Source organism: Gambusia affinis, linkage group LG01, assembly GCF_019740435.1.
Source record: "Gambusia affinis linkage group LG01, SWU_Gaff_1.0, whole genome shotgun sequence".
NCBI lineage: Eukaryota > Metazoa > Chordata > Actinopteri > Cyprinodontiformes > Poeciliidae > Gambusia > Gambusia affinis.
This window is the reverse complement of record NC_057868.1, coordinates 17923361-18067539: the sequence shown is the minus strand read 5'-3', so window position 1 is coordinate 18067539 and position 144179 is coordinate 17923361. Positions and strand designations below refer to the sequence as shown.

The 144179-nt window shown below is 38.3% G+C and overlaps 5 protein-coding genes across 10 annotated transcripts; 3 read left to right on the top strand and 2 right to left on the bottom strand.

Moving 5' to 3' along the window:
- Nucleotides 1–44331: 44331 nt before the first annotated feature.
- LOC122830304 lies at nt 44332–47678 on the bottom strand. The gene is made up of 6 exons (XM_044115551.1): nt 47427–47678; nt 46491–46584; nt 46070–46391; nt 45832–45997; nt 45626–45750; nt 44332–45249 (listed from the first exon to the last, which is right to left on the bottom strand). The coding sequence occupies exons 3-6, from the start codon at nt 46217–46219 to the stop codon at nt 45085–45087; spliced, it is 606 nt and encodes a 201-aa protein (XP_043971486.1). The 5' UTR covers nt 46220–46391; nt 46491–46584; nt 47427–47678; the 3' UTR covers nt 44332–45084.
- Nucleotides 47679–77837: 30159 nt separating this feature from the next.
- LOC122829469 (deleted in malignant brain tumors 1 protein-like) lies at nt 77838–88302 on the top strand. Of its 2 annotated transcripts, XM_044114042.1 has the most exons (12): nt 77838–77979; nt 78105–78140; nt 78232–78543; nt 79505–79813; nt 80070–80381; nt 80540–80848; nt 81096–81374; nt 83896–84183; nt 84322–84603; nt 86486–86809; nt 87677–87811; nt 87908–88302. In XM_044114042.1, exons 1-12 carry the CDS (start codon nt 77931–77933, stop codon nt 87970–87972), a joined length of 2700 nt encoding a protein of 899 aa, XP_043969977.1. In that variant the 5' UTR covers nt 77838–77930; the 3' UTR covers nt 87973–88302. The 2 variants fall into 2 exon arrangements, with proteins under 2 accessions (XP_043969977.1, XP_043969984.1); XM_044114049.1 differs by lacking the exon at nt 87677–87811 and having other exon boundaries at nt 88013–88302.
- A 2540-nt stretch (nt 88303–90842) lies between these two features.
- Nucleotides 90843–119411, top strand: LOC122829479 (deleted in malignant brain tumors 1 protein-like). 4 transcript variants are annotated; one of them, XM_044114060.1, is made up of 9 exons: nt 90843–90961; nt 91081–91116; nt 91208–91519; nt 91610–91921; nt 114133–114444; nt 115646–115933; nt 117218–117541; nt 118762–118896; nt 118988–119411. In XM_044114060.1, exons 1-9 carry the CDS (start codon nt 90913–90915, stop codon nt 119281–119283), a joined length of 2064 nt encoding a protein of 687 aa, XP_043969995.1. In that variant the 5' UTR covers nt 90843–90912; the 3' UTR covers nt 119284–119411. The 4 variants fall into 4 exon arrangements, with proteins under 4 accessions (XP_043969995.1, XP_043970020.1, XP_043970002.1 ...); XM_044114085.1 differs by lacking the exons at nt 114133–114444; nt 115646–115933; nt 117218–117541; nt 118762–118896; nt 118988–119411 and adding exons at nt 92765–93040; nt 93179–93502; nt 95860–95994; nt 96086–97810; XM_044114067.1 differs by lacking the exons at nt 90843–90961; nt 91081–91116; nt 91208–91519; nt 91610–91921 and adding exons at nt 113255–113371; nt 113495–113530; nt 113620–113931.
- si:dkey-8e10.3 (serine/threonine-protein kinase SBK1) lies at nt 105860–112547 on the top strand. The gene is made up of 4 exons (XM_044114094.1): nt 105860–106036; nt 106979–107144; nt 108252–108454; nt 109605–112547. Exons 2-4 carry the CDS (start codon nt 106982–106984, stop codon nt 110196–110198), a joined length of 960 nt encoding a protein of 319 aa, XP_043970029.1. The 5' UTR covers nt 105860–106036; nt 106979–106981; the 3' UTR covers nt 110199–112547.
- A 3646-nt stretch (nt 119412–123057) lies between the features above and the next one.
- On the bottom strand, nt 123058–137795 carry LOC122833603 (scavenger receptor cysteine-rich type 1 protein M130). 2 transcript variants are annotated; one of them, XM_044121322.1, is made up of 19 exons: nt 137729–137795; nt 134119–134442; nt 133925–134032; nt 132847–133062; nt 132575–132763; nt 132264–132421; nt 131511–131658; nt 131093–131407; nt 129391–129693; nt 128963–129277; nt 128540–128854; nt 128117–128455; nt 127355–127621; nt 126760–126938; nt 126515–126617; nt 126215–126370; nt 125225–125311; nt 124901–125074; nt 123058–124819 (listed from the first exon to the last, which is right to left on the bottom strand). In XM_044121322.1, exons 1-19 carry the CDS (start codon nt 137787–137789, stop codon nt 124632–124634), a joined length of 3945 nt encoding a protein of 1314 aa, XP_043977257.1. In that variant the 5' UTR covers nt 137790–137795; the 3' UTR covers nt 123058–124631. The 2 variants fall into 2 exon arrangements, with proteins under 2 accessions (XP_043977257.1, XP_043977265.1); XM_044121330.1 differs by having other exon boundaries at nt 125225–125308.
- Nucleotides 137796–144179: the final 6384 nt, after the last annotated feature.

Sequence of the window (144179 nt, the reverse complement as noted above, 5' to 3'; positions counted from 1 at the left end):
GACTTAGTTTTAGAAAATATGTTGGTCGTTGGACACCAAAATTACCTCTGGAGGGTTGGTTGAACAGGATCTGCATGTTTCCACATCACCAGCCTGACACAATTCATCTTTGGAAATCTGAAATGTAAAGAACACTCATGCGAGTTTGTTCCCAATGTAGAAAACAGTCCTCCTTATTCAGGGACCTTACATTTTGAGTATTACACAGGACCTGCGTGTATAGGCATTTCTACATGTCACTTTCATTCTTTCAAAACTATGTCCTCCTTATTCTGGCAACTTACATGATGAGTATTACACAGGACCTCTGTGTATGGGCGTTTCTACATGTAACTTTCATTCTTTTGTACTTGTAATTTCAAACCTCTGTCCTCCCTTTTAATGCAGCTTTACATATCAAGTACTAGACAATACCTGTGTGTTTGAACAGTACTTAATATCATTTCAATGACTTAGTTTTAGATAATATGTTGGTCGTTGGACACCAAAATTACCTCTGGAGGGTTGGTTGAACAGGATCCGCATGTTTCCACATCACCAGCCTGACACAATTCATCTTTGGAAATCTGAAATGAAGAGATGTATACTGAATGAGTCCATAGAAAATAAAATCCACCTATTTAATGAACCTGTCCAGCTGATTGTTAAACAGACATTTTATGTATTGACACTGCAAAATATGTCTCCTGCTATAAAATGTTCATTAATATAAGGTCAAAATATATTAATTTACATATGACAGTTTCTAGCATTTTGGATAGCACTGAAAAAGTTGAAATAGTGGTCTGGTTAAGTCTTTCTCCAAAATCTGGTTTTTAGGCACTCTGCTAATCACTTCTTGTTTTCAACTATAATGAAACTCTGTACTACAACTTGACATTTCCTTCAAAAATATTTTCAATGCTAGTAGAATGACTTGTGATAGTATTTTCACACTTACTAGTACCCTTCTTCTCCATAGCCAGTCAGAATCACTACAATTATAAGTCATTTCTTCCCCTGGACCAATATCTTTGAGTGCAAACAAACAGAGATGACGTCTTCCATCCACCCTTGTAACTTTCATTTTGTTGTTTGTGTTCATCTCTTCATCATTTACCAGCCTCCCCAATGATCCATGTTCTCTGGCAGCATCAACACTAAAATATTAAGTATGCTATAAGAATAATTATACCATGCAAGGGAAATGATTTTGCATATTTGGTGTTTGCATGTCAGAAGAATATTCCTCCTCCAACTAAAACTACTTTTACTGATGAAGCTGAAAATGTTTACATCACTTTGATTAAATATAAAATAAAAAACAACATTAAAACAGTCACATACCAAAGCTGTTGTCCATTGAACTTGAAATCAAACATAAAAGCCTGGAGTGCATCATGGTAAATTTTCAATCGGTTTTCTTGTTCCTTCCTACTTATGACTTCCCTCTGCACTCAATAAGGAAATCTCCTTTTGAAAGCACTGGCAGCTGAACACACCCGACCTGCAGGTAAACATAATGAGTAAGGTTGAATAAACTTTAAACAATGCATATCTTTCAAATAGTAGCAAATGAGATTATTAAAATTTTTCAAAATCAGTTAATTGATCTAATTTGAGGTCTTTCTGTGTTACTTGAACATTTGTTTTTTCAGCTGAGTGGTGCTTCTAAATGTCACTCATTCTTTTATACTTGGAATTTCAAAACACAGTCCTCCTTTATACATATATATATATATATATATATATATATATATATATATATATATATATATATATATATATATATATATATATATATATATATATATATATATGATCTATGCTAATGTGCAGTATAAAATAGTTTAAAAGTCAAAAAGCAAGACAAAAGTAAACAAAAACAATCCTTTAATAAACTCTGGAATCCTGTACGTAAAAAGTCACAACTCACCTTTAAATGAATTGATGTATTTTACATCAAATCCCTCTTTATCTTCACCCAAGGAGAATAATAGCTGGCATCATGTTTGGGATTTCTTTTTGCTCTCTGAGACCTTGTTGCTGACATCTCCTGCAAAGATCAGAGTAATTTGTTGTTGAGTAACAACATGATGCTGTACATCAGGAGTGTCAAACTCCAGGCATCGAGGGCAGTGTACTGCAACTTTTAGATGTTCCTCTGGTCCAAAACACCTGAATTATATGACTGAATTAGCTTCTAAGGGCAGTCAAGTTGATGACCTGCTGATGACCACCTCATTTGATCCAGCCATGTGGCATCACAGACACATCTAAAAGTTATTGTATACAAGCCCTCAAGACCTTGAGTTTGACACCTCTGCTGTACACAATATGATTTGATTTTATTGTATGCGAAAAACCTGTACTGAAGTACACAGTATTACATAATTGACTTTCTATTGACAGGTTCTCAAAACCTTCAAATATTAAAACATTATCTTAATAGTAATGATTATTACAAAGGATAATTTGTGCCTGTGAAAGAATATCACTCACTGATGCACAGAAAATGTCCAAATACAGTTTTGTCTAATTCTGGAGTGAGCCACCTTCCCTTTAAACTCTGGTACACTGACTAAGATGGTTGGTGATAACTAGCTAAACTGAAGCAAATCAGATGCTTTGGTGCATCCAAACATCAAGTAACCTACAACATTCTTCAGAATTACAAATCAATATGTACTTAAATGTCTTAAGAGATTCTGTATGAGTCTTACCTCTTCTTCCACGCAAAAGAAGTTCAATTAATACTAATGGCTTGCACCTGGCCTTGATGGACTGTACCATGTTGATAGAGTAGGAGGGTACAACAAAGGAGAAATCCATTTTGTTTCTGAAGCACACAAGGTCAGATTTTTTTTCAGAAACAAGAAAACAAATTTATTTGAGTTATATTTTGTAACTTTCATTCAATATTTCAAAGTTAAATAGTTTATCATACATCTTTCTTTAATTAGGAAACAACAGTAAGATGGTATCTCTCACCAGCAATGTTTAATCTTTTATCAGGAAGGTCACTTCTTTTAATCATTTCTGTTCAATCAATTATTTAAGTTTACTTCTATAGCACATTTCAACACACACACACACACACACATATATATATATATATATATATATATATATATATATATATATATATATATATATACACTAGATCACTTTATGATATAAAGTGTTCAAAACACTTTAAATCTTAATAACAAAACTGTTGTCTAATGGCAGACAACACCAGCAGAAAAAGGTTGTCTTATGTACCTGCCTACAGACAAATTAGACTACCTAGACAATCTGCATGTATGCAGAGTAGTGACATTGAGATAATGACAAAATATCAATCTAAAGTTTTGTGCTAACAGTAACATAAGTAATCATAATATTTTTGGCACTTTAAATATTTTTAAATAAATGCTTTTTATATTTATATTTGTAATTCTGTATTACTCCATGAGTGGTTATCCCTTCTTTCAAATTCAAAAATACTTTATTGATCCTAAAAAGGAAATTAAATTTAAAAATAGCTTGGGTCCTCTACCACAGGCCTTGGAGTGTGAGTGGTCTTCACAGTATATTAACAGTTCCCAAAGGTGTGCTTCTCTGTATCAAGAGGTCTGATGATGTATTGTTTGAGCCACTCTTCCAGTTTAGGGGTCATTACCCCAAGGGTTTCAGTGACCACAGGCACTACTGTTGCCCACACCTTCCACACTTTTTAACCTTTTGCATGGCATGCATTATTAATTCATCTTTAATATTGGGGCTGATTGGGCCCTAATGATTCCAAAAACAAAGAGTTATCTTTTTACATGATATGTGGACATAATTCTTCTCAGAAAAATATTTATTCCTTTTAAATCACCATGTTTAGCACCATGGTAAATCTCTACAGTTGCCAACTTTTGTAAACTTACACCACAACAATAAACACTGAACATCTTGGGTCTAGCCTGTAATATGTAATAATCTTCCACTACCACTAAGTCATAAAATAATGACCTAACATATGGACACCCAATCCCATGTAGAGCTAAATTTATTATTGTGGGCTAGACAGCCCAAAATAAGTCATCCACTTATGTGGATTGGCCTCTATTGCTACGGTACTAGGCACCTGCTTGTGTGCCACCATAAATACCACCTCTGTGCTGTGTTTCAGTCTAAGCCTTTTTGTCCATTGGTAGTATTGTTTGCTCGCTATTGTAAACACCCTGTTGTTATGATTATGCATCATAACAAAATAGCAAAGTATAAAAATATTTACAAAAATCAGTCCAAATACACAGTATCAAAACAAGAAGGAACTTTTGTCCAAACAAAAGCTATATTTCCCAGAAAGGCAGGAAAGAAAGTTTAAACAGTTAAATTCTCAATGAAAGAACAGGGCTACTCCAATGTGCTACAACCTTGAGAGGCACAATTTTCCATTCATCATCAGCAGCATTTGAATTCTTATATCAGTGGACTGAGTTTCCTCCCTTTTCCATCTTATCATTCCAGCATGGTATTTGATAACTGTCAATGCATAGCTGTTGATTGCTGGACCTTGTTTCTCTCATTGGACTTGCCTTACTTATTGTAGGTACAGTAGTTTGCAAAAGTATCCATAGCCCTTGAACTTTTCCATATTTTCTGACATTACAACCGCAAACATATTTTTACAGAATTTTATGGGAAAGACAAACACAAAGTGGCATATAGTTGTGGAGTAGAAACAAAACTATACATGATTCAAAACATTTTCTGCAAATAAAAGCTGAAAAGTGCAGTGTACAAAATCTTCAGCCCCTTTCCCTAAGTACCAATTGCCTTCAGAAGTTGCCTGATGACTGCTAATGACTAAATAGTCCACCTGTGTGTAATCTAATCTCAGTATAAGTTCAACTCCTCTAAGACTGCCTCAAAGGTTAGTTAAGAGAATATTGGGAAGCAAACAGCATCACAAAGTCCAAGGGACACACCAGACAACTCAGGGACAAAGTTGTGGAGAAGCTTAAAGCAGGCTTAGGTTATAAACAGGTTCCACGAATCATCTGGAAATGGAAAGAGAATGGCACAGCTGTGAACCTACCAAGACAAGGCCATCCACCTAAACATAAAAAAGTCCCATTTGCAATTTGCCAGAAGCCATGTTGGGATACAGCAAAAACAATAAGATGAGACCAAAATTGAACTTTTTGGCAAAAACGCAAAGCATTACTTGTGGTGGAGAATGGACACTGCACATCACTCTGAACACACCTTCCCCACTGACAAACATTTCTTTTCTTCATTCTTGATTGTAAGATGGATTGAGCCAAATACAGGTCAATCTTGGAAGAAAACCTGCCGGAGTCTGCAAACGACTTGAGGCTGGGGCGGAGGTTCACTTTCCAGCAAGACAATGACCCTAAACATTAAGCCAGATCTACAATGGAATGGTTTAAAAAACATTCATGTTAGAGTGGCAAGGTCAAAGTCTAGACATAAATTCAACAGAGAATCTTTGGCAAGATCTGAAAACTGCTGTCAAGTCAAGTTTATTTGTATAGCACATTTCAGCTGGAAGGCAGTTGAAAGTGCTTTACATCAAAGAAACACAGAACTAAGAAGTCATACAAGTAACATACACTGTGTTCCAAATTATTATGTAACTGATATCTTCTCAGATTGTATTAAATGGTCAATGGAAATGATGGTCAGTATGATTGTCAAGTCAAGAACTACTACAGTATAAATAAAATTTTACTGAACAAAGCTCCCAAGGAGAACAGTATTTTTTCAAAAGAAACTCAAAATGCACTGTTCCAAATTAATATGCACAGCAGATTTTCTAAACATTTTATGGATTATAAAGAACTGCAAACAGTTCTCTGAACTAATCAATATTTGAATGTGCAGCATCACAAGTACTAAAATCAAAACCTAATTCAATCAAAAACCTCTTAATAGACTGAGTTACGTGTTCACATAGGACCCCTTCTTTGATATCACCATCACAATTCTTGCATTCATTGAACTTGTGAGCTTGTGGATAGTTTCTGCTTGAATTTCATTGCAGGATGTCAGAATACCTTCCCAGAGTTGCTGTTTTGATATCAACTGCATCCCACCCTTAGATCTTCTGTTTGAGGAAACTCCAAAGGTTCTCAGTAGGGTTGAGGTCAGAGATCAGAGGAGGATGGTGACCTCACCATGAGTTTTTCCCCTTTCATGCCTATACACAGTGGCCTTGCAGCATAAGATGATGCATTGTCATGCATGGAGATGATTTTGGTATGGAAGGTATGGCTCTTCTTTCTGAACCATGAAAGAAAGTGATCAGTCAGAAAGTCCATATACTTTGCTGAGGTCATTTTCAAGCCTTCAGGGACTCTGAAGGGGCTGACCAGCTCTCTCCACATGATTTCAGCCTCCACTACCTCCTTGTTGATGTCACAGCTGTTTTGGAATTTGGTGGCCATCCATCATCAATCCACTACGAACATCTGGACTATCCAGGGTTGCACATCAGTCATCAGTGAACTAATCTGTTTGAAAATCAATCTTCATGTACAGTTGGGCCCACTGCGACCAGTTCTGCTTGTGAGCTCTGGTTAGGAGCTGCCAAATAGTAGGTTCATGCACTGCAAGCCTCTGGAGGACCCTTCACCTTGTGGTTCCAGCTTCAAGTAACTGCTTGCTGCTATGCAAGGGCATTTTAACAGCTGCTCTCTTAATTTGATGAATTTGTCTAATAGAAACCTTCCTCATTCTGCCTTTATCTATACAAACCCATCTTTGTTCTAAATCAGCCACAAATCTCTTCACAGTACAATAATGCTTCAGTTTCAGTTAAAATATTTGATGTTTTCATATCTTGTCATATAGCACTACACTATCTGATGATTTTGGTCAGCAAAGAGATCCTTTCTCTTTCCCATATTGCTTGAAAGCTGTGGCCTGCTTAATAATGTGGAACATCCTTCTTAAGTAGATTTCCTTTAATTAAGCTCACCAGACAAACTAATCCGAAATTAATTATAGTGATTAAAAGAGCCCTGACACACAATACCATCTATAAATTTAATAGCACAACAAAAAATGTAATCTTTATAACAGTTAAATCCAATTTGCATAATAATTTAGAACATGGTGTGCATTCACCTTAAGAAAGAAAAACAAAGAAATTAAATTCAAAGTAAAATCAAAATTAAAATCATATACATCAAATATAATGATACATGTACCTTTGATTAAGATTCAGAAACAATTGTAAATAGTTGTGTTTTTGCCTTGATTTAAAGGAATTCATTGTTTCAGCTGTTTTCAAGCTTTATTCAAGATTTGTGGTGCATTGAAGCTAAATTCTGCTTCAAAATGCTTGGTTCTGGTTCTATGGATGCAGAGCAAGCCAGAATCAACAAAATGTTAGCAGTGGAGTGTATAAATAGTTTGGTGAAAAAATGGCTCTCTTATTTATATTTCTTTTAATCCATGCACTTATGTCACACATTTATTAGTCATAATATTTTAAATAAACAATATTTGATCAAAATATATATTCATTTCTGTATCTTATAGCACAGAGTAAACATATTGCCAACTCATCCCCAGTGTAAATTGCAAGACGTGAATTAGAAGGACACTGTAATAATTAGCAGGACCTTCCGGTAAACAACCAATCAGATTAAGACCTTGTGTGAATATTCATGAGGTCCTGCTATTACACAAACCTGCCATAGGGGGCACTGTGGTGATACACAGATTATACACAAAATCAGGTTTATGTGTATTAAGCGGACATCTCGTTTTTTTTGCATTTTTGGGGTTAATAGACCAATAGAAACCTTTCTACGTTTTTAGATTTTTCTCTGTTTTAGCAGGACACCGCTCCTGTCCTGCTAATTCAAAATGTCCTTCTAGTGTGGTGTGTATTCTGACGAAATGTCCTGCTAAATCACATATACCAACGCACACACACACACACACACACACCTGGCAGGATGGTTCTCCTTCAGTTCCTTCTGACCACTGCAATGCAGTACTGGAGAGTTTTCACTTTGAAAAGCTGCTAACACCTTTATGTTGTCTTGAAATGTAGTTGACGAGCTGCTTTGCTTTGCAGTAGAAAACACCAATGAACCAACCTTCACTCGGTAAAGTCTTAAAGAGATTCTAGTTGAAAATACAGATTTAACCAAGAATGCAAAGATGCTGAGCCTTTTTTTCCCACCGATTCAAATTGCTGCAAAAGTGAAATTAGAAGTTAAAGTATTGTAGATATGAAATACTCTGGTTTCATTTAAAGTGTAACTTAACCCCCAAATGAACTTCTTGAGTTGATTTGATTTTTGGAGGTCAGATAGAACCCTATATAGATTATTTAGTGTTCTGTCTTTATCTTTTTGTATGAATTTTGACATTTTCTTGAAAATCTGTTTAATTCTGCAAACCTTTATCTAAAGCCATGTAGGTCGAACAGTACCTAAGCAAATGAATTCTCCTTGGTACAAACTTGGAACAACTTCATCACAGTTCAGGTGTGTAGGCGTCTCACCACGAGATACGACAATACAGAGGGTCCAGAAAACAGTCAATGAATGTTTATAACACAGAGAAACAGATATTTTCAATTGCTAGTTGTAATTAATCAAAACATGAAGCCTTCCAACCATCACCCCCCCCACCACCACCAAAAAACTATAAAACCATGACTGATTTTTAGTATAAATGGTAACACAATTTAACTGATTAAATTTAGAATTTCCATTTAGAGTCAAGAAGACCGTTAGCCGAGGCAACAATGACCAAACATTCGTCAGCCTCTATCATGCTCTGTATCTCCTAACCCACAAGCATTCTTAATTTGCCTCTAGGTAAAGATCTTGGCATTCTTCCCATTCTTGTCCTCTTTCTACCTCTATAGCTGACATATCATCATTCCCCATCATCTTCAGCTCTACAATAAGTCAAATGATTTCCCTCCTTTCATTGTCCGCGTCTTCATCTTGCCACACTTACTGATCTGATCAATTTTTTCGTTTTCATTTCCCACATCTCTTCGTTCCTCTCTCTGTTATTGCTCCACATCTCCTTTCTCTCTACATTGAATTGTTCTTCACTATTCTTCCTTTCTCCTTCCACCTCTAGTTTCCCATCCATTTTTCCTTAACTCTCTCTCCAGACCTCTTTCACTGCCTCTTTTCTTCTTTCTCAAACCTTCACTCGATTCTAGACACCTTCCTTCTGCGACTCCAACTACCTCGCCTCATAACTCGCCCCGCTCTTTTAACGTCGCCACATGGGAAAGATGCTGCATCCAGATCACCATGGTGACCAGTTAAACAGTGCTGCTGCCAGAGCCCTTCCTGTTAATTGAAATCATTACAATGTACAATGTAAACAGCTGCTCTGTCAGTTCATCTCATCGCCTTCTCCTGGTTTCTCCTCTGCCTCCAATTATTTGTATTTACATTTAGGTTTATTTTTTCAGCGCTTTCTCATAAAAAATAAAAATAAATCAAAAGAAAGAAAAACTATTAGCATGTTAGCGACAAAACAGATTGAAAAAAATAATCTATTTTATTGATTAATCAAATTATTTTGTTTAAGAAGATTTAATTACTGGAAAATTTGGACTTCATTTTTCACCATTGCACACCTTGGATTTCCGTAACTACTAAGGGTCAGGGTCTACCATTTTGATGTGATTGAAATAGACGTTTCTATAATTATTTTCTTGTAATTTGTAATTACTTATTAAGAAAAGAAAGAAGAATTATTCTTGGATTATTGGATTTGGCATAAAAAATTGAGAGATTCAAATCATAACAGTGGCTTGTTCCCCTGCTGAAAACTAGAAGACACTGCAGTGTTTTATTTTATAAAAAATTGAGCACTGGAGTATTCATTCCATTCAGTGGCAGAAATTGTTTTAGGACCCAGTGTTGTTGCATATGTAGGGTAGCAAGAAAGACCAAGTGTCTTTCAGATTCCTTTGCAGTGTTTCATACGTAGGTTCTAAAGACGACTTTAACATGGTTCTGGTGATCAGATTATTAATCCTTTTAGATTGACCTCAATAATCAAACTCTGGAAACCCAACTCTGATCCATTTTCACAACAAGAGAGGAAGCATTTAATGTTAAAGCCCCACAGGAAACCACATGAATATCTTCAATACTCTGGCAAAGTGGCATCAATTGTTAAAAAATAAGAAACATGTTGAGTTAATACATGAATGTTCCAAGAAAAAAGCTCAAAAAGCTTCTTTTGCTGCTCTGCCCTCAGGATTAATGTCCTGTTTGAAAACTGCCGTCTGTATTAGATTGCCGTCCTCAACAGGCCGGATGATTTATATGTTTCTCCAGGGGTTTTGATCTTTGTGTGTGTGTGTGTGTGTGGACGCATCACTGTGTGGTGTAACCCAGAAAACACATGCAAACTAAGTGTGAAGGCAAATTTTTGTTTTGTTGAATTGCTTCCTCCATAAAATGATGCATTTTCCTTCCTCTTCCGCCAACTTTTAACACATGCACATCTGCCCTGTTTGAGTATATTTTATTAGAGTTCAATATCAAATGTGTTCCATCTTCCTGTTAGTTTTATTTCCTGTTCATCCATCCAGCAAAGACAGAGGAAGATGTGGATTTTTACTGATCCCAGTCAGGTGGTGTGAGCATTTCATGTACAAATGTGTGCAGAACTTTGTCAAACAAACACAGTTTCACAGTTGCAGGTGTTTCCATTAAATAGGAAATGCAAATAAAATCACACGGGTCTGAGTTTGTTCAGGTAATGAGTTATCACAATTGTTAATCAATTGCCGTGCACATTGTTAATCTTGTGTGTGAAATAAATCAAAGTCTATGAAGCCAAAAAAAAAAAAAAACCCACCTCGGCCAAGTGGCAAACTTTTTTGCTGAAAAATTAGCTTTTTCAAAATTGGCGTGCTTCCATTGAGCAAGTTTATTTTTGAAAAGTGAAATTGCACAATTATCTATTCAATAGAAACACAGCTGAAGTCATATAAGATTCTGAATTTTTTGTGTTTTGATAAAGTATTTGCTCCCTGATTATGATTTTCTTTTCTGTCCCATTCACATGTTACAAGTCAAACAAATTTCATTAATCAGCTTCATCAGTGTCTTTCTGCATGGAGTTTGCATGTTCTCCCTGTGCATGGTGGGTTCTCTCCGGGTTCTCCGGCTTCCTCCCACAGTCCAAAAACATGACTGTCAGGTTAATTGGTCTCTCTAAATTCTCCTTAGGTGTGAGTGTGTGTGTGAATGGTTGTGTGTCCTGTATGTCTCTGTGTTGCCCTGCGACAGACTGGCGACCTGTCCAGGGTGACCCCGCCTCTCACCCAGAATGTTAGCTGGAGATAGGAACCAGCATCTCCTGACCCCACTGGGGACAAGAGTGTAAGAAAATGGATTGACGGATGGACTTCTGCTCTAGACTTCTCAAAGTCACAAATGTTTGCTCACTTGTGACTTGGAGCACTTGGATTGGACAGTGATCCACCTCTGCATGGTTACAAGTAGTGAAGGGGGCTTAAATCAGAGGTTTTTGTTTCTGTTCTTGTGTTTTATTTCTTGTATTTCTTACATTACTCTCAGACATTTTGTCCTTTTTTTTGCTGCACTCTCTGTCTGCCTGTTTCCATTTCTGCTCATCAGCTTCATTCAACCCACCTGTATCCAGTCTGATCGTCTGCCAGTCTCACCTGTTTGCCATGGCACTTAAGCTGTTCAGTTTCTCTCCTTATCTACTGAATTCAGCAGAATTCCTTGTTCCCTTGTTACCATAAATGCACCATGTTATTTCCATCATTAAATACCTTTGAAATGCATTATCTGAAGGGTTGTCTGCAGCGTCTCCATGTTCCATCAAAGTGTTATGCATCTGTACTTGTCCATGTGTATGATGTCCAAATAAGGACATTTCTTGTTTTTTTTTTCTTTTCTGAGCAATATTACCAGTCATATTCACTCCAATCAGCCTAAAAGTACAAAAATTAAATTATTAGTACAAGGAAAATTGCAAATACAAAAGGTGGAGGAAATATAAGTGGGAGGGCTGATGTAACAGGGTGGGTTTTGTGTGTTTCAAAGTGAAAAGAGATGGATGGTGGAGGTTTTGGGGGGTTGAGTCCAGTGGCTCTTCCTCAGAACTGCTCTTATCTACCATACACAGGCAGACTTCACAGCCTTTTCCAAATTCTCACCGTACAAGCGTATGTACATACAACTCTGCTTATCTTTTTGGCCACTCAGCTAGAAGGCGCAGTATCACATCCCCAACACAATGGTGAAGGAACACCGGATCGGCCGCCTGCAGCGGTTGCTGGTCGGATGATTTGAATTTAACAAGATGTTACGGTCAGGGAATTTAACATCATGACTTTGTCATGAAATGTGTAGAACCCATCTTGGTTGACTTATTCAATTGTTAACAGTGACATTCAGCTGATTTATTTATAGTTTTAAAAACTTGCACAGGGTTTAGAAAAAACAACAACAAAAACAATGTCCACACGGCAACACACAGAAAAACATTGAGATGCATGGCCATCTGCTGAATGTTAACTTGTTTGTTACTAGGTCATATGGTAGGTTCTATCACTGTGTCAACTACAGCATCTCAAAACAGGCCCATGATACAGAACGAGCAGGTTTAAAGTTCACATTCCGAACAAAATTATGTCTTGTTTTTACACGGTTACCTTGGATCGCATTGAAATATGTCAAGAGCTGCATTGTCAACGAGTCATATCAAAACAGAGATCGGCTAGGATCAACTGGATCTTAGATGATCTCAGCAAACTGCTCTGATCATGAAAGTTCAGCTGTTTGGGCTGAATCACATTTATCTTTAGAAACAAATAATAGTTACACCTTAATAAATGACATATGTCATGACATTATGGTTACTTTCCTTGCATACTATCTATCTATCTATCTATCTATCTATCTATCTATCTATCTATCTATCTATCTATCTATCTATCTATCTATCTATCTATCTATCTATCTATCTATCTATCTATCTATCTATCTATCTATCTATCTATCTATCTATCTATCTATCTATCTATCTATCTATCTATCTATCTATCTATCTATCTATCTATCTATTCTTTCATTCTACTTATCTAAAATAAGCCTGTGAGTGCATCAAATTCAGAAGGGAACCCCAGACATTTGTTTCCTCAGCAACATCCTCCTGTTCATTCAGAGGCATACATAGTCCTTCCAGCGGGTCTTGGGTTTTCCCAGGGTAACAGGCTTAACTCTGTGCTAAAAGTGCAGACACACGTTATTTAGGTAAGCAAGGATTGGGTAGTTCTGAAGTCCCCCAGACATCCAAAACTCCCGCAGCACCAAAAGCACATAAACTGGAGACTCATCATTTCATGACCCCTCAGCAAGTCTACAAGTGAAAGATCTAGTCCACTTTTCCATGGAACAGATCTTTCTGGTCCATGGAACCACAAAGATCCATTTCCTCCTACACTGGTCCTTCTGTTTCCAAGGTTTATCCATTGGAGTCTCCTCTTTGACTCCCCAGAGAAAGTTTTCCCAGAGAAAGTTTTCCCAGAGAAGCTGAGAAGTTGGACCATTGGAATCTTTGGTCCCCTTTCCTAAAAATGGGGTCAATCCAACAGTATTGCACCTGTCCTCCATGCGACATTGAAGAGGAGTGTCAACCATGACAGGTCCACAATATCCAGGGCTTTTAGGATCCTCTGTCAAACCTCATCAATACTTGGCACTCTTCCTCCTGGGAAGAGTGACCTCTGTCACTGTGATGAATTCATATTCTCCCAAGTCTTCAGGCTCTGCCTCAATTGTTGATGAACTTCTGGTTGACTTACTAGTTAGTTCCATATTAAGAAAAAACTGATTGGAAAGAGACAAATGCAATGGTTTCAGTGAAGTACCGGATTGGTAAAAGCATTTGTTAAATGTCTCATCATTGTGGGAGCCAAAAAAAATAAAAAATATGTCTTTGGTTTGTGTGTACAGTATATGTGTTTATCAGGGTCAAAAAGACTACAGTTGAAGTTTTGCTAATGTAGCAGTCCTAAGCTACCTTCAATGTGTCCAGACAAACATTTGGCTGTTCAGTATCATTCTCACTGTCTGCACATTCAAACAAAAACCCTGAAAAAACAAATGATACCAACAGCTAGCCTGTGCCTAACCTCTCTGCTATTTGTACGTGGACATGATCACCCGTTAACGCACACCTGCCAAATGTGTCACTGCGGTAAAAACAGCCCATAGGCAGATGCTAGCAGAAATGAGCAGCTAGCCAAGGCACTGAAAAAGTGGAAGAAAACACAGCAAACATGCATTTTCAGACTTAAAGAGCTAACAGCTGGAATTTTGTGTTACTAAAGGAATGGATTAAACAAGATTAGCTTGTTAGCGACGATCACTGTGTGTATGTGTGTGTAGTTTGAGAGCACTTTGGTTCCTGCTGGAGATGAACATGACACTGCACGACTCCTTGACCAACACACATGCACACGCACAAACACACAGTTACCTGATCTCCCTCTGCTTCACTATATATAAACCTGCCCTATCAGCTCGTTAAAGGAGTTAAAAATAGCTCTGCTCCATGCTGTCACCCTGCATGTGTCTCTAGTTCCTTCGGCCTTTCTCACACAGAAACACTTCCAACACTATTTTTTCCAGCGCAACCTATTTGAGAAACGGACTTAACAACGTGTCACTTTGTGCCTATAACAGGCTTTTGGGGTGTTTTTATAGTTCAGGAGACTGTTAAATTGGAGACCAAAAATGCAACATTTGTCCCATTTTCAGCTGCTGCAGTTTACTTTTACCACTGTGCCAAGTGAACCAAAACCTTTGAGCAACCTGTTTACCCCTTTGACTTTGGTGACGCTCCACCAAAAACGGCTGAGTGCAACTTCCTTCTTCTCAAATGCAAATAAAAATGGAATGGCATCAGATTTAACCGGTTGTTTTTTATTTCTCTTTTGTCTTTGGTAAAAGACCACAAACCATTTCTGCAACTAGCATTAGACTCACACACTAGTTTTGGTTGCATGTACCCAGAATGCCTTGGGCTACAGTCCACTTCCTGGTTTTGGAGCGGTCTCCGAACTGGAGTTGCCTCCGGTCCAACTGTGGTGCAGTTCGAACACCAGAGTTCACTTCAACTGAGCCGAGATCTGGGGTCCTAGGCAGATGAGAGTTTGTGTTTTTGGTCCGCGTCAAAGTTGATAGCACATTCACACCTCCCCAAACCAATCAAACAAGCTGGAGTTTAATTAATGTTGACTGAACAGAACTGGTATAAACACACCTTTAGTCTCTTTCACATAAAGACGGCAACAAGGATTCCATAGGTCTGCCACAGTAGGAGCACCGTGAGTTAATCAAAGTTTAACATGAAATCTGAGAGACCAACAGACACAGTGGTCAGATAAATAAGTCTCCAATCTACTTCCAATGTTTTTCATGCTGTTTTTAGACATGGCATATAGTTTTTGACGCACCATAGGCCAAACTAATGTTGAAATAAATCAGCTAAATATACTCTGCTGAGTTCATATGCCATGTGGGATCATGCTGCAGACTCTCCTCTGATCGACACATACAGCAGGTAGTTAATTCCAGCTGACTCTTAGCTTAGCATCAGGGCCGTCTTTGCAAGCCAGATATCAGTTGGATGTGCAAGCATTCATAATTGGAAAAATTAACTTTCGAAAGTTAATAAGCAGTATAAATACAGTCACTGATTGACCCTGCAAAGAAAGTTAATCATCTTTTTTGTCATGGACTAAATTTTGCACTTGAAAACATTGGGACTGAATAACACAATGAAGCTTTTTTTATTCAATTAGTTTTCCAGCTAAAGACTTGAAAATGTAAAAACTACATCCTTGAAATGGTTCCCTGATGCACTGGAATGAACTGAGGTTTTCACTGAGACTCTGTTATTACCTTTTAAAGATCTTTTACTTATTGCCTCAAAGGAAACCTGAAGCTGTTTTGCATAATCTTGAATGAGATGGAAGAATTAGGGGATATTTTAATTTCTTTAATTTCAACTATAAGCCAATCAGATATTTTCAATGTATGTATTTATCCACATTTCTGAAGTAATTGTCTTTTTCTGATTTTCTAACAAATCAAACATCATGTTAGCTCCAAATGTAAAACCTTCGTAAATAACAGAAATAAAAGCTTGATAACATCAACATCATTGGTCACTTAAAAACTACCAAGGATGACATCAACAATAACTAATTTGACACTTTATTTTGAAAGAATTATCAAACCACATGAAGTCTGGAAAGAGAGATTATTCACAAGTAGAGATAATGTAAGACAGCTGATGCTCTATGATCCAGTGAATTCTCGAACTATGCCAGCTGAAACCGGAATCTTCAGGGGAAGGTTTACCAACCTTCCCCTGTTTCAGGTCAGCTACAGTTACCTAAATGCCACAGTAATGACAGAGAACATGTCATATTTATTAATTTTTTAATGCTTTCAAAATTAGAAGTTCACATATATTTTCCTGACTATTTGGTAGCCTTGCCTTTGAACCGTATGACCTGGATCAAACCGTTTTGGGTTTCCTCCCACAACCTTCTCACAATAGCTGGAATTCTGGCCCATTCCTCCGAACAGAACCAGGTCACATTCTCTAAGGGAGGAAATCAGAGCTTTGTGGCCACCCAACACTAGGAACCACTCTGGCTGTGAGCTTAAGGTCCATTTGAAAGCTCCACTGACGCCCAAGCTCTAACTTCCTGGCTGTTGTCTTTGGATGTGGTTTTGACATTTCCACATAACGTATTTTCCCCATAAGATGCTTAAAACAGCCTTAAAACATGATGCTGCCACCCCATACTTCAGCGAACATGATGGTCAAAGGCTTAAAGACAAGGCATGTCATTCTTTTGTTGCATGTAGATTTCTGATTTCAACTGTATATTATTGGGAGCTCCATCTGAGACTCTTCCTGTCTTAGTTTTCATGTTAAATGTCAATGTTTTGGACAGGGCAATTGGAAAAAATGATTAAACAGCAACGACTTGTTTGGACAGGTTTCCTGGGGAAACATCTTAATAAATGTAACAGCAACACCATTTCAGTTTGCAAACTTGAACCTCAATAAATCACAAAACTTTTCAAATTCTGCTTTGGACAGATGAGGCCAAAGCAGAAATGCTTTTTTCTAAAGTCCACAGTGCCATGTTTATGGAGAGCTACAAATAACTGGAGCGGTCTCCGGTCAACTTAGCATTCACATAGTTCTTTTTTTTTTTTTTCTCCACAATACAGTTTGATTGCAGATTCAAACCTGTCCAAACCAACGCAACCTGAGTATCCATGACTACCCAAGGTATTCTAGAGTTAAATGTGAGGCCAGCTGCCCAACAAATTTGGGTCACATATCAGAACAACAATCCCAAACTCAGCCGTATGTTTACCACAAAAAGGTAGAAAAAAATAATCTATATATCGGAATGGCCCAGTCAAAGTCTAAAGACCAGTCTCAGACTAAGTCTATCTAAAAATCTCACTAAGCCGATTCCTTACTCTACACTGTGAGAGATGTCCCGATAAATTATAGCAAAGGCTTGAAACAGAGTATATCCATCCATCCATTTTCCATTCACCCTTTGTTCCTAATGGGGTCAGAAGGGTTGCTGGTGTCTATCCCCAGCTAACGTTCCCGGCGAGAGGTGGGGTCACCCTGGACAGGTCGCCAGTCTGTCGCAGACAGGGTATAATAATAGTTATTTCATTAATATCTCTCCCGCAAGTAGAAATAAAAATACTTTGGAAAGTACAAGAATAATTAGTTCCAAGACACTTCTGAAAACAGGACGACCTCGGTAACCCCGCTGTAGTTGTGGTTTGCATAGAGGAAGTGTTGCAGAAGGCCGCTCCAGTGTTTGCTGTAAAAGTCATCCTGTTGGCCAAGTTAGAATAACACACTGTGGAAGCGGAGCGGCCGTGTTTTGCTATGAAAAGCGGCTCTGAGGTTAACAGTGGCTCACGCTGGCATTGTCTCTGTGTGTCCACAGGAAAACGGTCAGTGGCTGTCACGTCCTGATGGGGAACCTCGACCCGGCTCAACTCACCAGCAACTTGTTGCCTCAGCAGGAAGGAAGGAAGAGACTAAAAAAAAAAAAAAGGCTTCCTTACGTGCGTCTGTTTGTGCAAACATCTGTTTGCCGTAGTGGGAGGGTTCTCACCTGCACGCATGGATGAGAAAGCACACAGAAATGAATCCGCATTTGTTCCTACATGTTTACATATTTTCTCCTTCCTGGCAGGAAGAGCTCCGTAGGAGAGTTCAAGAATGAAAATGTGGGTCGGAAAAACAACGGGCTTCCTCATTCTTCCTGCCAGTGTGTGAGCATATCCATTACATAAGCAGGTGAGAAGGAACAACACTGCTGAACAAACAGCTGCCAAACCATCTTCCTTGTTCCGAGCAGGATGCGTCTAATGTGCAATTAGAGCATGCAGGGAATGGAAAACAACACGTCATGTCAGCAGACCAGCTGCTCCTATTTCAATTTATTCATGCCAACAGGTAGCTCCTGTTTACACAAAATCTGGAGATTCAGCTAATTATTGTGCTGAATTAATCTGTGATCTTTTTCTTTTGCATCTCAAACCCACTTGGTAAATTTCCACCACCGGCGTTTTATTAGCACAGCGTTGACCTCACACTGTGTCAACAGTGTCGGGTTTTCCAGCAGGAGTTTCCGGATATGATTCGGATAAAGAGGGCATGCTGTATTATGCATGAAAGTTACACAAACGGGTGGAGGCAGCATTAATTTCAAGTCAACAACACGGTTGCATGACGAACTATGTAAAGGTTTTTACGTGACGAGTGGGAAGTGGCAGGAGTCACATTTCCAGGATGTTTTCCATTACTTACCATATTTTTTTAATGAATAAATAAATAACCTGCAAGCTGTCACACTCTTTCCAGCCGTGTCATGTCTGTTGTCGAAAAACATCAGGCAGATTGCTGTGCCTCAACTTCTATAGTTCATGTAAAGCAATATTCCATAATTTCAAATATGCATCCCAATGACTCTTGTTTGTCATATTAAAATTAGCTTTTAAAAATGGCTTCTTCTTTTCATTAAGCCCACATTAAAAAGTTATTTATTGGTTCAATGTGCTATTCTAATTTTGAATGTAATGTTGGCATCAACTTCCTAACTAACAGAAATAAAAGCTTTCAAACATCCCTGAGTAATTAATCTATATAATGTGTTTCACTTGTTGATAAAGTTCATGGAATAAAGGCTTTTTCAGAAAATTCAGACTTATTGTTGGGATGGAGAGTACTGAACTCAGAATGCTCTCTGTGCTCTCAGGAACGATTGTTTGCTGGTGGAGTCTGTTGGAGTTTGATGTGATTTTACCCAATCGTTACAGTTTGGCCGATACGTACATAACCATCGTGAAGGAAGCTACGCTAATCTTGCATGTCCGGCAATCTTAGTGTAGCTTGCAGCGCTACACTCTCTTCACTTCCAGGAAGAGAGCGTAATGCCAAAAGACGTTTCTTGCCGTAGCGCTCGATTTGCATGTTTGTTTTGGTTGTAGTTACCCAGAATGCCCGGCATTATAGTTCACTTTGAACTTTTGGAGCGGTCTCCAGACCCCTTGGTGTTCACATTTGCATTAAAACCTTCAACCGAACCTAGAATCAGGTTTTTAGGCAGACCAGTTTGTTTTTTTGGTCCACATCAGATTTTTCCTGAATATTCACACCACCTGAAACGAGCCGGACTTTCTACGCAACCAAACGAGATTTTGATTAAAGCGGAGTAAACAGAGCTGGTGTGAATGCATCCTACAGTAACGTTTGTGTACGATATTATTATTCTAGAACCATTAGAAATATTAAATGACATATTTTTCACAGAATCAAGCCATAAGTGCGTTAAAGAAACAAACCACCTGTTGTTTCAAACACCAAAATTATGTTTCTCTGTTCTTGCTGTCGGAGAATCGCTTCCTCTGTTATCAAGAGCAAAATGGATGAAATTTGGATTTTATAATGGGAATTTCATGCAAAACATTAACATCAACACTCCTCCTACATTTCTCCCTCTCTCTTTCTTATGAAATGTCCTTTAAACGTAAAACAAACTCAGATTGTTGAACAACTCTCCTGTGTGCTGTTGAGCCTCGGGGCAGGAAGCAGGCTGATACCGAGCTCTGGAGCAGAGGATGTGTGGGCAGAGAGAACCAGAACGGGACACATGCAAGCAAACACTCAGTCCTAATAAAGAAATCCTTCATCTGTGTAAATAGGATAAAGATGACTTTAAACAAAGTGCAAATATGGCAATAGACTTCAATGGTTTCATGTCTTTCCCTGCAGAGGAAGTTTGGTATTTGCCTCTGCAGTTTCTGTGCTGAAAAAGGAAGTGAGGAACTGTGGGGCAGCCTGATGCAGGAGGCAGAAAGATGCAGATCTGTGTAAACAAGATGTTGTCAGGAGGGGAGGATAGGGTTACAACAAAGACACATCTCCGCTCGACGTTAATGCAGCTTAAATGGCAGACAAGAAAAAGCTTTTTGAAAGCATATCTACAAGGATAGGATACACTACATGAATAATTTGGCGACTCCAGGGATTCATGCTGGAGTTTGGGGGGAGTGGAGGGGAAGAAGCGATCAAGGCAGCTCCTTCTCAGAGTGTTGGACGTGGAAGAGAGCAGGAACAGCTGAGATCCCATACTGAGCGGAGAGAAAACAGCTCAAAGTCTCTTGAAGAAATGAACAAATCAGAGAGTAAAGCACCAATGTTTCGGTGTACGGTAGGCACACATGGACAGGAGTTCAGCTTTTTTTAATAAAAAAAATAAAATGAAAGAGACATGAACAGCAGGAGGTATCTTCCGAGGAAAATATTGTATTCCATATGATCTCCTACCCTACAGCCTCACCATCTCTCTCTACAGAGGATTATACTGTTACATCTCCTGCACTGTGGAGGTTTCTTGACTTATTCAGAGAAAAAATTGGAAGTTATCCTGTAGCATTGAATGATGGCATTTCAAACTTTTTTGAGACTGGAAACCTCTAAGCATGGATACCTTACTTTGCTGTTGAGGAAAGTTTATCAAAGCCATTATTTTTGGTTAGAGTGAGATGATTATACAACATATAACGATTCCTAAATAACTGGAATCAGGTGGTTAGGGTTCTCTAAGCACAAATGCTTAATGGTACTCTCTCCGAACCCCATGTAAAATCAAGTTGTGCTTTTTTTTTTTTGTCTACAACAGTAAAATAGTTTCTTCCTGTTTCTCTCCCTAACAACTGCTCTGAGTGCAGAGCATGTCAAAAACATCCTGATTTTCCACTTCTAAATTTAAATTGTTTCCAACAAAGACCAATGCTAAGCAACTCACAGACAATGTTTTCCATCCTCTGTCAATCAAACAGATGAGCAGGAGGGGGAGTTGGGTCAATGATGGTGGTAATGATCCTGCTATGAATAAACCAGCTAGAGGAAGTAGAGCTCCCATTAGGTTTTCCTCCTCAGGCTAATAATAACCAGAGAGCTGCTGCCTCCTCCACGATCAATACACATCCGCAGCAGGACGCAGCTGAAGACTCGCTGTGGTGTTTGATCTGAGAGCACAGCTCAGCAGGTTCAGGAGAAAAGGGGATTTGGTGTGTTACGGCCATCTGTAATGTCTTTCTGATGTTTCAAAGCTAATATCAGGGACATGGTTATTTTTATGTGCAAGTCAAGGGGTCTCATCCAGATCTCAGTCACGCTTGCAGCATGCTAAAGACCACAATTACAGATTCATCAAAATCTTCACCGTTCTCGTTTTTTTCCAAACATTTTAGCAAAACTTTAAGCAAAACTTTGTCTTTACTTACTCACAGGACCAACCACCACACACACACACACGCACCCCTGCATACGCGCGCACACATGCCTGCACACCCACACACACACACACACACACGCACACACTTTGCCTCAAGAGAGAAAGACTAACCCAACTGGATTCGAACCAGAACCTTTTTGCTGCAAGGCAGCAGTGATTTGAAAATAGCACTTGTCAACGTTTTGTGTAATATTTCTGCTCTGTCATCACACAATAAATTCTTCATTCAAGGGTCAACAAATACACCAGTTTCAGTCACTTGAAGTTTACACATAAATAGCATTCATGTCAGTCGTGATGTGACAGGAATGAATCATTTATGATTTATGGAACTGCCTCTCAGGATGAGCTCATTGAGAGCTTGGTGGTTTTAGATGCACTAGATTTCCAGGAAGCTATTGTGATATGATTTTCCCCCCAGGAAAAAACCAAAAATCACATGAGCATCTCATGTCAGTTTTAAAAATTTAATTCTGCTTTAATTTAATTCCACTTTTATATTGCAGAAGCTTCTCAAGATAATGACAATTCTGTATACTCTACTTCTAGTTTGAGAATAAAATAAAGAGTGGTTTCTAACACAGCTGAAACCAAGAACACACCCTCTGGCCACAGCTGTTTCAAGAAATCATAGCTTGTCAAGCCAACTGATATTTTGATCATTACTACATTTTGCTGTCAAATATAATACTCTTCCTCAATCCGTTTTTTTTAATTTTTTTTTATTATTCCAACAAATCTAAGCTGGCTGCTGTGTGATCTCATCTTAGATCCAACAAATGGAACCGTGGTTGACTGGCTGACTCAATAATCTCCAACATCAAGAAGTGTCATCTTTGTGTATTTGTCTGGTTTATTAAATAGAAGCCAGCAGACACAAGGTTGCGTGGTCTTCCACAAAACCTTGTAGACCATGGAGACAGACCACATACACCAATATTCATCCATTCATTCATTCATCTAATTGGACTAATCCGCTGATTCCAGTTGCTAACCTTATATTTTCTAAGAATAGTGCTGTGTAAAGTCCAGCACCTTCTCACTCAGTGGCTTCTGTCTCGACAGGCACCACCACCCCTCACAGCCTCACTAAGCCTGTAAGATGAGGGATGGATGGGTGAGTTGATGCGTTAATTAATAAAAAATAAAATAAAGGGAGATTAATGCATGTTTCTGATTAATTGCTGAATAAACCAAACAAATTCTGAGTAACGACAACCAAGAAAATGCATGAGTCTCAATCGAGAGGGACTCTTCTTACACCACTCCATTTTTGTTTGCATTTTGTGTAGAAGGACGTTGGATTCGTGTCTTCTTCAGAGGTTGTTGTGTCGTTTCAGTGCTTCATGGTGCAGCGCCTCCACAGGCGAGGAGGTAAACAGGTTTTTCAAAGGGCTTGGTTCGATTGACGTAGTGCAGTGTGGAAGTGAACAGCAGCTACTGAACATGTAAGAAATGTTGCAATTTTTGTCCTCAATTGAACTGAGTCCAGAGGTTCAATTGGACTGTGGACTCGGACTCAAGTCCACAGTTGAACTGTCCTGACAACACTCTAAGTCTACATTTTGTTAAGTCCAGATATGGGCAGCGCAACATGCAATGAAAAAATGAGGGCAAAACCATTTCATAGTGTTCAATTGGCAAGACATCCAAGGTATCAAATGTAGATTACCTTGCAGTTTGCAAACATCACAGGCTAATAAATGGAACAAGACTAAATGTTTAGTAACGAATGTTGAATGACATGTTCTAAATCAGTATCTTAGGGTTTTTAACCAGGTACAGGTACATTCTAAGTGAGTTAATATGACAAGCTATAGTAAGCACAATAAACGCTTTTCTTCCACTCTGAATCTAAGTGAACAAGTGGTGACACAAAGAAATGTAATTTATTGTGGAATTGGCAGCTTTTTGAAGTCTCTGTGCATCACTGTCACAAGCCCATCAATTGTGTCAAAGGAAAAACGTTCAAGCACATCTACAAAGCCCTCCAACAGTCAACTACATAAATCATCGAACACACCAAAACGCACACACCCACCCACACGCACACACTCCCGCACGCACACGCCCACCCACACACACGCACCACATACAAGAAGCAGGGCTGCTCCTGACCTGTAAATGAGGGATCAGCCTGTCATTCAAAGCTTGTCGTCCGTTCCCTTTTCAGGCTTCGGGTAATAAAAGCAATGCCTTTGCTGTTAGAGTGGAACGTAAAGTGAGTGGAGAAAGCAGCTATAAAATTGATTTTTAATAGGTTTCAGTTCATTAGGTCTGTGTGTGTGAGTGTGTGTTTGTCCTGGCTAGGATTGACAGGGGGCCACTTCAATGCAGCACTCATCACACCTGAAATTCTGTTGCTTGTGCCAAATAGAGACCTACTGTCTTTTCTGCCGAGAAAAAATACTCAGAAACCCTCTCAAGGGGATAAAAATAACTAACTGCCTCTGATCACACCAATAGTGAGGAATCATAGTTTGCATTCATACCAGCCCTATTTAGTCCACTTAAATCAAACTCTAGCTCTTTTGCCAAGAGAGTCTGGTTCATTTGGGGATGTGTGAATGTGTAATGGAACTCTGATGAGGACCAAAGAAAAGCAAACTCTGGTCTAGCTAGGTCTCGCTTTGGTTGAGGTAAACTCTAAGCCAGTGTGTATACCAAGCATGCCAGAGACCACTCCAAAACCAAGAAGTAGACTGTAGCACAGGACATTCTGGGTAAATGCAACTAAAACAAACACGTGAGCCAAACATTGGCAGGATATATGTCTCTTGGTTTTTTGCCAAAGTCAAAAGAGAAATCAAACAACTGCTAAAATCTGACACCACTCCAGTTATGTTTGCATTTCGTAAAGAAGGAAGTTGCGCTCAGTGTTTCCTTCAGTGGCTCTTGGTGCAGCAAGCCTGCAGGCAAGGGAGGGACGAGGTTTTCAAAGGGTTTGGTTTATTTGACACAGCCAGTGTAAAGTGAACCAAATTGTAACAGTGCTGCAATTTTGGTCCCAATCAATCAGAGTGTATGGGCGTGTCACATGAACAGAAACCACTAGGGACTTGAAACTATATAAGAGTTATTATGATAGAAGTTTGCATAAATATGTTAAAAATTCAATAATTTAAGGTTCTTTCGTAGTAAATGAAACATACAAGATTAAATATATTTGTTTTTCTGAAGCTGAGTGACGTTAATTAAAAACATCAATCCGTCCATCCACTGTCTTCCATTTACAGCAGCTGAGATTGGGCTACAGGGGTAGCAAGTCAAGGAGGAATACTCAGAGTTCCCTCTCCCCAGCAACACTCTTCAGCTCATCCTGGAGCATCTCAAGGCATTCTCAGCTCAGTAGGGGCATTCAATCCCTTCAGTGAGTTCAGCGTATGTACCAGGTTACCTCCTAGGGACGTGCCAGAGAACGAAAACATCAAAGAGAGTGCCTGAAGGCATCTTAATCAGATGCCTTCACCAAAGCTGCTGACTCTTCGGATGTGGAGGAGCTCTGCTTTGAGTTCCTCCAAGATGATGGAGTCTTCAACCTGTCCTCTGAGGGCGATGAACACGGCAGCAGCATGGTGCTTCTTGTCAATTATTTCACATCAAATGGCACCTTGAATACAAATAGATGTAATATCCTGAGATCCTGCAGAGAGACAGAACATGTTACTGGAGTTCAGTTCTGGATAGTTTCAGCCCCAAGGCTTCTGACTAGAACATGCTTGAAAAACATCAGCTTGTGCCACATCTAGGAATGCCTGCCATTCGGGGTTGTTTGATGGAAATGTATAGTGGCATGTACTCAAGTTCTGATTTTGTTGTTTTAATATCAATATGTCACAACCATAGATAGGGATCATGATGCAGCCTGACCAGAAGATTGGCTCAGCTCTTTCTTCTCCACAACAGACCAGAGCAATGCATTACTGTGAACAATTCCCAAATTTATCAAATCTGATTCATCCTGTAAACAAGAAAAGACACCCAAATACATGAATTACTCTACAGATCAGACACTTCAGTAAAAATGTGTTTACAACCATCTGTTCATTGTCTTTACTCATCTAATTCTTGTAGGATAAAGGGACTTATCTCTGGCAGTCAATGGGCGAGAGGCGACGTACAGCCTGGACAAGCTGTCAGTCCTTCACAGCCCATTAATACACAGACTGTCACGTTCCTAAAATAATGGTATGTTAGTTTTTGCCTAAGGTGGTGATTTGTTTGTTGTTGTTTCCAAAAACACTTGGCAAAAAATGACTTTGGCATATCATCACCTTCCTAAAATAATGGCCTAACAACTATGCAGGTCAATTTAGGGTGGCCGGTTGACACATTAGGCATGTTTTTGAATTGTTTTAGGAAGCCCCAAAGAACCTGAAAATGCACAAGGAGAACATGCAGTCATCATGCAGAAAGAATTAAAGTCAGGAAGCACAGAAAAGGGGAAAGAACTTGATAATGTTGTATGAGGTAACAATCATTCCTATCTACAACACCAAAGCTGAGTTTCAGGTCAGGTCACCTGTTTCCTTTTACATCCAGGGTAGACACCCATATAGTACATTGGTGTGCCACCTCAACTGTGACTAATTATGAGCCAGTAAATGGCATAGTTGTTTACTATAGGTGTGCCAAGGGTGTTTGAAATAGACCCAACTGGCTTTTCCTGTCCCATCACTGTTTTGTCATGATATTTATTTAATTACATAAGTCTGTGATTGGTGAACTGTTGGATGGAGAAAGGACAATGCTGTTGCAGTCTGGGATTGGACTGACGTGTTTTGTTGTGCTGTCTCAGCTTCTCTTCTCTCCCTCCCTTCCTGTGCTGATCATTTCCACTGAAAAAGGACTTGTTTCTGTCGCACCCATTCCCTCAACTCTACTGTTTATCAAGTCACTGCGTAAAAAGGCCGGTGTCCAGACATAACCAGATTGTGAATCTATGTTTGTAATAAGGGAAAACTAGCTGTTTGTCCCGTTTTCTTCTGTCTTAATATCACTGACCTTTTGTCGCCATCATTTTCTGGTCTCCTACTTACCTGGCATATCCACACACTAACTGTACACCACCAGTAAGGTAAGAATCGTCAATGATGATTAACTTAGCAGAACTTCTTAAACACCTGACAAAGCCATGCTGAGGTTAATGATCTACCTTCTCTGCCACTGCAAATAAAATTCCCTCAGAGATCCTAGGTCTCTGGTAGAGCTTTTGGTTTGGAAGTTTGATTATATTGTGACACAATGTGAATAAGTGAGGCTGTACGTCAGCATGTCAACCATCTTCTATTTCACACATGTACAATGTTGCGAGATAATTATTCTTTGGAAATCTATTAAAATCATGATTTTCTTTTAACTCCATTCTGCCATTACTAGTACCAGCAGGATTAATGGATGAGCTTTCAGGAACCACATTTTCTTTCCTCTCCTCGTTTTTATCCTTCCAGTCTTGTCATCTTGTCATTCCTTATTCAGAGGCTTCCCTCTCTGAATCCATTTCTCTGCTCTGTGGTTACCGTACATCCTGCGTCCCCAGTGACTGCCTATTAGCCTGAGAAGCATCCTTCACTCCCCCTCCCTGCTGAGTCTGCATTGTGTATGTGTTCCTCTCTCAAGCATTGTGGCTGTATTGACCTTCACTTAAGTCTTTATACATTCTGTCAGTCTTGCCGCTGTTCAGCTCTCCCATTTTGTCTTCAGAACCTCTTCAGTCACCTAACACAACTTGCACAATGGATGTGAAAAGTGTGGACTCCCCTTTGAAAATGTCAGGCTTTCGCTGGTTAAAAAAGGAAAATAAAAGAAGAATTATTTCAAAAATATTTTCCCTTTTTGACATGAGACACATTCATATCATTTGAGTTAATCTCAGCACTCAGTCCTTATCAGTTCACATCCACTGTCAAGTGTAGAATATTTGCATCATTTTTGCTAAACCCACAGGATGCAGAGGATCGTAAGAATCATAATGTAAAATGGTACCAGTCAGGAGAAGGGTAAGAATGAAATTCTACAGCATTTTATGCAAATATCACACAGAAGGAAAACATATAGTACAATAGAAACCACAACTGGCAGAAGAATTATGTAATATTTTTGGTAATATAATATTGTCTGTAATTAATCTGTATTTTCCAATCATCTTTCCTTTTCATTTTTACTATTTCCCCATCACCTCTGTATTGAAATAAACATCCTGTAACCAAAGTTCTGAAAGTTATTTCTAACTTTGAGTTTGAGGCAATTTAGATACACATGGCAACTAAGGAATTGAAATGAGCAATACTAATATTGAGAAGCAATAAAAATATTAGTGTAATTGCAGAAAAACAAAAATAGTGTGCATGCATTTTGATTATGTAACTTTCTGTCAAAATATTACTTTTGACTTATAAGGAAATAATAATAAATGAATATTGATGAGTATATAATTAGTTTCATAACTACATACCCAAACACATTTTTTTAAAATGGTAAAACTGGGATAAAAGCTTCCAGGATAGTACAGTTAAGGTATTTTTCAGTATTTATCTATAGTGGAAAACTCTGCAACAACAATTTTGGATGTTTGAAAATATATATTGAAATTCAATTCATAAAGTCGATTTAATATTGCAGAAAAGGTCTAGGAACTCATTGGGCTGCAGTAATGGCATGTTGCTGTCTTGTATCAGCATTAGCAACACCAGTAAAATATCAACATAGAGACATTCAACAGTCTGTTTCAGTCCTTAAGTTTCTGGTAGGTCTAATTAGCATCATACCAAAATCAATACTAATTGCAGATTAAATTTTCAAATGTATGACCTCTTAATAATTCAACATCTGATTGGCATCAGAAGTAATATTATTTGCATAATTAGAGATATCTCAGGTATTCAAGGGTTCGATAAAAGTGAGACATTTTTCAAAAATGTCCTCAAACACTCAGAGAAAGCAGTCTGTAAAGAGTGATACATTTCTACCCATTAGGAGGAATGAGGGAGACCTTTGTGCAGTCTGCGTAAATGTGTCAGCCAAGAACAATATGTACCACATTACATAATAATAGTCATTTTTAGCCCTGCCTTTTAGGTTCAAATATTCCCGGCATCCAGTTATGATTCCTCATTAACTATTTATTGAAAAGGACAGAAGGCTCTCTTGTGCGACCTCTGCAGCCTCCGGGGATCTGAGGGAGAGCTGGGAACTTCCTGTGAGTACAGATAGATTTACAGCTTTTCTTCCTCTCTTGCGCTGGTGTTTAACTGGTGCTTTGGAGGAAAGGATGTGAGGTCACCCACAGAAACACACAGCTGCCAGGGCCCCATATGGTCCTGGAGCTTCTGCTTGGTCTGTACAGCACAAGGTGCGCGGCATCGACTTGCACGGCACTCCTTAATGCAATGCAGTCAATATGTTCAGAGCTGAAAGCTGTCAAGGTTACAGAAGAGGAGCATGTGTTCGGTCCATGTGCAACATGAGAATCTCATCGTGATTCATCTCATGACAGATTTTCACTGGTGGGTTTCATGTGATTGGATACGGAATAAATAATGACCTTAATGTTCCCAATAGTTTACGACCACGAGTATATTCAGCTGTTTTCACAATGAGATGTTCATAATTGAAAGATTTCATATTATGCAGGGTGTGTCATTGAATTTATTTGGCATTTCAAGCCTGTAAGGGGGATGACAGAAGAAGGAAGGGCTGCAAAAAGGAGAAATGGATGATTGTGCTTTAAATGTGACCAGAACTATTTATTTAGCCTCCCTCCTCCTGCACCAACTAACACAATTAGTTGTTACTAATCTGTTAGAGCTCTTCACCAACAGGTTACTTTTTTTGTTTTACCAATGTTTACCTTTCTTATTTAGATTTTATTGAACAAAAATCTCCAGAAACTCTTCAAAACGTAGAACAATATTAGACTATAATACTGACATTTCTAAATCAATAATTGATGCTGCAGATATTAAAAATGGAACGAAGCATCCGTTTTATGGGAGGTCAAAAGGGACACAGTTCAATAAATAAAGACATCGTTAATAAATGTATCATGAATTAAATGAATTCCCTTTTTAAATGTTGAAATAATTCGCAAATAAACAATTTATTAAATATGTCATAAAATCATTAAACTGAAAGCTTAAACTAACCAACACAGATAACTTATTAAATGTATTTCATTATTTAACGGCTCCGGTCACCATGAAATAATTTTATCTTTCAAACTTACCAATCAGATTTGAGGGGTGGGGTTAAGACACTAATTGTTGAACTTTTCTAGATTAGTCTCATCATGGTGGCTTACTGGAGAAATTTTACAATTAGCCGAAAACACGTAAGCAGGAGATTGTCATTCAGACTACATAGTGGTTAAAGTGGAAGAATCGAAAATCCTCCATTTAATTAAACATTTATTTATTTCGTGATACATTTTATTAATTATTCAAAGATGGATTCATCATTGATTTTGTGTCTTTTAACTCTCCATACCCTTTAAAAAATGCTTTTAATCCCTGAATAAATCAATCAAAGCTTACATAAATTATATTAAAGTTACCTCATACCATTAAAGCAAACATAGCATTTGTTTTCCTATCCTAATACTTGCCTCTTCACCAAAAATACCAATTTTTGTGGTAAGCTCTGGAAAGATACTAATAAAAGTGTTAGTATGTTGCAGAGGAGGAAAGGCGGTTCTCTCCTGCAGCCATGTGCGCTAAACGAATCCATTCCAGTTTTACAAAACCACAGCTCAGTGGAACTGCTTGAGGCTTAATACTTACAACTGCTGCAATCAAGCTACAAATGATGAGGAGAGAGGATTTGTGTGTGCGTACGTGTGTGTGTGTGTGATTGCTTTCCGAGTCCTACTGACCGCGGCTGATTACGCACTGAAGAGGCTGCGCTGACGTCAGAGAGCGAGTTGCTGATGCAGATGCAGGTTTTTCCCCCCCTACAGCGTCCTCTCTTGAATCATGTCCCTTTCTGTTTTTCTCTTTGTAGTGACTGAGATCAGAGCGAGTGAATCATGGGTAAAGACTATAAGGGTGGAATGATGGTAGGAAATGCGTGAAGGAGAGCCTGAGATGAAGTTGCGAAGGTGCTGTTGGCTTTGTGAGGAGACGATGACGCAGGCGACCCCCCCACCCCCCACCCCACTCCTCATCCCTCTGCTGCATGCTCACAGTATAGTGAATGTGCTTCTCCTTCAGATCCAAGGTTCTGCGTTTGTCAGAGAACTGTCGCAGAGAGAAACGAGAGATTAAAAAGCAGGAATGAAGAAGCTACCAGAATAACTGTTTGTACACAACACGTCATATATAAATATTTTGTTGTAATGTGTCAAAGGCCAAAAGGAAGATAAATCAGATTTCCTGCATTATCTCCACCTGGCCAATGAGACTTACTCCCTCACTTACTGAGGATTCATACCAGCTCCTAATGGCCCTATTAATAAATCATTACAGGCTGACAGTGATGTACAGCGATAATCAAGATGGGGGTCACTGAGGTTGCTTCCTATGGATTTAGCGCCTGTTAACCCGTCCCATCCAGACCCCACCCAGCTTAGGATTGCTCCCCATGACATCATATCCCTTACCCAGGTTTCCGGGGTATTCAGAGCGAGGCGATGAATTAAAGTGCGGACGAAGATGAACCCCCGGGGGGGCAGCGAGACCTTGTGACCCACTTCCTATCACCACGGGCCTGCAACACAGTGAGAGTGATGTAACTGACACTATGAGGATATAGTGTTAGACTGCTTGAACTGGCAGGGTGCAGAATTGGAGACAGAATGAGGACGCAGAGACATCCAGTGTTTTCATCAAACAAATACAGAGCAGGAAGTGTAAAATACGTACAATAAATATTTTATTTATTGCTTAAAATCGTAAAACTGATTTAAATATCAAAGATATCATGAAATAAATTTTTTCCAAATAATGATTTTACTGGGAAAAAAAACAACCAACCTGGCTGTATGTGAAAACGTAATGTCTACTTTTTTAAGTCATGACTGATAAAATTTGCATAGTGTTCAGTTTTTAAAGCCACACCCAGATCTGACTATGACCTGAGCCGTAGAATCAAGAAAACAGAACTCCTCTCACAGTATGAAGCAGGGTAAAAAATCTATAAAAATATTGTCATTATTAAATTGAAAGATATTCAAGAACAGATGAGCAACAAAGTCACCAGCCATGTTTCGATTTTTTTTTAAGTATTGCATTAGAAAAGGTTGTTGGACGTGGCAAAATTAGAAATAACTTCCTCAATTACGCAACAAAAAATGTGCTAGCTTGAGATGATTTTGGCTAATAAGGTCTAGAACATTTCCAACCACAGGTGTGCTTGTGCCTTACCAGAAGCACGAAACATTGAGGAAAATTACCCATTTCTCTGAGATATGTGGTCCATGCTAGTCAGCAACTTCTACTTCCTGTTTATGTCAGCCATGTCTAGCGTTAATGAATGATGAAATTACACTTTGTGTAGTCTGGTTGATTTAGTCCAAACAAGTACATGGAACAGACTTAAGTTTTTTCTATCTTTGTTGTGACACTTTAAGACGTTTACTCAAAATGTGTACTGCAATTGGAGACGAAAATACCTATTGACATCTATCACTCTGTTAAGTTTTACAAAACATAGTTAAGGCTTTGTAAGTCTTACTGGGATTAAAATTACTCCACAAATGGAGGATACAGGAAACAGTGATAAACTTTCCTTGGAGTGGCCAGCTGACCAAAATTACTCCAAGAGTTCATCAGTAGCTCATTCAGAAGGTCAGAAAAGAACCCCTACAACATCCGGCTGGCCTGGGGTCAAGGTTCATGATTCAACACTCAAAACAAAGAACTGGGCACCTCTGACAGTAAATACTTCTGTAAAGTAATTGTAAAAAATAAAGAATGAGAACAGAATATTTGCCCAGTTACCAAAAGCTCCTGATGGCGTTTTTTGTCGAGTGGCCAAATGTGTTTTGATGGCAGCAATCTGAGGTCCAACTGATCCAGGTTATGTAAATGCATCAGAAAGATTTCTTTGAAATACCACATCAAAATCAGAAATAAAACACCACAGAATTCACGTTGTCTTATCTGGGAACACCAATGTTTTCTGGTGTTAAAAGCAGGTTTTATCTCTGTGTTTCTGTTCTACCCTTCTAGCATGTTCACAGTTGACATCACCAAAAACAACTCTACACTACTTTGCATTGAAAACAAGTGTTTCCACCATTAATCATTTGATCTTCCATGAAACACACTTCATGTTTTCAAAGCCTGCATGAAACCTGTGATTCAATGACATCAGACATGCATGTAATCTTTGATCATAACACCACTGCTCCTACACACCGCCTTTAATACCGCTGATCTTAATGCAATGTGAACGCTAATGAAAGGGCCATCCTTTAAACAGGCCCCCAGCAGGTCACAAGAATGACCCCTGACCCTTGACCTCCTGGTTCTGAACTGCCTGTGGGTCATTCCCAGGTCCCCTCACAGCGTACTAAAGTAATTTTCTTAATTTGCCTCAGTAGGAAATTATAAGGATTTAATTGTTGGCTGACCCCTCCCACCTCCTTGATAACCGCCTCACACACACTGGGGTTAACGACTGACACACCAACACACTTTGACAAGCTGCGGGTCTCAGGAGACCCAGTGAGGACTAGCACAACCCGGCAGGTCTAAAACTCACTGATTACCTCTAGATTTCCCACAGGATGCCTGGATTAAAAATGTCTTTAATGATTCTGTCTTCCATAAAATGTTAATTCATGTTTATGAAAATGAAAAGTTTTGCAGTTCAGCTTTGCTGAATTTGGCACCAATTTTAAAATGTATGTTCAGCTTAATTTGATGATCTGTATAAAAATTTAAAGGGGCAGTATTGTGTATTTGCCAGGCATTTTATAGCACAATCAAATGTCACTTTGAGTGGTAATAAAAATGCTGTATATATAAAGTTTGACTTCATAAATTAATGTTTTAAAAATTGGTTCTCTGTCTTTTTAAGAAACTCCTGCTCTTTCTGAAACTCCATTTTCAGGAAGTCATCACAACGTCGCTCCTCCATTAACTCTGTACCAATGTTTTTATCAGCAGTAAAGGCGGAGCTAGGTCCACCCAGGTGTTTGGCACAGCTGAATGTGCAAAATATGGAGAGATTAAAGGATTTCTTAAATATGGGTGAAAGAATCAAAGCAACACTCCAGGTAGGTTTTTGATGAGGGGAATAATGTTCCAAAATGATATAAAGCTCAAAAAAGTCTATTTGACATAATACTGCCACCTTTAAAGTGTCAACAAAAACACAATATTCCCCAGGAAGAAATACAATTGAAAAATTGCATTAAAAACTAAGTAAACCCAATAGATAACTCACAGAACCACTTTGATAAGGAATAAAGTGACGTAATGGGTCTGTGGGACTTTTTGTGGCAGAACTTTGGCCCACTCTTTTTCACAGAACATTGTTCCGCTCATAGCATGACCCATTTCCAGCCAACCTTCAGCTGTCAAGACAGGTGGCTTCACATTTGTCTCTAGAATTCTTTGGTATGCAGATGAGTTCAAGTTCAATTCGGTGACCTTAACGTCCCAAAGTTATAGGGTTGCAACACGAGCTCAACCATCAACCTTCCTCCACTTTACTTGACAGCTGGTGCTGGTATTTGATTTTCTCTAAAAAATGATGCTGTGCCAAAATGTCAAACCTCTCTCCATACTGTGCAAACGCTTCATAAATTTGGGCTTAATCACCATTAATCTTGATGTTGACTGTACTCACTCAGCCATATACAGTGGAAAAAGGAAAAAAAAAAAATCCCCAAATTGTACTTTGATATGATAATTTTGCTTATCGGTGATGATTGGTGAATGTCTTTAATTTTTCCTAGACTAAAAATCAACTTATGATTCTTTTTATATTAATGTACATCTGCTATTTCTTCTCTACGGTCACTGCTTATGTGTTAAGGTCTTGATATTGTGTTAACTCACATCTATAAGGTCTCCAAGAGCAAAACATTATTTTCTTTTTAGCTTTTTTGTTTGTTTTGGTTTATTAATAATTTTGGTACTTGGTAAATGCCAGGTTATTTTTATGCTCTGTCATAAAGTCACAAAACGGAAAACAATCCCAGCTCTGGTTTGTTTGTAAAGGAAATGAGATGTATCAGTTTCTTGCTGTGCTCATAAGTTCAACCTTGCTGACCTTTGACCTGTAAAACCGTAAATTACAAAGGGGGAGAGAGGGATTTAGAGTAAAGTTAGAGCTGACCTCAGTTTGTCTCAATTTTTGATGTATTTTTCACTGTTCTTCAACACAGTGGGGAATGTTTGGATGCTGCCAATCAGAGCTTTGACAGTAATTATATATAGAATATTTAAAGTGACAGGGTCCGTTTTATTCAATCTGGTTATGTCCTTGACTTTTAAGTCTTGTTTCCTATTATTGGATTGTTGTCTTGTGTTTCTGTGATCATGGCCTAGTCAAAACCCAACAAGAATAAATCTGTTTCTTCTCTTCTTTAGGAAGCTGGCAGTTTATTCCATGACTTCCCAAAAATGTGAAGGTTTTGACTTCCTGGCAGCAGACATTATTTTGGTGACCTACCTGTCCAACGCATTCTTTGCCTTCACTTTAAACCAGACTTACAAAAAGCAGTTTTTACATAGTTGATGTATATTGACAACTCTGAAGAAAACAGATCAAATGGACTCACATCTTTTGCTGCCACAGGCAAGAGGAAGGTCAATCAGTCAGTACTCAGCTACTAGAGAACAACATCAAAATCCAACCATCTGTGCAGAGCTGTCAAGTCTTGTCGCAAATTCTCAGTTTGATTTGGGTCCAAGCTTTGACTAGGCCACATATCTTGATCTAAACTGTTCCATTCTAGCTCTGGTTCTATAGTTAGATTTGTTTTCCTACTTAAAGTCGACACCTCTCTCCAGCTTCAAGTTAGTAGTCTCTAATAAATTTCATATATATATATATAAATGCATAAATGTGACTTTAAGGTAACATCTTACACACACACACGCCTACGCCCTTAACTGCAGGCAATCTCCATCCTCAGCATGGCTTTCCCCCCTGTCGTTCTCCCCTCTCTTTGAGCTGTGATATGATTGGCTGTGGCATGGGTGAGGCTCACTGCAGAGAAAGCAGAGTGAGGGATGAGGGGTGGGGGGGCTTCCCCCGCTTAGCACGAATCACACTCACTAAGCCAGCCAGCCACCCACATATAGACACTCACGGACAGACGCAGGGAATCCCTCCGTTTTTCATCTCAGCACTTGTCGCCTTCTCAGTCACAAGCTGCTGGTAAATCATTCACATGAAAAGCCAGATTTGGATGAGCCACAGTCCCCAGGTTGCGGTGAGGTGATCTGACTCATCTCTGTTCTCACAGATTTTTTTTTTGCATTTTTGGGGTGGAGAATTTGACCCAGTTTAACCTTCTCAGAGACAGAGTTTGGGATCTGCTAACTGGCAAAGGCAAAACATTCCCACCGCTGGGTTATTTTAGGGACGTCTTAGGTTTAACGCCAATGCTGAGTTATGCCTTGAGAGGGTAAGAAGATCTGCTCTGGCTTACAGCTGTTGAGTGCAAACCTTAAAGGTCAGATTTCACTACGCACGTATGTCTAAATCTGCCTTCAATGGTTGCAAATCTGGCGAGAGAGCGCCCCTAGTTGGCAGAAAGCGTCTTGGCGGGAGACATCTTCAGCTCTTAAGAGTTATTCAGTGTGTGTGCTTAGAGGGAATCCACAGACAAAAGGGCAGAATGACCTTTAACATGATTTCGAGCAAAAGGATGAAGGTGTCAGAAGCTCTGATCAAATACCATGAATCAGGGTCATTGATCATACTGCTATCACAATGATTTTATGGGAATCATTAAGGACAGCGTAAAAATAAAAAAGTCAGCAAGTCTTTGGCAGAGTGGAACCCCCAAGCTGGGGATGTGAAGGCATACAGAGTCATCTTCAATGAAGAATGAATGTTAAAACCTAATAAATGAACTAAAACTGCACGCAGAATCTACAGGGAATCAACAGGTTAATTCTGCCCCGTCCCTCTCTGTGCTCTCTGCCCCCTACCAGCCTCGTTTCTCAGCGAGTGGACCAAGCTGGACGTTTTCAGGACAGTGCTTGCTCCTCAAAGATGTTTCCATTACAGTGCATTTGGCCTACAGGAGAGTGTTTTATTATCTCAATCCAAACAACTCAGTTTCCAAGGTTTTCATATTCAGGAAGAGTTAAAAAAAAAAAAAAGTTTTTTTGTTTCAAACTTAATTTTGAAATGTTATCTATAAACTGATTGTGTTTTGGTGGAAGGATTATTTGTCGTTGCAATAAGTATGCTACATACTAGCTTGTGTTTTTATTTATTCATTTATTTTTTTCTGTCAAACATCCAGTCTTTCTTAAAGAAAAAGTTGCAGCTGAGCACACCAGTCTGACCGCAGTACAGGATCACAAAACGTGTTGATTCAAACCAACTAACTAGAGACTAGGTCAAAATAGGTGATAATCATGTTTGGTAATGCATTGACATTGACGGCTATAATATATGCCGTATTTTTCGGTCTACAAGGCGCACTGGATTATAAGACGCAGTATCAGTGAACGGATCTATTTTCATATATAAGACGCATCGGACTATAAGGCGCAGAAAGTGAAACAAAATACAATAGTCAGATAGGTCAGACTTTATTCAAATCATTAACAATAACTGTCAATATTACACAAAAAAGAACGCTTACTTGTATCAAGCAAGCCCGGTTCCCTCTCGTCATCATCCGATTCGTCTCATTGCTGTAGCTTGGCTGTTCATTGATGATTCCGGCCTTCATGAACGCTCAGAACACAGTTGAGAAGTGGTTTGTGTAACCTGCAATTAGTAGTGCATAACTGTTACATTCGCCACCCCAAAACAAGTCTGTCTAGACAGCTTAGAAAGCCGACTCCACAAGGTTTCTGACCAGCAGCGATAATGCTTCGACAATCAAGGGGAGTGGCTTCGTCGCTTACCAAAGTCGTAATAAAACATACGGTACACTGTTCATACATAAGGTGCACCAGAATATAAGGTGCATTGCCAATTTTTTTGCAAATATAGGGATTTTATGTGTGCCTTATAGTCCAAAAAAGGTACATATATATTAGAGCTTACTAACCCTATGGACATTTTCTGGCAGAGAGAATTTTCCATTTTACCACTTTGAAAAGGTGCTTCAAAGACACATTTTGCAGTATTTAACCCACTGACCCCAGAGCATTTGCATTAATACTTCCTATGCTTAACTGACATTTCCTAATACTACTTCTGTTAAGTCATTATTTCTATCATTTCTTGCCAAAAAGGAAAAAAAAAAGTATTTGTTCTGCAACTTGAAATCAAGATACAGTGCAAGCTTGCTAATAATAACTAAGCTGTAGCATGTATGGGGACGTCCTTATATGGTGAAGCAGCCACACAGACATGAGGCTGTGGCGATTCTCCCATGGCCAACAGTTACGGATGACATCAGTGACATGGTGCCCCGCTCAAAAGGCCAGGCTCTCGTTCACTCTGTGTGAACGTTGTACCTCTCCTTCATTGGCCCCTGACGCGCAGGCGGTTGTACGCTGGGACACATCTCTTCCAAAGGTCTCATTATCGCCGGCTTCCCAGAAACAGTCACAAGATCGCCAGCGTGGATCTGAGTGTCTGGGAGCGCCGTGGCTCTGTGTGGGACAGCTAAGCGCTCACAGCGTGGCCTTGCTGTAAAATGTTACAGCGAGGAATGCGAGGAATGATGGTGACTTACTCGTGGATCCTGTCAGTTCTGATAAGATCATGTGAGACGTTCTGGCTCCAAGTGGCTCTTTTTTCGGTCCGATGATTGCAGTGATATGTGTGTGTGTGCGTGTGTGTGTGTGTGTGTGTGGTCATGGTGACTTCCCGTCAGCTGACAGAGGACTGGCCTTCAATGAGATTATGTACAACAGTCACCTGCTTCTCAGATTCTATTTTAAGAGCCACACTTACAGTACAGAAATCTGACGGGGCTGTTAAGGGCTTTCACTTGTCCTAAAAGTGAAAACAATTTTTTATAAGAGAGTGGAAAATCTATTTTCTAAAGTTCAAACTCCATTTGGTGGAATGGTTTGTTGGAATAACTTTGTACACACAAGCCACTTCATTAGGTACACTTTTTCAGTTGCTTGGAAACCCTAAATCACATGAAAGCAACAAAATGCATGTAAACCTGCAGTATGTAACTTTTATTTTAAAAATCCATATGGTTTTTTGCATGTTTGCAGAAGCTGTCATTATGTTGCCTCAGTGTAATGTGAGACAAATAATCTGTGAGAACAATCTGTCACCTCCACCTCCTCCTTCAGCTACTATCACTGTCTGAAGAAATGCACCGCTCCAGACCAAAAACAACCAATCAGAGCCAGGAGGATTGGCTTAGCATGATGGTAAGGGTGTGAACATTTGGGCTTGTTTTGTAGTCTCAGGGCTCAGGTACCATAAAACGATTCAGTCAACTACAAGTCCCTGTGTTTCAAAGCAATGTAGAGTCAAAGAGACATCAGTCCATTACTAAAGCATCCATACAGGATGTCTGACGTTTCTTTGAAAGGATTATAGTGATTTGTTAATCCAGCTAAAGCCAACTAAATGCATTAAACGCTCCCACAAAACTTTCTTATGAGGAAAGAGTTTAAAAGTTAAGCCAACATGTATGCATTTTACTTTTGTCCAAAAATGAATGTAGTTCATTTCTTCTCTCACTGCATAATTTTCAGAGAGAGAGACTAACAGAGATGTCAGTCCTATAAATAAAAAGTAAGTTTATTAGTAGAGTTGGATGCAGAAAAGAGGGAGAGGAAGAAAGAAGGAAGATTTTCAGGAGCTGGTTGAGTTGGAAAAACATAAAACAAAAATCAGAAAATTGTCTCAGCAGAATTTATTGCATTCAATTTTTCTAGAAAATATCTGACACTTCTAGATAGTTTGTTGTAGCTTGTCTTTAGTCGGGAAAAATCTGCAGTGGGGTCCACGTTGAGTGTCCACAGGTCAGAAATTATTTCATGTAAATAAATTCTGAACAATTTAAACTTGTCTTGATGTGATTTTTGCATCATTTTTAACTTTTTATATATTTCCCCTATGACCAGAAACTTTTACTATTTGAAATATTCCTCTATCATGCTTTTTACATCCCGTAATGGTAATTTATGACATCAATTTTTATGAACGCAGACTGAGAGTCTGTGTTGCATATCATAAGGTTTAAATACACTGCGTCAAGATAGAAATTTATTGCTTTTTTTTCAATCCTAAAATAATAGAATTTTAAATAATCAAATGTTTGTGAAGCTTTAGTATACATTTAGGATGAGCTCTGCATTAGAGTAGTACAATCATTTGTGGTGGACTCATTACATCTAACATGTATGGTGAGAATGCCTGAGTGCAATACATAGAAAACAAGTGGTCACCACATGTTTGAAATCTGTCATTTTAAAATTTCATCCCAGGTTTTGTTGAATCCAGAGATGAGCTGATAACATTTACAAACATTAATTTTGGTTATGAAACAGAGGCTACATCTCTCAGATAGGCTTTGTTGTTTACCAAGGTCAAATCCGCATCTTTTCACGGGTACAAGAGGTCACATGAACGGGGTTGAAACCGGTGGCCTCACGTTGATGTACAATCTCCTAAAAATGCACGGAACAAACGCCCCTGTCATGAAATGCCTCTCGACGCCCAGAATCACCAGACGGCTCACACACCCCCTCCATCGTATGTTCGTCAGAGCACATGCAGGGCAGCAGGAGGCGAAACGTGACGACGGATTTGTCACGTATAATATCTTGGCCAAGAACTTTCCTCTTAACCACAGATTGTGTTCTAAAGAACTAAAAGTGAATTAGAAAAAAATAAGTCAGAAGATGATTACAGACTCTACAAGCTCTGTTTAAATACTGTATCTGTTTGTTTAAGTATGTAACCCTATTTGACTGTCATATGAGTTTGGACTTAAATAGAATAATTAATGGCCTTTCCGGTCAGTTAACACATTTAGATAAGAATGAGATAAGCCTCATATGAGCTGGGTCCGTATTGCAGGTGATGATGGCAGAATGTAGCCAGGTGTGTGTTAGAGTTACTGTTCCCTTGTGTTTTCCTTCTCAGAAAGTCCCACAGGTGGCTTCGTTCACTTATTACTCAATAAAGGAGTGCAAACAGATGCACTGGCCTGCAGGAAGACATAAACCTGCACAGCTTTAGCAAACAATGGCTTCACTCAGGTTAATAAAAAAAATAATAATAAAAGACGGTTTTCCATATGCACATAATTGTGAAGATTATTATTTCCCCCCTGCAGTCCTGTCAGGTTGTTTGGAAAACGTTATGCAGAGTCACATTTCTTAAGTTTGGAGGCAAAGGAAGAAGGTCAAATGTCTTCAGTAGCTGCTGCTCTGCCACAACAAGGCCAGTGTACGAACCTGGTTAATGTGACCTGCCGATCTTCCAACTGCAGGGCAGAATGAGCACAAGCCTCAACACACAGTGGGATCAGCAGCACAGCCGCGTGAACCTTCAAGAAACAACCCGACCTTTCAGTCAAAATGGCGAAGCGCTGTGTCTGACGAGAGGCCCGTAGCATTTTGTTGATTAGCAGCCCTTCCGATTATTCAGAATCCAAAGAGCATATTGTTTTACATACCAGACTGCTGCAAAACGAGCAGTTCTTGTAAAAGAGTAGGGTCAGCCCGAGGCCCGGGTCACATGCAAAGAGGGACGGATTCAAAGGTTATCTTTGTTTATTGACTGATACCCGCAGCTTGACTCATGTGGTCCTGCACACACGTGAGCATACGTTAGCAGGATCCTTATGGACGAATCAAGAACTCCTGTTTGCATTCAGACCGAGTCATATGAGCAAATCCAAACCCTAACTGACACACCAAAGCTGGGGGTAGATTTTTTTTTCTTTGCCAACCCAAGATATGATAAGACTAGGAGCATTTTCTTAAAGAAATTCTTAGTTTTCTTTCCATAAAGGAATTTGGGTTACACGGTGCTGCTGTTGCTTTTGCACTGCTACATAAAGTTCCAGTCTGAAGTGTTTCAACATGGCGTTTGAGATGAACTTGTAGCTCTCCTAATGTAAATTATTATTGCACCATTTTGCATTGAGACAAAAACTGCCAACCTGTCCTACTTTGGTTATCAGGATTTTGGGGCTGATTTGGAAGAGTTCAAGTCTTTAGCATTATTGGAGAATTTTTCTGGACAAAAAGACAAAATTCTGCTGTATAAATGAACCATCAGCTATGGCCCTACATGTAGTGGTAAAATGAATATTTAGTGACTTCATCATAGAACACATTTCTCCATCCTGAAGTTTGAACAAAAGTAAGGATTGGTCATGTTTGATTCTTCATATGTGTAGACTGAGTGTCTGCATAGCATAGCATGGAGTTAGCCTCTGAATATATTCAAAAGGTGTGGTCAGTTATTCTGGAAAGCAATGTTACGTTGCCATTTATTCAGTTTGACAGCTGATTTATAAATAAAGCACAATTTAAAATGTCTTGACCACTTTCAAACCAAAATGACTGAAATAAAAAACAAAACTATATGAAAAACACAAAACCAATGATTAAGTGATTTCAGTTGAAATTCCATACACTGAGTTATTCAGATGAATACAATTTGATTCAATTGTCAGAATTTTAAATTGGGTTTTTTTTGTGTGTGTGTGTCCAAAGCTACTTAATTGTTCTCACTTCTTCAGTTCACTGATGTCACAAACAAGATTTTTGTTTGTTTAATTTTTATATACTTACTTATTTATTTTTTAAGTTTAAAATAGACTTCGTGAGGTAACAATCTGGATTTCTGGTTTTTCTTACTGACAGTGATGCAAACCAACAACACCAACAAAAAAGCACTCTGTAGTAAAGAATTATTTGCTATTATTATTTGTCTAAGACAAGTAAACGTTAGCTCCTGCTTTTGTCTGGATTTGAGCCCTCACACACACGAGGAGACACAAAGACCCCCACCGTCTCAAATATCCCCCTGGGTGCTCTCCCCACATTGTCGCAGCCATCGAGAAGGCGGGCCCGGCGCAGACATTCATGGGTTCAACGAGTGCATGTGAAGGAGGGGCTCAAGCGGGGGGTTGATTTGAGTGGTTTAGTGGCCTTGGGGGCAGGGATGTTGGGGGTTGGTCAGGCTGGAAGGTATCTGGTGGTGTATTCCTCCACTTTACACTCAGGGGTGTGTGTGTTTTCTATGTGTGTGCAGGGGCGCCGCCAGGAATCTTGAGCCCCCTGACAAAACATTTAATTGGGCCCCCCTGGCGCAGCTGCTGTTGCAATTTTTTGTGTCTATTTGACCCACGAAAAGCGTCACAATTTTATAGGCTTGGACCCGCCTTCCTGTCTTTGGTCCAATACTGATACTGGCACAATATTTACTGCTCGTGAATTTTACATACAACAGTTCACATACAATATGCAAGTAGGTCGCTTACATGTTTTCTATTACTGAAATGTCTCAAGCAAGAGTCATAGGCAACATGCAAAATATACATGAAGCAATCCAGACTTCTCAAAAATGCTGTGTAGTTGCATTTTATTCAAGCTGCAGTAAATAACTTTAATAAAAAATATGTTTTCTCCACATTTGTTAAATCTGTCATCATGTCGTGACAGTTTGTTATGAGACAGATAATCTGTGAAAACAATCAATCTCCTCCACCTGCTCCCTAATTACTATTGCTGGGTTAAAGTAATGCAACGTTCCGGCCAAAACAACCAATCAGAACCAGTAGGACGGCCTTAGCGCTGTCAATCAACCTCATTCACTCACTGCTAAATGTTCTAAAGGGGGAGAAACAACTTGTGATTACAGGAAAACCGTTTATCTGCCATCATTGGTAACTATGCTAACTAGACTGAGCATCCACAATAAGTGGGATAAGTTCAATATATGAATATCTTGGTAATTTGTTTTTCTTAATTCATTAAATGTTAGTGAAATGGAGGCAGAGTATTCTGTAGCTACACAGTAAAAATGGCGGTGGTGAATTAACACCAACAGTGTTAATTTTAACACCCACAAAGTGTCTATATGTGTCCAAGTCAGCTGGTGTTAAAGTAACACTTTTCAAAGTGTTAAAAGTTTGACACCCATTTTTTTGTTAAATTAACACCAGATATTGTTAATATTCAACAATATGGAGTGTCACATTAACATTACAACGGTGTTGGTGTTAAAATATATTGTCAAAAGTAACACTAGTGTAGTGTTAACCTCAAATATAATATCGTGTTAAAAAGGTAAATAATTGACCCCACAAGGTGTCAATATCAACCAAATCCAGTGGTAAAAAAATATTCAAAACAATACACAGAAACTGAAAGTTCAACTTTTATTAAACCCATTTCAGTATTACAGACCTTCAATGCACAGCTCATACAAAACAGTGTTAAGGTGTGTGAATAGATTTTCCATGTTCTCAAAACATTCTTTGACTTTAAGGTTTGCTCATTCACTTCAGATGAAAGATATGCAAGAACAGCATTCTGTGCTTGAATATGAACATCATTAACAACCTCTTCCATTGAACAAGTTAAAGACTGCACAATATTTTCAGAAAGTCCAGATGTTTGATCTTGGGCAATAACAGAGCTACACATGTCCATTAACTGCCTCTTTTTAGGAAGACTTTGTTGACTAACAGAAGTACTACTCAATGTGTCATCAGCACAAACATCATCAGTCTCAGCACTATCTGCTCCAACATTGTCAACATAAACAGAATCTATAGCAATAGCACCTCCATGTGCTTTCATCAAGTGCTTTTTGTACCCAGAATACGTGTAAAAAACAGATGAACAGCCTTGTTCTCCACATTTCAAACGCAATTTGTGCCCTGGATACAAAGCATGACTAAATTTCAAACGCTGAAAAAGAGTTGAAGAATTTCTGTGCTGAACCTTACAAATGTAACATGTTGGCATATTTAAGAGTTAATTCTCACTCTGATTTCCTCGACTCTGGGGCTCTCCTTTGCTGTTGCCGCATCAATCCCATAAACTGTTGTTTGGATGAATGTGTAGAAGTTGAGGAGGGTTGCATCGTAGGACACAGCAAACACAAAGTGTGCCTTAAAAGTTCATCGAAGGCAGCCACTGCAGTCTGCGCGCACAAGGAATGGGCTTCTGATCTAGGATGTAGAACTTCAGAATACTGCTCTTCTTCTCTCCAACGCAGAGGAGGAAGGGCTGTGCAGATCCAACTTTGCCAAGGAATGTCGCCATGCTTGTTCCAACCTAAGATTAAAAGACAGCACTTTAGAAATAATGATTTTAGTCCCTCACTAGCAACAAATTAAGAACATTTTCCACCTTCCTTTAGCTGTGAACATGCCACAAAAGGGGATATGACTTGCAAGGAAACTCCTGTGAGCTTAAGTGAAAAGATAATTTCTAATGGGCTCATACAATTCTTTGTGCCATTATTTTCCCATAACCAATTTTTTGTTCCATTTTGTCATAAAATTAACCCTGATCTCTCCCAACCCCTCCAAAAATAACTATAAATTTACAATACAAATAACGCGAAATAATGACTTTACATTTTACAGTCTTGTAAAAATTAGATCAATTTACAGTAAGTGAAGCACAATAATTCATGTCAAAAACATACCTTCATGAACTTCACAACACGATCAGCTGCCTCAGCTGCACTAACTTTTACATGTTTCTTCCCTTTGGCGGTTGGAGGCAAGAGATGAACCAGCAGGAGAATGGCTGCCAAGTCACTGTCCCATTCTGATAAAATCATAACAAGCCATGCTTAGAATGCATATACATAGAAAAGACTGTTGAACATATTTATCTATCAATACATACCATAATCACTTGATTCCTCCTGAGCAGACAGAAGGTCATCCAGGTGAACGCTCTGTCCAAGGCTTTTGCTGACAGTGATGACCTTTGGTTTGTAGAACGTTGGCCATCTTGCAACAAACTTCCCCAAGATGTCTTCTCCAAAGAGCATGATGAAGTCCTGCTCAATCTAACAGAAGAAAAAATACCATCAAAAAACTCAATTCAAAAGTTCAGTTAATCAAATCTGGGAGTTTCTCACCAAGCCTGGTGTATCCAAGAATCTTGGGAAGTGATCCAAGATGAGTGATGACTGATCCAGATCATGTAGCATATTCTGTCTATGCTTGAATGTTGCCTTCATTTTCCCCTTAACAACGTCCTGGTCTGTTGCATGCTTCATTATGGACATTGCTTATTTTGCTTATCTACAAGGCAGATGTTGAGATCTGCCTCGTAGTTCTTTGGCCGCCTTGATGAGCAGTCAGGGAGTTCCTCTTAAAGTCACTTGCAGTGTTACGCTGAACGTTTTTCAATCGATAGGCCAGGTAGCCCTGTCCACTTTGAGGATCGTAGAAATGTTCCTATCCCAGAACAGAAACCACAAAATGTCAATTACATTGTATTCAAAAGGACAGTTACATGGTTAATCCACATTGTGAAAAAGATCTTCAGGTACTCACATAGCCAGTTGGTGAGCAATTATTTTTCAAACTGGGAAAGAGGGTGACAATTCCCAGGGCACAGGTGATGCGGACATTGACAGGAGGGACTCTCCTAAAACACAATTCAAAAAGAATACACTTGTTTCACATAGGGGCTAAACAAACTCACACCAATTAAGGAGAGGTTATGAACAGAAAACCCATTCTCAGCAATTACTAATTATTTGAATGATCATTATGTTAATAATTATGTTTTTTCAGATATATCACTTCCACTATCACTTTGAACACATCAGCTCTGTCAACTATATAAACTTCATCCAAGCTAGAGTGTTGAGCTAGCTAGCTAGTCAGAATCTGCTACCATATCGGCTAGCCGTAACGTGGCATTTTATACTTTTGCTTTGCTACTGGTACAGTCTACGGAGCCCTATAGTGGACATGGGGATTTATTATTTTCGCTCTCTTTTGCGTCCCCTCTCAAAAGTGTATTGCAAAGTTGACGAACCAGACAACACCCACAATGAGTCCATAAATTATATAAAGAGTTGAAAACATTCGACATTTATGTTGGATTAAAAACTTTTTTTATTTTACGGAAAATTAACTGCTTCCTTAACGTAAGGAACAACTTCGCCAAGAAATTAAAAAAACATCCCCATATCCTCTCAGAGGCTAGCCGTTTGCAAAGTTAGCTTTTTAGATACACACATCGCCAATATTTCAAATAATACAGATATACAAGTATTATCCATGGTTTAAAACGACAACTAGAACTTACCAAATATAACAGAATTCAAATTTACCTTTCGCAAAGATTAGGCAAAACGGCGGGACCTTGAATTTGGTGGATTTTCCATGCAAAATTAGTTAAATATCGTGCACTCTTTGAAGTCTCAAACTAAAAAGCACATTTACAACGAAACAATGGTCATATATGAATATTTAGCTTACCTTTAGGAAAGAATTGTGTCTTTCGTGGCGAAATGAAGCCGTACCGATCGACTGACTGCTGGCGTGACGACAGAAAGTAGAACGAACTCTGCAGCCGTTACGCGAAGGCGGGGCTTAAGCAACACCAACCAATTAACACTGGAATTTAACAACGCGAATTTTACGGAATTTACACTGGCAGTGTTATTTTAAAGCTGTGTGGTGTCAAAACAACACTCACACTCTTTTTTTAACACTACACCTGAGATTTCAACACTGGCATTTTTACTGTGTAAGGTGCTGATTGGTTGATAATCTCATACAGGCTACTCACCTCTCTTGGAGAAAAACTGGGTTATAAATTGACACTCTTGTCTTTTTCTCTCTCTTATCTCTCAATTTTTTTGAAAACCTGATTTTCAAATTTTATTTAGTAGCAAAATAACCGCCACAGTCATTCTTGTCTTCTACTGTCTGCTGCTGAACACTGTCAAGCAGGAACGAACCATTTCATGCAGATCCAGGGGGTTCACTGCAAATATAGATGTGTGGGTTAATTAAATTTTTACTGTTAAAAACAATTTTAGAAAACACATTATGATTAATCTTGTAATTGACAGGGCCCCATTTTATTTAATTTCTATGAAGAAAAAAAAATTGCGGAGGGCCCCCTGTTGGTCAGGGGCCCTTGGAATTGTCCTAATTCCCTCCCATATGGTGCCCCTGTGTATGTGTGTGTGTGGGGTATGTGTGTGTGTGTGGTAAGCAGCAGCACGGTGTGAAAGCACGCTGACTTAGAGCTAACAAGAGATAGGATGCTCCACAAAGCGTGTTTCTTTAAACAAGTCAGACAGTGCAGGTGCTGTGTGAGCTGCTCGTGTGTGCCAATCACACAACAGAGAGGAGCTTTACCAGTGTCAGCGCAGAGGAAGACTCTTCTTCCTCTTCATTACCTCTCCCCAGCCACACCTTCTCCTCTCCTCCCCACTAATTGCCCATCTTCGATTCAAAAAGCAAAATGCGGCGACGCAAACACATAAACACACCCGTGTGCTGAAACCCCCACATGAGAAATCACGCGCCGTGTGTCTGTTTCTCCCTGTGCTCCTCATCTCATTACCAGATGAGGTTTATATACGATATACTGAAGCACTACCGTCATCATTAGCACTCCGGTTGGGTGAGAGAAATATGCATGTGCATTTTGTCTCATAGATTGCCATTTTACATATGCACACATTAACTCTCACCAATTAGAGCGAGGGAGACACTGTGACAATAAATGAACTTTGTACACATTTAGCCTCATGCTGTTTTACCCGTTCAGATGGTGCAGTTTAATTTATCGAGCATCGAGAGGTAGCTTTCTGACATGAGAACAAGTACAAATGTCTTCTTTCAGTACATGTAAATGATAAAGCAGAATAATAAACAAATAATAACACTAAATCTTATCAATATTGTTATATCTCTGAGGAGAAGTATATTCATCTTCTCAGTAAGTTGCAGAGGCATGTTTAATATAGGCACCAAATCAAAATGATTTTATAAGAATAAATTGTACAGTGTAATATGTACTTTCATCCATTATTACTGCATAGATCTCAGCAGGAGCATTTATATTAACTTTATATAAAACATTTCAGGATGAATACCATCTCACTAAATGATACATTTTATAATTATATCCATATGAACATGTCAGGCCAGCAGAACTGCCATCTTTCAACAAACTGTTTAGTTGAAGGATGCAGTGTTTTTATACTTCAAGATTTCAAAAGTAAAAATCAGCAGAAAGAACCATAAAGACAGGAAGTCTGACATTTTTACGGACTCAAAATCCAATTTGGTTGCCATCTATTTAATAAGTGTCCTTAAATAATACTTAGAACTGTCAGCCCTTGCTAAGAGATGTGTCACTATTAGCCTGCAATGCTAAGCACAAGCACATGAGCAAGTAAGGCTCATATAGCATGGATAAGTTGGAAGTGACTCTATTCCCAGTTTCCTAAGGTCATTCACTTTATTTTAGCCTCTGCTTCTCAATATTTTGTCCATTACTCTTCTGCTTTCTTTCTGACCCAACCCTTTCACACATTTTTCCTTCCAGTTTCTGATGATCTCTCTCGTTCTTTCAGACCAACCAGCAGACTGTATCCGCTGTTATTTTTCACACTTCTCCTCATCTTGATTTTCCTTCTTTCCATTTCTTAATTCCATAGTTTTTCTAAACTTAACTATCTCCACTCCTCTGGTTCCTCTGCTTCTGCTCTTCTGGGGTCATCCTGTCCTATTTAGTGCTGTTGACCCCTGAAGTGATGCCTCTGGAGCCAGTCCCTCTGTCAACATCCTCCCCTATGGGGTTGATTTATGCCACTGACCACAATGGCAGATACCAGGCGTCTGGGTGAACAACTTCGCTCGTGTATTGTTAAAAGTTAATGTGGTCACTTGAGTGATCAATGCCTCTTTTCATGTCCGGAGCTTTGCTGCTGCTGACCGTGGGTAGCAGGGTCATGAAATCAGTTCTCTCTGAGTCACTTATGATGGAGGACATTTAGGTTCCCTGAAAAACCAGCTCTGTGTTTATATATATAAGCGCATCTGTTTAGTTTCATTTATTGCAAATTAAGAAAGCAAAAAATATATTTAAATTTCTAGACTAAATAGATTAATTTTTCTTCATCCTGATTAGTAATCTGTGAAGTTAAAATATAATGTCACACATTTTCAAAATCAACTTCTTCTCTCATTTCTTACTGCAAGCTTTCTTCCACCTTGCCAGCTTCTCTAATTCACCTTCCTGCTCACTCACCCCCCACACACATGCCCCCCCACACACACATGCACCCCCCCCACACACACACACACACACCAACAGCATGCTGGTTGCTCTCAGAAGCTGCATACTAACGTGGAAAAGTGGCGGGAATTCTGCAATCCAGGAAAGTGAGGACTATAGGAGGGACATGAAAGGGAGAGAGATGGCTAGATTTAGACACTGAGTGGCAAAGACACTTAAAGAGACTCACAGAGGAGAGAGAAAAAAAAATGGTGAGTACAGACAAAAGAAAGGAAAGTTCAAGGAGAGGTTAGGAGTACAGCAGCCACCTGTTCTTTTATAGTGGGAACTTTTAACCCTGATGGGCTTATTTCTAGAATAAAGAAAGGAGGTTTTGATTTCTCTCTCTAAATTCTCCTAATGTGAAGGAAAAATCTATATTAATGCAATGCAGTTATCACAATGTATATTCTGAAAAATTGAGAGCTTTATATTTTTGTTAGTGGTAAATTATTAGCCTCTGTTGGCCACTATCATCTCAGACCTTATTATGGTTTATTAGTCACAGTCTTATATATCTTCAGTCGTATTGATTATTGTAACGGCGTCTTCACAGGTCTGTCCAACAAATCAATCAAACAGCTGCAGCTGATCCAGAATGCTGCTGCTCGTGTTCTCACTAAAACCAAGAAGATAGAACACATAACACCAGTTTTAAAGTTCCTCCACTGTAACTGTAGCTCAAAGAATAAACTTTAAAATACTGATGTTAGTTTATAAATTACTGAATGGTTTAGCACCACAATACATTAAAGATTTGCTGTTGTTGTATCAACCTTCCAGAACTCTCAGGTCTTCAGGTTCTGGTTCTGCTCTTCATCCCCAGAACCAGAACCAAACGACGTGAAGCAGCATTCAGCATCTATGCACCAAAAATCTGGAACAAACTTCCAGAAAACTATAAAACAGCTGAAATACTGACTTCCTTTAAATCTCAACTAAAAACCCACTTATTTAGAATTGTATTTGAAACGTAATCAATTGCAAATTTATTGACGGAATCTGACTTGATGTTGTGTTTTTATTGTTGATTCTATGTTGCATTTTGATTTAATGTAAAGCACTTTGAAATGTCTTGCTGCTTAAATGTGCTATACAAATAAAATTTGATTGATTGATTGATTGGAAAACCTTTCAAAATTTTCACCAAGATATTGCTAAATTTCTGTGCTTCATTTCGTGTCGTTTTATGAGCTGAGCTCCTTTTTACACTCATGAGTTATCAACTGTATTTAGCTGATTTCCTTAAGATCTCAACAAAACCTAACTTAAAATATGCACCTATTTACTGATATGGACCAATGGATGTGAAAACATTTACTCATCAGTCAGCATTAAAGCACAGGTTTCTGAGTGTAAACTTGCAAAAATGTCAAAATCCCTCATGGCCACCTTTGTAATGTGACTCATGGAGGTTTCCTAATTATAAAAACTCCCAAGCACACAGACTAGCACTTGGTATTTTTATAGTGTTATGTAACTGTGAATACTGTGCAGAGAGTGGAAATGTGTGAGCTTGTGCGCAAGTTGGAAGGAGTTGGACACCATGGAGCCAAATCTGAAAGCCTTTTTCAAAATTTGGTTTCATATTTCAATCTATCATCAAGGATCGAGTGCTTAATGCGCCCATACTTCAGACTGATACTTAGAGTAATGTGGAGATCAGCAAAACAAGACTTGAAGGATGAGACCAAGAGGATCAAAACATATTTCAAAAAGTTTTCAAAACACATTCTTCAAACTACATTGAAAAAAACTGAACCCTTGAAGCTCCAGTATGTAACTTTTATAAAAAAAAAAATATATATATATAGTTTTAGTACATTTGTTGAAATTCTCGCTATGCATTAAGATATGAAACAGTCTGTGAAAAAATAAAGCTTATCTGCCTTCTCCTTGTGCTAACTATAAAACAACCAATCAGAGCTTGGAGGCGGGTCTTAATGCTGTCAATCACCTTAAATGTTTCTCTGCTCTCCCTATTTGACATAGACGATGACAGCGGATAAACAATTTTTCTGTAATGGTAAGTTGTATCTCCGCAATTACAACATTGAGCAGTGAATGCATGATGTTGATTGATAGCGCTAAGACCCGCCTCCAAGCTCTGATTGGTTGTTTCTTTCTTCAGCTGGCAATAGTAGCTTAGTGAGGAGGTGGAGGAAATCGATCTCTTCACAGATGATCTTTCTCATAACATACTGTCATGACAGGATGACAGTTTTAACAAAAAGTTAAAACAAAAAGTTAAAATTGAACTTTAGTTCAATCAATCAATCAAATTTTATTAGTATAGCACATTTCAGCATCAAGGCATTTCAAAGTGCTTTACATCAAATCAAACACAGAAACACAATGCAACATAGAATCAACAATCAAAACACAACAATAAGTCAAGTTCCATCAATAAATTTGTAATTGATTACGTTTCAAATACAATTCTAAGTAGGTTGGTTTTTAGCCGAGTTTGCATCCACAAAAGGTTTACCGGTTACACTCCTATTATGTTATATGGAACAAAATATCTATTGCTATTTTTATTCCCACTCACGCTCACAATCACACTGTTTAAAACGATGTAAACAGCCTTTCAACGGACTTCTGGCTGTTGTGAGTATTACTCTAAAGCCAGCAGACATGAGTAGCAGAAAGAGTTTTAGCGTGTGATCCAGTGATTGATAGGGCCCTAATAGAGCACTGTGGAGGGGAAAGGCCAGGAAGGAAATGCTTTCCATCCCAAAACCACTTATTAGCAGAAAGTGCTGGACAAAACTGCTCTTGAGCTTTATAGTGGCTCTGTTATGTGTGGACACGTGGAAGCACTTTGGTGAGGCGCCTGTTTTGGTCCTCACGTACACAATACACATCCTCAGTCCTACAAAAAAAATGTGGCTGTTTAAATGAGAGTGCATGCATAAATGTGTAAGTCAGGATATGAGTCTGGCAAGTGCTACTCTACTAATGGGATCGTACTCGATAAGAGACACTTACACCCCTCAGCCGGACAGTAATCCAAACACAGATCTATCCTCCTGGTGTTTCTATTCCAAGATGGCTTGCTTTCTTGGAAAGCTAAATGGAGCATTAGCAGATGAGCTGCGAATTTTAGTGGAGTTTTTTTTTTCCCACAGTGGGAAAGAGATATTTATTTTCAAAGTAACTTGATAGGAGAGAGAGATGAGCAGAGAAGCTGACTGGATGATTTTGCTGTATAAATGATCTTCGTCTGAAAGACCAACAAGATTACAGTGTTCATCTAAAATGTGTTCTCATCTAAAATCAACTACTGACAGACAGACACTTTGATTGGACTGTTTGAAAAAGAGTCGGCTGCCCAACTGCAGTGTGAAATTTCCAATAGCCTTTCAGTCTGGAAGTTATTTAATTCTCTAGTTACAGTTCTCATTGCTAAATGTGGGTAATAAATAATCCCTGAAGAAAATGTGAATTTAACAGCAATGATAAGCCTTTTATTGCTGGTATATGGAGGCAAAGAAAAATAACGCTCCATTACCTTAACATGATCCTGATACTGCACAATTAGATCAGATTTGACCAGATATCTTACATTTCTAAATTGATGGTTCCCCATATATTTTGCAAATTATTAACTGACCACTTCTGACAGAGCATTGCTGTCTTATTACTACATGGTTGGATAATCCTTAAACATAAAAAGATTACAAAATCTCTTTAATCTCTCACATTAAGGTGTTTTTACACCACATAGTCCAGTAGCTTTGGTTTGATTAGGGACCAAAATTACAACATTTGTTCCATTTTCAGCAGCTGTGTGGTTATTTTTTTACCACTGCTTTGCATCAAACATACTAAACCATTTGAAAAACCTGTTCCCGCCCTCACCTGTGGGGGCGCTGCCCCAAGAACTACTGAAGGAGACGACACTCCTAAAACCTTTAAAGAAGACACTGAGTGCAACTTCCTTCTTCACCAAATGTAAACAAAGATGATGTAGCCTGAGATTTTAGTGGCACTAGGTTTTCTCTTTTGTTTTTGCTAAAAGACCATGAGCCATTTCTCCCACTGGCACTAGACTTGCAGGTTCGTTTTGATAGTATTTACCCAGAATGCCCTGTGCAGAGGTCTGCTTCCTGCTTTTGGAGGGGTCTCTGGCCTGCTTAGCGTTCACATATCCACTCAAACTGCACCAGAGTTGACTTTAACCAAACAGAAAGTGAGGTTTTTAGACGGACCACAGTTCGCTTTTTAGGTCAGACTTTGATTGCACATTGACACTTTTCTAAGGGAATCGGACTTTCTAGGGAAAGAAACTACAGTTTGATTAAAGCTGACTAAACAAGGCTGGTGTGAGGCACCCTTAGACTTAGTGTTTATATATATATATTTTTTTTTAAATTTTATTTTATTTTATTTTTCCACATCCTGTCTCGACATTTCTGGCATACCATGTTGAGAAGATGGCTTCCTCCATGTGCTAGGGCAGATGTGTCTAAAGTTGGTATCGTAATTGAGTGATTGACTTTATTAAATCAAGACAGTATCAAAGTAGGGAGATCACACTGATGCAATAATAACCTGTGTTTGTGTGACCTTTATCCTGTTGGATAATATGTGTGTGTGCACATGTGTGTGTGTGATTACTAATATGTGATAATATGTGATAATTCCTTGCTGTTCTTTGCAGTTATTCAGCAACAAACGTAAAGCATGAAGCACATGTAACAATCATTTTTAGACCAGATTCATACACAGGGTGACAGATGCTGCAGTATCATCCGTTGGGTAAAAACTTGTGGACCAGCAGTAGCTGCGTTTCCAACACACATGCACTCAAAACCTTTTCAATATTCCACTATTATGGGAAAAAAAATTCTATTTCACTACTGAGGTGTTTCTATTAAAAAAAAGAACCCACTTAAAATTTCACCTGAATAAATTTGTTCACATGATAAATCTTTAAAAATCATGATCCTCCATCTCTTCGTCTTTTTCACCTGTAGGAACATCTGTTTGTTGACCACGTGACTAATGTGAAGGAAAATCAGAGTTTCCATTTTTTTTTATCAAAAAATGTGGGTTTTATCAAAATTGCCATGTTTCCATTGACCAAATTTATTCTCATAATTCCAATTTGCATACTTTTTTTTAGCAATATGTATGAAGCCAAACAGTGTGTTTTCTAAGTGTCCCCTGACCTCCACAACCCCCTGTTAAACTTGTCGTCCTGCATGCCTGGCCTAAGCTATGACCAAACAGCCTTGGTTTGAGTCTTGACAAGCATTCAAGCACTGGAGCCTTTGAAGTCTTGAAAAGAAAGCAGCATTAGGCAGAAAGGGGCTGGAAAAAGGGAACCATCCACCTCACTTTCCCTCCTTTTTCCAGCCTCTTTGTCATCGGGCTGTCTTAGGACGGGACATAAAGGCTCCTGAGGAGAAAGGGCCCAGAACAGCAGCGACCGCCACACACAGACCTTTTCACCAGAGTCGGTTGCAGGAGCCTCAGACCCTGCCCCCTGCGCTCTGATGTGTGTGTGTGGTGTGTGTGCACCCCCCCACCCCCATCCTCTCCTTCTTGTGCACCCATTGCTTTGTCCTCCCACATTAAATAAAAAAAAAAAAGAGTATTACCACCAAACGAAGCAGAAACTGATTGATCTGGAACCCAATACAAATGCCATCATATCTGAAGGAAAGCAATTACCATTAGGCTTAATTACCCTCAAATTACTATTAATTTAGCATGTGTAACATGGCCAATTTAAGGTTGAACACAAAACCCATTAGCCAAATTGATGTTTAATGGTTAATATTGTGCAAGTAAAATAAGAATTAAAATAGGATTTTAACCCTGAGAAAGTTCAACATTTGTGAAAAAAAATTATATTTTGGAATCTCAAAAAAAATTTATTTGCAAAAATATTTAATTTGAGCTAAGAAAAAGAAAACATGGTTTTTGACTTTGCGATTGAAGAAAAGAAAAAAGTTATTACAGTATAACTTTTAATTTATTCCAGGTATTAAATGCGACTCTAACCTAAATCTATAGGTTATAGATAGTTACCAGAACTAAAGTTACCAGTAGTAACAAAAACTATCACTTATTAAACAATTCCATAGAATCAAAATCATTTAGACCAAAACATTGTTTTACAAAACTTATGCACCATGTATTTATCCAAGAAAAAACTTTTTAAATAAACTTTTTATGCAGAGAAGAAGAGCTTTGACCTGAATGAATTCCTGCACAGCATTCAGGTTGCAATGTGGAAGATGTAAAACTCTTGTTAAACTTCCGAGTTCACTTCCTTGGCTGTGACCCCGGCTGATCGGCTCCCCCCTACAATGACCCAGCATGGGAATGTGATAGGAGGGGCTGGGGGCTGACAGCAGCATTCCACGCCTCGGACTCCAGCAGATCTGAGAAACAAAAGTGCTGCAAAGACAAGAGGAGGTTAGAGCTAGAAAGGAACGAGATGGAGGGGGTTGGGGGAAACTTTGGAATTGTGTTCACCTAATCTAAATGGGTTAAGGCAAGAGAATTACTTCAAAATATGCATGAAGATAAGGTGGAGAGGATGAGGTATGTGTGTGTGTGTGTGTGTGTGTGTGTGTGGGTGGGGTGGGGGGGGAGTGAGGGTTTGGGGGTTAGGCGGGAGCAGTCTGATGGGCTTGTAAGCTCTCTCCTTTTCCCATGGTGTGTGCAAACACTGGACCACATCAGGCCCCGTTCTCCCACAGCACTGCTCTCAAACATCCGTCACAACCCATTACTGCTGACGCACGGCTCCCAAAGAGAGCTGGAAGGGCATGATGAAATTGGGGTCAAAGTGAATTTGAAGGCATGTGATGAGGGCCATTAAGTTATTGGATGTCTTGTGGGGAGCAGACTTTTGTCTCTCCATCTGAGTGGCATCTCAAATCCAAGCCTATAGAGAAGGGAAGCCATCGAAAGCTTCCCAAGACATTGCTTTAATCTTGTCCACCCATATTCACTGGAAAATGTTTATAATGTAAGAAATGGTGTGAAATAATGCTGCTCTTTGATAGATGAGAGTTCTTACGCAAAACCGTGTTGAGCAGATTCAGGTGTTCAAAGTGTTCAGACACTTAAAGTCGCGTAAACTTAAGTTCCCACAGATTGGAAGCTGGCTGAACTTCATAAAGCAGGACAAGGATGCAAAAGACATTCAATAAATTGAAAATGTCAATCAGCAGCGTTCCAACCAACAGAAATCTCAACCACATCAGCCAAGAAAATAGATTAGAATGCATGGAAATACCATGAAGAACTTTGTCAGACATAAAGGAATGTAAGAAAAGCAGTGCAGTGGAGTAAAAGTCAACATTTTCTTTGAGGTCCCACTAGAGCAGTGTTTCCCAATTCCAGTCCTCGGGGTCCCCCTGCCCTGCATGTTTTAGGTGTTTCCTTCTGCCACACACCTGGATTGAATCTTTGGGTGATTAACAGGCTTCTGCAGTACTTGGTGGCTGCAGAAGACGTCATGCAATCGTTTGAATCAGCTGTTCTCGTGTAGAGGCACATCTAAAACATTAAGAGCAGGGGGGCCTGAGGACTGGAATTGAGAAGCACTGCACTAGAGGGACACTTTTATACTAAATATAAGGCATGTTAGAGAGAAAGGATGCTAGCTTTCAACTAGCTTATAAAATCTAGCATTCTTAGTGAGACATTTAACTAGGTGACGGTAAGATATAAGCAGGAGACAAATCAATCTTATTTTCCTATTGCTGTGTTGGAAATACTCCTGCAATAAAAATATCAAGTAAAGACAGGAAAGTGTTCACTTACTTATTGAACCAGCCTTAAATTGTTCACATCAGAACCCTCTCTTCACCAAAACCAATCACACCAAGCAATCCATGTAGAAAACTATTGATCTTTAAAGGCTTTTCCACACTGAGGTGAAACTTTGGCTGTTGGTATATTTATATGAAATGTGTAATGAATTTAAAGAAGTAACTAACCCACATAACCCATTGGATTTATTTCTTGCCTTACCAATCAGAAAATCCAAAACCCCATAAATGTCAAATTATTTATGATTATGCTAACGTCTGTATTAGTAAAAGTTATAGACAACATGAATGCCGCAACAGCTATTGAATTAAATTAGTTTGACAAGGCTTAAGTGAAATAACTAACCAGCATTCTTTAGTTTCTTAAACAATTTGATCCAAATCTGCTTTCTGGTTTACAAGCATATTAGCAACTGAGACAGTAATATTAAGCAATGCTAATTTACAGTTATTTACAAATGTACAGTAAAGGTAAAGGCAGTCCTTCTGAACATTCAGTCCTTTTAAGATTTTATCAGAAAATATGAAATGAAGATTTTTGCATAAAGAGATGTCTTTTTATGTTTTATGTGATGACCAAGGTTCCTCTTTAGATGGTACTCTGTGGTTAGCCGTCTCACTTGCTTCCCCTCTTTTTAAAAGGCATTTGTGACTATGCCTGACCAATAGTGAAACATTTTAACACAAACATTCGTTTGCCAACACCGTGACAGAGGAAATTCTCAAATACGGAAAAGATTTAGCTCAGTCACCTGTGTGGAGTTCTAGCACTGAGCCAGAGCATTTTCTCAAATTACTTAATGATTTAATTTTAATTTTTTTTTTTTACTTTATGTGAGAACTCTTGGTGTTTCATTCTCAGGTCATGGTTACAGTCATGGCCAGCTCTTGGAACGGGACATTTAGGCAGCTATTGCTGCTGCAACAACTCCAAAGAAAAAAAATCAACTAATAGCAATAATGTCCAGTCCTGACTGGTGACCTTTGCCAGGTGCTGGAAAGGAAGATTGAACCTCCTGACATTGGCGCCAACGTCATTTGAGCCAGAGTAAGTTGGTGAAGAAATGTCTACATTCATTTATTTCAGCTCATATTTGATAAGTCATATATGTCATAAAATGACAGCATGTGACTGGAAAACACATGGTACTGCTCCTTTAAATGCAGCTCTGCTTTTTAACTCCTCTACCATTTGCCGCTCAGAACATATGGACATCTGCAAGCTTTTCTTGCAGATGGAAATGTTGTCATGGTGCCGTAACTATGACACGCCCAGAGACCCACAAACACATAAATCTTCACTCATTTCACACGATTCACCAGGATGAGAAGCGCAGATAAGGTTAGACTGACTGAATGGTAGAGACGGATGAAGAGCCAGGATGCACACACACACCTGATGTCTGTCTTTAGACGGCACTTTGTATAGTTGTGTGTGTGTGTGTGTGCGTGTGTGCGTGTGTGTGTGTGTGTGCGTTTTGCATGCTGCAGTTGTGATTTCACAGCCGTATGTGGACACGCCCTTGTAGTAAATGATAACTGCAGCTGAGTGGGTACTGAAGCGATCGCTGTGACAGAAATTGTGTGTATATTTAGGCTGGCTTTGATGCAGTGGGACTCCACAATGCAGGGTCTGGCTGGCAGCCAAACTCCTCTGTTACCAAGGAAACAAGCTGCAGCCGCGCATCCAAAGGGGGAGCAGCCCAAAATTTAACCATTCTTGGCCTTTCTCTTGTCACATAGGGCAAGGTCTCTGTGACACAACTGCAGACACAAGGCATAAAGGAGCCATAAAAACACAGCCAAACAGGTATTCTACAATATATGACAGGAACTTATATTGTATAATATAAGCTCCTGTCTGGGTTTGACAAGCCATTTGCCAAGAAGTAAACTGCTTGTCAAACCCGTGATTCTTGATTTGATCATAAAAGCTATCATCAAATGCAGTTATACTCAAAGTATTACATAAGACAAAAACTCAGCTATTCCTTCCGTATACCAGTTGCAGTTTAAAGTTGTATGCAGGTTTTGCACTGTATTGTAAAACCTGGTGACTTTTTACATTATAATAGAAGTTATGCAACAGAACCATTTTTTTCTTCAACAGAGTCTTTTCCTCATTATTACAGGAAACGTGGCTCTGTGGTTATCTGTAGGATCCAAAGTGAAACATGTTTCATTACTTTTACCCTTCAAATTGTGTGTTATAGAAGCAATTCTCTACAGAACCCACTTTCTGCTTTGTTGCTTCAGGAAACGTAACTCTGAGAATTTACCCCGCGAAGCTCACCACATGTCAAACGGAAGCCGTGGCGAGACGGCTTCAAACGCACTTTTTCAAAAAAAAGACCGAACACATTCACAGGTCCTCAAATGAGGAAGGAGAGTCACGTGACCAAAATGAACCCTTTGACTGCGCCGCAATCGCGAGAAACAAAAGCACACAAAAATGAGTTGTTATTGTTTTCAACTATATTTTGTTAAAAAAAAAAGAAGAAAAAAAAAAAAGAAACTTCCTCAGAAATTTGTTTTATAGGTCAGTAACCGATTTTTGTTGCCTAAGTTTAACACAAAGACAGATTTCTCTCACAGAGGCTCCTGCACGCATTATTTTCAAACTGAACATGATTTATGTGAAGCTGGCCATACTTTAACCGCTCTGGAAACCGCCAAATCCTACTGTGTAGTGTCCTGTTGAGCTATACGACAGCGCCCTCTGCTGGTGGGATTAACGCTGGGCTGAAGCCGTTCACCTTTGACACTCATTTCCAGAGCTTTGGCTTTATATAGAAACAAAACGGGTTGTCACAATAAATAATGTGCCTCGGTCACACTCTTTCTCTGCCACACACTCTCTCTATCTTCTCTTTTTCTCCTTCCTCTCAGCAACCTATGTTCATTCAAAAGATCCCATAGATGTAAATCCAGCTTGTGCTCCTGGACTGTGTTGAATCTACTGAGTTTTGTTGCTCTTCTCACCAGGGAATAGCTCCTCCCCTAAATACTTCCGTTCCACCTTCCCTCTACTTTCTGTAGATAACAATGTCATCTGTCAACCTGTCAGATATCTGGAAGAACAAGAGCTGACGTTTGCCCACCCTGACCTTCAACCTGTGTGTGGTTCCTGGAGCGCACCTCACTACCGTCTCACTAGCTGCGTCTCCATTACAAATGTGCGCAAAACTTTATCGACATTCCGCTAATGTTGAAAAAACACAGTCTCCCAACTGCAGTGTTTCTATTGAAAAAGAAACACAATTAAAATCACACGTGAATCATTCATAAGTCCTTGTCGTTCAGCATGATCCTGTCTTCTTCTTCTTCTTTGTGGTTTGTGGCAGCGACAACATCTGCTTGTTGATCATGTTTGATTTCGCAAATGCTTCCTTTGCAGTTTTGCAAAAATAAACCAACTTTGATGCGGACAAAAATGCCTAATTTTAGAGCCAAAACTTTTCATCAAACTTTTTTTTTTTTCAAATTGGCATGTTTTTGTTAAGCTAATTTATTTTCTAAATGTCAAATTGCGCAATCATCTGGTCAATGAAAACGCAGCTACAGTCACCGTACCACAGTTCCTCCTTTGGCACCCAATCATCAACTTCATCCAGATCAGGACTTCTGTCCATCATCCTATCATCTATATCCACTTGTTCTCTTTGTCCTTTCAGGGTTACAGGATCTGGTACATCTCTTCAGCAGTGAGAGGCAGAGTACAACATAGGAGGTCAATTGTGCTATTAGGGAAATTCACTCTTGCACATTGTAGACTATATTTGTGACCTGAACATACAGTATTTCAGGCAGAGGTCGTGTTAACGGAGTATTTTCCGTATTTGAAGGGTTATTTTTCTGCAATTTTGCCTAACCCAGACATTTTCCCTAACCCCATAAACAACACTACTTTCCTAATTCAAACATTAACTAAACCTTAATTAGCATCTTACCTCTAAACATTACCCCTGACCCAAAGCAATGAGTTCATCATATTAAGACCAGTCTTTGGTCCTAATAGGATGGAACTAATGCAGTGTTTCTCAATTCCGGCCCTCAGGCCCCCTGCCCTGCATGTTTTAGGTGTTCCCCTTCTGCCACACACCTGGTTTGAATCTGTGGATGATTAACAGGCTTCTGCAGTACTTGATGACTGCAGAAGAGGTCATTCAATCATTTGGATCAGCTGTTCTGAAACAGAGACACATCTAAAATATGCAGAGCAGGGGGGCCTGAGGACTGGAATTGAGAAGCGATGATGGAAGAAGAACCAAATAATAATATTAAAGAGACACCTTATTGGGTGTAGAGTAAAAGGTGCTCTGCCATTGCTTTGCATGGCAGGCCCCAATAAAATAACATTAAAAATAGTCCTGGTAAAAGCACACACCAGATCACACAGGGTAAAAAACAATTGACAGATGAACCAGCGCAGATTTCTCAGGAGGGAATTGTGAGGCTGTGCGTTCAGACCGCAGCAGGTGAAGTGACCGTAATTTAAGTGGAGCTGCTTAATTTAATTTATTGTAAGTTATTGGGGCCACAGTCAGTGGTTTTTGTCACGGAGAAAAACTTAGATGCATTTATCTGCTTCATGTGTGATGGGATCTGGATTCACGGTTCAACTAGGTGAATATTAACCAAACCGTATAAAAATGCGGTTTAGCAGATGTTAAAGTGATTATAAATTGACAGGAAAAAATAGTACATGACCGATTTTTTTGGTGACTGGCTCTGGGGAAGATTTTTTCCATTGACTAAAAACGTCCAAAGACAGTGGCCATTCTGCGCTTTAGTCAATGAACTTGGCTGACTGATATATTGATAATTCACTGATCTTCTTTCAGATACTTTCAGTGGAGTTGTGAAACCAGTCAACGCATGTGGTTTTAGGCTTCTGCTTCCGACCAGATAAAGATTATGGACAAATATCTTTCCACTGGCCTGGCGAAGATATTTACGAGCTGTATTGACTCACCATCCCCAACTCCCTCACCAAAGCAAGTTCACTTGTTTGCACTTGCCGAGTGAAAGGGCCGACCTGAGTGGGAGCTTTGTGGCCAAACTGACGTTCATGGAGGCTCTCTGTTCTATATGACTGCCCTGAAGCTGTTTTTCAAACCAGAGTAACAAAAAAATGTGCCTCTAAATGTGAAAAAGCTGGTTTTTGAAATGATGCAGCTGTTATTCCAGCTAAAGATATTTTCTCTAAAGTGTTGACTCACAAGGGCTGAATACAAATGCATGGCACAGTTTTCAGATATTTATTTTAAAACATACATATATATTCTTTCCAACTCACATTTTAGTAGATAAAGTGTGAAAGCCCTTCAGTTCACATTACTTTTCAGAATCAAGCTGCTGATCCTGCTGTATTCTCTAACTGTACCATGCATGCAAATTGTACAACACAGGGTTGCAACACATTGGGTTGAATTGTAGACCTACAAACACTGTCTCGAGTTTATATATAGCCAGTTTTCACTTCGAGTAACTGTGCATAAAACAAGCTACTTTGACATATCTTTTACATGAAAAGTGAAGTAGACATCTTCAAAAACAAAGCAGCGAGACCAATAATGACTGCTGATACGAGACAAAAAAGCGGAAGACATGTGAGAACGGGCGAAGCCTTTCCAGTAACCCCAAATGGTTCCTCTTTCTTTCTGTTTGTTCTTCCTGTTTTGTTTTTTGGGGAGGGGAGCAAGGGGGGGGGGGGGTTGTATTCCACTCTACAGGCCAGTTCAACATTTCCTGTACATGCAAACCAACAGGAACAAGCAGCACTGCAACATCAACATCTGTGACAGAAGTGACTGACGCTGACCTCTGCGCGCTCCACTGACACATCCAGCCTCGGTGGAGCTGCAGCTGTGACATGTGCTGGGTGTGACAGCGCTGCCTGCGCTCTGTTTCTGCACAGCTGTCACTCAGACGTTCACCTTCATCTGCGCCTTTTGAAAAAGCTGACACCCGTGCGCTCTATCGCCTCTCCAACAACGTACCAACATCAGGAGATCTTTCTATCAACCTCCGGGAAGAGATTTCTCGGACATTTTATAGAGCTGACCTATAGATTGTATTATCTGTTAAGAGTAAAGGGGAGAAACAGAGCTGGAGCGAGTCCTGGATCCCCACGTCTGGTTTTTCTGAGCTTTGTTGCTTCTGCAAATATTTGTTAGGATGCTGCTGACTTCATCCACAGCAGCAGCAGCATCACTGAGCTGGCTGGAGGAAACAGTTGTCAAACTGAAACAACACACAGATTGCATGATAACAATAAACCAATCCATTTGAAACCAGAAAGTTACACACACAGAATAAGAAAATGAACACATTTTTCTTCCTCACTGTCTGGAGTTAAAGCAGACCAAACTTTTCTAGATTTAGCTTCAAATTGATAAAATTACTTCTATTTGCTAAATGCCAGAAAACCTGGCGAGGATATTTTTTTTTTTACAAATGATTTTTTAACTTTGTGCCAGTCAGTTTGACATAACAGAACTGCATAACAGCAGTTTAGAGTGATTTGCAAATTATTTTCTGACTGTGCTTTTCTTTTCAAAATGCAGATATTAGTTGACATCTTTAGACTGTATTACTTGATGTTCCTGACCACAATAGAGAGCAACAAACTGCAATGGAGACACTCCCAACTGGGATAAGAACCGATCCATACATTAACCAGCTAGACTGAAGTTTCACAATAGAGAAGCAGCTGAATGTCAAACCCAAACTAGCATCTGGTGTGTCTGAGATAACGTTCTAAGATTTTTTACCATTTCTCAAAACGTAGTATTTTGGGACTTGAGGTCAATTTGCTGGAAGATCTGTGACTATTTTAAATGTCTTCCACTTACAATTGTTCAGAAACCTATTGACTATGGGAAATAATAGCAGTTTTTTTTTTAAGGTATTTGCTGTTGTCTTGTATTGTATCCTTTGTATTGTGATAAAGCTCAAATGAATTTCTTTAGGGTATTTCATTTTCATCTTTTATTTATGAAATAATGTGAAATCTGTTTATCTTGGGATTAGATTTAAATAATTTTAAAGAGCCTGATTTTGTTCTAAATCAGAACAAAACCACTGAATTCAATTCAGTAAAACCACTGAATTGAATTACAATGTATGAAGAAAGGCTAGGTATCATAAAAAAATAATGCTTCGAGCGCCCTCTGGTGGCCACTTAAGGGTATGTTCTTAAACAGCGAAAAGCTGCAAAATCCACAACATTAAATATTCTGTGTATTATTCTGTTTTTATGTATTGAGACTGTTTAATGTAGCTCTTTGTAAAGTTTTCTAATAGGTTCAGTTTAACATTCCATGTATTTAAATAGCATTGGGCAGCCTGTGTCTGCTTTTATGAATGGTAGGATGTAATATAAGAAGAAATGAACTGATCAGATTAAACAGAGATAACATGATTTATTAGTTCCACACTGATAAAGACAAGCAGAACAGGCATGTTCTGTTTTTTCTTTAATTCATTACCGCAGACAAGACACCAATCTGTAAATGTGTCTCATGGCCTTTGATCACTGGTGAGCAAAATATCAAGATAATTGAAATCTGCTCAACCTAACCCAAACTGACAGTGTTTTTGGAAAATTTGTTTGTAATTTTTTCCTCCACCATTTGTTCCATGAATCAATAAATATCCGTAAATTCAAAAATAGGAAAAAGGAAAATAAGAAAATACCGTTACCGTGGGCAACTTAGTGATATAAATGACCCTTCTGGTGTCCAGAAGAAGCTTCTTTGAACTTTGTCCAGTTATGTTTAAAAAAACCATGGAGGAAAATTTCATTTTCTGTTCTGGTTTCAAACTTTTGGAATACACAACCATTACAACTAATAAATATTACACCATTGAACTGTTTCAGAAAATCACTCTGTCAGTGGTTACCAGATGATCAGAACTGTCACTCATGTTTTGAATAATTTATAAATGAACTGTTTTTACATGTTTTATTTTTCAAATGGATGCGACTTGTTTTTGTTTTCTAAATATTTACTGTGAATTTGTCATATATCACAGGTCATGTATGTTGTTATGCATGTTAATTGTAATTCTGTTTAATCCCTTACATCAAACTACTAGGGGACATTTTTGACTAAATCTGGCATATGTACAGTCATGTTGATTAATATGCATTTTACCCTTGGTAAAATAAATAAAGTCAAACTGGACACCAGTGACTGGTAGTTTTACAGTTCTGTACCCATTTTAATCCTCCTACCACCAGAGCTGAAGTTTACATTTAGAAACATTAGATGGCCCTCTTTCATTTTCTTATTTTCACCACCTTACCCACGCTTGGACTAAAACGGCAGTTGGACCAAAATAACACCTTGACTGACTTTTTTGGATCCGACGTGAATTAACAACATATTTGACCAGTTGTAGCCAAGCGCTTGTTGGACCACAGATGACTCACAGATGCTCCATGACTGACAGCTAAAATCCTGTTTCTACCGACAGGCTTTTAGTTAATGTGATGCTTATCTTTGATGGGCTTTTCTTGTGTGTTTTATGAAGCAATTTGAGATTTTTATCTGTAAAAGGCTCTACACAAGATTTCACTTATTTGCCAAAACATCTAACACAGCACACACTAGATTCAAGAAAATGCATCAGACCAGTTTTCTCTGTTTTATTTATGACCACAGAAAAATCTTGGATCTAAAAAATTCAACACTGTGCCGTGTTCACTGTACAGATACATTCTGACCAGAGAACATCAGATTAACACTGAGGTGTTTCTTTATTTGAACACCTGGTGACAAGCTGTGGTAGACTGAAAACATCGTTTGCGACATTGAAGCACCAATGACAGCAACTGAAGTTATGCATAATTCTACATAATTCTACTGTATGTTTATTTCTTATTTACTGACCTGGTCTGGTTTATGTGTGTCTTATCTGGCTAATTGTAGAGCAGATCTGTAAATCTTGCCACAATTTGCAGCTTTACACTCCTCTGGGTTTTCACATTGACGTTTCTTAACCTCCAGCAAATGTTCTTTTTATCAAAAGCTAGTAGCTTGAGTCAGCTGGGTGAAACTTAAATGGAAGTTTGAGCAATGATCCCAAAGAGAAATCTTATTTTGGATCAAGCTTTGTGAATGATCTCCACACAGACCAAGACCCTACATAGAGGGGTGGCGAGGTGTCATATGAAATTTACTTCTTCAAGGTTTATTTCACTTTGTAATATAATTACCTCATCAAAAACATAACCGTAATGTTACTTTGATGCTTTCATTCGTGTTTGATGAATTCTTAAGTCTCTCGTGGCAACCATTCAGGGACTTCTAAATGCAAAGTGCTGCTTCCACAGAGCTCTTGCATGGGGCTGTAGTTCCCAGACAAACCTTCCCTTCACAGATCCTCAAAACTAGCCGGCAACAATTAGCAAATACAAAACTGTGCATCTGCTATGCTTATTATACAAACTACTTCTCAGTCCAATGCTACTAAGAACTCTTGTTAGCGGCATAAATTGTCATGATGATGTGCTGAAACATGGACAGTTGGGATGAGTTGGAGTTTGTAAGAGACAGAGGCCCAATTTCAAGGCATCAAATTGTTTGATATATACAACATTTTTCTGAAGGTATCATAGAGACTACATTCTGTCAGGATCCGTGTTTTGTTTTTTCTCTTTTGTTGTTGTTTTGGAAGCCTGCAGCTTCCCACTTCCTCCACCAGATGCCGCCTAGGAGCAGAGCCCCTGGAGAAGCGTGTGGTTGAACCCGGGGACACACCTGTGGCGCATTTGCTGACTGAGGCTGGGGATATTTCAGAAGCGGCGAGCTGACACTTCCTTGCCTGAGTGTTTGTTTACCTTGGTCTACCTGGATTCCTCCTGAGTTTTTCTCGAGAGAGAGGTTTTGAGGATCGTTCGTTCCGGACCACGATCAGCCGCCAGCTCGCTCCCCACTCAGTTTGTCTTACCTGTCCGCCCTCCAACGGTTCACTACCACCTAGTGATGGTGAGATGAAGCCTCATGAGGCATTGAACCACTTGAGCCAACTGGTTCGAGAAAGGGTTCATTTCTTGAGGCTTCATGTGCACACGAAACCACCTACTGGCCAGGTGTATAATCACAACCAGCTGTATCTTAACACGTGTGATGAATTGAATTTTTGTCTATTATAGCTCTTGGGAATGACTTCACAAAAGGTGAAGAAAAAAAGAGACAAAGAGAGAGAGAAAGAGATATATAGAGATAGAGATAGAGAGAAATATATATACAAAAAAATCCTATCCTGTCCCACAGCTATCTTAAAAATCCTAATATAAAAATTAAGAACTTTAAAACTAACTAACCAATCCTATTTATAATAGTGAGATTATTAGTAAAAAGCTCAAATTAAATAAATAACCCAATTATAAGTCCTGAAATAATAAAGTCTAAAAACATTAAATATTAATCCCAGAAAAATAAATAAAGGGGGAAGGGGGAAAAAATTAATTTAGATCAATACCTTGCTTATTCCAGGGCAAATCTGCTTATGATGTGTGTGATGATGGTATTGGAGTTCAAGGTAACTCAAGTTAAATCAAGTGGTGAAAACTCACGTATCCTTAATATTAGAATTAAAATTAAAATTAAAAATAGGATAGCTGTGGGACAGGATAGGATTTTCTCTTTTTTCCTTTCTCTGTGTCTCCCTCTCTCTCTCTGTATATATATATATTTTTTTCTCTCTATCTCTATCTCTCTCTCCCTCTCTCTTTGTCTCTGTTTTTTCTCTCTTTCTCTCTCTTTTTCTGTCTTTATGTATCTATCTCTTTCTCTCTGTAAATATCTATTTTTTATTTTTCTGTTTCTCTCTATCTCTAGATCTATATATCTTTCTCTCTCTCTTTGCCTGTGTCTTTTTTCTCTCCCTCTTTCTGTATCTGCGTCTCTCTGTCTCTGTTTCTGTCTCTCTCTCTCTATCTCTCTCTCAGAGGACGAGGAGTTATGGACGACGTGCGGCGGCCCGTGCTTTCCTATGACTTCCAAGTAAAACTGCCCTATTGGGTGGGGAAGTTGTAGTGTTTATATATATATATATATATATATATATATATATATATTCTCCCTACCTGTCTCAAACTAAATAACCACAATCCAAACTATCAAAACTCTATCCACTCTCTCAACTGACCGCAACTCGCCTACAACAACCCACATTTTGAACGAAGCCTGTGGGGTTTCTAAACCCCGCGCCAAAATCTGAGCCACTTCCCGAAGCAGTCACGTGGTACAGCCGGGCAGCGAGGCTTCGGACGTCATCGTTTTCGGCTCCTCCCCTAAATGAAGCAAGCCTCGATACGCGCTTTACGGAAACGCCCCCTCCATTACTCGACACACGCCTCGAAGCCTCGGCACATCACGTAACATCACTACTACCACCCCACGCCGCCCTGGATCTGTCGCTGCTTCCAAGCGAACATCTATCTGCTCCTAGTAAGCCTTTTCCCTCCTCTACATAGATATATTTATATGTTCATCACCTCCCTGGATTCGTTAAGTCTAACCGCTTCCTCTCGTTAACAGAGGCTGAACTGGTTATCCCTTCCTGACTCCTGCTCCGTGTTTTTTCTCCCAACCCTGTCCCCTCTGTTCAATAAACTTTTTATTTGTTTGCATACGCGTCTCCTGATTGTGTTCGTGCATGTGGGTTCGTAAACTGGAACCAAACATGACAGAACACTCAGGCCAACAGTCTACCCCTGCAGACGCAATTAGGAGAGCCTTGGCGGAACAACAATCTCTCATTCAGTCTCATGATGCAGCCCTGCGAGAGCTTGGTAACCGGCAAGCTGAAACTAACCGCCGGCTAGCCGAAATATCTCATTTCCTCCAGGGATCTGCCCAACCGGACCAGAACGCACCGTCAGCGGCAGCTCAAGTTCCGGATCCTTCTAGCCACGCCACGTTTTCGGAGGTACGACCGCCAGCGCCCGAGAAATTCTGTGGTGACGTGAGAAAGTGTAAAGGCTTCATTTTGCAATGTGGAATCATTTTCAACCACTCACCTCAGAGTTTTCGCCATGATGATGCCAAAATAGCTTATATGTTATCCCTGCTAACTGGACGTGCTCTGGAGTGGGCTGAGGCTAAGTTTCCTTCCCCCACCAATTTTGGCTGCACATTTTCAGAGTTTTTAAAGGAACTTAAGCAGGTTTTTTGTCGTGACACCGACAAGACTGCAGTTTCCCGAGAGCTGTGGACTCTCAAGCAGGGTCAGAGAACAGTTTCTGAGTTCGCCATTGACTTTAGAATTAAAGCTGCAGCATCTGGTTGGGACGCAGCTGCACTAAAGAGTGCTTATTTCCACGCTCTGAACGAGCAGGTAAAAGATGAACTAGCCACGCTAGACGAACCAGAGACTTTAGAAGATTTCATTAGTCTCACCATAAAAATAGATAACCGCATCAGATCACGCGCCAGAGAACGAAACCGTAGTAACGCTCCTTTTAGATCTCAGTTTCAGAACCTTCCTGCTACTTCTCCGGAATCTCCAGCATCGACACCTCTTCCTGAGCCAGAACCCATGCAGCTGGGGCGAACTCGCTTAACTCCGGAGGAGAGACGTAGGAGGTTACAGTCACGTCTTTGTCTGTATTGCGGTGAGTCCGGCCACTTCATTACCAACTGTCAAGTTCGTTTAAACCCCCAGGCCCGACAGTAACGACGGGGAGACTGTTGGAGCCAACACCCACAACCCAATCTCGTCTCATTCTTCCGGCAACTCTCATAAATAATCACTTGTCTCTTCCCCTGTCAGTACTTATCGACTCTGGCTGCGAACAAAATCTAATTGATTCAACTCTAGCCAAACAGATGTCCATCGAGGTAGAACCACTACCGGTTCCCCTCCGAGTTGCTGCCCTTAACGGTAAAGCATTACCTCACATCACACACAAAACCAAGCCAGTCTGTCTCGTTGTTTCAGGTAATCATTCTGAATCGATATCCTTTTTTGTGTTCAGTGCTGCCAGTTCTCCCATTGTACTAGGATTTAACTGGTTATTAGCCCATAACCCTCACATTAACTGGGTTAAAGCTCACATAGAATCCTGGTCATCTAACTGTCATGCCACCTGCCTCCGTTCAGCTATTCCCTCGAGCTCCCCGACTAAGAATCCTTCTGAGAGTGAATCCCCCGACCTTTCCTCTGTACCCGTTGAGTACCATGATCTGGCGCTCGTATTTAATAAAGATAAAGCCCTGTCACTTCCACCTCATCGTCCCTATGACTGTGCCATCGACCTTCTGCCTGGCGCCCCATTACCCAACAGTCGCTTGTATAATATCTCCCGCCCTGAACGCCAAACCCTGGAGAAATACATCAATGACTCCCTAGCAGCAGGTATCATCCGAACATCCACCTCACCCCTAGGGGCAGGATTTTTTTTTGTTGGGAAGAAAGATGGCTCGCTACGACCGTGTATTGACTACAGAGGACTGAATCAAATAACCATTAAGAACAAGTACCCACTACCACTCCTCTCTTCCGCCTTCGAACCCGTTCAGGGAGCAACTATTTTCACCAAACTGGATCTGAGAAATGCCTACCACCTCCTTCGAATCCGAGAAGGGGATGAATGGAAGACTGCTTTCAAAACACCTATGGGTCACTATGAGTATTTAGTCATGCCCTTCGGCCTGTCAAACGCTCCCGCCTTCTTCCAAGCATTAGTGAATGACGTATTAAGAGACTTCATAAATGATTTTGTATTTGTCTATCTGGATGATATTCTGATTTATTCCAGCTCCCTGAAGGAACACAAACGGCATGTCCGACAAGTTCTCCAGCGCCTCCTTGAGAACCGGCTTTATGTCAAAGCCGAAAAGTGTGAGTTTCATCAACCCTCGGTCACCTTCCTCGGCTATGTGCTTGAGGGTGGACAGGTAAGACCATCGGAGGATAAAATAAAAGCAGTGTTGGAGTGGCCCAAACCTGAAACCCGGAAGCAACTGCAAAGGTTTCTGGGGTTCGCCAATTTCTACCGCCGTTTTATACGTAATTACAGCCAGACGGCTTCTCCATTGAGCTCTTACATCCTCCAAGACAACGTTTACCTTTACACCGAAGCAGAGGATGCTTTTGCACGTTAAAATCATTGTTTGCTAATGCACCCATCCTCATCCAGCCAGACCCAACCAAGCAGTTTATTCTGGAGGTCGACGCATCAGACTCTGGAGTAGGGGCCGTCCTTTCCCAAGTTTCTTCGCAAGATCATAAAACTCACCCTTGTGCCTTTTTCTCCCGCAGACTTTCCCCAGCCGAACGTAATTATGATGTGGGAGTTCGGGAGTTGTTGGCGATAAAGCTCGCCTTGGAAGAGTGGCGTCACTGGCTGGAGGGAGCTGAACATCCTGTAGTTGTCTGGACTGATCATAAAAACCGTTCATACTTGCAATCCGCCAAACAGAACAACCCCCGACAGTCCCGCTGGTCAGTATTCTTCTCCCGGTTTAATCTGTCTATTTCCTACCGCCCAGGATCCAAGAACGTCAAGCCGGATGCCCTTTCCAGACTCTACACGCCTGATGACTCAGACGAGGGCCCAGCACCATTGTTACCCCCTAGTTGCACTGTAGGGGTTGTGACATGGGAAGTAGAGGATATAATCCGTGAGGCTCAACGCCTGGAGCCTCCACCCGAGTCCTGTCCCCAAGGGAGAATCTATGTTCCCACCTCCGTCCGATCCCGCTTCCTAAAGTGGATACACTCATCCAAATTCTCCGGGCACCCAGGTATAAGTCGCACTATCGGTCTAATTAATCGAAGGTTTTGGTGGGACTCTGTTCACAAGGATGCTAAGGAGTTTGTTCTCGCCTGCCCCGTCTGCTCGAGAAATAAGTCATCCCACCAGCCTCCCACAGGTTTGTTACAGCCCCTTCCTATCCCCAAAAGACCCTGGTCACACATCGCAATAGACTTCGTTACTGGACTACCCCCGTCTAAAGGTATGACCACTATTTTTACTGTCATTGACCGCTTTTCGAAATCCTGCCATCTCATTCCTCTCCGCAAGCTTCCCACCTCTGCTCAGACCGCCCAGTTATTGATTAAGCATGTCTTCAAGCTGCATGGCATGCCTCAGGAGATCCTGTCAGATCGGGGCCCCCAATTCACATCACAGGTTTGGAAACAGTTCTAATCTGCATTAGGTGCCAAGACTGCTCTCTCTTCCGGTTATCATCCCCAGACCAACGGGCAAACCGAGAGAATGAACCAGGAGATGGAGGCTACCCTACGCTGCATCTCCTCCTCCAACCCCGAAGACTGGGCTCAGCATCTCCCTTGGGTCAAGTACGCCCACAATAGCCACATCTCTTCTGCTACTGGGTTGTCTCCGTTCGAGGTCTCACTGGGGTATCAACCACCTTTATTATCCGTTGACGAAGGCGCGATTTCAGTCACCTCAGTTCAGCATCATATCCGCCGTTGCCGTAAGATCTGGAAGGAAACTGTAACCGCACTCAACCACACAGCCGCACGAAACAAACGTCTGGCCGACCGCAAGAGGACACCGGCCCCGGTCTATACAGCTGGTCAAAAGGTTTGGCTGTCCACTAAGGATATCCCCCTGAAGTCCTTGTCCAGGAAGTTGTCACCTAAATTTATTGGCCCATTTGAGATCTTGTCGGTGGTCAGTCCGACAGTTCTACGTCTTCGTCTGCCACCCTCCCTACGTATTCATGCCACCTTCCATGTCTCCCAGGTCAAACCAGTCCGGTCGAGCTCCCTTTGCCCTCCAGCTGAACCCCCTCCTCCCGCCCGTGATGTTGATGGTCACCCGGCATACTCCGTCCGCCGGATTGTGGACTCTCGTCGGCGAGGTCGTGGTTTTCAGTACCTCGTCGACTGAGAGGGCTACGGCCCGGAGGAACGTTCCTGGGTTCCCCGTTCCTTTATTCTTGACCCCTCATTGATAAGGGACTACACCGCCTCTCTGCCATCCACCTCTTCTCGGCCGCCAGGGGGCGTCCGTTGAGGGGGGGGGGTACTGTCAGGATCCGTGTTTTGTTTTTTCTCTTTTGTTGTTGTTTTGGAAGCCTGCAGCTTCCCACTTCCTCCACCAGATGCCGCCTAGGAGCAGAGCCCCTGGAGAAGCGTGTGGTCGAACCCGGGGACACACCTGTGGCGCATTTGCTGACTGAGGCTGGGGATATTTCAGAAGCGGCGAGCTGACACTTCCTTGCCTGAGTGTTTGTTTACCTTGGTCTACCTGGATTCCTCCTGAGTTTTTCTCGAGAGAGAGGTTTTGAGGATCGTTCGTTCCGGACCACGATCAGCCGCCAGCTCGCTCCCCACTCAGTTTGTCTTACCTGTCCGCCCTCCAACGGTTCACTACCACCCCACGCCGCCCTGGATCTGTCGCTGCTTCCAAGCGAACATCTATCTGCTCCTAGTAAGCCTTTTCCCTCCTCTACATAGATATATTTATATGTTCATCACCTCCCTGGATTCGTTAAGTCTAACCGCTTCCTCTCGTTAACAGAGGCTGAACTGGTTATCCCTTCCTGACTCCTGCTCCGTGTTTTTTCTCCCAACCCTGTCCCCTCTGTTCAATAAACTTTTTATTTGTTTGCATACGCGTCTCCTGATTGTGTTCGTGCATGTGGGTTCGTAAACTGGAACCAAACATGACACATTCTACCATAAAATGGCAACGTTTGTTGGTTTACAAAAGTTGGTTTAACTTTTGCTCAGAAACCAACCAATTCAAATTAATTCCGGTAGAATTATGCCAGAAACTTGTTATGATAAATGTATAACTTGTTAGGGGACATTTTCCAAATATCAAAGGGAGCGACTGTGTGACCCTGCATGTTTCATTTTGAGCCCGTGTAAACAAAATCACATAATTTTTATGCCCAGCTGTGAGCCTAAACTCTAAGCAAAGCTGTAAATATATGATTATCTCTTTATCTGCAGGGTTATTGGCAAATAGTGATAAGCCTTTTTCCTTTTTCATATGTGTTTTGTAGTTTTATTTTGTATGTTTTTTTGTACTTGAGCAATTGAGGTGACTGGCGCAGTCTTGCTTACAAAGCATATATACTTTGCAGAAGTGATTTTGAGGATCCCTCTCCTCTTGTGAGCCCGAGTGACAAAGTCACAACCATGAGAAATTCTCACATTTTACACAGTGATTGTGAAAATAAAGTTTTAGACATATTTCATAATCCAACATCAGTTGTGACCAAACAATTTGCCCCACAGGCCAAAATTGGCTAGTTAAAAGTACTCAGAAGTACTTTTTTTTTTCCAAAATGAAAACACATAATGTGAATTCTTTTAGTTTCATAACAATAACTTAAACGTGTCACATTTCAGTGAAAGAAAGTTTTAAAAAAAAGTACATCTGAACGACAAGCCGCAGATGTCTGAATTACCGTAATAATAAAGAGTGTATAATTTAATAACTTTTTTGATCAGTTATTGGATATTTTGTTGGCCTATGTTTAGTTTTCTATTATTCTGGATGGTTAAACGCATGTTGGCTCATTGGGTGAGACTCTACTTATAGTTGGCTCAACACAGAGCTTTTGCTTTTTTTGTAATAGTTTCTCCTCTAGTTAAATCTTAACTGGTGTGAAGTTTACTGAACACATCTGAGACACTGTCCTCTGAATCAACACCATCAGCAGCATCAGTATTTCAGCTCTCTCATAAATGTTCCAAATTGTAACTATTTAGGAAGAACTTACAGGTTTATGCAAAACCTATAAAAATGTATTCACTCTCTTGGATGTTTTATCCTTTTAATTGCTTCTACAAATCAATCGTAATCAATAAGATTTGTCCATTCTGACAAAAGAAAACCATATGAACCCCTTAAGTGAAATTACATTTTTTGACTTCTACAATACTTGTGTCTTCGTTGTCAGTATGGAGAACGGTGGAATGACTTTGACCTCATGTCCCACATATCAAAGGCTTGGCTCCATCTATACTGATGTGCCCAGCACACAAGCGGTCCTTTCTCCTTAAAAAAGTATTTTGTGTCTCCTGCTTATGACACTAAACTGTTTATGTTGTTGAGTACAGTGAAAACAAGTCGGCTTTACTGCACAATTCAGGTTTGTTGGGACGCTCAACTTTCCCACCTTGTAGTTTCTCGCCTCCTGTGCGTTTATTGCCTTTTCATGAACAAATTGTTCATTGTAAATTTGATGGGATTCATCCCAAAAGGTGGCAGAACAGAACAGGGTTGTGAAGTTTTGAGTTTTCTGTGTGTTTATTTTAGGTTTCTGTCTATTGAGTCTCCATGTTGTCCTGTCTACCTCTTGCTTGTTCCCAGCTGTGTCTCATTTCCCTGATAAACCTCTGTAGTTAATCCCACCTGTGTTCCTTGTTCCTCATTGGGTCCTTGTCTAATCTGTCTCGTCTTGTCCACCGTCTAGTCTGTCTATTGTCATATCAGTTGCTACCAGTATGAGAACTGTTGCTGGTACTCATTTGTGCTGCCTGGATTGTTTGCCTTATTCAACATTAAAATTATCATTCTTTCACTCCAACCTGGGTCCTCAGTGTCATGCTCACCACCTGTCATCTGCACTCCTTGACAAGGGAGACTATTTAGCAGCAGTCAAAAATTTCCCTCTCCTGTTGTAGTAATCCATGTTCATGGGAGGTGGACGTGTTTGGTTGGCTGTAACTTCAGTCTGCCGTTAGACTTTGAGGAAGAGATTGCTGATGTTGCTTTCTGGATGTCTCCAAATCAAGGATCTGAAACCATTTTTACTTGCTTCTTATTAAATGCAAGGAAATTGTGAAAGCGAGCTCTGATTTCCCTTATGTCGTAAGGATCTCTGTTTTGATTATTTTCGTGTTTACTGGCACGTCAAATATGTTGGTAAGATTACGAAATCCACAGAAAAAGAGATACTTGCATCTTCATTGCAATGGAAGTCTGGGCTAATGCCTTTCAATGAAAGCAGCTGGGACGTTTCATCCAAGGTGTTCTTTGAACAACTGTTTTGCCTTTACGTAGCCTTGTGCTGCAGCTACCTGTTAGCACTGCGCACCAGGTCTCTTATCCATCCAAATAGTACAGGCAGTCACTTATGTTACTGTTTTTATCGACTCCTTGTTTAAACACTCCGATGAGGGAGATGCACTGAAGAGGGTTTTGTCTTTGCAAAACAGTAAAAACATCTTCAGAGTCTTTCTAGAATTGTGTGGCGAAGGATCAAGAAGTTGTGTATTTGTGGAGCCAGGCTTTGAATCTCTAGTTGAGATAGGACCACTATCAGTATGATGGCACCGTTCTCTGTATGTTCTGTAATATTGGCTCATCAGGTTTTTTTTTCCCCCTTCACTGGTTTATTGAGCTGAAATGCAACTACAGCTTTTCGGCTTTCCTTTTGATCTAACGATTTTGATAATACTTTTAGATATACTTTGAAACTCAGAAGCTTGTCGAAGTGCTAGTTAGTTATCAGAAATAGAAATATAGTACTCACAATCTGAGATGTGAAACATGCTTTTTTATGTAGATATTTATGCCTGTTTATTGAACATACATGTGGGATCCATTTATTTTAACTGGAGTCCTTCTGCCTCCAGGGACAGATCTACTGGCTGTGATTTCAACTAAAGTAATTATAAAACAATCTTTAAATGAAATCTTAAAGGCTGCTCCAAAATGAGGCAGGAGGATCAGGTTAATCTGCTTTCATGGCAACATGGACAGTCCTACTGTTTAAGGAAGGTTTTTTTTGTGTGTTTTTTTTTTTCTGAGCTCAGTAACGTTTAAAAAACCACAAATGCAAAGAGGAAGTGTCTCAGGAATTAACTAAGTGAGAAGCCAAATGTGTTTCTGAAGACCAGTTGGAGAACACAGTGAAGCTTTATGCAGCTATGAAGAACAGAAAGCAGGAGACCCTTCAATTTTTTACAGGCTGTGTCTGTAAGTTCATATATTCATTATTGTCAATAGTATTCGTGTTTATATCACTTTCATGATATAAACACAAGCAATGTCGTATTTTACATAAATTCTTTCAACAAAATAACAAAGTGTTTATCTTACAGTTTCCTTTGTTTTGACCTCATCAGCATGGCTTACAGGTCAGTTTTTCTTTCCTATTTCTATAGTGTATAAAAGTCTTTTACTATTTTCAGAACATTAACATAATCATATTAAATTTTGTTCTTATAGGTCAGATAAGGTTGGCAGGGCGAGGATCAACTCGGTGCTCTGGAAGGGTTGAAGTTTTCTATAGATATGCCTGGGGAACGGTCTGTGATGATGACTGGGACATGGCTGATGCTAAAGTGGTTTGTAAACAGCTGGGCTGTGGTCCAGCACTCAGTGTAGTTCCTGCTTCTCAATTTGGTTATGGAGATGGAAAAATCTGGCTTGATGATGTTCGGTGCTCAGGAGTTGAAAGTTCTCTGACCAGCTGTGGACACAGAGGTTATGGGGTCCACAACTGTGGTCATGGAGAGGATGCTGGTGTGATCTGTTCAGGTAAAGGAAAAATGCTTTACAACTATTAAATTGTTCAATTTTAAATGTTCAGACATATTAGTCAGTGTAGATTTTTGGCTGAAAGCATTTGAACACAAAATGAAAGGTAGAGCTTGTGTGTGGTGTGTTCACTGATTCTCATAATCAGCAGCTTCCCCTGTGTATCTCTGGATTCAGTGGCTCCTGACATTTTCTTGAATGCAGTGCTGGGCTTGTTTGCATGAGTTTGATTATTTCTTCTGTAGCAGCCACTATGTTTAGTTCTTTATTAGATGCTTGTGCTCTGTAGCCTGTAACATATTCAATATAGCAGAACAAATCCATCCACACATCCATCCATCTATTCATTCATTAATAAATATTGCAGAATTATTGGCTCCTTCATATCTTCCAGATTGATATGCAACACCTGTTGATTCTCCAAAGTTGTCGTCATGCATCAGTATAGTTAAGCCTTTATGATAGTGATCACATTTGTTGATGCTCAGCTAATCAAATGGATTAACTTTGTATTTCTTAGCTTCTCCATTCCCTCTTCCATTCTATGAAAGCAGCAATTTTGAACTTAGTCTTTCAAAGAAAGCCGTTGTGTGTTGATGCCATCTTTATTTATTAAAGGCAGTCACATTAAATCTGTTTTTTCTTTTCTTTGTTTTCATTACTGAGATGTTAAATTTAAACCAGCTAAGCAACTGGTACAAAATGCACAACAGGAAGATTGTGTAGCAGACTGTATTACACAGATATAAATTACATTTGACAAAATCTTTGGCTTGAATATCAGTGGAATTGTCCATGCACTGTGTTTCAGTACATGTCAGAGTTAATAGTTTCTGTGCTCCAGATTTGAATAAATGTTCAAAAGCAGGTTACAAAGAGAAGACATCAATAGTAATGTCTTTAATTTGCTATTTTTCTTTCTAAAGAATAATGCTATAGTTGATCTGTTTCCTGTTACCAGATTCTGTTATCAGATTGACTGGATCAACTTTCTGCTCTGGAAGAGTTGAGATCAACCACAACGGCCAATGGGGAACAGTGTGTGATAACGGCTGGGATCTATCTGATGCTCAGGTGGTCTGCAGACAGTTGTCCTGTGGTTCAGCATTAAACGCCACTTCATCAGCTGCTTTTGGTGAAGGAACTGGTCAAATCTGGCTTGAAAAAATGAACTGTACAGGAAGTGAAAGCTTTCTAACCAACTGTCAGCATCCAGGGTTTGGGACACACAAGTGTAACCACAGTGAGGATGCTGGTGTGGTCTGCTCCGGTGAGAAAAAAACCGAATTAACAAATTTTAAAATTTCACACACATTAGCCAGTATTGATTTTGTCAGAAAGCATTTAAACACAAAATAAAAGGTAACACTTATGTATAGTGTGTTCACAGATCATAAAATGATTTGAATCACCAATCAGGACTACTTTATAGGCCAATTTCTCTGTTTCCTATTCCTGTAGTGTATAAAAGTATTTTATTCTCATTGGAACATTGACATAAATATGGTGAATTTCATTTCTTAAAGGTCCGGTCAGGTTGGCTGGTGCTGGATCAACTCAGTGCTCTGGAAGGGTTGAAGTTTTATATAGAGATACCTGGGGAACGGTCTGTGATGACAGCTGGGAGACAGCTGATGCCGATGTGGTTTGTAGACAGCTGGGCTGTGGTACAGCACTCAATGCAACGAGTAATGCATACTTTGGTCAAGGATATGGACCAATCTGGCTTGATGACGTTCAGTGCTTAGGAAATGAAAGCTCTCTAACCAACTGTGGACACAGAGGTCAAGGGCAACATGACTGTGGTCATGGTGAGGATGCTGGTGTGATCTGTTCAGGTAAAGAAAAAATGTTTTACTGATAGCATTTAAATGTTCAGTTTTAAATGTTCAGACATATTAGTCAGTTTTGTTTTTGGCTTAAAGCATTTAAACACAAAGTGAAAGGCAGTACTTATGTATGGTGTGTTCACTGATCAGAAAATTATTGTTACCAGATTCTGTTATCAGATTGACTGGATCAACTTCCTGCTCTGGAAGAGTTGAGATCAACCACAACGGCCAATGGGGAACAGTCTGTGACAACGGCTGGGATCTATCTGATGCTCAGGTGGTCTGCAGACAGTTGTCCTGTGGTTCAGCATTAAGTACCACTTTATCAGCTGCTTTTGGTCCAGGAACTGGTCAAATCTGGCTTGACCATGTCAACTGTACAGGAAGTGAAAGCGCTCTAACCAACTGTCAGCATCCAGGCTTTGGGACACACAAGTGTAACCACAATGAGGACGCTGGTGTGGTCTGCTCAGGTGAGAAAAGCTCAATATCACTGACTCCTGAAACAAAAAAATGCTGAAATAGTCATAGGTGAAGGGAAAACTCTCAGGACGTTGATTCAAAATCAACTAAAAGCACATCTGACAGTTTCTTGGCATGGATTTGTCTCTCAGTATGGTTTTGTTTGATAACAATTTACACACAAAAGCATTTTTAAAGGTCCATTTTTCAAAGATTTTGAGAATTTAAATCTCAGTCCACCTACTTTCTATTTTCCAGTGAATTTTCCACAGCCCAAGATCTCTATTAGCCCTGCTGCTCTGGTCACCTGGGGTCAGCAAGTCAGCATCACTTGTTCTACTGCAGCTGCACCTTTAAGTGGAACATTTATCCTCCAATGGACTTCAGGATCATTCAGAATGACTCAGTCATCAGATTCCAACTCTGCTACCTTCAACATCTCTAAAGTGAGCAGCGATCATCATGGAGAACTTCAGTGTCGGTATGAGCCAAGGATGTCAAACCAATCATTCCTCAGTAACTCTGTTAATCTTAGAGGTAAGACTAAATAAATTGCATATATAGTGAAACTTCAGCAGTACAACCAATTGTTTGAAATGTATTCTCAATTTTATTTGTTTTTGAGAACAGAATCAAATCATTCATTAGTCTCCCAAAAACTCTTGGGACATTTATGATGGCTACATTTCACAAAATATTATAAATCTCTAATGAACGGCTTTGCAACCTTCACCATCCGAACAAACACTTTTACTCTCTGTCTGGGTAAATAAAGCATTTTTAGGCTCACCAACATTGTCTGACCTTTTAAATGAAAGACAAGATATTTTCTGATAAATATGTACTCAAGCAAGTTTATCACATTTATACAATTTCATTGCTATAGTTAGATTTTAAAATGAAGAGAAATGTAACTCTTTTGGCAAAACAGGATGGGAACATTTTATTTCATGAGCTGTAGATATTTTTGGGAAGTGAGGTACGAGAAACCCCACAAAGCTTAGAAAATTAGATCAAACAATTATTGATTTTAGTTTAATTCTTTTGTGGATTTGTAATGCAATTATTTTAAGGAAACACTAAAATATACTATGAACTTCCATTTGTTAATGGAGGTTCATGGACACTTGGTGCTTGAGGTTGCATGCTCTTGCTTAATAAAATCTTATTCTAACATCTTACCTGGTTTATTTCAGATTTCATTAATTTTGTTTTCCACGTTTTGAACAGGGTTTGGTCCCAGCTGATTGGCAAAAATCTATAATTAAACCAATCCCAAATTCTCAAACTGCTGATCCTCCAATGAACTACAGGGGCATTAGTTTAGCTATAAACGTTATGTGTTTATAAACTTTACTCCAGTGTTCTAAATTAAAGGGTTTAGACAGAAAAATGCCTGTACATATATATTCTTTAACCACAACAGTTATTGCAAGGAAACAAGAAGGAATGTCTACTTTTGTGTTTTATAGATTTCCAAAAACCTTTTGATTGTGTCAACCGATAATTGTTATTTTAATGGAAAATGTCATAATTCTAAAAATGCTGTTTATCATAACTCAGAATCTTGTGTTCAGGTAAACAATTACAGAACAGGGTGGTTTTTAACACCATATGGTGTTAATCAAGGAGATGTTCTGGCTCTTTGCATTATATATAAATGACTTGGTAATGGTAATTAAAGAGGTAAATGTGGGAGTGAGAGTAGAATAACTATCATATTACTATATTATCATACAGTAATATGATACAGTAATATACAATATCATCTGCATATTACTGTACGCAGATGATATTGTACTTATTGCTGGAAGTGAACCACATCTTGAGAAACTGTTAAATATTACTGGTGGCTGGTGGAGCAAAATGAGGTTAAGGATAACTTGTACTAATACTGAAGTTATTCATTTCAGAAAACAGAGTCAAGCAATGACATTTATATTTTGTTTTGGGCCTACGACTTTCTCCATTACAAAAACCTATAATTATTTGGGATTTACTGTGGATGGATATCTAACATTTGAAGAAGGAATAAAAGTCAAATCGGACTCAGCTGGTAGAGAGCTAGACTCAGTTATAAATACAGTCAAATACTGTTGTGAGCTGGGATATAGGTTGTATACTGAGTTGTATAGATCTTGTGTTTGCCCTGTATTAGATTACGGTGCTGGAGTCTGGGGTTACTGAGAACAAACCTACAGAGAAAAAGTTCAGTGTAGAGCCCTGCGATATCTCTTAGATGTGCATAGAAATACTCCTAAAATGGCATTATATGGAGATATGGGTTGGGAACCTTGCGAAGTTAGACACATTACAGATATGGTCAGATTATGGAATAGGTTTATTGATATGGCAGACTGTAGATTAACAAACCATATTTTTCTTTGGGATTTCACAAATATGGTATACTTTGGCCAGACAAATGAAGATATTAGAGGAGGTGGATTTTCAGTACATTTATAGGAATAAATTAAGATGTAATATTCAACACCTTAAACAGTTTTATTTTGAAGTTTATAAACGTAAGTGGCCAGTCGATATCTTACATAAACAAAAAGTACCCACTTATATTTTACTAAAAGACGCTGATGGTCTTGAGCCGTTTGCATCATGGAACTTGTCTAAAAAACAAAGTTCAGATCTGACACTTTGCCTTTGGAGACGGGACATTTTCGTTCAGTCCCAGAGGAAGACCAAAGATGTTTTTTGTGTAATCTGGATGAAATTGAGAGTGAAGTGCACTTTTTGTTTTATTGTCCCCAGTACTTAACGTTGAGAAATGATTTATTTACTAAAATACTTGATTTTTTCAAGATTTCTTTTATTTAAAGGATGAAGATAAAATTTGTTATTTATTTAACTATTTTTTGTTTCAGTTAGCACAGTTTATTTTGAAGGCTTGCCACCTTAGAAAGAGGATGCTTTTTGTTTAAAGAATATTTACGTCTGTCCACTAGTTCATATATGTTTAATTGTATATTGTTAGCCCATGTGGACTGGGCACCTGTAAGGTTGTATGACACATAAAATAAAGCCTACTACTACTGATGTCTTTCAGTGAACCTTCCAAAGCCCAGCATCTCTATAAGCTCTGCTGCTGAGGTCATCTGGGGTCAACAACTGAGCATCACTTGTTCTGTTGATTCTGCACCTTTAAAAGGAACATTTATCCTCCGACAGACTTCAGGATCATTTAGAATGACTCAGCCATCAGCTTCCAACTTTACTACCTTCAACATCTCTAAAGTGACTCTGGATCATGATGGAGAATTCAGGTGTCAGTATGAGAAAAGGACGCCAAACCAAACATTGACCTCTGACCTCAGTGACCTTGTTCGTCTTTCTGGTAAGATGAATTAATTTATTTGAAAATGCAGTGAAAATCAAGAGTTTTTTTCTCAATAAATCCCATTATCCATGGGTCCCTAATTATCTGGCAATATTCAGGAAAGATAAATTTCAGTAACTAAATATTCTTTTTCAGTGAACCTTCCCAAGCCTCGCATCTCTATCAGCCCTGCTGCTGAGGTCAACTGGGGTCAACCAGTCTCCATCAATTGTTCTATTGCATTTACACAATTTCATTTTGGAACATTTACTCTCCAAAAGACTTTAGGCTCATTCATAATGACTCAGTCAACAATTTCCAGCCTTTCTACCTTCAGCATCAGAACTGTGACCCTGGAACATGATGGAGAATTCCTGTGTTCTTATCGGTCAAGGCAAAGATTCTACTCTATCCGCAGTGACTCTGTTCGTCTTACTGGTAAGATTAAATAAACTGAGTAAACAATAAAAAGTCAGAAGTGTAACGATCAGTTTTTTTTTTCAGATTTACTCTCGATATGAGAAAAGCATGTCAGGTCATTGAGTTCAATCACCGTCCTCTCTGTCCTAAACATTACAGAAACATTCAGAAAAGATAAACTGGATTTGAAATGGAGGACAACGCCAAGGGCCCCTGACCGACAGAGGGCCCCTCCCCCAAAAAGTTGTTTAGTTTTTTTCTCTTAGAGAAGTAGAAGAAAATTGGGGGCCCTGTCAATTGCAAAATTAATCAAATAGTGTTTTTAAAATTATTTTATCCATATTTGCATTCAACACACCCCTGAATAGGCATAAAATGGTTCGTTCCTGCTTAGCAACGGTGTTCAGTAACAGTCAGTACAAGACAAGAAAACTGTGGCAGCCACAATGCTGCCACAGGGATATGTCCATATCTCTTGATCATTTTATTTTTTTTATTAAAAATAGTTATCCACCATTTAAAAGTCCAAATAACAGTAGTTGTACAGTGAAATTATAAAAATTCATTTATAATCAATATTCCATCAAAATATTCTAAAAATGTTTGCATATGTTCTTGTTTACAAAAAGAACAATATGAATCTTGTGTCTTTGCACAAACTGAATGTAAAGATTTTTAAATAATAATAAAAACTGTTTACCAATGCTTTTAATAATTCTGTCAAAAATTTACAAAAACAAAAATAAAAAATTCAAATCTCATTAAAACATTACCGTATTATTCCCAGATTGTCTGGCCTACATGTAGAACAGTATGGGTGTTTTATTAGATTAATATATTCAATGGTTTTTCAAAGAAAAGTGAATGGCTGTTTTAAAAAATAAAGACCCAAATTAGTAAATTATTCAAAAATACAACCTACAGTGTTGGAGTTTTGATCAAGACTGAATAAAAGTGAACATATTGTGACAAAGTCTCATCGCCTCTTTCTCAAAATTCAACTTTTTATTAGAATTTTCCTGATAAAACATACATGAACAATTCACATCCAACATTATAAAAAATAAAGTCAAACTTTTGCTGGGGAGCTATTCTACTATTAGACCTTTTATCCTATCTAATTTTCTAAGTTCTTTCTGTATTTTTTGTCACCGTCTTGATGTGGTCTCAGGAGATATGTCAATTTTTCCATGATTTTCCAGTTTTTCTATCATCCCAATTCACTGTTCGTGACAAGGGGGTCCACCTTTCTCCATTCCCTCCAAACAGCTACATGGATGGAAATCAACTTTATCTTAATCAGATACCTATCCTTTACTCTTCCACTCTCTTTGATATTGTTATAATTACACAGAAGTAGTATCATGCTGCTCACAGGAATTTTATATACCAGAATCTTCTATACAGCTGGCGAACAGCCATGCCTTGCATTGGCTTCCCCAGGCTTGGAACTCTGATAATATGAAATGTTACAAAAGTCTAAGGCAGGGGTCTTTTCTTCAAGAATCTAATTACTGTGCACTGAAGTAAAGTGTGTCCCCTTATGCTTTTTTACTGCATGTCCATTAACTCTCCAAACAGCATTCCCAGAATTTATTCAAACCATCAAGTTCTTACCTCTGTCCACTTTGCGTTCATAAAGTAGGACAACAGTTTCTCTATTTGTGACAAAATCCCCATCAGAAATTAAAGCTGTTTTTTTGTTGTTGTTTGCTACAGAATCTCAATTGAAAACAAAACTGTAATATTTTCAAGCAAGCCTCATTCAGATCTGTCATCACAACATTTATATCGTAAAGCCTAACCTAAACGTTTAAATTCAGTAGCAAAACCATAAAATATATATTTTTTCTTTTTTAATAGTTTATATTCACAAGATTTTCTTTTTCTTTACCCACAGTGAATCTGGAGAGGCCCATCATTTCCCTGACATCCCCAGATGGAGGGTTGGTCTGGGGTTCAGGAGGAGCAGAGGTTGCCAAGGGTTACGGCTTCTCCTTCACTTGCTCCATTAACCCCAGATATCCTCAGGGATATTTCTCTCTCATCTTCTCCGGCTCCAACATCACAGAAACAAGGCCAGCAGTCAGAAACTCAGCCTCCTTTCACTTCCCAGCAGCTGAATTTGAACACCAGGGTACCTACAGCTGTGTGTATGAGGTTACTGAGGGTAGACAGACGTTCACTTCTGCTCAGACAAAACCCATTAGTCTGGCTCTTAAATGTAAGTAACAACATAATTTGTGAAAAGTACATTTAAACCAAAAACAAAATTAAATACTGTGTATTCCTGTTCTCTGTTAAAGCTGGGTAAACTTGCCAAACCAGAAACAATATAAAACTCTGTTTCCAAATGATTTAAGTTATAAAAAGAAATATACAAACCATGTAACCTCCTTGTAAAATAAAAAAAAAAAACAACGAATTTCTCCCACTACCTAAGAAGTGCTTGTGTCATGAAATTTGGAACTTTGGTCTTGTGTTTTGCTTTATTGGAAGTTTTGTCAGGCTTTTCGAAATTCACTTTTTCTTTCAAGATCCATTACAACTTATTCCAGTTTTCTCCCAGAGAACCTGCTAAGGCCAGTGGCCGGGGCACTGAGGTGGCCCAATGGCGGCCCACCGGCAGCCGGGGCGCTGAGGCGGCCCAACATGTTTTTGTATTGCAAGATGTTGACAGATAATGTAAAATATTACTGGGTATGTTACTGGAAAACATTGCCAGTGAAATGCTATTTAAACCCACAACTAGTCTTAAAAACATAAAATCAAAAAATACAATTAAAATCAATATCAGTTATTTGCACTTCAGTCTAATTCCATAAGGCCCCCCAGGGCTTCAGGGGCCCCAGTTTTTAACAGTGTTTTAACAAGAGAGGTGGTGCCGGTCGGTTTGGCTAGTTTCTTCTAAAGTAAATCGTTGCTTGAAAACTACTTTTACTCAAGTTATTATTTTTTTGATATGAAAATGTATTGCTTAGATAAGCAGCTCAGCAGATTATTAGCTCATTTCAGTAGAACATGTCTGGTTTTAGGAGTTGGAATGTTTACAGCAGTCTAAAACATTTTGACCAAGTGTTTTCTCTCCTAGCCTCTTCACTGCTGCTGGCTTCCTCAGTCTCCAGTGGAATCCTGCTGCTGGTCCTGCTGGTGTCTCTGGCAGTCTATCTGGGCTACAGGAGGAATCTTTGCTCTAAACGGCTCAGACCGTCTGAACAAAACCAAAGTCTGTAATCAAAGAGATATAAGCTCATGCATTTAAAAGTAACCAATTGCTATTCTGCAGCTTATTCATAAGTTATTTTGTTTCTCTTTGTTTCAGTGTCTTTCCAGCACTTAATCACACAAGACCACGAGAATGATCATGATGACTTTAAACAATATTGATATCAACCAAACCCTAATCTAAGATGCTTCAGTGGTGTAGAGGATAAATGAGAGGCAGAACAAAAATCTGAAGAAGAAGAAGAAGATGAAAGGACGGAGGATGAAGACGATGACTGTGAAAGTTGATATGAAATATAAGAGCTATTTAGTTAAAAAATTTTTTGCCAATTTAAGATTGGTTACATGTTTGATCTGCAGTGAAGTACATTATGGCATGATTACTTATGTATTTGCAGAGAAGGCCTGAATGGCCTAAACACAATCAGAATCGCTAACATATATCTACAAGCTTTTACACAAAATTGCTTGATTAAACTTTAGTAATTCACATCCAATAGTCTATTGCCATTTTTTTTAATAACTTTTCAATGCATTTGGTAATATTCATATTTTATATAAATTCTTACATATTAATATGAATATTTTTAATGCACAGTGATGGGAGCAAATAAGTTTTGTCTTTTGCCATGATTAGTCTGGAAGATCCGTGAGCAGTAAATTGACTCTCATGTCGACTCTGTATTTATGCACTTTCTGCATTTGAGAGAAAAGTCGCTGATCTGATTGGTTAAACCCTACCACGACGTTGTCTGATGGACATGTCCGCTGCACTTAACCTATCTTAGAGACATTTGTGTATCTTTTCCAAAACTGAGTTTCTTAAGTCAGCAAGAACAGCTAACGTCTTAGTATAACGCTCATGTCATGAAGTGGTGTAGGTTGCGGTGAGGGAAAACGCAGCAGATCCAGGTTGCAGTGAAAATGATGGATTTAATGGCGAGACAATAGTGCAAATGAACCCATAAACAGTCCACAATCCAGGCAGCACAGCTGAGCAGAAGCCAGGGCTCAGTACTGTTAGCACTGGACATACAAAGGACAGAATTGACAGCACACGACTAAACATACAAGAACCCGACCAGGAACCAGGAACACAGGTGGGGTTAAATACACAGAGGGTAACCACAGAACGAGACACACCTGGGAACAATCACAGGGGAGACCGGACAACACAGAGACCCAGAAAAACTGAAAACTCAAATAAACACAGAATTACCCAAATCCTTACAACTCATCTCTATTAGCGCTTCACTGCTCCCTCAAACTGGTTCCGATCCGGCCAGCCTTCCATGCTGGACATCATTTGAGAGGTCATGATGTGCAGTGGTTCCCAATTCCAGTCCTCGGGGCCCCCTGCCTGCATGTTTTAGGTGTTTCCCTTCTGCCACACACCTGAGTTGAATCTTTGGGTGATTAACAGTCTCCTGCAGTACTTGGTGGCTGCAGAAGATGTCATGCAATCATTTGAATCAGCTGTTCTGGTATAGAGGCACATCTAAAACATGCAGGCAGGGGGGCCCCGAGGACTGGAATTGGGAACCACTGATACAGCATGCATTTTCTGCTTGTAGGGAGACCTTCTAGTGGAGATTCTTCATAAATATTAGTGTCTTCCATTAGATCTGTCTCTGTGAGGGAAATAGATTATTTTTTTCAACTTGTAAAATGTATTGATATACTCCACCTACTTGTGTGTATTTCATTTTGTTCAACCAGTCAGCCGGCTTTAGTATAAGCATGAGGTCCCCTCTGCTTATGTTTGCATCTTTAATAATTGCTATATTAAAGATGCAGATAAATTTAATATTTGCTATATTAAAGACATATCATATCTCATCTGCTATGTGTAATTCAGCGGGGCACACCTTTATGCCAATTCAGGGAGAGTCAGAATCACATAATTAAAAGATACAGTTTGCACTGACAAGGAGTCATTTGGTTTATACAGACTTATTAATTATTCTGTTTTTGAAATTTTTGATAACCTTTTGATTGTTACAGAATCTCATGTTGTTGATGTTTTTGAAAACTTGATAAGATCAGACAATAAAAGGCCACTGTGATAATTCTTCACAAATAATATTACTAAGTTGTGAAACTGTATGCAAACATTGAGCAAATATATAGACTCCTTCGAAAAATTACAGTATGACTGAAAAGTTCCTTTGTTAGCAATTCCATCACCAAGTGAAAGACATTATATATGTATATAATGTATAACATCAGCATACACATGTAATATAATTACATATGTTTTAACATATTTATATTTCATAGTATGTTTAAAACCTGCTCAAAGGTTATTTCCTAAAGATACTATTAATCTGACAAGCCTCATCAGGACGTAAATCCTAATTTATTGAATAAGACTGTATAGCATAATTCATATTTAAGTTTTGGTCATAGTCTTAGCACAAAAAAAGAAGAGGCCTTCTGATAATTGTGTGCATCAGCGCCCCCTGCTCCTCCTTGTCTCCAACAACTTGCAACACAAAGTTACACTCATACCCCTGGACTCATGCTTTTCTTTTAGAGCAGACGTAAAACACAGCTTCTTCTGCTTTTGCATTTTTGCTGAGGAAGTTGTGCTTTTGCCTCTCCTTGACTGTCAGTAAATACTCGGTAGGATTCGATGAATCTTACTGATCATGTTTGAGACACTGTCTTCTAGGTGAACACCATTAAAGAACTCACACTCTAGAGTTCATTGAGCCAGTGCAAAGCACTGCATGGGAGGCACTTATTATTCCACTTATTGTTCTCTAAATTTCCCTTAGGTACTGTGTGAGGTTGTTTGTCTTAAAGCCCACTTCAATGCTACAACATCTGCTGAGGCTGTGGTTGATTTCAGTTATAAAACAAATATTTTATGAAATCTTAATGACTGCTCTGAAGTGTGGTGCAGGAGGATCAGGTTAATCTGCTTTCATGACAACATGGACAGTGTCGCTGTTTAAAGAAGTGCTGATTTTTTTTTCTGAGGTCAGTAACTTAAAAAACCACAAATGCAAAGAGGAAGTGTCTCAGGAATTAACTAAGTGAGAAGCCAAATGTGTTTCTGAAGACCAGTTGGAGAACACAGTGAAGCTTTATGCAGCCATGAAGAACAGAAAGCAGGAGACCCTTCAATTTTTTACAGGCTGTGTCTGTAAGGTCAAGTTTTCATTATTTTATAACTTTCCTGATACACAGATAAGCAATGTTATATTTTGCATAAACTTCTTACTATCTGTCAACAAAATAACAGTCCAAGTGTTTATCTTACAGTTTCCTTTGTTTTGACCTCATCAGCATGGAGTACAGGTCAGTTTTTATTTTCCGTTTCCATAGTATATAAAAGTCTTTTATTCTTATCAGAACATTAACAAAATCATATTAAATTTTGTTCTTATAGGTCAGATCAGGTTGGCAGGGCAAGGATCAACTCGGTGCTCTGGAAGGGTTGAAGTTTTCTATAGAGATACCTGGGGAACGGTCTGTGATGATTACTGGGACATGGCTGATGCTAAAGTGGTTTGTCGACAGCTGGGCTGTGGTCCAGCACTCAATGCAACAAGTTCTGCATACTTTGGTCAAGGAGATGAAAAAATCTGGCTTGATGATGTTCTGTGCTCAGGAGTTGAAAGCTCTCTGACCAGCTGTGAACACAACGGTTATGGGAACCACAACTGTGATCATAGAGAGGATGCTGGTGTGATCTGTTCAGGTAAAGGAAAAATTCAATTTCTATAGTATATAAAAGTCTTTTACTTTGATCAAAACATTAACATAATCATATTAAATTTTGTGCTTAAAGGTCCGGTCAGGTTGGCTGGTCCTGGATCAACTCGGTGCTCTGGAAGGGTTGAAGTTTACTATAGAGATACCTGGGGAACGGTCTGTGATGATGACTGGGACATAAATGATGCTAATGTAGTTTGTCGACAGATAAGCTGTGGTCCAGCACTCAATGCACCAATTTCTGCATACTTTGGTCAAGGAGTTGGACCAATCTGGCTCGATGATGTTCGGTGCTCAGGAGATGAAAGCTCTCTGACCAGCTGTGAACACAGAGGTTATTGGACATTCAAATGTGATCATGGTGAGGATGCTGGTGTGATCTGTTCAGGTAAAGGAAAAATGATTTACAAATATTTAAATGTTTGATGTTAAATGTTCAGACATACTTGCCAGTGTATTTTTTGTTTGAAAGCATTTAAACACAATTTGAAAGGTAGAGCTTGTGTATTGTGTGTTCACTGATCAGAATATGATTCCCATGATTTGTAACACAGTTACTTATTTTGCCAACAAGATTTAGCTTGTGCATTAGATGCAGAACAGAAAGTATCTGAAGTGCTAAAAATACATAGATCTGATTGACATGATTACATTTATTGGACTTTATGGAAGCTTTTTCTGTACTCTCCATTGTTTGACCACAAATATTTCTAGGAGACATATTTCTTTGAGAACAAGATTCTCTAGAGAACTTAAACCACCCGTGTCTCTGTTGTCAATGTACAGAATCGTGGGATGTCTTCAGATACATGTCCCACAAATCTAATGTTTAGCTCCGTCTTTACTGATGTGCCCAGCACACAAACAGCCTTTCATCCTTTCAAAAAAACATTTTGCCTCTCTGTTTCTTTTGCTTAAACCGATGACACTCCATTAATGTGTGTTGTTCACGAGAGGAAACACAAGATGGCTTCACTGAAGGGTTAAGGCTTGTTGTGCTGCTCAACTTTCCCACCCTGTAGTTTGTTCCTCCCTCTACATTTATTGCTGTGCAGAAACAAATAATTAACAATAAAAAAACAGTGACAACACAACATATTGTCAGACGTGTTGCTATTCTAGTCAGATTAATATCTTTAAAGTCCATAGTTCATTTTTCAAAATTATTATTTTCAGTGTCATTCAGTTGTGGAAATGAATAAACTTATTTTCACAACTTACTGTCTTTCAGTGGACCTTTCAAAGCCCAGCATCTCTATAAGCTCTGCTTCGGTCACCTGGGGTCAGCAAGTCAGCATCACTTGTTCTATTGAAGCTGGACCTTTAAGTGGAAGATTTATCCTCCGACAGACTTCAGGATCAATTAGAATGACTCGGCAATCAGCTTCCAACTCTGCTACTTTCAACATCTCTAAAGTGACTCTGGATCATGATGGAGAATTCAAGTGTCAGTTTGAGAAAAAGAGGCCAAGATTCTCCCTCCTCAGTAACTCGGCTCGTCTTAGAGGTAAGGTTAAATAAATTGTGTAAACAGTGAATATTTAGTCAAATAAATATTTATGGAAAATCCATAATTCATCTTCTCTAATGGCCATGCCTTTATGTGGAATGATATTCTTCTATTCCATGTCCATGTCTGCTCCAGTGAGTCTGAAAGTTCCAAACATTTCCCTGACATCCCCAAATGGAGGGTTGTTCTGGGGTCCAGGAGGAGCAGAGGTTACCAAGGGTTACGGCTTCTCCTTCACTTGCTCCATTAACCCCAAATATCCTCTGGGAGATTTCGCTCTCATCTTCTCCGGCTCCAAGATCACAGAAACCAGGCGAGCAGTCAGAAACTCAGCCTCCTTTCACTTCCCAGCAGCTGAATTTGAACACCAGGGCAGCTACAGCTGTGTGTATGAGGTTACTGAGGGTAGACGGAAGTTCAGTTCTGCTCAGGCAAAACCCATTAGTCTCATCATCAAATGTAAGTAACTACTATATATATGAGAAAAGAATATTGTAATTTCAAACTTCGAGTAAAACACCTTACTGTGTATCCCTCTAATCTCCTAAAGGCAATATTCTTCTTCTTATTATTATTATTACTTAAACATGTCAAATCAAGAAAAACATCAAATTTGTTCTTCAAATGATGATTCCAATAATAAAGCAATCAGACAAACAAAACATATGCCCCCTCATGATGAAGTAATTTTCCACACAACCTAAGATCTGGTTGCGTCTCTGATTTGTTTACATGTCTGTTCCCACGTTCCCTGTGGATTTTCAGTCATTTGCTCATTTCTATTTAAGCTGCTTGCCCTTCCTCTCAGCTGCATCTCGTTTCTGATCTACCACCTGATGTACGTTCAGCAATCAATTCCTACTTAAATACAGTTGAATCCAGATATTTACATTCACCAAGTAAAAGTACACTGTAGCTTCAGCAATGGCAGCGGAGGAAGTGACCGAAGGTATTCATTCCATGTTGGTCGCATAATTGAATTAATTTCTCTCTTCACAGTGGAGGATGGTTGTTTACAGCACAGACAGTTTCTGGCACATTACATGCGTCACTGGCAAATGTTAGTGATTGGGTGAAACTCAAAGCCTCGACAGAAGCATTCGTTTCTCAGTAGCTGTAATAGACAATTTCATCTCTGGCCTTATTTCATCTTTGATGGAACTGATGATACTTGTAACCATTTATTTACTGATTATATCTGCTGTGTTTTTGAAATTTCTGCAAGATGTGTTTTTCCATTAAAGAAGTTTTCAGATAAAGTTTAGATGTTTCCACGGCTGTGATAGCAGAGGAGACGTGAATACATCTTGGGTAAAATGCTTAACCTGGAAATTGTCTTTAAGGACTGACATGTGAAATGTAGTTGTACCCTTATTTGACCCTGCACCCATGACTAATTAACAAAGAAGAATTAGAAGTTTCTCCTGCTCTCTTTCCTGCCAAAAAATCATCCCCTCCGAGAGGTGAGGGATAGTTCATGAGGTGGGGTTCAGGATCGTCTTTGTGGTTCATCTGGCAATAGAGATAAGATCAGACTTTGGGTGGGTCTTTGCCTTGCTGTGACTATATAACCATGTGATGTGACTGCGTTCGGGGCTCTTCTCCTGACTGCCTTCAAATAAAAAAAACTTAAAGACAAAGATGAATCTTTCTCTTCTGATTGAAACAGCTTCTCATTCTTTGATAAATAAAATTTCCATAACATCAGCTGAGAGCCCAGCTACTGGCCAACTCCAGGCCTGGAGGGCTGGTCTCTTGCAACGTTTAGATGCATCTCTACTTCAACACACCTGAGTCAAATAATGAGGTCATTAGCAGGACTCTGGAGAACCTGACTGCACTGAGGAGGTGATTCAGCTGTTGGATTCAAGTGTGTTGGACCAGGGCAGTGCTTCTCAATTCCAGTCCTCAGGCCCCGCTGTTCTGAATGTTTTAGATGTGCCTCTACACCAGAACAGCTGACTCAAATGATTGCATGACGTCTTCCGCAGCCATCAAGTACTGCAGGAGCCTGTTAATCACCCAAAGATTCAATCCAGGGGTGTGGCAGAAGGAAACACCTAAAACTTGCACGGCAGGGGGGCCCCCTGAGGACTGGAATTGAGAAACACTGGACCAGGGAGACATCGAAGAGTTGCAGGACACCGGCCCTCCAGGACCAGGAGTGCCCACCCCTGGCCCAGACCCTCTGGACAAAGCCAGCTGTACTATGAGGAGCTGGTTTTCACCAGCCTAGTTTCCTTCCACCAGCCTCTCACATTAGCTTAATGGAGTTCTGGCCCATTACTCCTGGCAGAACTGGTAGAACTGAGTCCCTTTTGGCAGGCGCCCTCAGATCTCAGACCTTCCCACAACTTCTCCATAGGACGCAGATCAGGGCTCTGTGATGGTCACTCCAAAACGTTGACTTTGTTGTCCGAAATATTGCATCAATATTTCTACATAATGTTATTTTCTCATGATGCCATCTTGTTTAAGGATTCCACCAGTTCCTCCTGCAGTAAAACAGCCCCACAACATGATGCTGCCACTCCCGTACTTCACAGTTAGGAAATGACTCAAAATGCCCCAGTAGACTCGACCATGGCTTTGCCGTGGCCATTCCCATTTACTAAACAGAATGGATAAACAAAAATAAGTGTAAGAGTCTAATATTTTCACTTCAAGTTGTACATAGTAAGATGTATTAGTGTTGGGTAATTTCAGGTTAGGTGGTCTGTGACTGTTTGTTAAATAGGTTAAGTGTTCCTCAGCCTGCAAAAGTTTGTAAAATGCAGGTTTAGAGCCATACACTGACCAAGTGTTTTCTCTCCTAGCCTCTTCACTGGTGCTGGTTTCCTCAGTCCCCAGTGGAATCCTGCTGTTTGTCCTGCTGGTGTCTCTGGGAGTCTGTCTGGGCTGCAGGAGGAAACTTTGCTCTAAACGACTCAGACCGTCTGAACAAAACCAAAGTCTGTAATCAAGAGATATAAGCTCATGCATTTAAAATCATTTCTACATTTTACTCATACATTCCTTTGTTTCTTTTTTTTTTTTTTTCAGTGCCTCTCCAGCAGTTAAACACACAAGACCTCGAGAATGAATACGACGTCTATCAAAATATGTATCCAATTTGCTCAAGAAAGAAGCCGGAGTTGGACAAAGAGTCAATAAGTGAGGATATTTATGTGGAACCAGAACTTCATTAAAGACATGTCAATGTTGGTGTCAAGGATTACACATCATCAGAATAAAGATCTGAAGAAGACGAAGAAAGCACCGATGAAGAAGATGTGTATGTGGATGTTGATGCAACCTGGAAAGATAATGTAGTGCAAGTTTAAAAAAAATTGAAAATGAGTATCGATAGTTGAAAGCTGAGAAACCAAGACCAAATTATGTAGAAAACAAATATTTCGCTTCAAAGAATTTTGTTCATATAAGAAAATGGCTGTGCCTGGGTCCTAGTGCAGCACACAGCGCATAACCGCATGATTACATATTCATATATATATGCGTGCATGTGTGTTTATGTATACGAATTATATATATCATTGTATTGTTTTTTTCTCTGTTAAATAACATCACCTTTATAAGACAAATTACTTTTCTAGACGCCTGTAGCTTTTATTATTAGTACTTAGTAAGATTACCATTAACTTCAAAGCCATTCCTGTTGCAAAGATCTTTCTATTCACAATACGTTATCCAGAAGAGTACCTGATTCAATAGATTTCAAACCTCTGTAGAAAATATTGTCTCCTTCATAGAATCTTTGCACATTTTGTTTCCAAACTTCATTTTTATAGCCCTGAAAACATAGCTACCTAAAGTCTTCTTCCCACAGTGAAAACTTCCACACTGAAGAGATTTTTGTGGTTTGGGTGACCTGATTGTTTGGTTTGGCATGAATACTTGATTAGATCAAAGAAACCTATCTGAAAAGAAAATGGCGGCCGTGTAGTCGTGTGCCAAGTTGTGGGAGGATGAAAAATATGAACAAGATCACCTCATTTCAAGTGATTTATTAAATGAGAAAAACTAACAACAGAGGAGACAGGAAGGACTGAGTGACATTTCAGCTGGAGAGGTGATTACTTTAAAAAGGAGGTGGTAGATTAGGAACTGTAAAAGAAAGCAAGTAACTGAAGCTGAGCTAGGAGAAAATGGCTGACCAAAAAAACACAGAATGAAGAAAACAGAAACCAAACACCAGGCTTCATCAGAAATAATTATCATTCAAAACAATAGAACAAAAGTAACACAGGAAGTAAAACACATATTTCATGGAAAGACAAGTTTTAAAAGAAAACAAGAAATAAGATTGACAGAGCGAGTGAGTCGGAATGTTGCTCCTTTTTTGTTGGTGAATTTGAAAAAGACCTGAAAAAGAATTTGTTTTTTCTTTTATTAAACATCAGAACATTTTTGCAGTTTTCTTAATATATTATGATATATTGTTAATTCATTTAGTTTTGCTAAAGTTATTAATTTATGTCATTCTTTGCATAAGCTTAGACTGCGCTTATTACTATTTTTACTTTTTTTGGTTATTACATTGTAATTGTTAAAATGGAAATGTTGCCATAATGTTTCATGTGTTTAACTGTAAAAAGCTTGAATTTAGTTAACTTCATATCAAAATAACTGCTTGAATCCTAAAGACAAATTAAATGCTGATGTAGCCCATCTTCTCTGTATTTCTTTAAAAGTTATTGTGTATGGTCTTAGCTGTGAGAAAGGAGGGTATACTGTAGTGGTCTGTCATACAGCAAAGCTTTCAAAGCTTTTTCAAAAATTACTTTTCAAAATGGTGATAAAAACTATCATTGCATACGAAAAAGCAGCACAAACTATTAAATATGGACTTAGTTGATTAGTACTTGGCTGGTACAGTTTTTACAAAGTTCTTTTTGACATTTGAAAGCTGAAATTAAGCTCTAGAATAACCAAAGACAATGATATGTCGGTACAATATATAGCTGCTCTCCTCACAGACAGACATTTAAATGTAATATCACCTAAATGTAAGGATTTAGTTTTTCTCGGTGTCGTCTTGTCTGCCCTGGTTGTTCCCAGCTGTGTCTCGTGTTTCCTGATTACTTCTTGTGTATTTAATGTGTCTGTGTTTCCCCGTCATGTTGTTGTCTTCGCTGTCGTTGGTCCTGTTGTTGTGTTGTCAAATTTTCCAGTGCTACCAGGGTCTGAGCTTCTAGCTTCAGTGCTCACCTGTGCTGCCTGGACTTTTGTGCTCACTGGTTATCTTCATTAAATCATCAAACTCAGTTGCTGCCTCCGTCTCTCTGCATGTGGGTCGACACTTCCACAACCACAAACCAGGACACTAAAGGATTTTAGAAATAATATTTTCCTTTGAAAAGATTCACAAGAATTAAAAGCTTTTTATGCTGATGAGAATGTAAAAAATGCTTAACGGAAATATTTGCATGTGTAAGAATTACTAATGCCTTGGATTTATGCAGTTGTCTTGAAAATCATTAAACATAAAATGTGAAAACCAAGAACGGAGCCTTGTGGGACCCTCAAAGGAAATTCAGGTTCAGAGGGTTTGATCCCATCAAATCACAACCTTGATCAGTTTGGTAAAAATTACTTTTTTCAATGGACTGATTATACAGAACGATGAAAGATTAAATAGAAAATCATTATAGTAGACAATTAGCGCCAAATGTCTCCTTTAAATCGAAAAAGTTTTCACCTGTAGAACTTTGCTCGTCAAGTAATGTTTATATATATATATATATATATATATATATATATATATATATATATATATATATATATAAAACCCTGCCTGAGAAGAATAATATCTGAATAAAATGGAGGAAGAGCCAAAAGCAATGCCGAATGCTATAAATCTAGAGAAGGTGCATGTGAATGTGATGTCAGCTCCGTCGTTGGCCCTGGTACAGCCGTTGGCAGGTCAATATCACAGTTGTTTGTAGATCTTTTCCATTTCTGTATTTAGAACAGATTCAATGAGTCAGATGTCAAATTGCTTCCTTCTTTTAGCCGTATCCAAGTTCCAGAGCATCCCATCAGTCTGGATCAATGACCAAGAGAATCATAGACTTGCTATACATCACTGAGGAGAGGACAGGTCGCAGAAATCCTTCTGGGCATCAGTCACAGCGCGAACACAGTCATCTATTTAAAGAATTATAACAACGGGTGATGCTGGAAGGATATTAAGTCTGGAATTACATATTAATAGGTTTGATCATTTATTATTGGTATTATTATTATTGTTATTATTAGTGTTGTAAGACCTTTTCTTGTGACATAAACTAAGAGTCTGAAAGCTTTATATGCCTCTGAGCTACATATCTCTGAAAACAAATCCTAATCGCAGCTCAGTAAGGGTTGTTATCCATTTGCTGATGAGAAAACATAAAGCTTCAGTAAGCAAATGGTTATGAGTTCATGTGTGTACGTCTCCATTAGACTGACAGATCAAACCACAAAGTGGGATGCCAATCTGTAACCAAACCCAGACAGCCTGTCCTCACCTTCTCTATCAACACGCATGCTGTTTAAACTCCATTCCTTCTTTCCACCCACTTACTAACTTTTCTATATTAAGGTACAGCGCACCCTCCTTCCCCCACTACGACTATTACAGTGCTTCACATACACATCAGAGGTATGCAGTAGTATAGGTTTTATGAACTTCTGATGTCCTTCGTTATGACTTCAGTTTTCAGGAAAGTATTTAGATCAAGCACTGAAATGTTTAGAAAGTCATTCTTGAGGAAGCCCGCTGACCACTCACACAGTAATGGATCAGAGGAGCACTTTGTGTGAAACAAAATTTTAAAGGAAGCATGAGATCTTCAAACATGTAGTTTCAGTTTTGATGGAATGAAAAATTATCAAACTCTCTGTACTACAGACTCAGACCTCTCCCAGGTAACTTGCAGCAGAGTAAACACTGCAGTTCTCACATTTTGCACACAGATTCAAAACTTTTCTGCTAGGATATTACACATTTGATATTTTTGGTTTGTAGCACTACTAAATAATAAAATATACTAACATAAAAACCAGTAAATATCTGGTTTCCACAATTTTCCATAGTGTGAGTCATCACACTAAGCTAACAGAGTTCTGACCTTTTAAGCTGTCAGTCTCACAGGGACTCAGTGGACCTTTGCAGACCGTAATGGTTGAACAGACGGTCAAGGAAATTGTGAACTGTGAATTGGACCCTCCGTTTCACACATCAGGAATACCTGAGGTCAAAGTTCAAAAGTCTTCACGTTTGGAAAGGACATGATGTTAGATGAAACATGTTTTTCAGTACGTCCTTTATGTTACAAATGGTAATCTAGGTTATTCTCAGGTGAATAATGATCAGTTTTTTTATCCTCATGTTTATAAAAACTGATCATTTAGTCGTCATGGAAACAGCTACATCAGGGGTCTCAAACTCCAGTCCTTGAGGTCTGCTGTCCTGCAGTTTTTAGATGTGCCACAAGTACGAAAGATTGGAATGAAATGGATTAGTTACCTCCTCCTTGTGTAGCCCAGTTCTCCAGAGCCTTAATGACCTAGTTATTCTATTCCGGTGTGGTGCAGCAGAGGCACATCTAAAAGTTGCAGGACTGCGGCCCTCAAGGACTGGAGTTTGAGACCCCTGATCTACGTAATGACAGACTGTTGGTGAATTAGGTGTTTGTTAAAACTTGAGAGTTCAAAAGCAGCAGCTGGAGAATTTGTTAAAGCTACGAGGGAAAATTGAAACTGTTCATTTGTTTATGTGGAATATATAAATGATCAAGGTACGAGGCGTTCCGCCTGTCACCAAGAGTTTGAATAGAACGATGCAGAACTTCATGTCCAGGATTTCTATTACAGTCATAGTGACTCCTGCTGATGAGTCTATCAATCAGTCAGCTTTGTTTATACCACTAGGTAGATTTGGTTACATTGAGGTGAGTCAACTTTCTTGCCTATTAGAAAAGTTGGCATGAAATGACAATAAATATAAATATAAAATTATTAAGAGTAGTCCGGTGCTCCATACTTTGAAATATTAAAAACCATAAAAGCAATAGGCTAATATGTAAACACGGCCTAAATCAGAGTATTCTCAATAGAATAAGATTTAAAAAAAAAGAGATTTTAAAAAAGGTTTTAAAACTATACTGATTTTGGAAACTTATGGCAACAGGAACCAAACAGGTCAGTGCTGCATTTGGTGATCAAATATCTGCATCTAGATAGGAGAAGTCTCAACTTAAAGCTGCAGTAACTTTTATTATAAAAAAAATAAATAAAATGTTTTCTTCATATTTGTTAGAATTATCTCTATGTCCTGACAGTATAACCTAATCTGTGAAATAAATCAGTCTCATCTGCCTTCCCCCAATTGTCCTGCTTTCATCTAATCAAGTTCAGTGCTCCTGCAGAAACAACCAATCAGAGCCAGGGAAAGCTCTGATTGTCAGTCCCTCTTGTCTACACATCACTCTCATCTTCCTCCTTGCTCTCTGCAACTCTACAGCTTCGTCCTGACAACTGCCCTGTTGTCAGAAAGGCTGCTTACCATAGACACAATAAATTGTCTATAATGTTTTTCTGCCATTAGCACACTGAGGAGCGTATTCACAATGTTGATTGGCAGCGATTAGACCCTCCTTCGGTCTCTGATTGGTTGTTTCTGATTGCATTTTTGCAGACAGTAGCAATGGAAGAGGCAGAAGTTTTTTTTTTTTGATTATTTCTCTGTCTCGTAGCATACTTTCACAGCATAGTGACAGTTTAAACAAATATTTAAAATGATGTTTTTGTAAAAGTTACATACTACTGTTCCGAGTAACCTTTGCAAGAAGTACCGGTACAGGGATTTAGCCTCACCCCACCTGTTGGCTCACTGGGCCATTTTACTATTAGGTTCAAGCAGTTCATGTTGTTAAGAGATAGAATACCAAACCGGGACACTAAGCAGGACGATAAAACAGAGTCAATAATAATTGGTTTTATCCACAACAGCTGGTAATGCTTGGAGTCTGACGCCATGCTTATATTTTAACTTGCAGCAGGTTCAAGCACAATCAAAGCCAAATTAATAAGAACAAGTGTGAAACGTAGGCAAAATTCTAAAATGTTGCTGCCCCTTTTATTTATAAAACAGAAAAAAAATCTAAGTCTTGTATCAAAACTTATACCTTTCATCAGAAGAAAAAGTACAATAACCACCCATTCATTGTTGATACTCACTTATCCTAGTGGGTAATGGGGGTGCTGGTGTCTACCTCCAGTAGTGATTGGACAACAGGTGGGATACACCCTAGATGGGTCACCAATCCACCACAAGGAACAAAATGATATGCTGTCATTATTTCACATCAGTCTGTGTTTATTACGGTATATTATATTTAGCTACACTATATCCGTTTACGCTTCCCAACTGTCCTGAGGAACATCAACAAGGTTAGATTGAGATAACTTAAGTGATCAGGCGGTTTTTGGCTACTATAGACGAAGTACTCCCCAAACAGGCGTTTCTCTCATGTTATTCTTGTCCTTGCACCATAACATAGCTGCCCTCCAATATTGCAGGATTACCCTGTAAATAATAAAGAACAGGAATGTCATTCACAAATTAGTGGCAGGAAGAGAAAAATTACAAAACATTTCAACATAAAACTATTTTTGGTGACAGATTTTGAAATGATGTTTCCCTTTTTTTGTACATAGTTGTTAATTCTGCTTCTGCCTGCTGCCACAGTTTTACTCATTTTGCACATTGATTGATCATCATGAAACTGTTCCTCTTTCCTGTTTCTCTTTGGTAATTAAGAGAAAACCAAAGTTAAACAGTCTGGCTATGCTTACAAGCAATAAACTGCTGTTTAGGAATGAGCTGAGTTACAACAGTACTGTTTGGAACATGAGTGATGTGGTCGTCTCACTGCCTGTCTTGACAGAGGCCAGAGGAATGTCACGGATCAGACAAGTGTATCGCAACTTCCTGCATATGGTCTAATTCTTTACATGAAAACTAATTCAAAAACGTTACCAAAATAAATAGTCTCAAGCATTACACTGAGCTTGAGTGTATTGTCAGTTCTCACACCTCTGTAACTGAATTCTTCCAGAACATGGAGGACAGAAGCGGGAACGTCTGAAGGCTGGAAGTTTGGACTGGGACTCTGTCTCTGGTGCCGTGAAGACTACTCAGCACTGTCTGAGAAGGAAAAGATCTCCAGTATGACATTAACCCATCTATGTGGTGACAGCGTAACATGATGATCACAAATTTCAGAACACTCTCCACTACATAACTACAATTACTCACTCTGGCTGTAAACTCATCCAGCAGTGGCTGGGAGCTTTCATTAGGAGGTTTTGGACACTCTACATATAGCTTCGTGTTACCTGCCTCAAAATGTTAAAGCTGTATGGTTATGTCGAGTAGACAATTAAATTTAGGAGTCTTGTAGAAAAACACACAGACGTTCCTCCTGTTATTTCCAATCAAATGATCTCTGTAGTTTGCTATGAGTTCTTCACACCTCATTAAACTCCAGCAGGATTAACAAAGTATCTGTTTCTCGGGATCATTTGTTTAGCTTGGGAGCTTGGTTCCCCCAAAAATAACCGCTATGGTATGAAGACAGTGTTGAGTGAGTAACCAGCAATTGAAGCATAGATTAACACACATTTTTACTCTCACACTGGTACAACAACACCCCCATTAAGTCTTCCTGGGATGAAGGTGACATACTGAGGGATTTATTTCACATGAGTGGCACTACTTGAGTGCATTCCCAACTCAGAGCCTTGATGAAAGTAAGAATCTCTCTGAGTTGGTACTAGGCTCGTTGAGAAAATTGGGAATGTCAGTCATTATCGAACGAATGAAGGCACAGTCAGTGAAAGCTTTTGTAATTCTGGATGGAGTTTGCACTTTAGGAGGGTATAAAATGCTACGATATGTCGCACCACAAGGCGGAGGGAAACAGGACAAGTATCTGTAGCTGTCACTGCTAAACCTTGGTCATGGTTTGTTTTGTTTGGCTGAAGCAATGGTCAAAAGATTAAGTGAAGATACTAAGACAATAGAAAAAGAAAAACCAGAAGGACTCTTTAAATTTAAGAATGCCAGGATGTGAGTTTTTTTTACAAAAAAGACAAATAGACACATTTTACCTTCCACAGAAAAATCAGTGAAAAGATGAATCTGCCAAAACTGAATCACCAACGATTGGGGTTCCACTGTACTTAACCAAATCACACCTGTTTGTCTTGTAAAGCACCTTTGTTGTGTATTCTAGCTATATGAATAAAGTTAACTGAAGTAATTTATCCTCTATTAATGTCAATTTATTTATAAGGCACAAAAACAACATACTGTATAATTCAATTAAATAAAGCAAGATAACAACAATAATAACAAGATACTCAAAAGTAAGGTCAATACAAAATACAAATGTACTCCATAACTGTCATTATATAATAAACTCAAATTGTTTGAATCAAACACCAAAGAATAAAAATAGGTCTTGAAAAAAGATACAACGTCATGATAAATACTGACAATCCTCTGCAAAATTGTATGAATGTTCTAAGATAAAAACCCATGAACCTGAGGAAGGAAGATAAAACCTGCAGTGTTACCCGCAGAACCTTTAACAAGCCCTGTCTGTGCATCCAGATTTTTTAAGTTCCCACATGACTGAAACTGAGGTAAATAAAATCCTTTGCTGTCCTGCTATTTTAGAAGTACCCTCACGTCGCAGAGCGGTTGCCATGTGGTCGATAAACCTAGCAACAGTACCACTGGGTTTTTCTGAGAGCTTCCAGTTGGCCATCCAGCTCACCTGGTCTGTTGGACCAGTCCCTCCCTGGACATCATTTTCAATCTGACTTTCAGACTGATCCTCTCACAGTGAGGTTGGATCTTCTTTACATTGTCTGCACTTAGATAAGTTAGTTAAATAAAACGATTTATATGTTTCTATGCTGGTTTAATGGTATTAGACTGTATTAGAAAACATTTGAGTGAAATGTAGTTGCTGTCCCATAACGTTGAATTTATTCTTTCATGAGAAGCTGAAAGTGTTTGACTAGTTACTCCAAATACTCCAGTGGTGCTCCTGCTGCTCTTCTATTAGTTAAATGAAACTTCAACTACTATATGTTAATAACTTTCTTACTAATAAATTATTAATCATAATAATATGCTACCTAAGCCAGACATTTCTGCAATTTCTGTCGTCCAACACTAAATAGGAGCATTTTCGGCATGTTTACCAACCTCCTGATGACCAATGGGCCTTATGTGGACCAAAACCCAGTCATAATACATTGGACAGAATTTGTTTTAGGTGAGAGGTTAGGTTTAGAGGTGAAAAGTGAATTACATTTGGTTAGAGTTAGGGAAATACTACTACTGGTTAGGATGAGTGAAAATGTCTGGATTGCTCATAAAATGGTTTGCGTGTGTGTGTGTGTGTTTGTTTGTAATACCGTATGGGGACCATTTTTGTGACACATACTACGTTGTGGGGACACACTGCTCTTTGTGGGGACCAAAGCTCTTTTTGGGTCAGGGGTCAGATTTAGGACTTAGGTGTCAATTGAGTTGTGGTTAGGGTTAGGATAAGGGTAAGGTTTAGGCTGTAGAAATTAATGGAAGTCAATGGAAAGTCCCCACAAAGATAGCCATGTATGTCCGTGTGTGTGGACGTATGTGTGCGCGATTGTGTGTGTATGTGGGAGTCTTTTGCAGAGCCAGCTTGAAATCTGCTGTTAAAGTTGGCTCTGATGTTTCACAGCATTTGAACACACTGCAGTAAGCGGGACAGTGCAGAGCTTCCAGAGCTACTCTTGCTGCAGCAGCACTAGTGAAATTGGAAGAGGGAATAAGGAGGACATTGATTCAGCATTTGCATAGTATATTTATCAGCTGTAGACATTCTGATCATTTGCACTGCTTGCTATTCAGATTCCAGTGACTGTGTTTGGGAGCAGCCTCGAGAAAAGGTAAAGAGGTTTTAAGATATTATCAGTATCTACTCATTGTTAATATCAATTTAACAACAGCAGCTTAGAGTTTAATAGCTTACCATTTACATATATATATTGATAAACCATCTTTACTGTCAGTTTAGCAAGAAAGAATTGTTACTTTCTGTGCTTCACTCTGATTCATGTATGTTTGTGGTTTGGTTTTAGCTTGTTGGGGTGTTTAAGAACATTTGAAGCAAATGAAAATGTACACTGCCTTGTACATGTTCATTAAAGTGAGCTTGACACTTCCCCTTATCTTGGTTTGATGTAGTCAAGTTATGAAATACTGTGGTGAAACTAATTTGCAGAATTTGTGTTCAAGTTCCACATTTGAGACACTATAGATCGTGACACCGTGCTTCGAATTATATCACTAACAAATTAGAGGCTTCTGTCTGTTTTAAAGCTGTTCAGCTTAGCAAAATTAAAATGGTTAGAAAGGAATCACAGTCGATGTACTTGGACCCGGGCTTGCACATTGCACATACGCATATATATAAATATATGTGTGTGTGTAGGTGTGTGTGTGTGTGTGGGTGGGTGGGCGTGTGTGTGTGTGTGTATAAACATGCTTATGAAGAGATTATGTTCATGCAGGCATTGGATCAAACAACAGAAAGAATCTTTTCTTTAACACAGATCAATTGATTTCATTGTTAGCATTATGGAAGTAAAAAGCTTTAAATAGCCAGAAGATAGGGAAAATTCTGTTTCAGTAAAAAGCTTTTTTTGAATCAAAGTTACTTTCCATTAAATTTGGATCAAGTTAAAGATTTACTTGATGCCAGAACTCAGATAAATGCGTGCATAAACAGGCAAACTAGATTTTTTTTTTTTTAAAGGTGAGCCTGGTCTCTTAAATCTTATGCAAGCAAAGAAAAAAAAACTAATTTATTCATTTTATGGTTTTGGAAGGAGATGATTGAGCTGGATCTCACTGAAGGGTGCCTCATCGATGAGCTGATGGAGCTGACGTCTCAGAGCATCGGTCAGCTGGAGATCCAGGAACATTTCAACATCATCAAGGAGATCGGACGGGGAAAATATGGCAAAGTGTTGCTGGTCACTCATCGTTTTAGGGGTATGAGTTATTACTATTGCAGCCTCAGGGGGCAGTTTATTTAAATCAAAGTGCAAAGATATTACACAATATACTGTACATTCATGTAAAGTATTATTTACCAAGTCTTTTTATTCTTTTTATTTATAAATCACCAAATCTTATTTCTCTGAATTTCTGTAAAAACATTACTGGGTAGCTATGAAGTTTCCAATCCCAAAACTGTGCTCTTTTGAAAAAATCTTTGAACTATTAAGCTATGTTATGGAATTCTGAAAATATGATGTTCCTGTTTTGTTTTTCTACATCCTAGGAAGATCCACAAGGTTATGTACTTGGCCATTACACAACCATAGTTACACCAACAACTATTCCGTATTCTTGTGTAGAATCTGTTGTTTTTTTCTATTTAAAATATCTGCAGCTAATGGCCCTGTAAAAACACATCAATCATTTCAAACTGGTTCCGAACTGCTCCAGAGCTAAACTGGTGTCGATCCACAAATTTTGCTTTTCTTCTGTACGTACTGTACTGTTACTTTCAAACTTCAGTTATTTGCCAATCTGGGTCTATGTACAAGAAATTAACCAATAGAATCAATATTTATTTGCTATTTATTTGCTCTATAAACAAAGCCTGAAAGTTTTTTTATTTTTATTTTTTTAAGTACTGTTCATTATTTCTCTCAAAAAGAGAAATTCAAGATTTATTTTTAATCTGTCTTTCTAAAATCACACAAAAAGAAAAATTCTCTCTCTAAAAGTTAGCAAAGCTAGTTATGACATCTTTGAAGACTCAAAGTCAAAGATTCTGTACAGGGGAACCATGATTATCAAAAAGCAGCTGATAATCTTCAACATTTTGATCAGAGATACTCAGCTAAACTCTTTTAACTGTATGGTGCCTTATGAGTCAGTGAGGTAAGCAGTTAACTGGTAAATGTAGACAAAGTATACAGAATAATGCAGATCACAGAACTTAAAAACCAGCAGCGGTCAGTACCGTATATGGAAATGAACTGGAAGAGATGTCAATGTTTCTCAGTGGCAAAACATGTCTGAAACCTGAAGGGAGCAGTAACGGTGCTTGTTTCCGTCGGTAATGACTGCACTGTGGTTGGTCTGCAGGGACTCCAATGGCCCTGAAAGTGATGCCTAAAGCCTCCACTAAACTGCAGGGCTTTCTACGAGAGTACTGCATCTCCTTACACCTGTCCTGCCACCCCTGCATTGTGGGCCTGTTTGGCATCGCCTTCCAGTCTAAAGAGCACTATTGCTTCGCCCAGGAGCTGGTCATTGGGAGGGATCTTTTTGCCGTCATCAAGCCAAAAGTGAGAGGTCTTTCATTGTTTAAGCAAAACCTATGACAGAGCTGATGCTACATTTAGAACCATTTTAGGGTGAATGTTGACTGTGGGTCGAAATGCTTCTAATGCAGCTGAAGTTAAAACTTTCAGAATGTCAGATATATGAATATATATACCGGGCGATAGATGAAAATGTTTAGAATTATTGACAGAAACCTGAGTTTTGAAAATCAACAGAAATTATGAGAAATAGATCTCCTTATTATTAAAATAGATCACTGAATCTATTCAAAATAGTCAACATCTCTGAAGCGCAGGCCTTCAGCAACACAGACCAGAGAATAATTGAAAGGATCTCAAGTTCTAACACTGTCCATAATTCAATAAATGTTTCCTGTCTTAGCAATATGTTTCAAGACAGAGTTTATAAATATTTAGTATCAATTAGTAGCATTAGAAGAGGAAGCACCTTAAAAAAGCCCCTTCAGAGTCCTAATGCTTTCTAAATAGCTGGTTTGGTTTCACTGCTACGCCTGGGTTGAAAGTGTTGGTCGCCCCCTTGTGGTGGCTGAAGTTTGTGGCACCCTAACAAAATGAAATGGTCAGAAAAGTTATAATATAAATACAAAATGTAATTTTTGTTTATTTATCTTAATATACAAGTAGTGTAATATAAGCAGCACGATTACCTGGAAGATAAAAAGCAGCACACTGAAATTCCTGAGCCATTGCTGTAAAGGAAAGGCAAAAATTTGAAGGATTGTTTACGTTCCTTTTGTCATGTAGTAAATATTTAAACAGATGATCCTTATTTGAAAAAAATTCCTTCAGTAGGGTCTGCAATGGTGTGATCTAACAGTCACTTAAATGACTTAAATTTTTACTACTAACCCATATCAATCAATCAATCAATCAAGTCCATTTGTATATTTAAACCAATGACTTGTAGATTGTTCCAACACATCGACATCTGGTGATAGTAACAAACAGTTGAATAAATCAACTAAAATCAAAGAAACATACAAATATGGAAATGTTCATTGATTTTGCTGTTTTAAAACGCACATGAAATATTCACACTAGCTTTGTGTTTTGGATTTCAAATAAAAAAAACTGTAACAAATTTAAATACATGATGCAACAATAAAAATGCATATTCTCTTTCTTCATCCAGGTGGGAATCCCGGAGTCGTCAGTGAAACGCTGCGTCCTCCAGATCTCCAGTGCGCTGGAGTTCATCCACAGCCACGGTCTGGTCCACCGGGATGTCAAGCCTGAAAACATCCTGCTGCTGGACACTCACTGCCGTCAGGTCAAGCTGGCAGACTTTGGCCTTGCCCAGAAGAGAGGAACCCTCATCCGCTTCATCACAGGGACTTTGCCGTACATGGCCCCAGAACTTTGCAGCGTGGCTCTGCTGGACAACCAGACAGAGGTGACAGTGCCTCCTCTGAGCGTGGAGCCCAGCTTAGACACCTGGGCCTTTGCAGTGGTCATCTTCTGCATCCTCACCGGTTACTTCCCATGGGAGCGTTGCATGGACTCGGACAGCTTCTATCAGGAGTTTGCTGACTGGTGCGAGACGAAGAAGAAAGTTTACGTGGAGGATGACGTCCCTCCTCTGTGGAGGAGGTTCACCCCAGAGGCCATGGAGATGTTCCGTCTGCTTCTGGCTCCAGACGCATCGCAGAGGAGTTCAGCAGGAGCAGTGAGAGCGTACGTGGAAAATGACTGGCTGAGAAAAGACCACGGCAACCAGCTGCTCTAGATAAATGTACAGAGTGGGCCCTTATTCGGAGGCACGTTCTGTAGGAAAATATGTTGATCAATATTAAACCAGAACAATGGAGGTAACAGTTTGTGTTTATTCGCGTCGTAATTAAAAGAAAAAAAAAATATTTGGTTTGATTAAAAATTCCAAATGATGTCTACCAAAAGTAAACATCATTTAAATATAAATCATTAGATTTTTAAAATTTCCATTATTATTTTAGATAATGGAAGTTGATGTAATGACAGGGATTTTCTGCCTGCAGCTGTCACTATCTACAATAACTCCGGACAGCTAATTAAGTATATGTATCATAGAACAACGTTTATGATTCAAAATGATGAATCAGAAACCCTTGAAAAAAAAAATGTATATATATATTTTTTTACATAAGAACAACGTACAAAACAAAAAAAGAAAATATATTTCAAATTCTCTGAAATACGAATGATTTGGTCCAAAACATTAGGTAGTCATGGAAAAATCATCTCCTTAATAGCTCATGTATAGCTACTGTATTCTTACAACATAACATGGTTTGAAATTAATATTTCAAGTCTAATAGGTGCAGTTTTGTTAAATGTTATGTGAAACATGTAATTTTAGTTTAAGCAATTTTTTCCTCTGGACAACATGGATGCTGACGTTGCCAGCAGTAAACTAAAATGACCACAGGACATTCTCCAATCTTCTGACATTTATGGACAATCTGATGGACAGTAACCTTTAGTCCTGGAGCTCTTTTGTATTGTTTCATTTTTTAAAGACCCTGAAAGATAATTTTTATCTTCTGCCTGACAAAACGTGGCTCTGAACTTTGGGGGCCTTTGAAAATCTATGAACCTAGTCGAGTCGTGGAGGGCAGGTGTGTGGCTGTTGTAAATCCTTTCGGAGAAACCTTTTATAATTAAGGACACACACACATACACACACACACACACACGCACACACACACACACACACACACACAAGCACAAACGTGTTTAGTTTAAAGTGTTTTCAAATACATTATGTTGGGCTGTGGTTACATTCTGTATTAACTAGTACTGTGTATTATATTACTAATAGTAACTGTTCAACAAAAAAGTACAAACATCAATTTATGATAGAGTGTGTGGGTGTAGCTCTGTGTTTGCATGTGTGCTGGGTTAGGGTAAGGAGAACGTATGGAAAACACTGAAAATGATTTCTAGGTTCTCTGTTTTGAATGAATTAGCAAATAATCTCAAACTGTTTTCCAGATTGTCATAATAGGTATGTGTGTGTAGAATTTTGAAGAAATTAATTAATGTAATGCAATTGGAAATTAGTACATAACATAAAAAAATCAAGTACTGTGAATACTTTCCAGATGTTCTGTACAGAAATGTGAAAAGCATATTTAATGTCTGATTACAGATTAATTTCAAAAGATACTTTAGATCTAACAAACATCACATCACAACACCTATTTTAACTTGTTGAGTGTGACTTCTAACCTGTCAAAGTCAATATTTTAATCAAACATGATGTCAAAGATAACAAAACAAAATACAAAATGCTGTTTTCAAATGATGATTGCCTACAGAATTCAAACTAACAAGAATCTCTTTATCGAGATTACTGGCAAATACGATACCGATAAACCATCTCTACTGCCACTCAGGCTCAATAAAGGCAAAAAAATGTTTGGCAAGAAAGAATTGTTACTTTCTGTGGTTCATGTATGTTTTGTGGTTTGGTTTTAGCTTGTTGGGGCGTTTAAGAACATTTGAAGCAATTGAAGATGTGACCGCCATTGCCATGGCAACCGTACATGTATTTTTAAAGAAGTGAGCTTCACACTCCGATGAGGCAAAGTGACCATATCCTGTGTGAAACTAATTCTCAGAATTTGTGTTCAAGTTCCACATTTGAGACTCTACAGATTGTGACACTGTGCTTTGAATTACAGAAGTAACAAATTAGAGGCTTTTCTCTGTTTTATAGCTGTTCAGCTTATCAAAGTTAAAATGGTTAGAAAGGAGCCACAGTTTATGCATTTGGACTCGGGGTTGCACATTTATGGATCTATAAATTTTATTTTTATGTGTTAGTCAAGTTTCTTGTAATTAGTAATGAGTTATTAATCACTGATTATTTCCCTGAGAACATAGTCCAATTACTTTACTAACGATTTATATTAAAAATGAATTACTTAATTACTAAGTTACTTTTAAAAAAAAATATGCACAACTTGAACATGCTATACACCGAGTTCCAAATTATTATGCAAGTGATATTTTCTCAGATTTTCTTAAATGTTCAATGCAAATGATGGTCAGTATCATTTCCAAGTCATGAACTATTACAGTATAAATCAAATTTTACTGAACAAAGCTCCCCATGACAACAGTATTTTTTTACAAAAATAAAAAACTTAAAATGCACTGTTCCAAATTATTATGCACAGCAGATTTTCTAAACATTTTATAAAGAACTGCAAACGGTCATTCATTGAATGTGCAGCATTAAATGTTCACATGTACTAAAATCAAAAGGTGTTTCAATAAAAAGCATCTTAACAGACGAGTTACATGTTAACATAGAACCTTCTTTGATATCACAACACAATTCTTGATCCATTAAACTTGTGAGTTTGTCGAAAGTTTCTGCTTGAATTTCTTTGCAGGATGTCAGAAAACCTTCCCAGAGCTGCTGTTTGATATGAACTGCATCCACCCTCAGATCTTCTACTTGAGGAAACTCCAAAGGTTCTCAATAGGGTTGAGGTCAGAGGTCAGAGGAGGATGGTGACCACACCATGAGCTTCTCCCCTTTCATGCCCATAGCTGCCAATGACACAGTGGGATTCCTTGCAGCATTCATTGTCATGCATGAAGATGATTTTGCTACTGAAGATTCGGCTCTTCTTTTTGAACCATGAAAGAAAGTGATCAGTCAGAAAGTCCATCTACTTTGCTGAGGTCATTTCAATTGACCCAGGAACATTATTGCTGTACCTCAGAAACGAACATAACGGGAGGGTCAAAAAAGGCAAAGAGGAAGTGTCTATGTGGTGAGAAGTCAAGTTCCTTTTACAATGTTTGAGTCCAGTTGAAGAACACATAGTGTAGAACAAAAAGTGAAGCTTTATGCAGCTATGTGGAACAGAAAGCAGAGGAATCATCAGCTTCTTAAAGATTTTATCTGTAAGATTATTTTTCTATTTTTTCTATAGTCTTCATTTTTTTATATAAAAATTGAATCATATATTTTACATAAATCACCTGCCTTCTGTTAACAGAATGACAATTTAAGTTTTTATCTTTCAGTTTTCCTTGTCTTAACATTTTCTTCATTCACTACAGATCAGTTTATAAATTTCTCTTCCCACGTTAAATAAGTGCATTTTATTATCAGAACATCAACACAAGTATGTTGAATTTTGTTCTTATAGGTCAGATCAGGTTGGCAGGTTCTGGATCAACTCGGTGCTCTGGAAGGGTTGAAGTTTTCTACAGCAATGCCTTGGGAACGGTCTGTGATGATTACTGGGACATGACTGATGCTGATGTGGTTTGTCGACAGCTGGGCTGTGGTCCAGCACTCAATGCAACACGTTCTGCATACTTTGGTCAAGGAGATGGACAAATCTGGCTTGATGATGTTCAGTGCTCAGGAGTTGAAAGCTCTCTGACCAACTGTGGACACAACGGTTATGGGAAACATGACTGTGGTCATAGTGAGGATGCTGGTGTGGTCTGTTCAGGTAAAGAAAAAATCCTTTACAAAATAGCATTTAAAATTTCTATTTTAAAATGTTTATACATATCATCTTTGTTTACATAAAATGCAAGGTAGAGCATATGGCGTGTATACTGATTAGGAAATGATTGGATTTGTAGTGTTCACATAAACCGCTTTCATTCTTCTGAGAACATTAACATAAAAATGTCACATTTTGTTAAAGATCCAGTCAGGTTGGCAGGTTCTGGATCAACTCGGTGCTCTGGAAGGGTTGAAGTTTTATATAACGATACCTGGGGAACGGTCTGTGATGATGACTGGGACAAAAATGATGCTAAAGTGGTTTGTCAACAGCTGGGCTGTGGTCCAGCTATCAGTGAAGTTCGTTATGCTGGCTTTGGTCAAGGAGTTGGACAAATCTGGCTTGATGATGTTCGGTGCTCAGGAAATGAAAGATCTCTGACCAGCTGTGGACACAATGGTTATGGGAAACACAACTGTGGTCACCATGAGGATGCTGGTGTGATCTGTTCAGGTAAATAAAAAATCCTTTACGAATTGCATTTAAAATGTTATTTTTCATGTTTAGAGTTTAGATCAGGCTTATAAAATCCAGTCCAACCCAAACCAATAGGCAATGTGTCTGAGCCAGAATCAAGCCTGTACAATTATACCTCATGCAATTATACAATTATAATTGTATGATTTATTGGCCAACCAATTTACTGGTGCCGATTTACTTCATTTTTGGGAGATCGGTCATCAGCCCATTTTTACATGAAGTCGAATTTATCCTCCGATCTTAACTAGCTTGGCAAATGTCTAAGAATCAACCACTGTCCTCTTTTGCTCTCCAGGTGAGAAAGGTTTTGCTGACAGACCAGCCCACCCGCACATTTACAATTAACAATATTTACCCCACTGTTGCCCACTCAACAACGTTTTTGCTATATTAAGCAACATTTCAGAAAAAAAAAATTGGTATTGGTTGAAATCAGAATTGGCATGTTAAGCTTTTTAAGAGATGGGGAATAGGCGATGGGCCAGAGAACTGTAATTGGTGGACTAAGTAGACCCAACATGGTATTTTCATTAAGCTTTTACTGTTTCAGAATCAGAATTCGGTCAAGAGGCTGAGGCAGGGTCAGATCCAGGGAGGCAGAAAGAGGCAAACTTATCTGAGGGTCAGGCGAGGATCATTAGTTAGGACACAGAAACAAGTCAGGCACATGAAGACAATATCAGGCGGACAAATCCAGGGACGAGTCAGGAGGCAAAGGGCAACAGGCAGAAACGGGGTCGTGTCCAACAACCTTTACAGCTTATTTCTTGTTTATTTCCAAATCAACCATATGGAAATACGGTATTTCACATTCCAAACAAAACTCAGGTGGCATTGTGAGTTAAAATACTTTGGAGAACACAGCAAACTTCATTTCTCTTAATTTCTCTTCTCTTCTGTGTCCCTGGTTATCATACAGTTCTATGTCCTAGACTCATTGTGCAAGACTTTAATATATTGTTCATTGTTAAAACTTCTCACTTCTTTAAACACAGGTCAAGTCTAGACTGCCAATGTAGACATAATTAGACTATAATAGACTGATAACCTAGTCTCTGAGTATTGATTTGTCTTTCAATATGGCTTCATTTATGCATAAATCATTTTCAAAAGGAATGCATCACATCAGAAATATTTTACAAACTAATTTTTTTCACCACTTTGTATATTTCAGACAGTATTCCAAAGCCCAGCATCTCTGTAAGTCCTGCTGCTGTAGTTACCTGGGGACAAGAACTCAGCATCACTTGTTCCTGTGCAACTGAATTTTTGGATGTAACATTTACTCTCCAAAAGACTTCAGGCTTATTCAGAAAGAATCAGCAATCACGTTCCAACTCTACTACCTTCAACATCCCTGAAGCAACTTTAGATTATGTCGGAGAATTCCAGTGTTTGTATGAGAAAAAAATTTCCAATCAAAAATTTGAGTCTGTCCCCAGTGACTCTGTCCGTCTAACTGGTAAGACAAAATAAAGTCTGGAAATACTGAAATGTAACAGTATAATGAATTTAAATTGTATTCTCTTTTTGAGAAAAGCATCTGAAGTTATTGAATCCTATGATTTGATTCATCTCTCAAACTGAACACTCAGGACTTTCTCCAACTGAACAGTAACAAAACTGGAGTTATACTCATTGGTAATGAGCTGCAACTCACTTCCTCCCCGTCAGTGGCGTCTACTTTTCAGACCAGACCATTGACATTTCGTCTTCTCTCACCTTTTATACTAGTACCTATTCATTGTGTTCTCACAACAGTTATTGCAACATCCATTTTTTAAGAATCTACTTCACTTGGGTTCCAAATATATGAAGATGGGCTGAAAACCTGATGTCAAAAGACTGACTGTCACTGTTTGGCTAAGGAGTGGAGTCACAGTTTTCAATATGTAGAAACTCTCAAAAGAATAGCCACCGAACTGTCAAATTCAGAAGCAGATTGTTCAGCGTGGCTTCCATTGCTGTCCATGTCCTCCGTTGTACAGATCACATAGTGCTGCTTTTCAGACTCTGGGGCGGCCCAGGAATGAAGACCTGACACTAGAGCTGTTACTCATAGAGTGACACTGAGCTGAGAAAATGGTTCAAATTTGTTATCATTTGGTTTTCTGTTTTTGAGAAACGGAGGAGCAAAGAATAATTCACTGTCTCCATGCATCACTTGCTGGTGAAACACTGTTACTACAACCATAAACATTTGAAGAAATACATATTCTCAAACTAAATGAAACTCTCCTTAATTCTTTACTGTTACACTTAAGGAGTGAAGCGTAACAGTAACGCTTCACTCCCTAAGTGAAGCATTACTGTTACTCATGCTGATGAAGACGTTTTGTCTTCTGGTAAAGATCAAGAAGTCATTCTGTAAGGTGAGAGTTCAGCAAGTTCTTATTCTCTTAAATTTTGGGTCCATAAAGTCGTACTAAGGAATTTTCCAAGTGTTAGTATGAGAAAAGAGAAAAGAGCAGGACAACTCCTCTACCCAGTCAGTCAGACTGATCAGAGAGTAAAATAGAGTAAAGTTGTTATTAATTAATTAATTAATTAATTTTTTTTATTTTATTTTATTTTGCTGCAGAATCTCAATTTCTAACCTGTGAAACTTGTTTTCAACTGAACCTCATCCAGATGTGTCATTAGTATTTTTACTTTCTAAAGCCTAACTGGAAAGGTGACATTGAGTTGCAACACCACAAAACTTTTTGGGAAAAAAAAAAATCTAATAACTGTCTTTTATCCACAGTGAATCTGGAGAGGCCCAACATTTCTCTGACATCCCCAGATGGAGGGTTGTTCTGGGGTCCAGGAGGAGCACAGGTTACCAAGGGTTACGGCTTCTCCTTCACTTGCTCCACTAACCCCAGATATCCTCAGGGATATTTCTCTCTCATCTTCTCCGGCTCCAACATCACAGAAACAAGCCTAGCAGACAAAAACTCAGCCTCCTTTCACTTCCCAGCAGCTGAATTTGAACACCAGGGCAACTACAGCTGTGTGTATAAGGTTACTGAGGGTAGACAGAGATTCACTTCTGATGAGGCAGAACCCATTAGTCTCATCATCAAACGTAAGTAACTATATATATTTGAGAGAAGATTGTTTAAATCTGATAGACTTGAGTTAAATAACATTTCTACAACCTGTGAAAGGCAATATTATTATTATTAAACCGAGTTAAAGGTGACAGAAAATAAAATCATTGTTTTTCAAAAAATTGTTCTATTTATTAAAAGAGACAAACTATCAGATTGTTTCCTAACCCTGGTTCTGAAGGCACACTGCCCTGCATGTTTCCCTGTTTTACTACGCCTGATTCAGCTGATTACAGTTCAGCAAACACCTTTCAATTAAAATCAAAGAAACACCTAAAGCATGCAGGGCAGTGAGCCTGAAGGACCAGGGTTAGGAAACACTGAGCTCTCCACTGACCTTTAACCGAGTGAAAAAGTATTTTCCTCCTGAACCTAAAAACATTTTGGGCCTTTGTTGACAGGAGAGGTCACTGTCTTCATGAGGAGGTAATGGCTCAATTGGTTTCTTAGAGTCTCAAAGCCTGTTATTTTTTTTTTCAGATCTTTTACACCACTTTTACACTCTTCCTCACAACCTTTATTGCTGCGGCTCCATCCTCAGCACAAGAGGATGTAATCACTGTATGTCCTCTGAACCTAAACCATCTCAGTCTGGCCTCTCTGTCTTTATCTGCAACACATATAACTAAAGCTGTCCCTCTGATCCACTCATTCCTGATCTGACCCGTCCTTGGTACTCCCAAAAAACCCTGAATATCTTGAGCTTTTCAATCTCTAGTTTTGCCTGCTGTAATATCATCATTGACACCAGCTGTATTTCCATTGAACAGAAAGTTGCACAAATTGAAATTATGAAAAGACATTTGCTGTATAGAAACACGCCATTTTAGACAAAACTCAAATGTTTTGGCAAAAGTTTCTGTGTTAGAATGACATGGTTTTTCTGCCATACTGAAACAGATGTACAGTATTTAGAAAAATTGGAATGGAAACAGTTTTTTGGGTTTTTTTGGACAATGTGCAGCTGGCTCCACAGGTCATATAAAGTTTTGTGTCGTCCCAACATGTTGAGTCCATAGCTCTTCTGGAAAATGGGCGACTACATTTTCCCGAAATGTAATTATATACACATAACCGCACCCAAATATAAAAGGGCTTGTTGCTCCAATGCCTGAATAAGACACCAAAGTCTTCTCTGATTGGCTGACAGATGATGAGGGCTAGCCATAAACTGACCAAGTGTTTTCTCTCCTAGCCTCTTCACTGCTGCTGGTTTCCTCAGTCTCCAGTGGAATCCTGCTGCTGGTCCTGCTGGTGTCTCTGGCAGTCTGTCTGGGCTGCAGGAGGAAACTTTGCTCTAAACGGCCCAGACCGTCTGAACAAAACCAAAGTCTGTATTCAGCAAGAGATGCATTAAATTAAGATTCTTGCCATCTATCTCTGTGTTTATTCACATATCCCCTCCCTTTGCTTTGTTTCAGTGTCTTTCCTGCAGTTAAACACAAAAGACGATGAGAATGATCAGGACGACTATGAAAATATAGATATAGTACGCTCAATAAAGAAACTGGACATGGACAAAGAGTCAACAAGTGATGATGATCATGATTATGAAGATGCTGACATTAACTTAGGTCAAGTCATTGTTGGTGTAGAAGATCCCAAAGAACAAAGACCTGAAGAAGATGAAAGCACAGATGATGAAGAGGATGACTATGTGAATGTTACTGAACCCTGGAAAGATAACGTGGCGCAAAATCATGAATACGTGTATTAATAGAGGAAAGCTGAACATTTATGCTGCATTGGATTGACAGTTATTGATAGTTATTGGGACGAGTCAGGAGGCAGAGTTATTGATCGTTATTGATATATATATATATATATATATATATATATATATATATATATATATATACATAGATATATATATATATATATATATATATATATATATATACGTGTATATGTATATATATATATATATATATATATATATATATATATATATATATATATACATATATTTGCTTTAAAAAGTTGATGAAGGATTGGTTTGAGGTACAATAATGTACATTAGCTGTTTAAAATAATAATAAATGCAATTTTAGACAGGAGTTATAACAACTTTGTTACCCATGGTAAATTGTTATTTACCGCCGGGTGTCACCATTAGTGGGGCAGAGATGATAATTCATACTGATATTGATCCAGGAATGATTGGATATGAATGTTACTAACAAGAGTTGAGACTTTATGGTTCATTTCCAGTCACATATTTTTTTAGACCTGCTGACTTTGATTTCAGCTGAAGTCTCTCCAGCACTGAACAAAATTTCTCCCTTTTCTTCTCATTGTGAATACATTTATATGTCTGTGGTAATTCCACAGGTTTACAGGGGAGAAAAAAAAACACATGGTGACAAAATTGACACCATATTTTTTTTTAATAGTAATAATAATGTTTTTTTATATAATTCTTACTGCTATTTAATTGACTATTTAGGCAGAAAAATAGAAATGACAATTTACCTAAAGAAAAACAATGAAAATTATGTTTCTCATATTTCATGTTGGGGGGAAAACAGACTCCAACTCAGAGAACAAGAAGTCATGTTTGTTGTTTTCTTTTCAACACAAAATAGTTTTAAATATCTATTTTAATGTTCTAACTTGTAAAGCTTTCAAAGCCAGAGCACTTAATAAAAAATTACAAAATACTTTTGTATACAAATTTTCCTGTCTTAATGCATTCGAGCAGCCAAACTGAAATCTAAAATAATATTTTAATTTGTGTCGTTTCCAATCATAAACAAATGTCATATTTGATTTACCATGACTTAAAAACCCGAGGGGGATTAATCGTTCTTAAATTAACTATAGTTAGTTACACATACTGTCACAGTTATGTATTCTGTGTGTACATGAAGAAATATACATGAATATTCGACACTGATCCTCAGATCAGCTTATGAAAGCTGAATTTGCCAAAAGCAACGGTTATTGCCAAAATGGGCCCCTCATATGCTGGTTGTTTCGTGACACCTGGTCACATATCATGTTGTGTAACTTTTGTGTGGAGTCATTACCCCAGGAGCCAGACTTTAAATGACTCCCTTCACCTCCATCACTGACAGCTGTTGCAGCTGAAGCTCCACTGATGGATCTCCTTCATCAGGGTAGAAGCTAATTCAGCCAAGAGCCTGAACCTGTTTGTCCTGTACATGCTTCAAATGCTTTTCTATGTTCCAGAGTCGTTTCAGCTGACCTCTGACCTCTGGCATACAGGCCTGCCATGCACACACTTACACAGCCAATGTGAATTCACCTGCAAAGCAGCTTTGGACAGTTGACTCACAAATGATCTGGGCTGGCCTTCACACACCAAGCATGGATTAAAAGAACACAACAAAATGTGTGAGAAGGCAGTGCATATACATTGATACTGCAATCTGCAAAATTACCTCAAGCAATTACACATCATCTTACATTTTTCATGCATTTTACTTTTTTTTCAGATGTGTTAAAGATTGAGCTTTCCTGCTAATCACAACAACCTCCAGATTTGGCAGATATGCAACATTTCCTGGAAACAAATCATAACCGCAGCGCCTCATCGTCACATGATCCCCCACCTCACCAAACGGAGATCAGTTCAAGTCCTCACTTGTAGCTCTGATGTTTCATACTAGATAAGCACCATGTAGTTTAATGTTTATGTGCAGAGATGACAGAAGGGGTTTCAGTGCATGTACTTTAAGCATAGGGAATGTTTGCTTATAAAGAAATTTGGATTTTGCTTGACAGGCAAACAAATCCCTGTTGGATTTGTACTAACTCCTTAACTGGCAGTATCCATGGGACAAATCTAGTTTGTTTGAATACTCTGCCTTTTTCACCACCAGTTAAGGCGCTAAAATATATTTAAAATGTGTCGACGGGTGCTTTCTGGATTTTTTTTCACAAATACTAACCAAAGTACAAACTCGCTATTTTGCCAAGAAAAATGCCATGTTAACTTGTAACTTCCAGGAATAATTTAGACATCTAACCAAAGAGTTATGCAAATGAAGACAAGAACTGCACCTGTTCACCAGGGGTAAAATTCTGAAACAAATCTACGTTTTTTAACTCTTCTTTTAATGACAATTTGGAAAAGTAAAATCTGTAGATAAAATGCATTGAAGTTACTAATAAAATATTCAGCAATTCAAAAGTTGCATTTAAATGTTTTCTAAAATATAACTTTCACCAAATTCAATCAGAATTCATGTGATTACAACTGAGAATAACTTTGGGGCCTCATACAGGACAACCTTGGTAACTGCTTCATTTACTTATACCTTGGGCTGGCTCTGTTTCCTGTTTTATTCAACTACAAGAGCAGGACGTTCTTGACTTTCAGTTGCCACTTTATTTGTTTGTACATTAATCCCTGATCGCTAGCTATGAGAAAATGAAAAATAGTGTTAAGAAACAGGAACGTCTCCTCTGTGTCTATTTAGGCTTCAGGCACAAAGCAGAGCCAATTCTAAATCATGATGTACAGCTACGCCTCCTGCGGAGAGGCAGGGTGCAACGTTGACACATCACTTGAAGGCTGGTGGATACAAATGAGTCCCTGTGGATATATCAGTTTCTCAGTGATCTCAGAGGCTGTTGGCTCTGTTCTCGCTAAACAGGTCAGACTCCTGGTAGTCTGTCACTGCCTGGTGGATGGTGTTACTCATGGAAATATTTGAAGACTGCAACTGTTCACATGTAACTCTGGGAGAGAATGGTTATTGAAAAACTTACAGGGGCAGAATTATGTGTTTTCCTGGCACAAAGTGACATTTTGTAGCACAATCAAGTAATTGTGTTAACTTTAGATGTTAAACAAATATGACCGAAGAGAAATTTGACTTTGTAAATTAATGCCTTGAAATTGGGCCTCTGTCGCTTTAAAAACTCATGCTCTTTCTGACGCGCCACCTTCAATGCTCAGCACCTCTCCACCAAGGGGTTGGCTAATTGCTGCTGGCTAGTCTGAAGGAGCCGACTGGGGGACTGCTGGCTCTGTGAGACAGAAACTCAGAAGCTGGGAAACTGCAGCTCTGAGGGGAAGCAGCATCACGAAGGCGACGCAGGTCCAACCAGGCGCTTTGATCCGCTGAAGAGTTGCCATTTCCCAAATACATATGAAAGAATCAAACATAACATTATAACATGAAATAGAGCTTAAAATAGCTGATTTCACATAATACTGCTCCTTTAAGGTTCAACACAAAACAAAATGATTTACAAAAAACGAACAATTAGAAACAGCATTAGTTTGAGTTATACTTACCGTAAAACAATAATAATAATAAAAAGATGCCTGTTGGATAAAACAGCTTATTGTGCTGTGTATCAAACTATATAAGATCTACTAAACATACAGTTTGATACTCAACATCTAAGCTGTTTCCAAAGAAAGCTGCAGGAGCTCCACCTGGTCCCGAAGATTACAGCACAGAAAACCTTTGTGTAACCACAAAACTGTCCATATGAAGAGCTGAGACGTGCAAAATGTGACTTTTATTTCGGTTTATCAGTTGCTTACTACAAAGACAAAATATATGAAGTGGATATATTGTATAAGAGGAATATAATATTTCATATAATATAGTCAGCCTAAAACAGTCGTAAAAACACAGCAAGACAACAATACAGATAAAAGGTTTGCAATGAGTTTCTATTTTTTTCTTTTAACAAACATAAATTCTACAGCTGAAATTAAAGGCTTGGCTCAAACACAACTTGGAAAAATCTGAGTAATCTTTAAAATAGAAAAAAAAATGACAAAGGGAATTTTATATATTTGCTGGTTTTTACATTGTATTTACAGTTGAGATTAAACAAAATATGACCTGTTCCAATAACTTCATTAAAGTACAAGGTATTACTGTAACTAACTAACTAACTAACTAATATGGAACCAGCACCAGCAGTTAGCTACATATAGCACATACCCATACAGTGAGAAGGAACTAGTTTAACTGGCTGTTACTAGTTTACAATCTAATCTCATTGAGTGCAGCGAAACTCCAGAACAGGAACAAACTAACAGGGAAGGATTATCGATGAACACAAACGAGTTCTCAGTCTACCTCTCACTCTTCGCAGCCAGTATGATAAAGCAGAGAAAATGTTGTGACAAAATTCTCCACCGCTGCTGCAGATGAGGTCAAAACCAGAATAAATAATAAGGAATCTAATATTTCAGTAGCATATGTTTAGATATATCCCAGCATTTATTACAGTAAGCTTATGTAGTCGAGTAAATATCGCACAATAAGAATGTACTAATTTTAACAAAAGATAAATATGTTGTGGGGTAATAGATGTAACTTATGTAAATACACAATAAAATTAAAACAATGTATATACTGTTATTGTGTATTATGTGCTATATTATTATTTTCTACTTATGTCATTTTTATTATGTTTGTTTTACATTTTAATATTGCTAAAAAGTAAGACATTTAATAAGTAGGAGAGAGTCTAATGCGCCAGACTAAGACATTTTATTTTTTTAATCACCAGAATAAAGTTGTAATAACATGAAAATAAAGTCACAATGTTATGAGAGTAAAATCATTATGAGATAAAAGTTTAAAGAGTTATGATGCAGTCAGCTAGTCATGTGACCAGCTCAGCTAGTCCGGTGATAAAAGATGAAACATGTCCTTATTTCACAAGATGTGCAAACATTTCTCCTTTTAACTTCTTATTTTTGGTGTATAAGTTCTCAAAAAATGACTGCTTCATTCTTCAACTATCATGTCTTTATTCTGGTAATAATATGACATGTTGCTTTATGTTGACTTCAAAAACATCTTAGCCTGGCTCTAATACTTTATTGTAAATAAAGCTCTAATGTAAGGTATTAAACAAATAAGTCTTGCAACGTCTGGTATGATACATATAATACAAAAGTTTCAGTTTGTCTATAATTCTTCCCAGAAATGCTTTCAGCTTTACAACATTCACTTTCTGCATTATTATTAGTTTTCATGTTAAACTGAAGACAGGTTTTTGGGACCATCCATTTTGTCTTTGACCCAGAATTTTGTTTGATTTGAATTTTGACCCAGTTCAGGCTCACCCCTCCTGACCCGGCACCAGGTACTCTTCATTTTTCTGGAACTGGTCTTTAGTTCCCTCTTCATCGCCATCAGGCTCAGGTTTGGGCCCGTCATGGACTTCCGCCATGGTTTTGGCGTTCTCAGGGCTGGCATCGATGTCGTCGTAGTTTTCCTGTGAGTCTTCCACTTCGTAGGTCACACCGTCTGTTCAAAGACGAACAGCTAGCAGTCAGCCGGGTGAATTCAGCGTATTGAAATTATGGTTGACACTGGATGAAAACTTGCCATCGCTTGGCTTATCAGCCCCATCTTGCAGGTCTTGGTCTTGAGCGGCTCGGACCATGGAGCCCTGAGGTGTGAGAGGCTGAGCCTCGGTCATCTCATCCACGTCGTCGTAGTTGTAGGACCTGTTGCTCTCCACATCTCTCTCCCTCTCCACGTCTGAGTCGGATCTGAATCCTACGTTAAAAGCTCAGAACTCAGAGGAGGGAAGCAAAATGTCTGGCGATTGAAAATTAATGGCCGTTCATAAGCTATTTGTCTTTGTGTTAAAATTAAGAAAAATACATTAATTAAAATCTATTGAAATCAATGTTTAGTTGTACTTACGGCTACGATTAAAGCTTCCCATTTCATCTGATTTGTCGACGTCTTCGTACTCTCCACTATCCCAGTCCGCTTCCTCCATATCTGCTGCTTCAGAAACAGATTAGAAATTTACAGATGGATTTTAAAACACTCATTTTTGAAAGCATAAATGAAAACACCTGTCAGAAGACTCAAACGCCCAAATTTACACTTGAGCTCAAAACAATCACAGTTCAAAGACAAACAGCTAGCAGTCAGCAACAACCTGCTTTCACGAAGTTCCACCGTTGAAAAATGACTCTAAATGTGACCTTTGACTCTCCCCACCAAAGAAAAAAACAATGCAAAAAGAATGTTGGTAAAACTAAAAGACTTATTTGAACTTTCAAAGAAGGGCACAAACATTGTTTTTGAGGAACACAATTATTCTCATAATTACGACTTGTTCTTAGCATGACCCTGATACTGATTCACAGGAAAGCTAAATCATTTTCACTTCATCCAGTAAATATCTGATTTTGAAAACACAGACCATCTCAGCTGTTTTTGACCAGCCCAGAGTCGGTTGTTACTCACTTTTGAAGTGAATTATATATCCTTTTTGTATGTGCAATGTTAACTTTGCATTTACCTTTATAGAAGGAGAACTCATGAGAAGAAGATTCAGACAGACTCTTGTTTAATAAGCAGTTTTGGTTCTCATAGCCGATGGCTGTCTCTGTTTCTATCAATGCAGAGTTGGATTATGGTGAATCTGACCCACAGAACCATTTACTGAAGTTCTGCTGGTTTAACAGTGAGAACACTGCATTGTGCTTTCTTGGACATTACGCCAGGTCGGATTTCAGGAAGCATGAAGACAGACTGCCCTCTAGAGGAAACACACTGCAGCACACCTTTCATCTCCAATGGTTCAAACTGACTTGGCCTCAGACAGAGCAGCACAGTTGTTGTTTCAGTGGATAAAATCATCTAGTGAGCATTTAGTGGAAATAGTTTCAGAGTACTTACATGGCATCATGGATTTCCTGTTCCTCCTCTTAATGCGGTAGCGTACTAATATCACAATCAATGCAACCAGGATGAGAACAATTAGCAATCCAACAATAATGGGAACTGGATTTGTTGGTTCTACTGGGAGAGGATCTGGTGTTCGCTCCTGGTAACCTGAGATCAAGACAGGAATCAGAAGGAAGGCCATGAGCTGTTATTTCCTTTCTTCCATCTCTGCATCACAACTGAGAGAAAATGTGATTGTTGGAATGAAATGCTGCAGGTGACCAGTGAATGTTTGTCCTGTGCTGTAGTTACCTTCACAGAAAAAGGAAGTAGGAGTTTCACACTTCTCCTTTAAGACGCAGTAGCGCAGGTCTTTGTAGGAGCTGCTGCAGTCGAGACTTTGTTCCATTTTTAACTTGTAAAATATAAAACTTCAGTTTTATTTTTGCCATTATACTTTTAAACATGCAAATTTTCCCCAGTCTTACTAAGATTAACACTATGAAGTGAGCAAGACTCAAATGCCTGTCCAAATAGTTACAGGCTTGATGATTTACCTGCTTAATGGCTCTTTTACTTGGATCGAAATCTCTACAGTTTAATTTGTTGCACAACTTATTTGATAAACCTCGTGGAAAGTTGGATGGGCACACTTCCAAACGTTTTTCTGGAGTTTTCTGATATTTGATACTTAGCACACCACCACATGTTTCTGTTGTGTTAAACTCCACGTCACCTGCAACTCAAAAAGATATGAAGTCAAATAAAAATAAACTTGTTGGAAACGTAGACATGACAGAGAAAGCAGTCTTGAGTTCTGTCTAACAAAAAATTATAAAATTGTAAAATTTTACCAAAAAAAAAAAAAAAAAATATATATATATATATATATTTTATATGACATGCAGAATGTGGCAGAATAATCTGGTCTTTTCCACCAGATAATCTGAATTGAATGTGTTAGTACATAAATATCATAATGATAAATAAATAAATATTCCCTCAGATCTTGCTGCAGGTAATTTAAAATAGACTTTTCCAGTGGACTAAGAACACAAAACAAGTATTTCACATGTCATTTAGTATGGAAGTAAATTCTCAGACAAGAAAAGTAAATAAATAAATAAATAAGTAGGGTGGATGAACACTTACGGCTGCAGTAGATAGACACCGGCCCTTCGTTGCACTTCCCTTTGGTTCGTTGGCACTGACCAATGAGGTAATTGTGTTTATCGCAGTGGACAATGTAGGAATCCCTAAGGGTTGTACTTTGTTTTTTGCTCAGACTAGGAATGGCATTGCCTTTTCCCAGCTGTTGGCAAACCATGTGTGAATAATCCTCTTCCCAGTCACTGTTGCAGACCGTAACACCATCTATTGACAGCTCTCCAGTCTGTGAAAGTTTTATTTTTGGATTACCTGTAAGCAAAAGCAGAATAAGTCAAACAGATATTTGCACTGATTGAAGAGCAGACAGGAAAGCATCAACTGTGACAACTAAACACCCAGTTCAACAAGTTTAATAAGTAAAACTCATCCTTTGAAAAATACCCTTTGTAACAATTTAGGTTATCGTGGTCTGATTTTTAAAATTTGCTTTTATCAGAAATATTAAATGGTGAAAAACGAATAAAAGTAGAAGAAATCTGTAACTAAGCCATTAGTTTGTATTAGAAGCAGAGGAAGTGTTCCAATTGAAGTCTACACTAAACTGAAGGTGAACTGTAGCTTCAATGGTGATGTTAAAATTTGACTGCAGATGTTTCCTAAAAATAAAATGTAGTTGGTGAAAAACAAAAATGCCGTAGAAAGGATCTTCTGTTTCCATCATGGTTTATTTTCACAGCTACGTTTCTAACACTGTCAGTGAGGCTGTAATTATTAAAGAATAACCCGCCACACAGTAAATCTTACCTTTGCATTCAATGAAGAGTTTTGCTGTTTTATTCTGATCTTGTTGCTGTTTCTGGGTCTCACAATCCCAGATATTTTTAGAATTTTTGCATTTAAAAATCCCTTCATGCCAATTGTCAGCCTTGAGGTCTCCAGTTGAGTTTGTGTACGTTATGTACTTCCCACACTTCATAGCATCACACAGCTTTTGCCCCTCGGCTTCTGTCAAATCTTGACTGGAGACAAAATTTCTTTTGGGCTCTGATTCTTTGTTGGAGTAAACAACCAGGTCTCCTTTACAGACGTCCTCAGAGGACGACTGCGATGTGCCAAAGTCTTCCAGTGCCAAAGTCCTCCAGTCTAAGACAAACGACAGGAATCATATGAGAGCATGGCTAAAAAACTTTAAGCAGAAATATTTTGAAATATAAGAATCACACTAACTGGAGCAGTGGAGGCCTCCTGGGTCTGAAATCTGACTGTTGCTTTCAAAGGTGACAACTTTACATTTGGCTATTGTGTTTTGTGAACATTCCTGTACTTTGACGACATTACTCATTGTTGGTCTGGGCCCAAAGTAGGCCTTTGAGTCCAGACCGTCGCCGCATTTCAGCTCCATGCAGATGGTCTTTTGAGTTTCCTTGTTGTCTAGATCTGCTTTGCTCACTGGAAACCATTGGTCTTCATAAAACACCTCAACGTTTCCAGAACACTTGTGACGCTCGTTATCCTTATCATTAAATCTCGGCTTAACGCTGCCTGAAACAAAAATGGGCATTTTTGTCTCAATTTTACTGAAACAAAAAAAAAAACTTTTTTTGTGTATACATATGTACACCTTTTTTTAACAAAAAAACAAGCCAGTACCTTTACAAACAACATAGGCAGGATCCCTGGGTTCTGGACTCCTTGTGGATTCTGGATTCGTCTCCATTTTAACAATGCTGTACTGGCTCATATTGACGCTATTCTTCATTTTAAACAGACTTTTGAACTTAATTTCAAGTCTTGTATCAGGCCTTCTTGTGGGTCTTAGAATCTCAGTCCCACAGCCGAGTTCTTTACACAGCTCCTTGGACAGCGTATCTGACCAGTGCCTTCCACTTACATAACCGGTGTCGTCTCTTGTAGAAATCTTGACCGCTCCCCAGCACTCGTGCTGCAAGGTCACTGTAATTTTTCCTATTGCAGTGTGGAACACGAAGAATACAAGCTTAGGTTTTTTTCTAAAAGTTCCACCAATAAACAAATGCAGTATATACTAATATAGATCGCATTTGGACTGTGTTCATTACCTTCACATTCCACATGAGCAATAGTTGAACTATTTGAGTTAATTTGTTTTCTGTTGCAGTCGAAGATTGACTTCTGATCAGATGAGCAGCTAAACGACTCGTTCCACATGCGATTTCTGTCTTCAGAACCTCTCTGACTGAAGCTTGACGCGTTCCCACAGTGCATCTGCTGGCACACTTTGTTGGCTAACTCTTTATTCCATGTTTCGTTTGACCCCGAGAGCCAATAGAGTTCTTTGTTGTACTCGATCGTCACGTCGCCAGAACATGATTGGGGTCCATCCAGAAATAGCAACTTGTTTTCTGTGCAAAACAAAGACAGGAGCCGTGAAGGAGGTGCTGCAGTTTTTTTCAGATCAAACCTGGGAATTTTTCATTTTCCTCAAATGAAAACACCTTTCTTATCATGTCAATTAAATTATTTTTCTTAAAGGGGCATTATTATCTATTTTCAATAAAAATAAAAAATAAAAATTTATATATCAAATATAAAGAAATTTTACTTCCTGACTTAGCGCCTTGAAATTGGGCCTCTGTCTCTTTAAAATCTCCTGCTCTTTCTGAAACTCCGCCTACAGAAAGTCGTCATAACATGGCTCCTCTTTTTTTCCTTTAACAACGTTTCTACCAGAGTGACACTGAGCTCAGCGGACACAGTCCCACCAGGTGTTTGCTAATTGCTGATGGCTAGTCTGAAGGAGCGGAGTGGAGGAGCCGCAGGGGAGGGCTGCTCTGTGAGGCGTCTGAGCTGCATCTCAAAGGCAAAGCTAGATCCACCCAGACGTTTTGCACAGCTGGATGGTTGCCATGAGAGACTAACATGCATGAAAGAATCAAAGCAACACTCCATTTATGGTTTTGATGAGGAAATATCATAATGGCATGACAAGAAGCTCAATTTAATATAATACTGCTCCTTTAATTGCAATCCTAATATGTCATAAGGAAACACCCGTACATTATATCTAGATAAGAGTGCATTTAATGAAGGTGTAAAAAAGTTCAACTTTTGTCACACAAATATTCTAATAATAACAGTAATCAAAATCACTTAAACTAATACTTTGTTGTTGCACCTTTGGATTCAGTTTCACAGTTGAGTTTGTTTTAGAGGGAGCCTGTTAGCAACCTGTATGAAGATATTCCATCTACCCTGGATATGAGAGGGGAGGGGTGAGTATGAGAGTGATTGACAGCACTAAGACCCTCCTCTTGGTTTCTGGTGCAATTCTCTGATTAGTACTGGGAGAAGGCAGAGCATTATCTGTCTCCTATTATACTGTCATGACATACTGATCATTTTTACAATTATGTAAAAAACTTATTTTTGTAAAAGTTACATACTGACGTTTTAAAGAGATATTGGACTGTTTTCTCTGGTAAACTGGATGAATGAAGTACATAACTACATCTCCTTCATCAAATAATTGATGTTATTGTAAATGTAAAAAAATGATGAAGAATTAAAAATACCAGCGGTGATGCTAGAGTAGAATTTGAAATGGGCCCAGAAAGTTAAACTAAACTGGGGCTCAAATTGTTCCTTAGGTATTCTCACACACACATGCAGGGTTGTGTCTTTACCTTTCTGCAGGGTTTGTGTAGATATTTCACATTCTATTATCACATCCCAGATGTTTCTGGTAGTAAAGGTGTTAAAGTGTTAAAATAGCAAACGAAAAAGGGGCGGGAAAAAACTCACCATTGCAAATTAGTTGCACTGCTTTCTCATTCTCGTTCCCTTTTTTATTTTTGATTTCAGTGGCTTTGCAGTCAGTCATGGTTTTATCAGCCTCTGTACAGCTGAAGGTTACCTTATCACCAGTGCCCTGGCTGAATTCATCAGAATTCGATTTGTCTTCTCCTCCATCCCCACAGTCCAACAGCTTGCAGACGTGTTGTGTATAACTAGCACCCCAGCCACTGTTACTGACACTTTTCCACTGGCCTTCAACCTTAGCTTCCAGTCGACCAGCACACTTTCCAGGGCCGTCCTGCAGTCTGACTTCTAGACTAGCTGTGCCACGAGGAAAACAGAAGGTTAAAAGCACTGAAAACCATCTTTAGACAGCCAGAGACGTCACGGTGTCGCTTCAAAGCTTTCCGATCGGCAGTCCCACCTTGACAGGCGACATAGGGAACAGATGTGCACTGTTGTTGGCGATGTTCGGCTCTGCAGTACCACAGGGAGGACTCACCGCCTGTGCATTTCACATGGTTCATTATTCCATCCTTTATGTTTATGCTTTTCATTTCCTTTTTAATCACCTGAAAGAAATGTAATGGCAGCTCTCATGTGCTTTTAATAAACCGAAAAGACAAAGAGGTTGATTGTTTTAAAACACAAAAGAATAACATGTAATGAAGAGAATAATGTCTCAAAGAACATGTGGACTGCTAATGCTTAATTGAACAGAGATGGCTTAGCAAAGTCATATTCAATGACAATAAGACTTTCTAGGCTTTTTATTAACCCTTAGTAAATAAATACTTTAGCCTACTTATGTCATGTTACATTTTTTCTGTCAAAATTATTAATACCCTTCTCAATATTCAATGGTAGTTTTCATTGATATCCAGACAAATCATCTGGATTGCAAAGACAAATCTGCCAAATGTAGGAGAAATATAGGACCTGAAGTATTTGGAGGTCTGGATGTTGATCTCCGTCCTCAGATTCTCTATCAGATTAAAGTTTGGACTCTTCCTGAGTCACTCTAAAGCGTTAACATTGGTTTCAGTTGAAAGAAATGTGCTGAACACAACCTAATATCACGTTCAACCTTAATCTATCAGGGTTATGCATAAGTTTGGGCTTCACTATATCCATCCTAATGATGACAGAGACCAGCAAGTCAACCATGAAGACTCACCTTCCCACATCCCAGTTCTTCACAGACCATTTCATATTCTTTGTCAGTCCAGTCAGCGCCACAAACATGGTTTCTAACATCGTTCCTTTGTATTTTGACGTAACCATAACACTTGGTTTCTTCGCCACTGTTATCTGTCAGAACGACTTTCACCTGGTCTGTATTTAGAAAGAAAAAGAAATTAAAAAAGAAATAAGTGCAAAATGCAGCTCTTATAATTTATTATTTTCAACAAGTAAATAAATGAACAGGAAGGGAGTTGATCACAAAATCACGAATAAAACTATTTTGCTAAATATTGATTGGATCACCTGTGCAATTCACATGGTTGTCTGTGGCGTTCTGTTCATGGGCCTGAGAGGAACCGCAGTGCAGTTTTTTACACAAGTCAGGATTCGTTTTCTTGTTCTTATTGGGTTTCCACTTGTCATTCACCTCCTCTTCCAGCTGCCCAGAGCAAACGTTGGACTTCTTTCCTCTCAGCTGGAATCTTTTGTGGCCTGAAAACCAGTCAAAGGATTTACAGTCGCTTCCGTCTCACCACAAGTTGCACAGATGATGTCGGCGTCGCACAACATGTTACCTTTGCAACTGACCGCTGCAGGCAATTTGCATTTTGAGGACAGTGATTCCACACACTGCCACAGATGTTTCACATTCTGAATGCCTGCGCATTTTATCAGCGCCCCCTGCTGCGAACTCATGAATGTGTCAGTCCTCATCCACTGAGAGGTCACCTTTTTTCCGGCCCCCTTACAGCGAGGAATGCTGTTACACAAAAGCGTGGCATCATCGTCTTCTGCATTCAGGAAAATAGTTATAGAAAGATGGATTAAAAGTTCAAACGTAATTCATTTCTGAATGATCATGAAGCATTATTTAAAATCTAGGGTGCTACTGAAATAATCTTCTGCTAACAAATGTTTTGTTTGCAGAAGAAGAGTGCAAACAATAAATATTAAAAACACAAAATCCCTGAGGCGCTTCGTCATATCCGTCAAAAGTTCTACTGCAAAAATGTTGCAAGAAAATGTTAGGTGGTTAAACTGAACTATTCTCCAAATGTGAAAATTATTAAGATGTGTTTGAAATCACAATGTTGCCTTTGATATAAGTAATTTAAAAAAATTACATACTGAAGTAATTTCACTAGAACTTTTTGTGATGTTACTTGTTGCTTCTGATCAAAGAAACATTTATACCTGTAAACATAAAAATGTGTATTTTGTTTTGGGCACTATTGGGGCTTGATTTGTTCTGTTTTGAACCTTCGTCTGTCATTTCATGCCCAATTCTCCTGAATAGTGAGTCACTTAGTTTAACAACTATTTGCTCAGAGTATGACTTATATGGCTTCAATAAATAATATCTAAAAAAAAAAATAGCCCATCCAGAATTATCAAAAGTGATGTTGGCAAAAAAAAAAAAAAAAAAAAAAGCACTTTTGGCAAAAAAAAAAGAAATTACTTATGCTATTATTTTAGAAAGGTGACAATATGTCAGATCTTATGTGAGTCATTCAATAATGTGAATCGCAATAAAAATCAATGAGAATACAATATGACATTAACTTTCTCCACAGCCTAACCGACCCGGACCCTCCCAGCCGGAACTGTTAGATTCATGTTTTACTGTGAGGATCTGTGAGGTGAGGCTCTTACCAAACCCATCACTGCAGATGTAACCAGTTAGATTCTCGTCAGCTGACTGGATCCTGTACTTGACCGCTCCTTCACACTGATGTTGTTCCAGTTCGAAGCTGATTTCATCTAAAAAAAAAAAGAAAAAGGTTAATTGGACTTCCTTTGGTTATGTTGTTCATGAATACGTGTAATGTGAATGATCAAAGACTTACATGAACATGTGATTCTTTTCACCGTGGGCTTTCTGTAAAAGCTGACCTTTGGACCAGGCCAACCGTCACAGTCCCACAGACTTTTTTCGTCCCCTTTGCATTCCAGTTCATTCAGCCAGACTGTACTGCCGAAGGGCCTGTACACGTTGGACTTTCTCACTGGCCGTCCACAGTGAGTGGTTCTGCACACCACTTCGTCAGTTTTGTTGTTCCAATTTTTATCTCCAACATAGCCCATTTCGTTCGCATAATAAGCCTCCACATGTCCTTCACAGGGGTTAGCGTTGTTTTCGTTCCGTAGGATGATCTTCCCTTGTTCTGCGTCTGGTTTAAGAATGAGAGAGGTTTATGAAGCAGAAAAGCATGTTTTTTTTTTTTTCTGAAAGGCAGCATCACACATCAGCCTCCTGTTCAAAGCCAATCTTTCTCTTTTGCACCAGTCAGAAGTTTTCATCCATCTGCAAGTCAAGTCAGAATAGCAGGCATGTTTAAGCACAGCCAGAGGTTTTCCTGACAGGGTTCTCATGTTCTCCTCATGCATGTGAGAGTTCTGTCTGGGCTGCTGGTTGCAAACCTTCAGTCAAAGATTAATTAGCAAATCATCTAAATATTTAGTTTGCAAGCTAAATATTTAGCTTCAGGCTAAATTTTTAATTTGGAGCTAAATATTAAGTTAATATACAAATTATTGGAAGTGGACTGCCAAAATAAAAGCTGTTTTTTGGTGAGACTGAATCGCTTCGCGTCACGTCTTTATCGTCACTTCTTTTCCTCTCGACTTGAATAACATTTCATTTTAAAACAAAAAACGTTTCACTGGCAATACAGACATTTAGCAGCAGGTAGACATGATGCTGAAGTGACTCAGCCTCAGCACTGCAGCAGGAGAAGTTCCCGACGTCCAACTTTTATTTTGATAGTTCACTTCTGCTTACTGGCAAGTGAATTGACTAATTGGCTAAATGGTTATTTGAACAGTCAGAAGAAAAAAAAATAACATTTATTTGGACTCCTGAACAGAAGTTAGACTTATTTTTAGTTTTCCTGGTTATTCTGAGTTTCGGATGCAAAAGAATAATTATTATAAAAGAGGTTCGTTTATATTAACTTCTGGATAAATTGTTGCCACTTCTTTCTTCTTCTTCCAGTTTCTTTTTAAAGTCTGTTTGTCTGTCAACACAACAGTTTGACCTCAGTCACATGAAATAAGTCAAGATTTTGCTGTAATTGTTCTTCTCTTTTTTTCCCCTCTTATTTAGGTTGTTTTCCAATCTCAATACTTAGATTGGAATAAAAAAAAATGTTACTCATTAATATTCAGTTTAAAGCTAACTAAATATTTAGTTTTATCTTACTAAGTATGTAGTTTGAAGTTAAATATTTAGCTTGCTAACTAAATATTTAGTCTCAAGGTAATAATTTATCTGTCTAACAAAATATTTTGTTTGAAGCAAAAAATTTATTTGAATATTGATTCTTATTCATAAAGAAGGTGGATACATGGATACATGGATGGATGGATTAGGAAAGAGTGGAAAAATCTATACATGAAACCCATTTATTATAAATATCTGAGAATTCAAATCTTTTTTTGTTTCATTTGCGTGTTGTTTTTTTAAACTGGCTCCATAAAAAATTCCACACCTCAAAAAGCCATCCTGACACAAATTTCATACAATAATTAATTTGTGTGTTCACCGAAACTTTAGAGCTAGGCTGATTTGTGACATGCACAGAAAATAAGAAAATAATGAAATAAACAAATAAGTTAATAAAACTCAGCTATTATGCTGGCAAGCTTTAGATTTCATTACTAGACATTTTATTGTTTATTTTAAATTAAATTATTTGCCATAAATAATAGCATTTTGAAGCAATAAACTCTCACTTTCAAAGTATAACATGTCAAATGTTTACATACTTTCATCATGGGAAATAAGTTTGATCGGTTTGTCCTTAATGTGAAGCTTTGTAATTTTTTATTTTTTGTGTGTGAAATTATTATACAAGAAACTGTAATAAAGAAAAACTCTGTATATAAGTTTGAATTTATTTTGCACTATCTGTAATATGCACAGTCAAAATTTTTACATGCATGCTTCAAGATGTATATAGAGCTCAGATAAGAATTTTATAAGTTTATAATTTGAATTTTATAAGATAAGAAAGTAGTTAAACATGAAAGTGGGTAATGAGGGAGGAGCAGACATGCGGCAAAAGTCATCAGGCCGGGAATCACACCGCCGACGGCCGCGTCGAGGACTCAGGCCTCTTTATGTGAGTTGTGCGTAACCACAGCAACCCGATAACACTTCTTCTTTTTGTGGTCAATAATATTTTTCTTATAAAATTCTGACTGAATATTTGAGCTTCTTTACAGAAGAGCTAAATTCAAACCAAATATTGATATTTGATGTATGCATATATATATATGAATACTGACAGGTTCAAATGCATCAATAAATGCCCCCATTTTAACGATGGGGCCCATCGGGAGGAATCAGACATTCACACCGATGTTTAGAGTGAATCTAAACTTCTGCCTGTGAATGAACATGTTTTAATATCAACTGAAATAATTTTTAAAAATAAAACATAAACCTCAAATATGTAACATTTAGCTCACAATGTTAAAAACTACTAAATAAAGAATTACACATCTGTATAAGTTTCTGTTCAAACAGAGAAAAATATTTGTTGCTTAAAACTGCCATATTATTAAGTAATAATAATATTGTATATTATGACTTTTAAAAAAATATTTTTTAAAAATTTAGTTTTATAAAATCAAAATTTAAAAATTTAACAACAAATAATGTTTCATGTAAAGTCTAAACTTTAGAACTTTTATTGTTAATTGTAGAATGATCAAACAAAATCTGTGGATGTTTAATAATGTGGTTAAAACATTTATATTTAATAAAAGCCAAGCTGTTTTCCAGCCACTTTGCAAGATGAAATAAATTTTTGTGTTAAACACATCTTAAGGTAAAACGATCATAAACCACCCTTCTGTTTTACGTGACATATATATGTTTGGCGAATTCCAATTTTAGAAGTTTTTCTCTGTCTAAAATGACTCTTACAGTGAATAATTCTGCTGGTAAATAAGATAAACAACCTTCACTTGTCTTATTTTATCATTACTCTGCAAAAACACAAAATCTCACACAGTATTTTTGGTCTAGTTTCCAGTGCAAATATCTTAATACACTTGAAATAAGACAAAACCCATTAAAAAAAACTTAAATTATTCCTTAAAATTGATTAAAATGTATCAGCCCCACTGGCAGATTATTTGACTGATAACAAGACATTTTTACAATGTTAGACATGAAATAAACCAACAAATGAACTAGTACTTTTTTGTAAATATTAAGGAAATATTGACTTAAAGCAGCCAATCCAGCATCTTGGTGGAAAGTTTCTTGTAAGCCAGTTTTGTCTTAATTCAAGTGTCCCATGACATCTGCCCTAGAAACCAGACCAGAAATACTTTAGGAGATTTTGCAGTGTAATGTGAAAATAAATATTCTCTTCCTTTTCAGGAATTCAGGATCAAGTGTAACGTCTGCCACAAATGAAAAGTAAAGATAAAATCGTAACTCGCCTGCTGAGCTCACCGGCCCGAAGTGAGCGAAGGTGTGGAGGAGCAGAAGGAGGAACCACATCGTCGCCACGGCGCAAAGCGACTGAGGTCTGATGAAGATCTGCTCTACTTTATATTGACAAGGAAACGCCCGCCAACATGCTGTGAGCAGCAGACCGCCCTGCTTTTACCGTACAAACTATTTTAGTTGTTCTTTTTTTTTTTTTTTTTTTTCCACAAAAACGTGCAGACAAATTTAACATAACTCAAATGTCATAGAATGTCATATAATGTATACAAACTCTAAATGTCAGTCATGACTTCATTTATAACGGTGAGGATAAATGACTGGAGATGTGAGAATGTGAAAAATCCAGGCCTCCTAAAACTTCTGAAGGTTTATCAGAGTCAGGTTATAAATTTAACACGTAGACACGTAGAATTTATTAACATTTATGAAAATAATACAGACATCACATTGATTGAAAGATACAGAGCTCTAATTTATTACTAACTACTTTTCTTATTGTTGCTTTTGTTCTGCAGCTAATTTGCTATTTGTGAAAGACTGAATCATATAGAGTTATTTTATTATTATTCACTAATTCATGGTTTATACTCAAATTATGGATTACTGGTAATTCTGTTATAAAACAAAAGCCGTTTTCATCTTGTATTCAAAAGAAGAGTGAATAGATTTTAAAAACACTTTTATTTTTGTCTAAACAAACATCGTGTGATTAAATTAAGATGTTGACAGATATGATATGAAAGAGAAGCTAATTATGAACTTATGAACGATAAAATAAAAATCATTTTTTGTTGGGTGTCTGGCTAAACAACATGTAAGCACTAAACCTAAAAACTGACATAATATTAAAGTTGAGATTATTTAATAATTCTTATTTGTTTCACCACAATCAAAATGCAACATAATACACATGTAAAAAAAACTTCATTTAACCTGACAAATTAAGATGTATGAAAAAAATGAATAAGGAATAATCAAAATGAAAATATCGAAAATAAATGTAGGAATATTTTATAATTTTTAAATGTCTAAAAAATTATATTTTCTACAAAAGAGGATTAGGGCCACCGAAAAAAATAAAAATAAAAAAAATTCTGACTTTGAAGTCAAAATTCTTTCTTTTTTTTTTTTTTGGGTGGCCCTAATCCTCTTCCGTAATTTTCTAACATCCATTATATGTTATAAAAAAAATAAAATTTTTGCTGTGACACCAGTTCATTTTGATCTGTGTCTCATTCTTGTTTTTCAATATATTAATTTTAATGTAAACTTCCTCATTTGTCTGCTTCTGTTTTTGTTGTTTGTTAGATTATTTTATTTTTATTGATTTTCCTCTTTCTGTTATCGGGTTAATTATTTTGTACATCAATATCCTTACTTGATTTTTGTCAGTTTGTAATGTTTATTGTATACACACTACTTGGTGAATAAAACAATATTGAAAAAAAAACAACTAATATTATTAATTGATTAATCCACCAACTTTATATTTTATGGTGATTGTACTGAAAATAAATTAGTTTTTTTGTTTTTTTTTTAATTAAACATTTTCTTTGCTAATAAAATAATGACAACAATAATTATTATTAGATCACATCGTCTGTCGGTTTTGTATTTATTTCATCGTTTTCTGTGACTTTCCTGACACCAGACAGGCGTCCGTTTTAAAGCCTGAAGACGTTTCAGTGGAAATGAAGCCGTGAAGGGAGTTAAATGTCACATTACATCAGAGAAATGTCAACCTATTAATATTCTTACAGAGGAAATAATATTTGTGAGGGGTTAAAAAATGATCAGCATCCTGCTTCATGTTATTAGAAGACATCAGGAGATGAGAGAGAGAGGAAAAAGAAAGAAGATGTAATAAAGATTTTAAAGTGTGTGACTTAGTGAAGATAGAGAAGTTCATGTCAGATCAGGAGGAAGTCGAGCGCGAATCCGAAATCCATTTTGTTTGCTTTCTGTGTATTTACTGCATTTACGCAAGACGATGGAAAACTGATTTCATCTTGGAGTTCTGCAGCATTAAGGTTGAAGAAGGTTGATCAATTCTTATCATGATCAAAATAATCAAAGGTCGTAACATTATTCTTACACAGATACAGAAACTTTCCATTTAGAGTTGAAGTTAGGAAACTTCAAGTGAAAGAAAAACCCTTCAGTGATAAAAACCCCAACAGTTCAGGTCCTAAATATACCAACCAAATATTATGGATTCTTGACATCACAGCCACACATTTCCATGCATTCTGCTTGTTTTCTAAGTGATCAACAAAAACAAAGCAGCCCATAAATGTCAAAGTCAATAGAAAAGCATGCCTGGCTCTCAACACATTTTATATATGAAGTCTGATAATCTGTTGTTTTAGCAACAAGACAGTTCAAAGTGCTTCACACCACAAAATATCCTACAGTCAACAATTAGGAAACTAGTATAAACAAAATACCATCAAGCAAACATACATCACATATACTGACCAATGTTAAAGTTATTATAACTCCATAAACAGCCTTGATTTAAGGTTCTCAGTGTTTCAGCTGTTTTGCAGTTTTCTGGAAGTTTGTTTCAGATTAGAGGATCATAAAAACTGAATGCTGCTTCTCCATGTTTGGTTCTGGTTCTTCTAGGCCAGAACCAGAACCTGAATGTTCTGGAAGGTTGATACAACAGCAGCAGATCTTTGACCATTCTTTGGTTTATCTGGACACATAAAGAGCTTGTCAGATGAAAAGTACCTCTAACATGTTAAAACTGTTGTCTTAATGTTCACGTTGGTTCATGAAAACTTTTAGGTATGAAACCTTTTTCATATTTGACCTCTAAGGACGTAAACTCAGAAAAGAATGTTAAGTGTTTCTGATCAGTGGAGATTCCAAAATGCTGCATTGTAATATTCAACAAGATAAATATATTGAAAATAAAATAAACATTTTAAAAATTACATTTTAAAAAAATCTCTCTCAAGAGACGCAGACTTTTACTCTATTGACAAACTTCAAACATTTTCCGTTTTGCTTTGTACATTGCAGACTGTAACCTACCACATTGTTCAGCTTAAATAATCAACAACTTCCATGATAGTACAATAATAATATAATATAAATGTAAAAGAAGAAGAAATGAGGTTGAAGTTATTTTAACGTGGCAGTGAGCTGTCGTTAGCTCGTTTCAGACACAATGTAAAGATGTAAAGGTTTTGTAAGACACTGACTGCAAAATGCTGCTGAACAGAACCTCTTTTCATAAAACCTGAAACAGAAAGTGAATATGGAATATAACAGCATCAATGTTTTCTCAGCATGGAATGATTTTGAGTTGATAAAGTTGCGGTGGATTCTGATCGAAAATTTCAAATACCAACTTCATAAATACTGTTAAGAAATATTAAATACATGCAGAGTGGATTTCTAGAGTATCATATTTAACCCAGTTTAGATCAACTCCAATCTGACATAGTAATTTGTATTCAAAGTTGGATTTATTTGATTTGTTTGTGTTCCTCTGAACTCTGGGGTTTTGAATAAGACTTTACACTCAAACACAGATTAATTACTTCAACAAAGTCAAGAAATTGTGAAAAAGAGAAAATGTGAATTTAACCATTAAACTCTTCATAATTCATTCAATTCATTGTTGCAAAACAGAAGCACTGTGAGATATCATTTAAAGTATAAATTATGGTCTCAGATTTAGCTTCTTACTCGTATATTCAAGAAAGAAAAAAATACTAAATTTGCATTCCTTTTATTTCTAAATGTATACAAATGGGATTTTTCTTTAAATCAGATTCATTTTTACTGCATTTCCCCCTTTTGTTGTTTTTTTATTTCCACATCTTTGATGTTTAATGTAATTTTGTATCTTTTGCAGTATATCTTTAAAGAAAACTCTAAGCACAGTAATATTTTTGATATTTTTCTCAATTCAAATTTCAAATTCATGCTATACGTTGCAGAATAACAAACTATTTATTAAAATTTTAACACACAAATTTTTCATATTATTTCCTTTCTAGCATTTTTGATTTTTTAATGCAAACAGATACACTATTATTATTATTATTATTATTATTATTATTATTATTATTATTATTATTATTATTATTATTATTATTATTATTATTATTATTATCATTATTGTTGTTGTTAAACTGTAAATGAAGAATAAATTCAAAGTCTGATCTGACTCCCTAAACATGTAGAGAAATAGTTTTCTGTTGCAGCATGAAACATCATATATTCTTGATTGACGCGATAAAAAGTTCAAATATGTGAACGTATGGCCATGTTGTACAAATTATGATATATATGCGAGTCAAAAATCCCCCCTGCCTCCCTCCACCACACATTTAAAAAAAATCGTGTTATTTTGGCAGTGGGTGTGAAACGTCTTAACTCTCTATCACTGAATATTACAGCCGAACTTTCTGGGTGTCTGATCCTCTCAGAGTCGACTTGACCACATGTTTTCCATTTATCGGCGCGGCGATCAGAGCGGATGCATAACCACCAGTGTGTGACGGGGAGCTAGTTTAGCAGAAACCAAGCCACAAACCAGATCTTCTATCTCGGCAGGAAACGCAGATCTTACCCTCTCTTCTTCCTCACATGCATTCTCAGGAAACACGAGCGCTTATTAAAACGAAGTGTCACACAGATACTTATGAGGCTTTTATGTATTTACCTTCGTGTTCATTTCCATCCTTTTTGAAAAACATTTGACTTAAAACTGCGTAAAAGGGCATTCCGAACTGAACAGCGTGACATTTGCATCGTTGCAGGAAAATTCGTCTCTGTAGAAATATGACCTACAAAACAAAGAAAAACAAATCTGAGTGTTTTATTTACGCCCTAGAATAAAACAAGCTGATAGTGAAATGCAGCTTCGCTTTTAACCTGATCTAGCAAAGACATGAGGGAACAGGTACAGGTAGTCTGTAAAAATGAACGTGCAAAAATAAAGGGAGAACAAATTCATATAAAGATTTCAGTGAGACTATTTATTAAATAGACATAATATCCCGTATAAGACAGAACTGCTCTATGAATTTGGAGACTTATAACCCATCTGACTTCAAAAAAAAAAATTGCAAAGATTTTTTTTCATCAAAAGTTCTGAAAGTCTCATAAAGGAAAATATAGTGAGAATGATGGATAAAATTTTACAGGAGAGATATTTCTGCTCCACTTTTAGCAAAATAGTAGAAAAAAAATTACGTTTGTTTTGTCTAGAGGTGTAAGAAGTCAAGTTTTTATAGCTGCTCAGATTTGACTAAAATTAAACCTTTTAAAAAGAAAGTAAATTTTATTTTATAAAAAGCCCCTTTTACAGGTCAGACACCACAAAACAAGACAGAAAAATGCAGAAATAAAACAGCCTGTATGTGACATAAAACTAAATAAAAGTCATTCTGAACAAATGTGTCTTCAGATGCTAGAAACACAATATTGGATGCTGGACACATTATGCAAAACTAAATATCTAATCCTTGAACACAAAACAAACAACGGCATCATTAATTTAATTGTCTTTTTTTTTTTTTTTTTTTTTTTGCTCACAAGCATAAAGAATCTCAATCAAATTTATTATATTTATATTTATTTTTTGAAATCCTGCTTCATGTTAAAAACATTTTAGACAAAAATTAGGTGCATTCCTACCTGTTTACACAACCATGAGAAACATTGTGAGGTCATCCGATTAACCAAAGAACTTCTGACAGAACTTCTTTATCATTTTAAATGCTGGGTTTGGTGCCACAGTGATACTGTAAAAAAAAACATGTGACACCATAACTAAAAATAAATTCTACTTTTTTGTGATCTTCTAAAAGTTACTGATTCATTTAAAACAATGTTATTTAATGTAGGTTTTATGTTAAAGGATCTGAGTTTTATTTTGTAGTTTTTGGACATTTGTCGGTGCCATTTTTAATTAATAGGAAAAGCAAATAACATGTCAATAATTCATTTGCATAATGCTAGATTTTTCTAGTCTTTTAAAACTGCATTTATAAACATTTCTTTTTAGGTGTTGTGGTGGTGTATGAACCATATTAGGTATATTAGATATGATAATTTTATTTATGTAGCACATTTTCAGCAACATTGGCAGTTCAAAGTGTGTAGTAGATTCCTAAAGCAGTGAGCTTTAAATTTTACTGTGCTGGATCTGTTTGGTTCTCTGACTTATTTTTAAAAAATTTCCATGAAAATTATTATCCATTTATTATGATTACATATTTCTGTCTTTTTTCCTTTCAGTTAGGACATTTTTTCTTTTTCATTAATTTTTATTCAGTTTTAATGAGAATTCTTTTCTTCCTGTTTCCATAAAAATTCTCAGATTTGCGCATTAATTTCTACTTTAAATAAATAATTAGTGCTGGATATGTTCCCTCCAGCTACGATCTTGATTGAGTCAAAGTGTGTTACCCAAGT

What these genes read in the sequence shown, in the direction of transcription:
- LOC122830304 (XM_044115551.1), bottom strand. Translation starts at nt 46,219, where the DNA reads ATGTCCATAATGAAGCATGCAACAGACCAGGACGTTGTTAAGGGGAAA. An exon ending in GGAGGAATCAAGTGATTATG is followed by an intron (nt 45,751 to 45,831) that starts GTATGTATTGAT and finishes TGATTTTATCAG; the next exon opens with AATGGGACAGTGACTTGGCA. An exon ending in GTGTTGTGAAGTTCATGAAG is followed by an intron (nt 45,250 to 45,625) that starts GTATGTTTTTGA and finishes TTTTAATCTTAG; the next exon opens with GTTGGAACAAGCATGGCGAC.
- LOC122833603 (XM_044121322.1), bottom strand. Translation starts at nt 137,789, where the DNA reads ATGTGGTTCCTCCTTCTGCTCCTCCACACCTTCGCTCACTTCGGGCCG. An exon ending in ACTCTTCATTGAATGCAAAG is followed by an intron (nt 127,622 to 128,116) that starts GTAAGATTTACT and finishes TTTTGCTTACAG; the next exon opens with GTAATCCAAAAATAAAACTT. An exon ending in GGGAAGCTTTAATCGTAGCC is followed by an intron (nt 125,075 to 125,224) that starts GTAAGTACAACT and finishes CTTTTAACGTAG; the next exon opens with GATTCAGATCCGACTCAGAC.
- LOC122829469 (XM_044114042.1), top strand. Translation starts at nt 77,931, where the DNA reads ATGAAGAACAGAAAGCAGGAGACCCTTCAATTTTTTACAGGCTGTGTC. An exon ending in TGCTGGTGTGATCTGTTCAG is followed by an intron (nt 80,382 to 80,539) that starts GTAAAGAAAAAA and finishes TATTGTTACCAG; the next exon opens with ATTCTGTTATCAGATTGACT. An exon ending in CATTAGTCTGGCTCTTAAAT is followed by an intron (nt 86,810 to 87,676) that starts GTAAGTAACAAC and finishes TTTCTCTCCTAG; the next exon opens with CCTCTTCACTGCTGCTGGCT.
- si:dkey-8e10.3 (XM_044114094.1), top strand. Translation starts at nt 106,982, where the DNA reads ATGATTGAGCTGGATCTCACTGAAGGGTGCCTCATCGATGAGCTGATG. An exon ending in GGTCACTCATCGTTTTAGGG is followed by an intron (nt 107,145 to 108,251) that starts GTATGAGTTATT and finishes GTTGGTCTGCAG; the next exon opens with GGACTCCAATGGCCCTGAAA. An exon ending in TTGCCGTCATCAAGCCAAAA is followed by an intron (nt 108,455 to 109,604) that starts GTGAGAGGTCTT and finishes TTCTTCATCCAG; the next exon opens with GTGGGAATCCCGGAGTCGTC.
- LOC122829479 (XM_044114060.1), top strand. Translation starts at nt 90,913, where the DNA reads ATGAAGAACAGAAAGCAGGAGACCCTTCAATTTTTTACAGGCTGTGTC. An exon ending in CTCATCAGCATGGAGTACAG is followed by an intron (nt 91,117 to 91,207) that starts GTCAGTTTTTAT and finishes TTGTTCTTATAG; the next exon opens with GTCAGATCAGGTTGGCAGGG. An exon ending in TGCTGGTGTGATCTGTTCAG is followed by an intron (nt 91,520 to 91,609) that starts GTAAAGGAAAAA and finishes TTGTGCTTAAAG; the next exon opens with GTCCGGTCAGGTTGGCTGGT.